The following is a 144,179-nucleotide window of genomic DNA, read 5'->3' on the forward strand; positions in this document are numbered from 1 at the left end:
CGAAGACAATTCCTTTAGGGCACTCCTTCATCTGAGTTCATATTGAGGGCGTAATCGGCCGAAAAGCACTCAGAACACTAAATTTTGTCACTCGGAGTATAGCTTCGGCCACTGAGATGAGGTCGAATGGCGATAGCCTAAACATCAAAGTTGTTCCACTCGACGATACGAAACTTTCTCATGCTGAAAACCCTTTCACTCTGTATATTGCCAAAATCAGTTGTCAACAGGTTCGACACTCTTACTTATGGAAAATAGCTACGATTGATCCCCTATACTTGTGGGTCATCAACGTACTAAAGGGGTTGTCAATCCCTTTCGGGTAACGGTACCAGAAATTGGCAAGTAGATAGAATAAAAATTGTGATAGATTGATAAATGCAAATAAAAGAAAATAAAATTCAGCGAGGTATTTTTAGGTTTTTGGATTAATAAATCTTAAAATAAAAGCAAATAAAATAGTTTGCGAAGGCAAATATAATAAAGAAGAGACCCCGGGGGCGTAGATTTCACTAGTGGCTTCTCTCGAGAAAAATAACATACGGTGCGTAAACAAATTACTGTTGGGCAATTGATATAACTTCAAATAATCATGACGATATCCAGGCAATGATCATTATATAGGCATCACGTCCAAGATTAGTAGACCGACTCCTGCCTGCATCTACTACTATTACTCCACACATCGACCGCTATCCAACATGCATCTAGTGTATTAAGTTCATGGAGAAACAGAGTAATGCAATAAGAATGATGACATGATGTAGAGAAGATCTATTTATGTAAAAATTGACCCCATCTTGTTATCCTTAATGGCAACGAAACATATGTGTCATTTCCCCTTCTGTCACTAGGATCAATCACCGTAAGATCGAACCCATCACAAAGCATCTCTTCCCATGGCAAGAGAAATCGATCTAGTTGGCCTAACTAAACCAAAGATTCGAAGAAGAAATATGAGGCTATAAGTAATCATGCATATAAGATATCAAAAGACTCAAATAAATTTCATGGATAAAAACATAGATCTGATCATAAACTCAAAGTTCATCGGATTCCAACAAACACACCACAAAAAGAGTTACATCAAATAGATCTCTAAGAGACCATTGTATTGAGAACAAAAGAGAGAGAGAGAGAGAGAGGAAGCCATCTAGCTACTAACTATGGACCCGTAGGTCTACAGTGTGAAGGTAATATGCCCTAGAGGCAATAATAAAGATGTTATTTATATTTCCTTATATCATGATAAATGTTTATTATTCATGCTAGAATTGTATTAACCGGAAACTTAGTACATGTGTGAATACATAGACAAAACAGAGTGTCACTAGTATGCCTCTACTTGACTATCTCGTTAATCAAATATGGTTAAATTTCCTAACCATAGACATATGTTGTCATTTGATGAACAAGATCACATCATTAGAGAATGATGTGATGGAGAAGACCCATCCATTAGCTTAGGATAATGATCATTAAGTTTTATTGCTATTGCTTTCTTCATGACTTATACATATTCCTCTTACTATGAGATTATGCAACTCCCGAATACCGGAGGAACACCTTGTGTGCTATCAAACATCAGAACATAACTAGGTGATTATAAAGATGCTCTACAGGTGTCTCCGAAGGTGTTTGTTGGGTTGGCATAGATCAAGATTAGGATTTGTCACTTCGAGTGTCGGAGAGGTATCTCTGGGCCCTCTCGGTAATGGACATCACTATAAGACTTGCAAGCAATGTGACTAATGAGTTAGTTGCGGGATGATGTATTACGGAACGAGTAAAGAGACTTGCTGGTAACGAGATTGAACTAGGTATAAGGATACCGACGAACGAATCTCGGGAAAGTAACATACCGATGACAAAGGGAATAACGTATGTGGTTTGACCGATAAAGATCTTCGTAGAATATGTAGGAGCCAATATGAGCATCCAGGTTCCACTATTGGTTATTGACCAGAGATATGTCTCGGTCATGTCTACATAGTTCTCGAACCCATTGGGTCCGCATGCTTAACGTTCGATGACGATTTGTATTATGAGTTATGTGTTTTGGTGACCGAAGTTTGTTCGGAGTCCCTGATGAGATCACGAACATGACGAGGAGTCTCAAAATGGTTGAGAGGTAAATATTCATATATTGGAAGGTAGTATTCGGACATCGGAATGGTTCCGAGTGATTTGGGTATTTTTCCGGAGTACCGAGGGGTTAACAGAACCCCTTGGGGAAATAATGGGCCTTAGTGGAGAGAGAGGAGGGCCGCAAGGGGTGGTCGCGCCCCCCATGGCAGTCCGAATTGGACCAAGGGGAGGGGGCGGTGCCCCCCTTTCCCTTTCCCCCCTCTCCTTCCTATTCCTTCTAGTGGAGAAAGGAAAAGGGGGGGGGTCCTACTTGGACTAGGAGTCCAAGTAGGACTCCCCCCTTGGCGCGCCCCTCCTGGCCGCCGGCCTCCTCCCCCCTTTATATACGGGGGCGGGGGGCACCCCAAAGGCATACCAAGATTTCTCTTAGCCGTGTGCGGTGCCCCCACCACAATTTACTCCTCCAGTCATAGTGTCGTAGTGCTTAGGCGAAGCCCTGCGTGGATCACATCACCATCACCATCACCATGCTGTTGTGTTGTTGGAACTCTCCCTCGACCCTCTACTAGATCAAGAGCTCGAGGGACGTCATCGAGCTGAACGTGTGCTAAACACAGAGGTGCCGTACGTTCGATACTTGGATCGGTTGGATCATGAAGACATTCGACTAGATCAACTGCGTTAACATAACGCTTCTGCTTTTAGTCTACGAGGGTACGTGGACACACTCTCCTCATCTCATTGCTATGCATCTCCTAGATAGATCTTGTGTGATCGTAGGATTTTTTTGAAATTTCATGCTATGTTCCCCAACAGTGGCATTCGAGCCAGGTTTATGTGTAGATGATATGCACGAGTATAACACAAAAAGTTGTGTGCGATAATAGTCATACTGCTTACCACCAACGTCTTATTTTGATTCGGCGGTATTGTTGGATGAAGCGGCTCAGCCAACATTACATGACCACGTTGATGATATTGGTTCTACTGACGTGCTTTGCACACAGGTGGCTGGCTGGTGTCTGTTTCTCCAACTTTAGTTGAATCGAATTTGACTACGGCCGGTCCTTGTTGAAGGTTAAAATAGAACGCTTGATGAAAAATCGTTGTGGTTTCGATGCGTAGGTAAGAACAGTTCTTGCTAGAAGCCCATAGCAGCCACGTAAAACTTGCAACAACAAAGTAGAGGACGTCTAACTTGATTTTGCAGGGCATGTTGTGATGTGATATGGTCAAGACGTGATGATAAATAAATTGTTGTATGAGATGATAATGTTTTGTAGAAGTTATCTGCAACTGGCAGGAGCCTTATGGTTTTCACTTTATTGTATGAAATGCAATCACCATGTAATTGCTTTACTTTATCACTAAGCGGTAGCGATAGTTGTAGAAGCAATAGTTGGCGAGATGACAACGACGCTACGATGGAGATCAAGGTGTCAAGCCGGTGACGATGGAGATCATGACGGTGCTTTGGAGATGGAGATCAAAGGCACAAGATGATGATGGCCATATCATGTCACATATTTTGATTGCATGTGATGTTTATTCTTTATGCATCTTATTTTGCTTAGTGAGGGAGTCCTGGACTAAGGGGTCCTCGGGCATCCAGCCTATTATCCTTTGGGCCGGACTAATGGGCTATGAAGACATGAAGGCCGAAGACTGCATCGTGTCCGGATTGGACTCTACTTAGCATGGAAGGCAAGCTTAGCGATCAAAGATTCCTTCTTATGTAACCGACTCCATGTAAGCCCTAGATCCCCCCAGTGTCTATATAAACCGAAGGGGGTAGTCCGGAAAGGACAACACACATACTCATTACCATAGGCTAGACTTCTAGGGTTTAGTCATTACGATCTCATGGTAGATCAACTCTTGTAATACTCATATTCATCAAGATCAATCAAGCAGGAAGTAGGGTATTACCTCCATAGAGAGGGCCCGAACTTGGGTAAACATCGTGTCCCCTGTCTCCTATTACCATCGATCCTAGATGCACAGTTCGGGACCCCCTACCCGAGATCCGCCGGTTTTGACACCGACATTGGTGCTTTCATTGAGAGTTCCACTGTGCCGTTGATGAAAGGCTCGATGGCTCGACTTGTCGTTAAAGACAACGTTACCGCGGGGGTAGTTCTGGCCCCGGGCCAAAGCCTCCGGCTGGGCGATTTTACTATGATCGCCCGTTCGGCTGCGGAGCTGATGATGACCTCTCGGGCCATCGAAAATCCCCTTCGCATCAACTCCGAGCACTCCAAGCAGATTGATCCGGTCGAGTTTTCATCCTTAAACGAGCTCCTAGATCGCATCGCCGCTTTGGGAATCACGACAGATTATGATCAGATCGGGCCTAAAACCGATCAGGGAGAAATTGAAGCTCCACTTGTCACCCACCAGATCGCGGTAGCCCTGGAGCAGGACGGCGAGTATTCTTCTATATCGAAGACAGACTATGTTCGGGTCGCCATTCATAAAGAGCCGGATACTCACCCGCGAAAGGACGCAACCAGCCCTCCGAACATAGCATCAGACGGCGGCTCCAAACAATCAGAAGATATTCCGGAACCCGGACTGTCTAGTCCGGAAGGTCGTGATGACCCACAAGTATAGGGGATCTATCGTAGTCCTTTCTATAAGTAAGAGTGTCAAACCCAACGAGGAGCAGAAGGAAATGATAAGCGGTTTCCAGCAAGGTATTCTCTGCAAGTACTGAAATAAGTGGTAACAGATAGTTCTGTGATAGGATAATTCGTAACGAGCAACAAGTAACAAAAGTAAATAAAGTGCAGCAAGGTGGCCCAATCCTTTTTGTAGCAAAGGACAAGCCTAGACAAACTCTTATATAGAGAAAAGCACTCCCGAGGACTCATGGGAATATCATCAAGCTAGTTTTCATCACGCTCATATGATTCGCGTTCGGTACATTGATAATTTGGTATGTGGGTGGACCGGTACTTGGGTGATGTCCTTACTTGGACAAGCATCACACTTATGATTAACCTCTATTGCAAGAATCCGCAACTACAAAAAAAGTATTAAGGTAAACCTAACCATAGCATGAAACATATGGATCCAAATCAGCCCCTTACGAAGCAAAGCTTAAACTAGGGTTCAAGCTTCTGTCACTCTAGAAACCCATCATCTACTTATTACTTCCCAATGCCTTCCTCTAGGCCCAAATAATGGTGAAGTGTCATGTAGTCGACGTTCACATAACACCACTAGAGGAGAGACAACATACATCTCTTCAAAATATCGAACGAATACCAAATTCACATGATTACTAATAGCAAGACTTCTCCCATGTCCTCAGGAACAAACGTAACTACTCACAAAGCATAAACATGTTCATAATCAGAGGGGTATTAATATGCATATAGGATCTGAACATATGATCTTCCACCAATTAAACCAACTAGCATTAACTACAAGGAGTAATTAACACTACTAGCAACCTACTAGCACCAATCCCGAACATGGAGACAAGAATTTGATAGAAGAGATGAACTAGGGTTTTGAGAGGAGATGGCGTTGATGAAGATGTTGATGGAGATTGTCCTCTCCCGATGAGAGGAGTGTTGGTGATGACGATGGCGATGATTTCCCCCTCCGGGAGGGAAGTTTCCCCGGCAGAACAGCTCCGCCAGAGCCCTAGATTGGTTCCGCCAAGGCTCCGCCTCGTGGCGGCGGAGTTTCGTCTGAGAAGATGGATTCCTATTTTTTTCCCATTGAAAGACTTCATATAGCAGAAGATGGCCACCGGAGGGCCACCAGGGGGCCCACAAGGTAGGGGGGCGCGCCCCCACCCTCGTGAGCAGGGTGTGGCCCCCCTGGTGAATTTCTTTCGCTGAGTATTTTTTATATATTCTGAAAACGTCTTCCATGAAGTTTCAGGACATTTGGAGCTGTGCAGAACATGTCTCTAATATTTGCTCCTTTTCCAACCCAGAATCCCAGCTGCCGGCATTCTCCCTCTTTATGTAAACCTTGTAAAATAAGAGAGAATACGCATAAGTATTATGACATAATGTGTAATAACATCCCATAATGCAATAAATATCGATATAAAAGCATGATGCAAAATGCATGTATCAACTCCCCCAAGCTTAGACCTCGCTTGTCCTCAAGCGAAAAGCCGAAATCGAAAAATATGTCCACATGTTTAGAGATAGAGGTGTCGATAAAAATAAAATACGGACATGAGGGCATCATGATCATTCTTAGAACAACAACTTATATAATTCTTGTCATATGATTTCTTATGCTAGAGTAATAATTCAATCACAATTTCAAGTATGAATCATAAACTTCATTGAAAACTAACAAACTATAATCTCAGTCATTGGAGCAATTGCAATTTATCTTAACATAGGAAAGAGTCAATGTATAAGATCTTTTCAGCAAGTCCACATACTCAACTATCATATAGTCTTTCACAATTGCTGACACTCACGCAATACTTATGGGTATGGAGTTTTAATCGGACACAGAGAAATATAGGGGCTTATAGTTTTGCCTCCCAATGTTTTACCTCTAGGGTAATGTCAACAATAATAGTTCATGAAAACTCACATCCAATTAGCCATATATACCAGGATCTTTCCAACATACTGTGCTTGACAAAGGATAAAGTGTAAAAAGGAAGGGTGAAGATCACCATGACTCTTATGGAATGTAGGAGATAAAAGTAAAAGATAAGCCCTTTGTGGAGGGAAGCGGAGGTTGTCATGCGCTTTTATAGTTGGATGCACAAAATCTTAATGCGAAAGAACGTCACTTTATATTGCCACTTGTGATATGGACCTTTATTATGCAGTCTGTCGCTTTTATTTCTTCCATAACACACGATTGTATAAAGCTTATTTTCTCCACACTAATAAGTCATACATATTTAGAGAGCAATTTTTATTGCTTGCACCGATGACAACTTACTTGGAGGATCTTACTCAATCCATAGGTAGGTATAGTGGACTCTCATGGCAAGACTGGTTTAAGGGTATTTGGAAGCACAAGTAGTATCTCTACTTGGTGCGATGAATTTGGCTAGCATGAGGGAGAAAGGCAAGCTCAACATGTTGGAGGAGCCATGACAATATAATTTATCTCAGATGTAAGAAAACATAACCCATTACGTTGTCTTCCTTGTCCAACGTCAACTCTTTAGCATATCATATTTTAATGAGTGCTCACAATCATAAAAGATGTCCAAAATAGTATATCTATATGTGAAGACCTCTCTTTCTTTATTACTTCCTATTAATTGCAACGATGACCAAAACTATGTTTGTCAACCCTCAACAACTTTTATTCATCATACCTTTTCTATGTGAGCTCATTACTCTCCATAAGACTCACATGTTCTCTTTGTTTCTTTTTATTTCTTTCTCTTTTCTTTTATTCCCTTAGAATCATTGCAAAATAATCAAGCCCTTGACTCAACACTAATCTTTATTATATAACTCACGGACTCGATTACATAAAAGGATCATAAAGGAAAACTCACAACTAGATCATACTAAGAACTTTTTATTCTACTAGATCAAGATATTACCAAAAGGATCAAACTAAGAAAAACGGTAAAGATAGAAGTGATGGTGATATGATATCGGGGCACTCCCCCAAGCTTGGAAGTTGCCAAGGGGAGTGCCCATACCAGATACTCAATTCTTCTTTGTTGGCGGAGACGGTGGTGATTTTGTTGATGGCGTAGGCTTGTCGTCCTTCTTCCAAGGCATAGGCTCACCATCATAGAAGGATGACCGAGTCTCTTGAAACCTCAAATTTGCAGCCAAACCCATCCTCTTGAATCTATATTCATACTCACAGTTTTGATTTTGCAGGTCATAGATCTGGGCTTGGAGGTGCTCGTTTTTCTCATGAAGTTTGAAGATGGCCTCCCCAATGTCCTTGACGTCCAGCTTGTGGTTGTTGGTGAACTCCGTAATCATAATGTGATTGGAATCGAGTCCACGCTCCACCATCTCCTGATACTTGAAAACTTCTTGCTCCAATGCATCGAGCCTTGCCTCCGTGCTTCCGGTCTTCCTTGGTCCCTCAGCATCGCGGATGTGTAACAACCCCTCACGCATCTCAATGGTTTGAGGGTGTTGCAGCACTTCTGCGAGGTAGGGGTTTATGACCTTCTCGAAGAACTGGTCCTTGGGGGTGCTTGAAGATGACATGACGACCTGGATCTGTCAGAAAAACAGCTCGAAACAAAAACAAGAGATTTTTGCGTGATACGGGAGTCAAAACCTCCGGGAGATTATATAATGAATTTTTACTGACCAAAATACGTGTCGTGTAAGAAAACGGAGTCCAGAAAGCGCATGAGGTGCCCACGAGGTAGGGGGCGCGCCTAGGGGGTAGGGCGCGCCCTCCACCCTTGTGGAGCCCTTGTGTCCTTCCCGGACTGCTTCTTATTTTTCTATTTTTCTAAATATTCCAAAACAGAGAAATATTGCCTTAAAAACTGTTTTGGAGTCGGTTTACTTACCGTACCACATACCTATTCCTTTTCGGAGTCTGAAACGTTTCGAAAAGTGTCCCTTATCTATTCCTCCGGGGTTATGGTTTCAATAACATTGGTTTCAACATTTATGGGATTACCTGAGATATAATGTTTGATTCTTTGACCATTCACCACCTTCGGATTCGTGCCTTCGAAGTTGTTGATTTTTGTGGCACCGGAACGATAGACCTCCTCGATAACGTAAGGACCTTCCCATTTAGAGAGAAGTTTCCCTGCAAAAAATCTTAAACGAGAGTTGTATATCAATACATAATCACCTACTTTAAACTCACGCTTTTGTATCCTTTTATCATGCCATCTTTTAACTTTTTCTTTAAACAACTTGGCATTTTCATAAGCTTGGCTTCTCCATTCATCAAGTGAGCTAATATCGAATAATTTCTTCTCACCGGCAAGTTTGAAATCATAATTGAGTTCTTTAATAGCCCAATATGCCTTGTGTTCTAGTTCGAGAGGTAAGTGACATGCTTTTCCATAAACCATTTTATACGGAGACATACCCATAGGATTTTTATATGCAGTTCTATAGGCCCATAATGCATCATCTAGTTTCTTAGACCAATTCTTTCTAGAACTATTGACAGTCTTTTGCAAAATTAATTTGAGCTCTCTATTACTCAATTCTACTTGACCACTAGACTGAGGATGATAAGGAGATTGAATTCTATGATTAACATCATATTTAGCAAGCATTTTATGGAAAGCACCATGAATAAAATGTGAACCACCATGAGTCATTAAATATTTAGGGACTCCAAATCTTGGAAAAATAACTTCTTTAAGCATTTTAATAGAAGTGTTATGATTAGCACTACTAGTTGGAATTGCTTCTACCCACTTAGTAACGTAATCAACAGCAACTAAAATATGTGTATATCCATTAGAGGAAGGAAAGGGTCCCATATAGTCAAAGCCCCAAACATCAAATGGTTCAATAACAAGTGAATAATTCATAGGCATTTCTTGACGTCTACTAATATTACCAATTCTTTGACATTCATCAAAAGATAAGACAAACTTACGGGCATCCTTGTAGAGAGTAGGCCAATAAAAACCAGATTGCAATACCTTATGTGCAGTTCTATCTCCAGCATGGTGTCCTCCATAAGCTACGGAGCGACACTTGCGTAGGATCTGTTCCTGCTCATGCTCAGGTACACAACGTCTAATAACACCATCTACTCCTTCTTTATAAAGATGTGGGTCATCCCAAAAGTAATGCCTCAAATCATAGAAGAACTTTTTCTTTTGCTGGTATGTGAAACTAGGTGGTATAAACTTAGCGACAATGTAATTAGCATAATCAGCATACCATGGAGCAGTATGAGAAGCATTTATGACATTTAATTGCTCATCAGGAAAGCTATCATCAATAGGAAGTGGGTCATCAAACACATTTTCTAACCTAGACAAGTTGTGTGCAACGGGGTTCTCAGCTCCCTTTCTATAAACGATATGTAAGTCAAATTCTTGTAGCAAGAGAACCCATCTAATAAGTCTAGGTTTAGCATCTTTCTTTTCCATAAGATATTTAATAGCAACATGATCAGTGTGAATAGTTACTTTAGAATCAACAATACAAGGTCTGAACTTATCACAAGCAAATACAACTGCTAAGAATTCTTTTTTGGTAGTAGCATAATTTCTTTGAGCATTGTCTAGGGTTTTACTAGCATATTGAATAACATTTAATTTCTTGTCAACTCTTTGTCCTAGAACATCACCTACAGCATAATCACTAGTATCACACATAATTTCAAAGGGTAAATTCCAATCAGGTGGCTGAACAATAGGTGCAGACATCAATGCTTTCTTAAGTATTTCAAATGCTTCTACACAATCATCATCAAAGACAAATGGTATATCTTTTTGTAATAAATTAGTGAGAGGTCAGGAAATTTTCGAGAAGTCCTTAATGAACCTCCTATAAAATCTGGCATTACTAAGGAAACTTCTTATACCTTTGATGTCCTTGGGACATGGCATCTTCTCAATAGCATCAACCTTGGCTTTATCAACCTCAATACCTCTTTCAGAAACTTTGTGCCCCAAGACAATACCTCCATTAACCATAAAGTGGCACTTTTCCCAATTCAAGACAAGATGAGTTTCTTCACATCTCTGCAAAACTCGATCAAGGTTGCTCAAGCAATCATCAAAATAAGATCCATAGACGGAGAAATCGTCCATGAAAACCTCGCAAATCTTTTCACAAAAGTCAAAGAATATAGCCATCATGCATCTTTGAAAGGTAGCAGGTGCATTACATAAACCAAAAGGCATACGTCTATAAGCAAAAGTACCAAAAGGGCAAGTAAAAGTAGTCTTTGATTGATCTTTGGCTGACACAGGTATTTGAGAGAAACCAGAATAACCATGTAGAAAGCAAAAATGTGTATGTTTGGATAGTCTTTCTAGAATTTGATCGATAAAAGGTAAGGGGTAATGATCCTTTTTAGTTGCCTTATTTAATTTGCAGAAATCAATTACCATCCTATAACCTGTAATAATTCTTTGAGGAATCAATTCATCTTTATCATTAGGAACAACAGTAATACCTCCCTTCTTAGGGACACAATGGACAGGACTTAGCCACTGACTATCAGCAATGGGATAAATTATACCTACCTCAAGGAGCTTTAGTATTTCTTTTCTTACCACTTATTTCATTTTAGGATTCAACCGTCGTTGATGGTCACAAACTGGTTTGGCATCTTCTTCCAAATTAATTTTATGTTGACATAGAGTGGGACTAATGCCCTTAAGATCATCAAGAGTATACCCAATAGCAGCACGATGCTTCTTCAGAGTTTTCAATAATCTCTCTTCCTCATGCTTTGAAAGGTTAGCACTAATGATAACAGGATATATCTTTTTCTCATCAAGATAAGCATATTTAAGAGTATTAGGTAACGGTTTAAGCTCAAACACGGGATCACCCTTGGGTGGAGGAGGATCCCCTAGGATTTCAACAGGCAAATTGTTTTTCCGAATAGGTTCATGTTTAAAGAATACTTCATCTATTTCCCTTCTTTCATTCGTAAACATGTCATTTTCATGGTCTAGCAAATATTGTTCTAAAGGATCACTAGGAGGTACAACAATAGAAGCAAGACCAATAATTTCATCCTTACTAGGTAATTCTTCTTCACGGTGTTGTCTACTAAATTTAGAGAAATTAAATTCATGAGTCATATCATCTAAACTGATAGTAACTAAAAGTGCTAGTTATCGACTAGAGGGGGGTGAATAGGCGATTTTTATGCAAATCTTCAAAACATGGGAGTTTCGAAGACAAACGATAGAAATGAACCTATAACCATGCAACGGAAGGTAGACTACACTAGACAAGCCATAGTCAAGTATTCAATGAAGTGAGAGCATGAAGACTAATAGCAGCTAGGCAGTATGGATCAGGATGGAAGATAGTATGAAACCAATCTGAACAAACAGTCACACAGTGAAGACAAATGGACAAGGCAAACAGGCAATGACTTCACAAGGACCAACTATAAATAAAGAGATGGGAAGGATAGAACCAGTGGCTTGTTGAAGACAATGATTTGTTGGACCAGTTCAAGTTGCTGTGACAACTGTACGTCTGGTTAGGGAGGCTGAGATTTAACTCAGAAGACCGTGTCTTCACCTTATTCCCCTTGAGCTAAGGACACCCAGTCCTCGCCCAATCACTCTGGTAAGTCTTCAAGGTAGACTTCCAAACCTTCATAGACTTCATTTACCGGCGATCCACAATGGCTCTTGGATGCTCATAACGCGACGCTTAACCGGCTGGAGAATTCACAGTCCTCAAGTGTAACAAGTCTTCAGATATCACAGACAGGAAGACTTCAGTGATGCCTAACACTCTTTGGCTCTGGGTGTTTAGGGCTTTTTCCTCGCAAGGATTTCTCTCTCAAAGGCTTCAAGGTGGGTTGCTCTCAAATGACAAAAGCTGTGCACTAACTTTGAGCAGCCACCAATTTATGGTGTAGGGGGTGGGCTATTTATAGCCACTAGGCAACCCGACCTGATTTGTCCGAAATGACCCTGGTTCACTAAGGAACTGATACGTGTTCCAATGGTCAGATTTCAAACACACGCGACAACTTTACTTAGGCTACAAGTAAAGCTGACTCATCTAGCTCTGGATAAGATTTGCTCTCATTGTCTTTGCTCGAAGACATAGGATTTTGGTTAAGCATCACTTCAGTCACTCTAACTTTGTTCACTGGGACCCCATTTAACAGTACAGTGGTTCCTATGACTCAACAAAGAAGAAAAGGAAACAACGAAACAACTAAGTATTCGTGCTCCATAGTCTTCACGTGATGTCTTCTCTTGTCATAGTCTTCAATGTGAATATCTTCACATACCACCTTTGTCTTCAATGTCTTCATACATTTTTAGGGGTCATCTCCGGTAGGTAAACCGAATCAATGAGGGACTACTACCTGTGTTATCCTGCAATTCTAACAAACACATTAGTCCCTCAACCAGGTTTGTCGTCAATACTCCAAAACCAACTAGGGGTGGCACTAGATGCACTTACAATCTCCCCCTTTTTGGTGATTGATGACAAACTGGTTGAAGTTTTCAATGGGGATAAAAGTATGTGAAATTGTAAAGGATTTAGGTATTGTCTTTGTAAGTAGCAGAAAGGCTCCCCCTGAAGATGTGCATATAAGTATTTTGCTTTTGAATGCAAATGCACATGGCAGGTTGTACTTGCGGAGCTCCTCTTCTACTTATGAAGACAATTTATCATGTATGAAAGGATATAACAAAGATAATGACATGCATAATGAAAAATGGACGTCTGCAAAATGACTTCATGTGGAATTTATCATCGCATCACATATTGTCGAAAAGGTAGCAGACGACCATCAAGTTTAAGTGTTACAACTCAAAACGAACCAAATGTATCAAAAGCGAGAGTTGTAAGCACTTGAAAAATGTAGCAAAAGTATAGCAACCACCCATATGGACCCGCTTGAAGACTATCAACTCATATGCTTCTCCCCCTTTTGTCAGTAATGACCAAAAAGGTTTGAAGACATAGAGCTTGCTACTCGTTCCCATGTGGAGTAGGCGATGAAGCAGGGTCGTCGTTGAGGTTTGGTGGTGCAGACGAACTTGGTGCATTGTCGATACGCACCAAAGTTGGAGGTGGTGAGGTAGCATCATCTTGATCATCTATGACTCTGGCATTAATTGTTGCAGCTGAGGAAGAATAGTCAGAGTCTTGAAGTGAGGGAGTCCGACGCAAATGAGTGTTCCTCGGAGGAGTTGAGTCAAACTTGAATCTCTCTATGAAGCCATCGTCTTCAAGATCAGCTTCAGCACTGAGTAACGTCAAACTCTTCCAAGACCTCCGACAGGTTTCATGTGTAACAAAGGCATTCTTGGTGGCAAGATTTCGAATGCGATTGACGTCCACCAAGAGGCTTTGCATCTGACGCTTAAGCCAGTCATGATGCTTATCCTGTTTCTGATGTAGAGCGACGAGAAGCTCTCGGTCATTGAGAACACGAGATCGCTTCCGAGGCCTTTGGGCGATGGTACTTGCAGTGGCTTCAGTTTGGGTGCGAGGGGCACGTGTATTGCCAGCCAAGGGATAAACACGAGAAACGGCCTGAACTCCTTCAATGGGCTGGGTGAAGCTTTGATGATCGACATTGTGAAGATAAATTGGCTCCTTTGCAGGCTCTAGATAAATGGCTTCGCCAGACAGATCAACCTCTGGCAAGAATATAAGGTGATTGCGCGCAGACGGCTGATAGTTGATACCAGAGTGAAGCTTGATGAGGCGCATTACCCATGGACCATAGAACTTCAGACCAAAGATATCAGAGCCAGATGCAGCCAATTGCCTGATGAAGAAGTCTTGAGCATTGAAGTTGATGCCATTGAAGATATAGAAAACCAATGTCTTCATTACTCCTTCAAGCTTCGCTGCAGGAGAATGTCCTTTGACCGGCCAGAGAGTTCGCCTAATAATATGATAAATAGTGTGGGGAAGATACTCTAGGTATTCAACAAAGAACTCCTTAGGATAGTTAGCGTCTTGTGGCAGTGGCTTCATCATGCTCAGCATTTGGCTCATATTTGGCTCTGGCTTCTGGAAGATGCTTTCCAATGCATTCTGGTGGAGCTGACAACCTGGTTCATAATGTTCGCCAGGAGTGGGCAGGGCAGTAAGCTCAATGATTTCTTGGGCTTTAGCTTCATGGTGTACATCGCCTGTCATCCACTCAAGGATCCAAGTCTTCGGATCCCTGTTGTAGCCGCGAATGTGAAGGGTAGCGTAGAATTGTAGCAGAAGCTCTTCATTCCAATGTTCTTTGGCAGTCACAAACTGTAGAAGGCCAGCATCTCTGAAGTAGTCAAGGGCTTCTTCTAGGCAGGGCAGGCCAGCCATGGCTTCGCTGTCTAGACACATATGAGGGAAAATGCGCCTTGATTGTATAAGATGCAGGAATAGTAGCTGCGCTGCTAATAACTCCAGAATCGACCTGAGGAGATTCTTGGCCTTGTGTAGGGGTTCTTGGCACTGTCAAGGAATGTGTTGTGTGCCTTGAAGCCATTCAGATTAAACAATCCTGGTGAAGTTGCAGTACCTGGAAACCTTGGTAGCCGTGGCTTTGGCTTCTGGACCTGAGGCCTGTGCTCCACATGATAGTCAAATTGCGGACCAGTAGCAGGTGGAGGAACCAGAATGGGCCAGCGGTAGGTGGTAAGTTAGCCTTGATAGAATGCTTGCTCAAGGGTGTGTGGCCGTGGAGGCGGTACATGAGCAGTGTCATTAACTTCTGGCTGCAGATTGGCTTCAGGTGCAATCACTTCTGGCACCACATTAGCTTCAGGCGCCACAGTAGCTTCAGCCATGACAACGTCATTGGCATCAGTGTTGGTGTTAGTGGCCGCCTTAGAGTTTTCAACCTCCACTCGAGTAGCTGGAGGGTCGGACACGTTCTCCTCGAGAACAACTTCAGGATTGGACAGGGGTGTAGCAACACGTTCTTCTTCTCTTGGTTCTTCTTGTTCATCGGCTGATGCAGCCGGAATATCTTTAGCCGCTTTGGCTTCAGACTCGGGGATGTTCGCAATAGGAGAGGCTTTAGGAAAGACTTGGCGTGAAACGGATTGGCGCTCTTCTCCTTCTGGAACACTTGACAAAGTGACCTGTGGCCTTGGTCCTTTGCAAAGCCTGCGGAGTGCGGGTGACGCCTTTGGAGAGGGAGTTGGCTGGGCCACAAAGTCATCATCTTCAAGCACCGAAGTGGTGACTTGAGGTGAGGGAGTACTTGGGGATTCTTCTTGACGGGGGGAGTCTTGTGGGTGATCAGCCCATGAGTCATCCTGAGCAATTGGCGTCAATGGACGACCAATGCTGATGAGTTTGTTGTTCGTGAGAACAGGCGATGATACCACATTGTGTTCGATCTGAGGAAGGACTTCATCATCTTCAACATTGTCTTGATGACCAATGTCTTCAGCTGCGGTGGGGTCAATAGCTGGAATGTCTTCAACTTCTGGAGCCTCTGTGGAAGCAGGCTCATGAACTATCAACTGGCACTCATGATGTTCAGACGCAGGACGAGCCACTGAGATTGGCTCGACAACAAGGGGCTCTGTGGGAGCAGCCCGGTCTTTCTTCTTTGTCTTTCTCTTCTTGGTCGGTGGAGCATCATCAGTGGTGGCCTTGGTCTTGCACTTTCGGGCTTCGGCTTCAGCTGCCCTAGTTTTCTTGAGCTCCGAAGCCACTGTGGGGACCTTAGACTTCGAGCCTGTCATATTGGCCGGGAAGACAATGCGAGGTTCTTCCTGCCTTGATGCTTTTGGTTGGGCCACATCAGGCTTCTTCTTCTTCTTGGCAGCCATTCTGGGGTCGATGCCTGGTCACCCAAAGCCTTGCGCTTTTCAGCTTCATTGTAGCCTTCAACACATTTGGCAGCGAGATTCTTCATGCGCTCACGATAACCTTTTGCTTCTTCATGTTTCTTGTGGAACGCCTCCTTGAGCTCATGCAGCATGACCTTGAAGTTTTGGACGTCTTCCACGTTGAGCTTGGCCATGTGATTTTTGAACTGAGCCTTTTCATAATCAATCTTGTGCTTCAGCTCAACAATTTTCTGTGCAAGAGCCAGCTCAGGAGCAATGGCTCCATGGAAAGAGACGCTGAGGCCAATTGGGAGCTGAAGATCATCAAAACTGAGGTCCGGGCTGTCAAACCACTCATCAATGAACTTGTACATGATCTCCACATCAAAGAGGGGAAGATCATTGAAGATTTCCGCCTCTTGCTTGCTCTTTATAAGCAGCTCAAGAGCATCATCGCCAAGATCGTCGTTGCTAGACAGATCAATGGCTTCGTTCTCGTTCCTCTGAACGGCAGCAGGGGTCAATGCTTGACCAGTTGGTTGCATGGGCTCATAGTGAGGAAAGGGGAAGAGGTCATGTGCATTCTCAGAAGATTTTGAAGATAAATCAGTTTAGAAGACATTGACCTCATAGTGCAAAGACATTCACTCATATGTAGAGAGTTGGTTCCAGATTTGTACGAATCCACGAATAAGTACAAGTGAGGAATCTAACTACTTTGTGAAGCATAAGTGAACATACTAGGCATGTTATGAGATGCAGAACAGGATAGATCCAACTTTGTAGGGACAGAAACCACTTGTGGTTGAAAAGGATGAATCTATCGAATCAAAAAGGACTGTAAAAAGAGTTTTTATTTACCACTCGAGGAACTGCTAGACGGAGTAGGAGATGAGGCCGAGCAGTTCGATCTTCCATGCCCTAACTTGGCGACGGAGGACACCTACAGCAACGACGGAGAAGACGATGTCCGCGGCCGGCGTGAGGACGGCGTCGGTGAGGTCACGACAGCTAAGTGCTTCGTCGCCGGCGTCGTCGAGGGCTAGCGGTGGCGCTAGGGTTTGTGTGAGAAAGAGAAGTGGAAGAAGAGATAATGACTAGGGTGTGGCGTGTATTTATAAGGACAGGGACGGCGCAACGTTATTACGCAGGTGCCCCCTGGAGGTTCACATCTGAAGGACATCAGGGGCTACTGTCTATGCGGTAATATTTTTACATATTTTCTACTTACCTCGAAGCCTGTTAGAAGGCTAGCACAAGCTTCAGTCAGTCCGCTTTTGGCAGACCGAACCTTCTGGACCACCATACTCATGATGGTACGGTGCTCCTCGTCAACGGAGGCGCCCTTAAGTACCTCCAGCAGATTATCTGGCGCCTCCGGTTGGACGGAGGACGCCAGCTCAATAGGCTTGCTCCTCTTGGCAGGAGTTCGCCTGCCGCGGTCCGGAACCGTTGGTGATTCTGGCGCGGTGTCTGGCTAAAAGCCGGACTTGGAGCCCTGGGGGGTCTGGTCCCCTTTACTCCCGGAGTCCGGGAGGTCGCCTCGCGGTTCCTTCTGGACCACCTCCTCTTGCCCCGGAGCTTGTCGCGACGCCACTTCGGCGTCATCCGCAGCACAGGGGGAGGCAGCGGGCGGAACTGAATTCACGTCCGATGAATCCAGGGAGCCGCTTGACGACTCGTTGAGCCCATCCTTGGGCGGGCTGCATGATTATATCCGACATTAGGGAAAGCTGCGCAACAAAAGGAATATCATGAGTTACTCTGGTATCCGAACACTTACGATTTTGCCGGACGCTTGGCCCTGTCCGACCACTCCTCCTCGTCCTCGTCGGCGGAGGGGGCGTAGTCCGGCGGAGGGGTTTTCCTCTTCTTGGACCCTTCGGACTCCCCTACTGGGGCGGCCTTCCTCTTCTTTCCTCCCCCCGCTGGAGGGGGAGATGTCTCTTCTTCCTCCTCCTCGTCTTCACGGGAGGAGTACGTCTCGGACTCGTCGGACGACGAGTCCGACACCACCATATACTGGGAACTCTTTCGAGTCCCCGTGGCCTTCTTCTCTGGCACCACATAAGGTGCCGGAACCAGCAGCTTCACTAGGAGAGCAGGGGCTGGGTCTTCGGGCAAGGGAGCTGGATAGTTAATCAGTCCGGACTTCACCTGCCAATCCTATCAAAGGTGAGGGAGTTTAGATCCCGCATAGAGTCAAACTATGAAGAAAACTTAAACATCCTGTAAAAGATGAAAATATTTTACCTCGCCAACAGGACGCTGCGAGCTGAATCCGCGGTCTTTGGAGGCGGATGTGGGAGCCTCGGCGCCTTTGGTTAGCCCCTCCAGACATCTTCGTACGTCGTGTCGAAGAGCCTGCTCAGAGTTCGGTGCTGCACCGGGTTGAACTCCTACAAATTGAAGTCCCGTTCTTGACACGGAAGGATCCGGCGGACGAGCATGACCTGGACTACGTTGACAAGCTTGAGCTGCTTGTTCACCAGGGACTGGATGCATTTTTGCAGTCTAGTCACCTCTTCCTCGTCACCCCATGACAAGCCCGTCTCCTTCCAGGACGTGAGCCGCGTAGGGGGTCCGGATCGGAATTCAGGGGCTGCGATCCACTCCGGATCGCGTGGCCCGGTGATGTAAAACCACCCTGACTGCCACCCCTTCAAGGTCTCCACAAAGGAGCCCTCGAGCCATAGGACATTGGCTCTTTTTCCCGCCATGGCACCTCCGCACTCCGCCTGGTTGCCACGCACCACCTTTGGCTTGACGTTGAAGGTCTTGAGCCAGAGGCCGAAATGGGGGCGGATGCAGAGGAAAGCCTCGCACACGACGATAAACACCGAGATATTGAGGATGAAGTTCGGGGCCAGATCGTGGAAATCTAGGCCATAGTAGAACATGAGCTCACGGACAAATGGGTGGAGAGGAAAACCCAGTCCGCGGAGGAAGTTGGGAAGAAATACTACCCTCTCATGGGGCCTTGGGGTGGGGAGAAGCTGCCCCTCCTCAGGAAGCCGGTGCACGATGTCTTTGGATAGGTATCCGGCCTTCCTTAGCTTTTTGACATGGCCCTCCGTGATGGAGGAGACCATCCACTGGCCTCCCGCTCCGGACATTGTTGGAGAAGGTTGAGGTAGGAAGTGCGGGCTTGGGCGCTGGAGCTCGGGTGCGCAGAAGATGGATAGGCAGAGGAGGAAGAAGGCGTATGTAAAAAGGTGGATCCTTATCCCCTTATATGGGTGGATGCGACTATGCGTCCCCACCAGCCTGGTAAAACTCGCTTGCCTCCCAAGCGCCGTGATAAATGGCGCGATTGGGTTACCCACGTCCGTATTGATAAGAATCCCGTAAATGGGGGACACGATCTCTGCTTTGACAAGACGTGCCAAGGAAACCGCCTTGCAAAACACGCTGAGGTGGAAAAGTTAAAACGATTCGAATAAAAGCTTGGCCGTAGTGTGATGTCACGCTGCGGAATACGTCAGCAGATTAGATTTGTGTTAATATTATTCTCTCTGTGGCAATACTTGGAAACTTATTTTGCAGAGCCGGTAGTGACACTACTCTTGGTGTTTACAAACTTTTATGAAGAATTTGGAGGAGGAACCCGCCTTGCAATGCCGAAGACAATCTACGCGCCAGACTCGTCGTCATTGAAGCCTGGTTCAGGGGCTACTGAGGGAGTCCTGGATTAGGGGGTGTTCGGGTAGCTGGACTATACCTTCAGCCGGACTCCAGGACTATGAAGATACAAGATTGAAGACTTCGTCCCGTGTCTGGATGGGACTTTCCTTGGCGTGGAAGGCAAGCTTGGCGGTGCGGATATTCAAGATCTCCTGGAATTGTAACCGATTTTGTGCAACCCTAACCCTCTCCGGTGTCTATATAAACCGGAGGGTTTTAGTCCATAGGACAACTTCATCATACAACAATCATACCATAGGCTAGCTTCTAGGGTTTAGCCTCCTTGATCTCGTGGTAGATCTACTCTTGTAATACCCATATCATCAATATTAATCAAGCAGGACATAGGGTTTTACCTCCATCAAGAGGGCCCGAACCTGGGTAAAACATCGTGTTCCTTGCCTCCTATTACCATCCGGCCTAGACGCACAGTTCGGGACCCCCTACCCGAGATCCGCCGGTTTTGACACCGACAATGGGGGTCCCACGAGACAGGGGGCGCGCCCTAGGGGGGGGGCGCCCCCACCCTCGTGAGCACCTCGTGTCTCCCCTGACGTGGGGTCCAAGTTCATCAGGTGTGTTTCCTTCCAAAAATAACTTCTCCAGTTGATTTCGTTCCGTTTCGACTCCGTATGATATTCCTTTTCTTCTAAACACTGAAATAGGCATAAAACAGCAAATCTGGGCTGGGCCTCTGGTTAATAGGTTAGTCCCAAAAGTAATATAAAAGTGGATAATAAAGCCCAATATTGCCCAAAACAGTAGATAATATAGCATGGAGCAATCAAAAATTATAGATACGTTGGAGATGTATCAAGCATCCCCAAGCTTAATTCCTGCTCGTCCTCGAGGAGGTAAATGATAAAAACAGGATTTTTGATGCGGAGTGCTACTTGGCATAATTTCAATGTGATTCTTCTTAATTGTGGTATGAATATTCAGATCCATAAGATTCAAGAGAAAAGTTCATATTGACATAAAAATGATAATACTTCAAGCATACTAACTAAGCAATTATGTCTTCTCAAAATAACATGGCCAAAGAAAGTTATCCCTACAAAATCATATAGTCTGGCTATGCTCCATCTTCACCACACAAAGTATTTAAATCATGCACAACCCCGATGACAAGCCAAGCAATTGTTTCATACTTTTGATGTTCTCAAACTTTTTCAATCTTCAGGCAATACATGAGCGTGAGCCATGGACATAACACTATAGGTGGAATAGAATGGTGGTTGTGGAGAAGACAAAAAGGGAGAAGATAGTCTCACATCAACTAGGCGTATCAACGGGCTATGTAGATGCCCATCAATAGATATCAATGTGAGTGAGTAGGGATTGCCATGCAACGGATGCACTAGAGCTATAAATGTATGAAAGCTCAACAAAAGAAACTAAGTGGGTGTGCATCCAACTTGCTTGCTCATGAAGACCTAGGGCATTTTGAGGAAGCCCATGATTGGAATATACAAGCCAAGTTCTATAATGAAATATTCCCACTAGTATATGAAAGTGACAACATAGGATACTCTCTATCATGAAGATCATGGTGCTACTTTGAAGCACAAGTGTGGTAAAAGGATAGTAGCATTTCCCCTTCTCTCTTTTTCTCTCATTTTTTATTTTTATTTGGTCCTTTTCTCCTTTTTTTGGCCTCTTTTATTTCTATTTTTTTATTTGGGCTTCTTTGGCCTCTTTTATTTATTTTTCGTCCGGAGTCTCATCCCGACTTGTGGGGGAATCATAGTCTCCATCATCCTTTCCTCACTGGGACAATGCTCTAATAATGATGATCATCACACTTTTATTTACTTACAACTCAAGAATTACAACTCGATACTTAGAACAAGATATGACTCTATATGAATGCCTCCGGCGGTGTATCGGTATGTGCAATGATGCATGAGTGACATGTATGAAAGAATTATGAACGGTGGCTTCGCCAAAAATAGAATGTCAACTACATGATCATGCTAAGAAATATGACAATGATGGAGCGTGTCATAATAAATGGAACGATGGAAAGTTGCATGGCAATATATCTCGGAATGGCTATGGAAATGCCATAATAGGTAGGTATGGTGGCTGTTTTGAGGAAGGTATATGGTGGGTTTATGGTACCGGCGAAAGTTGCGCGGTACTAGAGAGGCTAGAAAAGGTGGAAGGGTGAGAGTGCATATAATCCATGGATTCAACATTAGTCATAAAGAACTCACATACTTATTGCAAAAATCTACAAGTTATCAAAGCAAATTATTATGCGCATGCTCCTAGAGGGATAGATTGGTAGGAAAAGACCATCGCTCGTCCCCGACCGCCACTCATAAGGAAGACAATCAATAAATAAATCATGCTCCGACTTCATCACATAACGGTTCACCATACATGCATGCTACGGGAATTACAAACTTCAACACAAGTATTTCTCAAATTCATAACCACTCAACTAGCATGACTCTAGTATCACCATCACCATATCTCAAAACAATCATCAAGCATCAAACTTCTCATAGTATTCAACACACTCATAAGAGAATTTTATTATTCTTGAATACCTAACATATTAGGATTTTAAGAAAATTACCATGCTATTTAAGACTCTCAAAATAATATAAGCGAAGCATGAGAGTTCATCTATTTCTTCAAAATAAAACTACCACCATGCTCTAAAAGATATAAGTGAAGCACTAGAGCAAACGACAAACTACTCCGAAAGATATAAGTGAGGATCAATGAGTAGTTGAATAATTATGCAACTATGTGAAGACTCTCTAACATTTAATAATTTCAGATCTTGGTATTTTATTCAAACAGCAAGCAAAGCAAAAAAAATGACATGACGCTCCAAGCAAAACACATATCATGTGGCGAATAAAAATATAGCTCCAAGTAAAGTTACCGATGAACGAAGACGAAAGAGGGGATGCCATCCGGGGCATCCCCAAGCTTATACGCTTGGTTATCCTTGAATATTACCTTGGGGTGCCTTGGGCATCCCCAAGCTTAGGCTCTTGCCACTCCTTATTCCATAGTCCATTGAATCCTTACCCAAAACTTGAAAACTTCACAACACAAAACTTAATAGAAAACTCGTAAGCTCCGTTAGTATAAGAAAATACATCACTACTTCAAGGTACTGTAATGAACTCATTATTTATTTATATTGGTGTTAAACCTACTGTATTCCAACTTCTCTATGGTTTATAAACTATTTTACTAGCCATAGATTCATCAAAATAAGTAAACAACACATGAAAAACAGAATCTGTCAAAAACAGAACAGTCTGAAGTAATCTGAATCAAACGTATACTTATGGAACTAATAAAATTCTCAAATAAATTTCTGGACCTGAGGAATTTATCTATTAATCACCTTCAAAATTAATTAACTAAATATCACTCTCCAAATAAAAATGGCAGCAGTTCTCGTGAGCGCTAAAGTTTCTGTTTTTGACAGCATTCTCAACAAGACTTTCCCCAAGTCTTCCCAAAGGTTCTACTTGGCACAAACACTAATTAAAAGCATAAAACCACATCTAAACAGAGGCTAGATGAATTATTTATTACTAAACAGGAAAAAATCAAGGAACAAAAATAAAATTGGGTTGCCTCCCAACTAGCGCTATCGTTTAATGCCCCTAGCTAGGCATGATGATTTCAATGATGCTCACATAAAGGATAAGAATTGTAACATAAAGAGCATCATGAAGAATATGACTAGCACATTTAAGTCTAACATACTTCCTATGCATAGGGATTTTGTGAGCAAACAACTTATGGGAACAATAATCAACTTGCATAGGAAAGCAAAACAAGCATAACTTAAAAACTTTAAGCACATAGAGAGGAAACTTGATATTATTGCAATTCCTACAAGAATATGTTCCTCCCTCATAATAATTTTCAGTAGCATCATTAATGAATTCAACAATATAACCAGCACCTAAAGCATTCTTTTCATGATCTACAAGCATAGAAAATTTACTACTCTCCACATAAGCAAAATTCTTCTCATTCGGGATAGTGGAAGTATCATAAGAGACTTGGATACTATAAATTGGTTCCACATTAAAAGAGTAATGTTCAGAGAAGGGGTAATCATAATCATGACAAGTTTTATAAATATAATCACTACTTTTTATAGCATATGTATCATCACAATAATTATCATAAGTAGGAGGCATGCTATCATCATTATAAACTTGCATATCAAAACTTGGGAGACTAAAAATATTATCTTCATTAATCATAGCTTCCCCAAGCTTGGGACAAACATTAATTGCAGCAAATATATTCTCAAATATGTCATCCTCATCAAACATAGCTTCCCCAAGCTTGGGCCTTTTCATATCATAGGCATAATCACTCTCATAATTAATAGCATGGATAGCACCAATAGTATAGCAATTATTATATTCTTCCAAGCAAGTGCCAAAAAGATTTTCAAGATCATAAGAAGTATCATTATCTTCCACAATTATATTTTCATGAGGCACATAGTAATAGGAGCAACTTTATTTGGGAGAGATACCTTTTTACCTCACTTCCTTTTTCTTTTCTTCTTCTTCACCACATCATGTGTGGGTTCAATCCTCTTTTTGGAGCTCCTTATTAATGAGATTGGTTGAATAGGAGGCTCCTCCTCGTTGCCTGATTCATCATAAGAAATAATAGGAGGATATTGGGAAGTCTCTTCCATTTCATTAGTATTCTCTTCATCTTCTAATTATTTTCTTTTCTTTATGTAGTTGGCAATATAAGGATTATCAATGCAATTCACCGCACAATACATATAAATTTTCTCTAGATCAAAATCAAGAACTCTATCAAGATTAAACTTTGGAATACCCTCAGTTATACGTTTCATTTCTTCATAACCCAAAAGAAGGTTAAGCTCTTTATGATGCTCAAGGGTAATCAAATTATTACAATGTTTGGACACGACTTGATCATAAACAAATAGCATTGGAGCTTTAAATGACCATGTTCATTGCAAAGTTCACAAGGGGCACGAAAAATATTGAATCTTTCAGCACACTCATCTAGGCTTTCTTGCAACGATTTGGTTTCTAAGTACTTGTGCCTCTTGCAATATCTATCTTCCCTATTTGGTGTGTACTTGCAAACCCAGTCTACTCCACAAAAATTGACATGTTTATAGGAGGCATTTTCATCATAACTAGTGCAATCATGCTCATCATTCAAATATTTAGTGCCAAATATTTTATAGATTTCTTCTTCTAGCACTTGAGCACAATTATCATTTCCATCATACTCACGAAAGATATTAAAAAGATGAAGCATATGAGACAAACTCAATTCCATTTTTTATAGTTTTCTTTTATAAACTAAACTAGTGATAAAACAAGAAACTAAAAGACTCGATTGCAGGATCTAAATATATACCTTCAAGCGCTAACCTCCCCGGCAACGGCGCCAGAAAAGAGCTTGATGTCTACTACACAACCTTCTTCTTGTAGACGTTGTTGGGCCTCCAAGTGCAGAGGTTTGTAGGACAGTAGCAAATTTCCCTCAAGTGGATGACCTAAGGTTTATCAATCCGTGGGAGGCGTAGGATGAAGATGGTCTCTCTCAAGCAACCCTGCAACGAAATAACAAAGAGTCTCTTGTGTCCCCAACACACCCAATACAATGGTAAATTATATAGGTGCACTAGTTCGGCGAAGAGATGGTGAAACAAGTGGTATATGGATAGTAGATAAAGGTATTTGTAATATGAAATAATAAAAACAACAAGGTAGCAAGTAATAAAAGTGAGCGTAAACGGTATTGCAATGCATTGAAACAAGGCCTAGGGTTCATACTTTCGCTAGTGTAAGTTCCCTCAACAATACTAACATAATTGGATCACATAACTATCCCTCACCATGCAACAAAGAGTCACTCCAAAGTCACTAATAGCAGAGAACGAATGAAGAGATTATGGTAGGGTACGAAACCACCTCAAAGTCATTCTTTCCAATCAATCTGTTGGGCTATTCCTATAAGTGTCACAAACATCCCTAGAGTTCATACTAGAATAACACCTTAAGATACAAATCAACCAAAACCCTAATGTCACCTAGATACTCCAATGTCACCTCAAGTATCCGTGGGCATGATTATACGATATGCATCACACAATCTCAATTCATCTATTCAAACCAACACATAGAACCTCAAAGAGTGCCCCAAAGTTCTACCAAAGAATCACGACGAAAACGTGTGCCAACCCCTATGCATAGGTTCATGAACCCGCAAGTTGGTCACCAAAACATATATCAAGTGGCACGTGATATCCCATTGTCACCATAGATATTCACGGCAAGACATACATCAAGTGTTCTCAAATCTTTAAAGACCCAATCCGATAAGATAACTTCAAAGGGGAAACTCAATTCATTACAAGAGAGAAGAGGGGGAGGAGAAACATAAGATCCAACTATAATAGCAAAGCTCACGATACATCAAGATCGTATCATCTCAAGAACACGAGAGAGAGAGAGAGATCAAACACATAGCTACTGGTACATACCCTCAGCCCCGAGGGAGAACTACTCCATCCTCGTCATGGAGAGCACTTGGATGGTGAAGATGGCCACCGGAGAAGGATTGCCCCCTCCAGCAGGGTGCCGGAACGAGTCTAGATTGGTTTTTGGTGGCTACGGAGGCTTCTGGCAGCGGAACTCCCGATCTGTCTTGCGTTTTGGAAGTTTTAGGTCACATGGGTATATATGGGTGCAGGGAGGATGTCGGAGGAGCCACGGGGGTCCCACGAGACAAGGGGCGCGCCCTAGGAGGGTGCCCCCCACCCTCATGAGCACCTCGTGTCTCCCCTGACGTGGGGTCCAAGTTCATCAGGTGTGTTTCCTTCCAAAAATAACTTCTCTAGTTGATTTAGTTCCGTTTCGACTCCATCTGATATTCCTTTTCTTCGAAACACTGAAATAGGCATAAAACAGCAAATCTGGGCTAGGCCTCCGGTTAATAGGTTAGTCCCAAAAGTAATATAAAAGTGGATAATAAAGCCCAATATTGCCCAAAACAGTAGATAATATAGCATGGAGCAATCAAAAATTATAGATACGTTGGAGATGTATCAATGTGCTGATCCTTTGAGATTGCAACTCTACCTAGACCCGATACCTTGCTTTTACCAGTATCAGCAAATGTGATGTGACTTTTTTCAGATGGACGTAAGGTTGAGTCCATGAGAAGACTTTGTTTGCCAGTCATGTGATTAGTACATCCACTATCAATAATCCATTCTGAAGCAGCTGGTGTCATACCCTACAGTGCAGTTAGGGGGATAGGCTTCACGAAGAGCATTGTGAAGCATAAACATTTGACGAGCAAGTGAATTATGAAAGCTTAGATCGAGGTTAGGACTGATAGGACAAATAGCAAGTGACTCGGGAACAAAATACATAATAAGACCATTTGGGCATTTGATCTTGCGCCCTACAAGATGTTTTAGGTCCCCCATCAATAGCTTCAGATACATTTGATTTTCGGCTGGAGACCTTTCCCTGCAAAAGAGAGTTAAGCTTTCTTAGCCACCCACATCTGCAAGGGTGGCTTCGAAGCAATAAGTCTAAGTGCAGCATCTGAGAACTTTTGCTTTGAAGCCCTGGCAAATAGTTTCGCAGGAGGTGAATAATACTCATAGGAATAAGCAGAGTAGTTCTTCGTATTATGAACATGGCGGTTTGATGAAACACGCTCATATTCATAGGCCTGGGTATGATTTTCCTGCAAAACATTTGTGTTTGTGCGACTCAGGTGAGTCCTCTGTCTGTATAAAGCCTTTGGACCATATGAAGCCTGTGGTGTGGGGTTTTTCTTCTTCCCTTGTGGTGTCATGACGACATTCACAAGAAGATTTTCCAGAAACCTTTTGGGCACCCAGACTTTCTTCATAGGTGGCCCATTCCTGCAGTTAGTACCAATATACATGGCAAACACTTCACCATTCTGATTCTTAAACAGTTTATAGTTTGCATCAAAGGATTCATCAATGACAATAGGATTAGCACAAGTGAAGCCAGATAGGGTGGATGGATCCACTAAAGGTTCCTTTGCAGCAACCCATGTGGTTTTGGGGTACTGCTTAGGCTTCCAGTAAGAGCCATCAGCATTCATTTTCCTTTCAAACCCAACGCCATCTTTCCTAGGGTTTCGGTTCAGAATCTGCCTTTTGAGGACATCACATAGTGTCTAATGCCCTTTGAGACTTTTGTACATCCCCGTTTCAAGCAATATCTTCAACCTAGCATTTTCATCAGTAATAGCAGTGGCATCCTTAGCAGAGGGGTTAGTTACCACATCAACAGTTGAAGATATTGCAACAGTAGCAGCAGTAGAACATTCAGCAACAGAAGTAGTGTTATCACGCTCAAGGCATTTAAGACATGGCGCTTCAAATCCTTCCTAAGCGGGACTGATCTGTTCAGCACGAAGTGACTCGTTTTCCTTTTGAAGATCTTCATGAACCGGTCTCAATTTCTCAAGTTCTTGCTTCCTTTGAAGATAATCATAGGAAAGCCTTTCACGAGTTGTTGAGAGCGTTTCATGACGACTTTCAAGTTCCTCATACTTAACATGAAGATTTTTTATGTCTTCAATTATGGACTGAGATCGAGTCATTTCAGCGTCCAATAGGTCATCGCTTTTGTCTAACAGTTTTTGAATATGTTCCATAGCTTTCTGTTGTTCAGTTGCAATTTTAGCAAGTGTTTTGTAGCTAGGTTTGGAACCACAATCAGAGTCATCTTCACTAGATGTTTGATAGTGAGCATTGCGTGAGTTTACCTTGGCACCGCGTGCCATGAAGCAATAGGTGGGAGCGGAGTTGTCCTTGTCATTAGCATCGGCGTTGCTGACGAAGTCATTGTCTTCAGTGTTGAAGATGGACTTGGCAACGTAGGCTGTAGCCAGACTTGCAACGCCAGAATTGGATTCCTCCTCAGACTCCACCTCCGCCTCCTCAGAAGCAGACTCCTCCTCTGAATCCATTTCCATGCCAACAAAAGCACGAGCCTTGCCAGATGAGCTCTTCTTGTGTGATGAAGACTTTGAGGAAGACTTGGAAGTAGGCTTTGAGTATTTCTTCTTCTTATTGTCGTCAGAATCATATTCCTTGCTCTTCTTGTTGTTGTTGTTGTTCTCATTGTCCCACTGTAGACACTCAGAGATGTAGTGACCAGGTTTCTTGCACTTGTGGCATGTTCTCTTCTTGTAGTCATGAGTTGAAGCTTCATCATTCCTTGAGCTGGATCGTGAAGACTTTTTGAAGCCTTTTGTAGCGACCAGACCTCAAACAGTCTGATCTCTATGCTCCGGTGTCATCCCTGGATTAATGCTGACACCACACAGTACTCGGAGGATTTATAGCAGAGTAGCAATCACACACTTATTACATCGAGTGTCTCAAAAGAGAACTTATTACAATAAATATGGCTTAAGGCCATCTAATAACGATAACATCGGAAGGCTTGGAAGATAAGTGAGTCCATCAACTCCAAAGGCATCACTGAGTATAAAACCACGACCTAAAAAATCCTTAATCATCGTCTGAAAAGTCTGCAACATTAACGTTGCAGCCCGAAAACGGGTCAACACATGGAATATGCTGGCAAGGTAACACATAGAGAGTAATGGAATGAAACAACTATACTATATGCATATTTGGTTGGTGGAAAGCTCTATGGTTACATTTTTGCGTAAAACCAATTTTTCCCTACTTCAAAGGAATAAAATTTAATTACTATCATGCTGGTTGTTAAACATTGAGAATGGTTGACAACATTCTCAATCCCAATTAAGCATCATCATTAAACATAACCCAACAAAATTAATTTAGAGTAACATGTTGAGATTCACATGAAAATCCAGGTACTAGATACTCAAGATGTCCATAACCGGGGACACGGCTAACCATGATTAGTTTGTTACACTCTGCAGAGGTTTGCGCACTTTTCCCCACAAGACTCGATCGCCTCCGTTTGTTTTCTCGCACTACATGATGTTTGAGAAGACGGATGACCGAGACATAGTCTTTCAGAAGCGCTAGCACCTTATGATCGGGTAGACTGTACCACCTACATCCCCTACATCTGCTAGTCTACCACTGTAAGAGTTCGCACGACTTAGTCAACTATGCTAGAGCCCATAATAGCTTGTGGCTGCACACGGAAGTTTCTAGTATGAATAGTCTTATGATCCCTTTGAGCCTGGGTGGCGGTCCAAAAGAAAATAGGCAAGTCCTGGAATACCCAGGTGCCTCAATCCACCCAGATGTGTGTTTAAGTTGCCACCTTAGATAAACCATTAATTAACAATCTCACATATGTCATGGATATCACTCACCCAATCCACGTCTACTAGCATATCATGGCATAATAAGCAAACGTAGAAGTAGCTCCCAAAGGGTTGATAATAAACAGGTAATAGGTACTACCTCATCTACTTCCCATCCCACAATTTAATTAGATCCTAACCACGCAATGTGTGAGGGTTGATAAAATGCAATAAAACTGGGTAGTAGAAAAGGTATGATCAAAGTGTTACTTGCCTTGCTGATGATCCGCGAAACCTAGAGATTTGATGTAACAAGCGGTGCACTCCGGGTATTCTATCATAGACAAACAAACAAGCATATAATAAGTACTCATCTAATGCACGGGTAAAACTCAAATAAGAGATCTAACCAGAAGGTTCAACTTAAGAACTCCGGTTGGCAAAAAAATCAAATCGAACGAAGCAAGGAAACTCAAACGGCGAAAGAAACAACTTCGTTCTAGTAATATGGATCTAGGGCAATTTTTATAGTAGCAAAATCTTGTTTAAGTTGGTTAAATGGATAGAGGGTTTCGAGACGAAACTCTAGGCGCTTGAATCGCCTGATTCCGATAAACGAGCGAAAAGTTAAACTAAAACGAAAATCGGATGAGGAATCGCGATCAGAAAATTCGCGGATTTAATCCGAGAAAAGAAAACAACGAACAGATTAATGAACGAACGTTCATTAATTAACCTAAACCGAAAATAAAACCGACGAAAACCAATCGGTTTTATTTTTGTTATTTTTTTTAAAGAAAAAAACGGGCACGGATTTTGAGGTGCGGCGAACCTCGTGCGACGTGCAGCATCGGCGGCGGCGGCGCGGCTAGGGCGGGGGGCGCGGCTAGGGTTAGGGTTCGGGCGGTGGTGGCTGGTGGGCTGGCTCGGGCCTGAGGCGCGGTTTATAAAGCCCCCGGCCAGGCGGAGTCCTGGCCGGTTACGGCCCGTAGTCGGTTGCATTTTTTTTAAATAATTACGCTCGGAAAACAAATAAAAAGAAATACTAAACAGACTCTAAAAATCCCGAAATAAATTTTCCCGGGCTTCTAAAATCAAGATCGACAAAGTGAACATTTATTTGGGCCCTAAATGCAATTTTGAAAAACGCACTTTTTTCCTAAATTCAAATAAAACACCGAAAAACTCCGAAATAAAAACTTATTTGATTTTTTTATTAAATCCTCAATATTTCTTTATTTTGGGAAAGTCATTTTATTCCCTCTCTCATATTTTTGTAATAGAAATAATTGATGATAAAATAAATAAAATCAAATGATCCTATTCTCAAAATTTGAGAAAACTCAAATATGAAAATAACGAAATCCCCAACTCTCTCCGTGGGTCCTTGAGTTGCGTAGGATTTTCTAGCATCAACCAAAATGCAAAATAAAACATGATATGCAGTGATGATCTAATGTATAACATTCCAAATTGAAAATTTGGGATGTTACAAACCTACCCCCCTTAAGATGAATCTCGCCCTCGAGATTCGGGTTGGCTAGAAAATAGGTGAGGGTGGTCTTTGAGCAAATCTTCCTCTCGTTCCCAAGTGGCTTCATCCTCTGAGTGGTGGCTCCACTGGACTTTGCAAAACTTGATAACTTTGCTGCGGGTGACTCGACTGGCAAACTCGAGAATCTTAATTGGTTTCTCCTCATAGGTCAAATCGGTATCCAACTGAATTATTTCCAAAGGCACTGTATCTCTCAACGGTATGTCAGCCATCTCCGCGTGACACTTCTTCAACTGAGAAACGTGGAACACATCATGCACTCCTGACAATCCTTCGGGCAATTCCAACTTGTAGGCCACTTCTCCCATACGCTCCAAAACTCGATATGGTCCTACAAATCGTGGCGCTAACTTCCCTTTAACTCCAAAACGCTTTGTTCCCCGAAGTGGAGATACTCGAAGATAAACTCTACCTCCAACTTCGTAAACTGTCTCCTTGCGTTTAGAATCTGCATAACTTTTCTGTCTGGACTGGGCTACCTTGAGCCTATCGCGAATCAATTTCACCTTCTGTTCGAACTCTTTAATCAAGTCAGGTCCAAACAAATGGCGGTCTCCAACTTTGTCCCACGACAGCGGTGTCCTGCACCTCCTTCCGTACAAAGCTTCGAAAGGGGCCATCTTCAAACTAGTTTGGTAACTGTTGTTGTAAGAAAACTCGGCATATGGCAGATTGTCGTCCCAACTAGATCCATAATCTAGCGCACAAGCTCTCAGCATATCCTCCAAAATCTGATTGACTCTCTCGGTCTGTCCATCTGTCCGTGGATGAAAAGCTGTACTGAATTCTAGCCTAGTACCCAAAGTTTCGTGCAACTGATTCCAGAACTTTGAGGTAAACTGGGTTCCTCTATCTGATACGATACTCCTCGGAACTCCATGCAAACATATGATCCTGGTCATGTATATCTTTGCCAATTTAGCACTGGTGTAAGTTGTCTTTACTGGAATGAAATGAGCTACCTTCGTCAATCGATCGACTACAACCCAAATTGAGTCATAGCCTGAACGAGTCCTGGGCAAACCCATGATAAAATCCATGCCTAGCTTATCCCACTTCCATTCGGGTATTGGCAATGGTTGTAACAATCCTGCTGGCTTCTGATGCTCTGCCTTCACTCTCTGGCATGCATCACAAACTGCTACATACTCCGCTATATCCTTCTTCATTCTGGTCCACCAGAAAATATCCCTCAAATCCAAATACATCTTGGTATTTCCTGGATGAATTGAATACGGTGAGTCGTGTGCCTCTTGCAAAATCAACTTCCTGATCTCCGGGTCATTGGGCACGTAAACGCGGTCTTCAAACCATAGGGTGTCGTGCTCATCCTCACGAAATCCCTTAGCTTTTCCTTTGCTAAGTTTCTCCTTAATAGCGGCAATATCTTCGTCGGTCTTCTGGGCTTCTCTGATTCTATCCATCAAAGTTGACTGAATCTCCAATGCTGCTACATAACCTCTCGGAACTATTTCCAAGCATAGTTCACGAAGATTTTCTGCTAACTCCTTGGGTATTTCTCCCGTCATTAACGTATTGACATGGCTCTTACGGCTTAATGCGTCAGCGACTACATTAGCCTTTCCGGGATGATAATGTAATTTCATATCATAATCTTTGATAAGCTCCAACCATCTCCTTTGTCTGAGATTCAACTCCTTCTGTGTGAAAATGTACTTCAAACTCTTATGATCCGTGTACACCTCACAATGGTTTCCAATGAGGAAATGTCTCCATGTTTTCAAAGCATGCAGTACGGCTGCTAACTCCGAATCATGCGTAGCATAATTCAACTCATGGGGCTTCAGTTGTCTTGAGGCATATGAAACAACTCTTCCTTCCTGCATAAGCACTGCTCCAAGTCCTCGACGTGAAGCGTCGCAGTACACCTCATAATCTTTGGTCTGGTCTGGCAAAATCAACACTGGTGAGGTAACCAAACGTTTCTCCAACTCCTGGAAACTAGCCTCACACTCCTCCGTCCATATGAACTTGGTATCTTTCTTCAACAACTCAGTCATAGGCTTCGCAATCTCTGAGAAATTCTCAATAAATCTCCGGTAGTATCCTGTGAGTCCAAGAAAACTCCGGATCTCTCCAACTGTTGTTGGGGCTTCCCACTTGGTCACGGTTTCAACTTTAGCGGGATCTACTGCTATACCTTCTCCGGATATAACGTGTCCGAGGAATCCTACTTCTTTCAACCAAAACTCACATTTGCTGAACTTGGCATATAATTGGTGTTCTCTGAGCTTTCCAAGTACCAAATGCAAATGCTCCTTATGCTCCTCTTCATTCTTCAAATAAACCAGGATATCATCAATGAAAACTACGACGAACTTATCCAAAAACTCCATAAACACTTTGTTCATCATGTTCATAAAATAGGCAGGTGCGTTAGTCAGACCAAATGACATAACGGTATACTCATACAGCCCATACCTGGTGGTAAAAGCTGTCTTCGGAATATCCTGTTCTCGAATCTTCAACTGGTGGTATCCTGATCGCAGATCAATCTTGGAAAATACCTTAGCTCCTTGTAATCAATCAAACAGATCGTTGATCATTGGTAGTGGGTACTTGTTCTTGATCGTTACTTCATTCAATCCTCGATAATCAACAACCATCCTTAACGATCCATCCTTCTTCTCCACTAGAAGTACTAGCGATCCCCAAGGTGAAGAACTTGGGCGAATATATCCCTTATCCAGTAACTCCTTAATCTGCTTCTTAATTTCCACCAAATCCTTTGCTGGAATCCTATAAGGTCTCTTTGATATTGGCCCAGTGCCGGGCAATAGCTCAATCAAGAACTCAATATCTCTATCTGGTGGCATGCCTGGCAACTCTTCTGGAAATACATCAGGGAAATCCCTTACCACTGGTACTTCCTCCTGCACAACTCCTGTTAGGCAATTTACTTGGGTCCTTTTTGGCACATGCCGGGATACATACTTGATCCTTCTCCCTTTTGCTGTGGTAAGCAAAATTGACTTACTAGCACACTCAATATTCCCTTCATACTTTGATAACCAATCCATGCCTAATATCACATCCAATCCTTGAGATTCCAATACTATTAGGTCTGAGGGAAAAACATAGTTACCAATCCTTAATGGTAACCGATCACACCATAGGCTAGCCACATACTCTGCTCCAGGCGAGGTTACTAACATGGGTGACCTAAGGGCTTGGGTTGATAGGTTATACTTGTCCACAAATCCCCTTGAGATGTATGAATGCGATGCACCAGTATCAAAAAGAAAGAGTGCAGTAAATGACTTAACCCAAAACTTACCTATTACTGCATGGGGCTGAGCTTCAACCTCCTCCACGCTAACGTGGTTCACCTGTCTCCTGTTAAAAGGGTTCGACTTCTTCCCAGAGCCTCCATTGCCATTTCCATTTTGTATTTCAGGGCATTCATTGGCATAATGTCCGGTCTTCGAACACTTAAAGCAAGTGACTTGGCTCAGGTCCTTCTTGACTGGGGTTGATGGGTTGGTGCGATTCTGGCCGTTGCTTCCTGCATTCCCATTACCATTCCTGGTTCCATTGTGATTGTGCGAGCTACCTCCTCCATGGGTATGCTGAAAATGTCCTCCCGGTCTAGGGGTAAAATGTGGCTTCTGCTGAGCTCCAGAACTGTACTTTCCTTGTCCATACTTCCTCTTGCGATTCTCAATTTGCTGCTGCTTCCCTTCAATCATAAGAGCACGATCTACCAACTCCTGGTAGTTGTTGAAGGTTTCTACCATCAAGTACATGCTCAACTCATCATTCAGTCCTTCCAGAAACTTCTCCTGCTTAGCTGCATCCGTAGCAACGTCATCTGGGGCATAACGTGCTAACTTACTAAAGTCCTCCACATACTGGCCAACTGTCCATCCTCCTTGGCCCAAGTTACAAAACTCACACTTCTTCATGGCCATAGCTCCTGATGAAACATGGGCAGTACGGAAAGCCTGCTGAAACTGGTCCCATGTGACAGTGTCTACTGGGAAAGTGGCTGTGAATTTCTCCCACCATGATGCTGCGGGTCCTTCTAGCTGATGTGCGGCAAACTTCACCTTCTCCGTATCTGTGCATCCTGCTGTGGTCAACTCCCTAGCTGTCTTGCGGAGCCAATCATCTGCTACTATCGGCTCGGTGCTACTGGAAAACACCGACGGATTCAGCCTAAGAAAACGGGCTGAGTGGTCAACATGTGGTGGTGGTGGTGGTGGGTTGTTGTTGTTGTTCCCCTGATTTTGATTCTGGACTAGCAACTCCATCAATGTGTTCTGTTGCTGGATCAACTGGGTGAGCTCCGGTGGAAAGGCAAATCCGGGGTCACGTCTCGGAGGCATCTGAGGGTTTAGAAAAGATGAGATATAAGAATAGAGAGGGTCTAAAGAGAAAACACTACCCATATGCACATGAGGCAAAAGCAAAGAATTCACTTCAATCACTCAAACAAAGGCATACAATCGATCTAACTATCGCAAAAGTGCTCGGGCTACTGTATTTACATGGTGGACTACTACTACTGATGAGGTGGTCTACTAGAAATATTCTATGGTAGTTGACTCCATAATATCTGCTCCTGCTTCATCAACATAGTCATCATCGCTACTATCTGCTTCCAACTCGGTGCCGTCGATGATGATGTAGTCTTCCGGGCTGATCTCCTTGGGTTCTTCGTCTTCATCTATGGCTGTCGGGCCTCCCATAAATACTCCAATCTTCTTGATCAGGTCGTCATTCTTCTCCACCAATACTTCAATTTCCTCTTCATAATCTTCACGTGTAGCCTTGAGTTCTTCCTCCAGTTCCTTGATTCTAGACTTAGCCTTCTTCAGATCTATCATGTCGGCGCACATCTGGTTCTCCTATCGTCGAATGTGCTGGTTTAGCTCCTGGATAAAAGCTGCAATTGATCTATCCTTCCTGGTGCTGATCATCTCCCAGTGTTCATCTCGGCGCCCACAAATCTGGTAGATAGTATCCTTGAGATCCTTGCGGTAGACTTCTCCAATGCGTCCCATGGCGATGTGAGCTGCCATGCTCTTTCCTAGACTCCAAGTTGGTGCATCAAAAGAAAACTCTACGGGCTCAGTGACTGGCATGAACGTTCTTCCTGGAACTTGAACTTGAATCATCCAGCGCTCTTCTTTGGGTAAAGTGGCCTTGTAGGTTCCCGTGAAGCTTGGTACTCCTATATTCAGGTATCTAGTGACTTCCTTCAAGTGGCGTCCAAAGGGTGTATCTTCATCCGGTTGTGTGAACTTGTTCCTTGCATCCTCCATCCTAAAGAGTAGAAAAGATGAGAAGTCAGAAGAGAAGAGAGTGATCTAGGTCTGTAGCTTAGTGGTCATGTTCTACAGTCAGCGTGTGCTCTGATACCATCTCTGTAGCGACCAGACCTCAAACAATCTGATTTCTGTGCTCCGGTGTCATCCCTGGATCAGTAATGCTGACACCACACAGTACTCGGAGGATTTATAGCAGAGTAGCAATCACACACTTATTACATCGAGTGTCTCAAAAGAGAACTTATTACAATAAATATGGCTTAAGGCCATCTAATAACGATAACAATGGAAGGCTTGGAAGATAAGTGAGTCCATCAACTCCAACAGCACCACTGAGTATAGAACCATGACCTAAAAACTCCTTAATCGTCGTCTGAAAAGTCTACAACATTAACGTTGCAGCCCGAAAATGGGTCAGCACATGGAGTATGCTGGCAAGGTAACACATAGAGAGTAATGGAATGAAACAGCTATACTGTATGCATATTTGGTTCGTGGAAAGCTCTATGGTTACAGTTTTGCATAAAGCCAATTTTTCCCTACTTCAAAGGAATAAAATTTAATTACTATCATGGTGGTTGTTAAACATTGAGAATGGTTGACAGCATTCTCAATCCCAATTAAGCATCATCATTAAACATAACCCAACAAAATTAATTTAGAGTAACATGTTGAGATTCACATGAAAATCCAGGTACTAGATACTCAAGATGTCCATAACCGGGGACACGACTAACCATGATTAGTTTTTTACACTCTGCAGAGGTTTGCGCACTTTTCCCCACAAGACTCGATCACCTCCGTTTGTTTTCTCGCACTACATGATGTTTGAGAAGACGGATGACCGAGACATAGTCTTTCAGAAGCGCTAGCACCTTACAATCGGGTAGACCGTACCACCTACATCCCCTACATCTCCCAGTCTACCACTGTAAGAGTTTGTATGACTTAGTCAACTATTCTAGAGCCCATAATAGCTTGTGGCTGCACACGGAAGTTTCTAGTATGAATAGTCTTATGATCCCTTTGAGCCTGGGTGGCGGTCCAAAAGAAAACAGGCAAGTCCTGGAATACCCAGGTGCCTCAATCCACCCAGTTGTGTGTTTAAGTTGCCACCTTAGATAAACCATTAATTAACAATCTCACATCTATCATGGATATCACTCACCCAATCCACGTCTACTAGCATATCATGGCATAATAAGCAAACGTAGAAGTAACTCCCAAAGGTTTGATAATAAACAAGTAATATGTACTACCTCATCTACTTCCCATCCCACAATTTAATTAGATCATAACCATGCAATGTGTGAGGGTTGATCTAATGCAATAAAACCGGGTAGTAGAAAAGGTATGATCAAAGTGTTACTTGCCTTGCTGATGATCCGCGAAACCTAGAGATTCGAAGTAACAAGCGGTGCACTCCGGGTATTCTATCGCAGACAAACAAACAAGCATACAATAAGTACTCATCTAATGCACGGGTAAAACTCAAATAAGAGATCTAACCAGAAGGTTCAACTTAAGAACTCCGGTTGGCAAAAAAATCAAATCGAACGAAGCAACGGAAGTCAAACGGCGAAAGAAACAACTTTGTTCTAGTAATCTGGATCTAGGGCAATTTTTATAGTAGCAAAATCTTGTTTAAGTTGGTTAAACGGATAGAGGGTTTCGAGACGAAACTCTAGGCGCTTGAATCGCCTGATTCCGATAAATGAGCGAAAATTTAAACTAAAACGAAAATCGGATCAGGAATCGCGATCAGAAATTCGCGGATTTAATCTGAGAAAAGAAAACGACGAACAGATTAACGAATGGACGTTCGTTAATTAACCTAAACCGAAAATAAAACCGACGAAAACTAATCGGTTTTTTTAAAGAAAAAAACGGGCACGGATTTCAAGGTGCGGCGAACCTCGTGCGACGTGCAACGTCGGCGGCGGCGGCTCCGGCGGGTCGGCGGCAAGGCGGCGGCGGCGCGGCTAGGGTTAGGGTTCGGGCGGCGGTGGCTGGTGGGCTGGCTCGGGCCCGAGGCGTGGTTTATAAAGCCCCCGGCCAGACGGAGTCCTGGCCGGTTACGGCCCGTAGTCGGTTGCGTTTTTTTAAATAATTACGCTCGGAAAACAAATAAAAAGAAATACGAAACGGACTCCAAAAATCCCGAAATAAATTTTCCCGGGCTTCTAAAATCAAGCCCGACAAAGTGAACATTTATTTGGGCCCTAAATGCAATTTTGAAAAACGCACTTTTTTCCTAAATTCAAATAAAACACCGAAAAACTCCGAAATAAAAACTTATTCGATTTTTTTATTAAATCCTCAATATTTCTTTATTTTGGGAAAGTCATTTTATTCCCTCTCTCATATTTTTGTAATAGAAATAATTGATGATAAAAGAAATAAAATCAAATGATCCTATTCTCAAAATTTGAGAAAACTCAAATATGAAAATAACGAAATCCCCAACTCTCTCCGTGGGTCCTTGAGTTGCGTAGGATTTTCTAGGATCAACGAAAATGCAAAATAAACATGATATGCAGTGATGATCTAATGTACAACATTCCAAATTGAAAATTTGGGATGTTACACCTTTTTTCTTGGTGAATTTCTAGAACTTCTTCACAAGCATAGCAAGTTCCTTTCCAATGTCTTCAGGATCATCAGAACTGTAGTCAGATTCTTGTTCAGATGAGGAGACAACTTTTGCCTTCAAGGCGCGAGTTCGGCCATAGTTGGGACTGTAGATATCTCTTTTCTCAGAAAGCTGAAACTCATGTGTGTTGAGCCTTTCAAGTATGTCAGACGGATTGAGTGTCTTAAAGTCAGGGCGTTCTTGAATCATCAGGGCTAGGGTGTCAAACGAGCTGTCAAGTGATCTCAGGAGTGTCTTAACAATTTCATGCTTGGTGATCTCAGTAGCACCGAGAGCTTGAAGCTCATTTGTGATGTCATTGAGGCGATCAAACGTGAGCTGAACATTCTCATTGTCGTTTCTCTTGAAGCGGTTGAAGAGGTTGCGAAGGACACTGATCCTTTGATCTCTCTGGGTTGAGACGCCTTCGTTGACCTTGGAGAGCCAGTCCCAGACTAGCTTTGATGTTTCCAGAGCACTCACACAGCCATACTGCCCTTTGGTCAGATGACCACAGATGATGTTCTTGGTAGTGGAATCCAGTTGAACGAACTTCTTGACATCAACAGCGGTGACACCTTCACCATCCTTGGGAACGCCATTCTTGACAACATACCTGAGGTCGACATCAATGGATTCAAGATGCATACGCATCTTGTTCTTCCAGTTGGGATATTCAGTTCCATCAAAGACGGGGCACGCAGCAGAGACTTTGATTATCCCTGCAGTCGACATAGCTAAAACTCCAGGTGGTTAAACCGAATCACACAGAACAAGGGAGTACCTTGCTCTGATACCAATTGAAAGTGCTAGTTATCGACTAGAGGGGGGGGGTGAACAGGCGATTTTTATGAAAGTCTTCAAAACATGGGAGTTTCGAAGACAAACGATAGAAATGAACCTATAACCATGCAGTGGAAGGTAGATTACACTAGACAAGCCATAGTCAAGTATTCAATGAAGTGAGAGCATGAAGACTAATAGCAGCTAGGTAGTACGGATCAGGATGGAAGATAGTATGAAACAATCTGAACAAACAGTCACACAGTGAAGACAAGTGGACAATGCAAACATGCAATGACTTCACAAGGACCAACTGTAAATAAAGAGATGGGAAGGATAGAACTAGTGGCTTGTTGAAGACAATGATTTGTTGGACCAGTTCCAGTTGCTGTCACAACTGTACGTCTGGTTAGGGAGGCTGAGATTTAACTCAGAAGACCGTGTCTTCACCTTATTCCCCTTGAGCTAAGGACACCCAGTCCTCGCCCAATCACTCTGGTAAGTCTTCAAGGTAGACTTCCAAACCTTCACAGATTTTGTTCACCGGCGATCCATAATGGCTCTTGGATGCTCAGAACGCGACGCCTGACCAGCTGGAGAATTCACAGTCCTCAAGTGTAACAAGTCTTTAGATCACACATATAGGAAGACTTCAGTGATGCCTAACACTCTTTGGATCTAGGTGTTTAGGGCTTTGTCCTCGCAAGGATTTCTCTCTCAAAGGCTTCGAGGTGGGTTGCTCTCAAACGACAAAAGTCGTGCACTAACTTTGAGCAGCCACCAATTTATGGTGTAGGGGGTGGGCTATTTATAGCCACTAGGCTACCCAACCTGATTTGTCCAAAATGACCCTGGGTCACTAAGGAACTGACACGTGTTCCAACGGTCAGATTTCAAACACACGCGACAACTTTACTTGGGCTACAAGTAAAGCTGACTCATCCAGCTCTGGATAAGATTTGCTCTCATTGTCTTTGCTCGAAGACATATGATTTTGGTTAAGCATCACTTCAGTCACTCTGACTTTGTTCACTGGGACCCCACTTAACAGTACGGTGGTTCCTATGACTCAACAAAGAAGAAAAGTAAACAACGAAACAACTAAGTCTTCGCACTCCATAGTCTTCACGCGATGTCTTCTCTTGTCATAGTCTTCAATGTGAATATCTTCACATACCACCTTTGTCTTCAATGTCTTCATAAATTTTTAGGGGTCATCTCCGGTAGGTAAAGCGAATCAATGAGGGACTACTACCTGTGTTATCCTGCAATTCTCACAAACACATTACTCCCTCAACCAGGTTTGTCGTCAATACTCCAAAACCAACTAGGGGTGGCACTAGATGCACTTACAGTAACAACATCCCTTTTGCAATCTATGGTAGCATTAATAGTATTTAAGAAGGGTCTACCAAATATAATGGGACAAAAGCTATTTTGTGGGGAACCAAGAACAAGAAAATCAGTAGGATATTTAGTTTTCCCACACAAGACTTCAACATCTCTAACAATTCCCATTGGTGAAATAGTATCTCTATTGGCAAGTTTAATTATGATATCAATATCTTCTATCTCAGAAGGTGCATGCATAATTTCTTTGTATAAGGAATAAGGTATTGCGCTAGCACTAGCACCCATATCACATAAGCCATGATATCAATGATCTCCTATTTTAACAAAAATAACAGGCATGCCTACCACATGTATGTTTTTATCTTTAGCACAAGGTTTAGCAATTCTAGCAGTCTCATCAAGGAAATGAATAACATGCCCATCAATATTATCAGACAAGAGATCTTTAACAATAGCAATATCAGGTTCAACTTTAATTTGCTCATGAGGTGTATAAGTTTTAATATTGCTCTTACGAACCAAAGTTGAAGCTTTAGCATGATCCTTTATCCTAATAGGAAAAGGTGGTTTCTCAACATAAGAAGTAGGAACAATAGGATCATTATAAGTGACAATCTTTTCTTCAACTTTAATAGGTGCAGCTACTTTTACTTCTATGGGAGGATGATATTTAAACCACTTCTCCTTGGGTATATCAACATAAGTAGCAAAAGATTCACAGAAAGAAGCTACTATCTCAGAGTCAAGTCCATATTTAGTGCTAAATTGACGGAAAACATCGGTATCCATAAAAGATTTAACACAATCAAAACTAGGTGTCATACGTGACTCCTTACCTTTGTCGAGGTCCCAATCTTCAGAGTTGCGTTTAATTCTTTCCAATAGACCCCATTTGAATTCAATAGTCTTCATCATAAAAGAGCCAGCACAAGAAGTATCAAGCATGGTGCGATTGTTATCAGAAAGCTGAGCATAAAAATTTTGAATAATCATTTCTCTTGAGCGCTCATGGTTGGGGCATGAATATAACATTGATTTAAGCCCCCCCCCCCCCAAGCTTGAGCGATGCTTTCTCCTTCGCGAGGCCAAAAATTATATATAATTGCGATCACGATGAACAAGATGTAGAGGATAAAACTTCTGATGAAATTCCAATTTCAATCGTTTGTAATTCCAAGACCCCATATCATCACATAGCCTATACCATGTTGATGCATCTCCCTTCAAAGATAAAGGGAAGACCTTCTTCTTAACAACATCTCCGGGTACACCTGCAAACTTAAATAATCCACAAACTTCATCCACATATATTAGATGCTCATCAGGATGTTTTGTTCCATCTCCTAAAAAGGGATTAGCTAGCAGTTTTTCTATCATACCCGAAGGAATTTCAAAGCAGACATTTTCATTTTCAGTAGGTTCAGTAGGTTGAGGAGCAACTCTTTGCTCTACTGGCTCGGGGTAAAGATACCCCGAACAAGCCCCTCAGGGGATTACTTTCCATAGTAACAAGTGATAGTAAATTTCAGCACACTATATAAATTTTTCCTTACCAAATTTCACCTACCAAAGGCGCTTCACTCCCCGGCAACGGCGCCAGAAAAGAGTCTTGATGACCCACAAGTATAGGGGATCTATCGTAGTCCTTTCGATAAGTAAGAGTGTCGAACCCAACGAGGAGTAGAAGGAAATGATAAGCGGTTTCCAGCAAGGTATTCTCTGCAAGTACTGAAATAAGTGGTAACAGATAGTTTTGTGATAGGATAATTCGTAACGAGCAACAAGTAACAAAAGTAAATAAAGTTGCAGCAAGGTGGCCAAGCCTGGACAAACTCTTATATAGAGAAAAGCGCTCCCAAGGACACATGGGGATATCATCAAGCTAGTTTTCATCACGCTCATATGATTCGCGTTCGGTACTTTGATAATTTGGTATGTGGGTGGATCGGTACTTGGGTTCTGTCCTTACTTGGACAAGCATCCCACTTATGATTAACCTCTATTGCAAGCATCCGCAACTACAACAAAAGTATTAAGGTAAACCTAACCATAGCATGAAACATATGGATCCCATTCAGCCCCTTACGAAGCAACGCATAAACTAGGGTTCAAGCTTCTGTCACTCAAGCAACCCATCATCTACTTATTACTTCCCAATGCCTTCCTCTAGGCCCAAATAATGGTGAAGTGTCATGAAGTCGACGTTCACATAACACCACTAGAGGAGAGACAACATACATCTCTTCAAAATATCGAACGAATACCAAATTCACATGACTACTAATAGCAAGACTTCTCCCATGTCCTCAGGAACAAACTGAAAGTGCAACTATCCCTAGGTGGTTTTGGTAATTCCTAACAACATATAGCTCATTGAGCTAATGCTATTCCAAGATTAATATTTTAGGAAAAGCTCAATGAATGGCATGGCATGGATGAGGAAAGTGGACCCCTCAAAATACTAAGGACAAAAAGATTGGCTCAAGCTCAAAGCTCAAGACTCTACATTTTATATTTTAGTGATCCAAGATCACATTGAGTCTATAGGAAAAGCCAATACTATCAAGGAGGGATGAGGTGTTGCTTGATGAGGTTCTTGCTTCATAGTGCTTAGTGATATGCTCCAAAACCCTCAACTACCTTCCCACATCCACATATGACTTAAACCAAAAGTCAAACTCGGCCCCACCGATTCTTTCTATCCAGCGCCACCGAGTTCAGATGTCATAGCCACTGCCACAAACCCTAGGCAAATCGGTCTCACCTATAAGGATCTCGGTCACACCGAGATGGGGTTGTAATCTCTCTGTTTCCCTTCGTAACGTTTCGGTCCTACCAAGATGAGCGATCGGTCCCACCAAGATTGCAATGTAAACTCTCTGTTTCCCTTTTGTAACATTTCGGTCCCACCGAAATGAGCAAATCGGTCCCATCAAGTTTACCTGACCAACTCTCTGGTTAGCTTATTACCAAAATCGGTCCCATCGAGTTTGTGTAATCGGTCACACCGAGATTACGTTATGCCCTAACCCTAACCATATCGGTCCTACCGAGTTGCATCTCAGTCCCATCGAAAATCCTAACGGTCACTAGGTTTGCTAAATCGGTCCAACCAAGTTTCTCAATTCGGTCTCACCGAGATTGGTAAATTGTGTGTAACGGTTAGTTTTTGTGTGGAGGCTATATATACCCCTCCACCCACTCTTCATTCGTGGAGAGAGCCATCAGAACATACCTACACTTCCAATACACATTTTCTGAGAGAGAACCACCTACTCATGTGTTGAGGCCAAGATATTCCATTCTCACCATATGAATCTTGATCTCTAGCCTTCCCCAAGTTGCTTTCCACTCAAATCTTCTTTCCACCAAATCCATATCCTGTGAGAGAGAGAGTTGAGTGTTGGGGAGACTATAATTTGAAGCACAAGAACAATGAGTTCATCATCAACACACCATTTGTTACTTCTTGGAGAGTGGTGTCTCCTAGATTGGCTAGGTGTCACTTGGGAGCCTCCGTCAAGATTGTTGAGTTGAACCAAGGAGTTTGTAAGGGAAAGGAGATCGCCTACTCCGTGAAGATCTACCGCTACTGAGGCAAGTCCTTCGTGGGCGATGGCCATGGTGGGATAGACAAGGTTGCTTCTTCGTGGACCCTTCATGGGTGGAGCCCTCCGTGGACTCGTGCAACCGTTACCCTTCGTGGGTTGAAGTCTCCATCAACGTGGATGTACGATAGCACCACCTATCAGAACCATGACAAAAACATCCGTGTCTCCAATTGCGTTTGAATTCTCCAAACCCTTCGCTTTTACATTCTTGCAAGTTGCATGCTTTACTTTCTGCTGCTCATAGACTCTTTTCATGCTTGCTTGAATTGTGTTAATATTGCTTGACTTGTGCTAAGATAGCTAAAATCTGCCAAAGACTAAAATTGGGAAAAGGATAGATTTTTAATTGGTCAAGTAGTCTAATCACCCCCCTCTAGACATACTTTCGATCCTACAAGTGGTATCAGAGCTTTGGTCTCCATTTGCTTTGATTTCCATCGCTTTTGGTGGTCATAGCCTTGGTTTCACAACCTAAGAGAGTATGGCGTCTAGCAAGGGAAATTACCACCATAGAGGTCCTTACTTTGATGGTACTAATTTTGCTAGTTAGAAGCATAAGATGAAAATGCATATTCTTGGGCATAACCCCGCCGTTTGGGCTATTGTGTGTGTTGGCTTGCAAGGTGAATTCTTTGATGGGAGAGAACCGAATCGTGAAGCTACCGCGGAAGAGTTGAAGATGCTACAATACAATGCTCAAGCTTGTGATATCCTCTTCAACGGATTGTGCCCCGAAGAATTCAACAAAATCAGCCGTCTTGAGAATGCAAAGGAAATTTGGGATACTTTGATTGATATGCACGAAGGTACCGACTCCATCAAGGAACCCAAGTTGGATGTGCTTCAAAGTCAACTTGACAAGTTCAAAATGAAGGATGGTGAAGGTGTCGCTGAAATGTACTCTAGGCTTGCTCTTATCACAAATGAGATTGCCGACTTAGGAAGTGAAGAGATGACCGACAAATTCATCATCAAGAAGATCCTAAGAGCCTTGGATGGAAAATACGATACCGTATGCACATTGATCCAAATGATGCCAAATTACAAAGATCTTGTAGGATCGAAAGTATATCTAGAGGGGGGTGATTAGACTACTTGACTAAATAAAAACTTAACCTTTTCCCAATTTTAGTTCTTGGCAGATTTTAGCTAATTTAGGACAAGTCAAGCAATCATCACATAATTCAAGCAAGCATGCAAAGAGTATATTGGCAGCGGAAAGTAAAGCATGCAACTTGCAAGAATGTAAAGGGAAGGGTTTGGAGAATTCAAACGCAATTGGAGACACCGATGTTTTTCCCGTGGTTCGGATAGGTGGTGCTATCCTACATCCACGTTGATGGAGACTTCAATCCACGAAGGGTAACGGTTGCGCGAGTCCACACAGGGCTCCACCCAAGGGTAACGGTTGTGCGAGTCCACACAGGGCTCCACCCACGAAGGGTCCACGAAGAAGCAACCACCCACAAAGGGTCCACGAAGAAGCAACCTTGTCTATCCCACCATGGCCATCGCCCACACAGGACTTGCCTCACTAGCGGTAGATCTTCACGAAGTAGGCGATCTCCTTGCCCTTACAAACTTCTTGGTTCACTCCACAATCTTGTCGGAGGCTCCCAAGTGACACCTAGCCAATCTAGGAGACACCACTCTCCAAGAAGTAACAAATGGTGTGTAGGTAATGAACTCCTTGCTCTTGTGCTTCAAATGATAGTCTCCCCAACACTCAACTCTCTCTCATAGGATTTGGATTTGGTGGAAAGAAGATTTGAGTGGAAAGCAACTTGGGAAGGCTAGAGATCAAGATTCATATGGTAGGAATGGAATATCTTGGTCTCAACACATGAGTAGGTGGTTCTTTCTCAGAACATATGAGTTGGAATGGTGTGTGTGTTCTGATGGCTCTCTCACAGAAAGAGGAGGAGGTGGAGGGGTATATATAGCCTCCACACAAAATCCAACCGTTACACAGTTTTCCAATCTCGGTGGGATCGAATCAATAAACTCGGTCGGACCAAAAATGTAAACCTAGTGACCGTTAGTGATTTTCGGTGGGACTGACATGCAACTCGGTAGGACCGATATGGTTAGGGTTTGGGCATAACGTAATCTCGGTGAGACCGATTACACAAACTCGGTGAGACCGAATTTGGTAATTGGCTAACCAGAGAGTTGGTCAGGCAAACTCGGTGGGACCGATTTGCTGTTTCGGTGAGACCGAGTGGAACTCGGTGAGACCGAAAAGTTACAAAGGGGAAACACTGAGTTTACATTGCAATCTCGGTGGGACCGATTCGCTCTTTCGGTGAGACCGAAAAGTTAGAAAAGGGAAACAGAGAGTTTGCAACCCCATCTCGGTGAGACCGAGATCCTTATCGGTAGGACCGAATTGCTAGGGTTTGGCAGTGGCTAATGACAAGTGAAACTCGGTGGCGCCGGATAGGAAGAATCGGTAGGACCGAGTTTGGCTTAGGGTTTAGGTCATATGTGGATATGGGAAAGTAGTTGAGGGTTTTGGAGCATATCACTAAGCACATGAAGCAAGAGGCTCATTAAGCAACACCTCATCCCTCCTTGATAGTATTGGCTTTTCCTAAAGACTCAATGTGATCTTGGATCACTAAAATATAAAATGAAGAGTCTTGAGCTTTTGAGCTTGAGCCAATCCTTTGTCCTTAGCATTTTGAGGGTTCCACTTTCACATCCATGCCATGCCAATCATTGAGCTTTCCTGAAATAATCATCTTGGAATAGCATTAGCTCAATGAGCTATATGTTGTTATGAATTACCAAAACCACCTAGGGATAGTTGCACTTTCCATCTCCCCCTTTTTGGTAATTGATGACAACATATAGATCAAAGCTTCGACAAATGATAATAAGCATGAAATATATCGTCGCTTTGAGAAGTATGTGATAAGTAAGAGCTCCCCCTAAATTTGTGCATATTTAAAATTTGCTTTGGACTGCAAATGCACAAGGAGTTAGAGTCATGGGTTACTCTTCCATGTCACATACATCTTGGTGGAGCGCTTAAAATGATAAGAATGAAATACATGCACTCATCACCAAGAATAATGAATGATCACATAAGATAGATAAGATAATAGCATTAAGCAAGCATTAAGTGTAGCTTATGATCAAACACATGATCATCAATGTCTCACAAATAATAACGTAGTATCTCAAGCACCCAAAAGCAAACAAGTTTGAAAAACCACCAAATAAAGCAAGAGAGAAAAGCAACACACTCTCTCTCTCTCGAAGCCTATGATCTATACATCTTCTCCCCCTTTGGCAACAAGTTACCAAAAAGTTCCTAGAAAATGCATAGCACTAGATCGACGCTCAGGCTTGATCTTCTGGTGGTGGTGGAGTCCGGATCACTCCAAGGACGAAGGCTTCGGTAGATGCTGAAGTAGACGCTGGAGTTGGAGCTGAAGTAGATGCTGGAGCTGGTGGAACTGAGGCTATGGCTGGTGTTGAGGTGGTGGCTCTTGTGTCAGCAACTGGCACGGCAGACGACCTCGGACCTCTTGGCACTCTGGCAAAGGCATGAGTAGTAGTCCTGCCTCTCCTCTCCTGCATGTCCTCCTGGAGCTGCTCCACTGCAGACTGAACTTCCGTTACTTTGACATCCAAGTCATAGAACTTCTGTTCCATGATTCTCTCTAGGCTCTGCTGATTCTGAGTGAGGGTGGCCAGACTTTGCTCAATCCTCAGCGTGGATGCAATCAAGTAACCAAGCTGCTCTTGTTTAGTCTTCAAGAAATACTCAGATGCCTCCTCTTGGGTTGGCATCTTGGCAGCTTTCTCCTTCCTTGCCTTCTCCTTCTTCGCGTATGCTTGGGCAGATGATGGCTCGTTCTCAGTCATGACAACTTGATTGTCCTCGAAATCTGGACGGATGGGCAGGTGTTCCTTGTCCAATGAATATATGCCCATGCCCATCTTGGAGTTGATGAGCTCCTGAATCCGAGGGGCATATCCGCAGCTCCTCTTCTGGTCTGCTGCAGTCCTCTTGATTGTTTCCACTATGAGGCTCATCACTTTGAACTTCTGGGGCACATCAAACACATGTAGCAAGTTGATAGCATGGCCTCTGATCATCTTGTGATCTCCAGACTTAGGCAATAAGGTGTGCCTTAAGATCCAATTGATAGTCGGGAGCCCTGACATAAGGTAATGTACTGAGCCAAACTTGAAAGTATCAAGTGCTTCATTTGGGATCTCCTTGTACATATTTGACATTGAGTCGTGGTCCATCTTCTTCTTGGCATAGATGTCCATGCCATCATCATGCTCCTCTGGGGCATTAATCAACTTTGCCCATTCCTCAATAGTGGATTGGTACCTCGTACCCTCAGACATCCATGTGATCCTCTCATCTGGATAAAAGTGAGCTGTGGAGTAGAACTGCATGATAAGTTCCTCGTTCCACTTTGTGAGCTTCTGCCCAACAAAGTCAGCTACTCCACAAGCTATGAAGCTGTCTTGCACTCCAGGATAGTGCTCCTCATTGTCCTTGATGTATGTCCAATCAACCCATCGCATATCACAGACAATGGGCTTCTTATCTAGCAGGACTGTCTCATAAAAATCCTGCTGCTCCTTGGTGTGAAACCTGTAGTCAACTGCTGTCCTTCTCCTTGAAGCATATGGATCTGCTTCTCTCCACTTCCTTAGCCCTGAATCTCTCCTGAGCTTCATATCCTCAGCCACAGGATGAGCATCATTGTGGTCTGGAATCTTGGGCTTTAGCTTCCTTAGGACATTCTCTTCCTCTTCTTCAGCAACAGTCTCAGGCACTGGGGCCTTGTTCTTCTCAGCTGCAGGGATGCTTCTTGTGTTCCTCTTTGGCTTTGGCTTTGGAGCTGGCTTGGCCTTGGAAGCAGCTCCCCCTGATTTTATGGCATCTCCCATTAGCTTGGGTGCCTTGGGTGCTGGTGCAGCTACTTCTTCTTCTTCCTCCTCTTCCATGATGGAAGCTTTGACAAGCACTCTAGCCACATTCTTCTTCACCCTTTCCTTTCTTTTCTTGCTCTCAGCTGCAACTGGCTCTATGGGCTTCTCAGTTGACATTCTGGCCTTTGACATTGGCTGCCTGCCTGCCGGCCTTTTGATTTTCAGGCCTGGCTTAGTGGCTTGAGCTGGCTCAACTCTCTTGGAAGTGGCCTCTTCCTCTGCCACATAGTCTTCATCTTCGGAATCTGAAGTCCTCTTCTTCCTCTGTCTCGTGGCAGCTTTTGGCAAGTTGCTAGGAGTGCTCCTGCTGCCTTCATCAGAAGAGCTAGAGGGACTAGTGCCCTCACTCATGTGCACCTGCTGCTCTGACATGTTCTGGCTATCACTCTGGTCTGACATACTGCAAGCTCTGACTGCTGACCCTGTGAACAGATTATAGATGAGGTAGAAAGGATGAGCATCACAAAATGCAGAGATTTTTGCAAAAGAATGATCCAAAAACTTAGTTTTCGTTTTCCACTGAAATCATCTCGGATCTACCGATTTTTAAACTCGGTGATACCGAAGCAGTTTTGGAACCTAAACTAGTGAACTTGGTAGAACCGAGTCACAGTTCGGTGGCACCGAGACTGCTAGGGTTTCACAGAGTTCCAAAATCGGTCACACCGATAAGTAATTCTCGGTCAGACCGAGTCTCACTTGTGCAATGGCATAAGCCAAATCGGTGGGACCGAGTTTTTCAACTCGGTGGGTCCGAGATGGTTTCGGCGGAAACCTAAACCTAGAATTTTCGAATCAAACCTAAACTACGGGCGTTTTGACTGGATAGGAGTGTTTCAATCGTGCCAAGAATCATGATGGTCACAATGTGCTGAGAATTGGATTGAGGAATAGCATAAAGATCAAGTCCATACCCTAGTTCGGCGGGGACTTGCTACGGCGGCAACGGCGGGGCAGAATTCCCGTTGACGGCGACGGAGACCAGCTACTGGAGGCGGCTGGCGGCGAGAAGACGATCCAGAGACCACAAGGGCAGAGCGGGCTATCGCTTGGGCGAAGGGGTTCGGAGAAATTTCCAAAATTTTGCCCGTGACTATATATAGCCCGACCCTGTCGGTGTGACCGAGTGGAACAACTCGGTGGCACCGAGATTCATAACTGCGTGCAGTTACTGAAACTCGGTGTGACCGAAATGTTCAAATCGGTTGCACCGAGAACGAAAACCTAGATCAACTTAATGATCTCGGTAGGACCGAAAGTGGGGTATCGGTCAGACCGAGAATCATAAAGAGGTTTTGGAAGTTTAAGTCTATGACGAATCGGGGACTCCGAGCGCTCCTCACACAAAGTGGTTCGAATCTGACTTGATCAAATTTTGTGATGCAGCATGAATAGAGTTCGAGACAAGAAAAGCATAGATAGCTAGAGGAGGTTCTTAGGCATTCTTGTCCATCCACTTGGCAAAAGAAGATAAAACCAAACAATCAAAACAACAAGTGGATGTCCTCGAATGAGTAAAATATGCAACCAGCATGCTCACACAATAAGATGGCAAATGAAATATGTGACAAGGCATGCACAACCAATTCTAGAATCTATCAAGCAATTTGCGATGACTAGGTCATCTATATATGAGTATATTGACTTAGGAGTCAAGTGAGAGGACTTGATCATAGGTCATACTCATCGTTTAAGCTCAAGTGGGGTTACCACTTTTACATAAAGCATTGTTTTGTTCACATCTTTAGAGTTGCTTTAGCTCAAGTCTTAGAGTAAAGCTCCCCCTAGATGTGATATCCCCCCTAAGAGGGATGAACTAACCTTGGGTTTTGTCGATGATGACTTCATGTAGATGTTGAAGATGTGGATGCTCAATGTTGATGTAGATCACTTGGAGCTATCCATTTGAGTGAATTGCACTTTCAATACCTACATGGGTTAGTCCCACAAGGAACAAACAAGGATATCCATAGACATAGAGTGATGCACACAAAAGATGATGTCCATGAAAACTTTTAGGTTACCTTGTCCCTTGTCTTACCAACAAGAGGGTTTGTGACTCCTTGAACTAGTGCACGATGTGGAAGTTGATTGCACTTGTTCTTGCCAAAATGATAAGAGTGAGGTATGTTGGCGGAGTCACCCTCAAGAACTCTCTAGTTCTTCTTCTTTTGGATCCACATCATCTTGATGGGAATCCTTGGAGTTGTAGTCGTACTTGATGAAGTGGAACTTGAAGTAGTCTTGGGAATCCACTTGGCTAAGGTCTTAGGAGCTTCTTCAAATGCATCAATTTCCTCTTGAAGCTTGTCCTTGCCTTTTTGCTTGTAGTCTTGTGGTGGAAGATCATCTTGAGCTTGTGTCCCCTTGAAAGAAGCATCATACTTCTCTTGTTGAGGGACAAACTTTGTCTTGGGGTATTGATCTTCTTCCCACTCAACTCCATTGGCATTGAACTTTCGTTCAATACCAACAGCTTGATTCTTCCGGTGCATTCCTTGCGTGCACACAATTTCCTCGAATTGCTTACTCCTGGCAAGGCTTTTGTACACTCCTTTCTCTATAATTCCCTTCAATAAGCTATTTTCTTGCTCAAGTGTAACTTGGCTAAGAGAATCATTAGTGGAATCAAGAGAACTACTAGAAGCAACAATATTGGATTTAGCATGATCATTGTTACTACTAGAGGAAGAATCTTTCGTGTTACTAGACTTGACTTGAGGCATGTAAGTAGATAAGAGTAAACGCTTGGCAATGTAAGAAGAACTTTTCTTGCGGATATCATCATTGATTGCCTTTAAGAACTCATGCTCTTGCTCAAGATTGAGCTTTTCAAAGCGTAATTTCTCATGAGCTCTTAAAAGTTCTCGATGATCTTCGAAGATAGTGTCATGAGCTAACTTAAGAGTTTTTAGTTCTTTAGTTAGAGCCTCAATCTTCTCCTTATCATTGTCATTCGTTTTATCTTGATTAGCATGATTAATTGGTCTTTCATCATAGTATTCATCACTAGAGTTGTCAACAAGCAAATCATCACCTAACAAGTCATCTTCATCACTATTGAAATCAACATACTCGAGGTGTGTTACCTTAGGACCTTTGGCCATGAAGCATCTTCCAATTCCTTCATTTGGTGAGTCAAATATGTCATAGGAGTTGGTTGACACAAGTGCTAGACCGGCAACACCTTCATCTTGAGTATCTTCGGAGTCGGAGTGATAACTTCTCTCGGAGTGGCTGTCGGAGTCGGAGCTGGATACCCATTCACCAACATGAGCTTGATGTCTTCTTCTTGTGTAGCTCCTTGATGATTTTTCCTTCCTTTCCGAATCCTTGCTTCTCCGTGAGTATCTTCGTTCATAACGATCATCTCTACTCCTTCTCTCTCTTGGTGGTGATTCTTTGCTTCTTCTTCTTGGAGAATCTTCTCTTCTCTTGTAGGGAGTCGTACACTCATTGGAATAGTGTTCGGGTCTTCCACAATTGTAGCAGTTTCGCTCTCGACTAGAAGATCTTTTGTCATTGTAGGACCTTGACTTGAAGCTTCTATCTTTGCTTCTACTCTTGTAGAACTTGTTGAAGTTCTTCACCATTAAGCTCAATTCTTCATTGAAGTCTTGTTTCTCACTTGATGATGTAGGGGCTTCACATGAGGCTTTATAGGCACCACTTGATTTGTTGTGAAGTTCCTCTTTATCCTTAAGTGACATCTCATGAGCAACAATTCGTCCAATCACCTCCGTTGGCTTGAGATCTTTGTAATTGGGCATCATTTGGATCAATGTGCACACGGTATCATATTTTCCATCCAAGGCTCTTAGGATCTTCTTGATGAGGAATCTATCGGTCATCTCTTCACTTCCTAAGCCGACAATCTCATTTGTGATGAGAGCAAGCCTAGAGTACATTTCAGCGACACCTTCACCATCCTTCATCTTGAACTTGTCAAGTTGGCTTTGAAGCACATCCAACTTGGATTCCTTGACGGAGTCGGTACCTTCGTGCATATCAATCAAAGTGTCCCAAATTTCCTTTGCATTCTCAAGACGGCTGATTTTGTTGAATTCTTCGGGGCACAATCCGTTGAAGAGAATATCACAAGCTTGAGCATTGTATTGCAACATCTTCAACTCATCCGCGGTAGCTTCACGGTTTGGTTCTCTCCCATCAAAGAAGTCACCTTGCAAACCAACACACACAATAGCCCAAACGGTGGGGTTATGTCCAAGAATATGCATTTTCATTTTATGCTTCCAACTAGCAAAATTAGTACCATCAAAGTAAGGACCTCTACGGTGATAATTTCCCTCGCTAGACGCCATACTCTCCTAGGTTGTGAAACCAAGGCTATGACCACCAAAAGCTATGGAGATCAAGCAAATGGAGACCAAAGCTCTGATACCACTTGTAGGATCGAAAGTATGTCTAGAGGGGGGTGATTAGACTACTTGACTAAATAAAAACTTAACCTTTTCCCAATTTTAGTTCTTGGCAGATTTTAGCTAATTTAGGACAAGTCAAGCAATCATCACATAATTCAAGCAAGCATGCAAAGAGTATGTTGGCAGCGGAAAGTAAAGCATGCAACTTGCAAGAATGTAAAGGGAAGGGTTTGGAGAATTCAAACGCAATTGGAGACACCGATGTTTTTCCCGTGGTCCGGATAGGTGGTGCTATCCTACATCCACGTTGATGGAGACTTCAACCCACGAAGGGTAACGGTTGCGCGAGTCCACACATGGCTCCACCCAAGGGTAACGGTTGCGCGAGTCCACACAGGGCTCCACCCACGAAGGGTCCACGAAGAAGCAACCACCCACAAAGGGTCCACGAAGAAGCAACCTTGTCTATCCCACCATGGCCGTCACCCACACAGGACTTGCCTCACTAGCGGTAGATCTTCACGAAGTAGGCGATCTCCTTGCCCTTACAAACTTCTTGGTTCACTCCACAATCTTGTCGGAGGCTCCCAAGTGACACCTAGACAATCTAGGAGACACCACTCTCCAAGAAGTAACAAATGGTGTGTAGGTAATGAACTCCTTGCTCTTGTGCTTCAAATGATAGTCTCCCCAACACTCAACTCTCTCTCATAGGATTTGGATTTGGTGGAAAGAACATTTGAGTGGAAAGCAACTTGGGAAGGCTAGAGATCAAGATTCATATGGTAGGAATGGAATATCTTGGTCTCAACACATGAGTAGGTGGTTCTTTCTCAGAACATATGAGTTGGAATGGTGTGTGTGTTCTGATGGCTCTCTCACAGAAAGAGGAGGAGGTGGAGGGGTATATATAGCCTCCACACAAAATCCAACCGTTACACAGTTTTCCAATCTCAGTGGGACCAAATCAATAAACTCGGTCGGACCGAAAATGTAAACCTAGTGACCGTTAGTGATTTTCGGTGGGACTGACATGCAACTCGGTAGGACCGATATGGTTAGGGTTTGGGCATAACGTAATCTCGGTGAGACCGATTACACAAACTCGGTGAGACCGAATTTGGTAATTGGCTAACCAGAGAGTTGGTCAGGCAAACTCGGTGGGACCGATTTGCTCTTTCGATGAGATCGAGTGGAACTCGGTGAGACCGAAAAGTTACAAAGGGGAAACACTGAGTTTACATTGCAATCTCGGTGGGACCGATTCGCTCTTTCGGTGAGACCGAAAAGTTACGAAAGGGAAACAAAGAGTTTGCAGCCCCATCTCGGTGAGACCGAGATCCTTATCGGTAGGACCGAATTGCTAGGGTTTGGCAGTGGCTAATGACAAGTGAAACTCGGTGGCGCCGGATAGGAAGAATCGGTAGGACCGAGTTTGGCTTAGGGTTTAGGTCATATGTGGATATGGGAAAGTAGTTGAGGGTTTTGGAGCATATCACTAAGCACATGAAGCAAGAGGCTCATTAAGCAACACCTCATCCCTCCTTGATAGTATTGGCTTTTCCTAAGGACTCAATGTGATCTTGGATCACTAAAATATAAAATGAAGAGTCTTGAGCTTTTGAGCTTGAGCCAATCCTTTGTCCTTAGCATTTTGAGGGTTCCACTTTCACATCCATCACATGCCAATCATTGAGCTTTCCTGAAATAATCATCTTGGAATAGCATTAGCTCAATGAGCTATATGTTGTTATGAATTACCAAAACCACCTAGGGATAGTTGCACTTTCAGATCTCAAGCCAGCGGAAGTCATTGGAAGAATTGTTGCTCATGAGATGTCACTCAAGGATAAGGAGGAGCTCCATAACAAGTCAAGTGGTGCTTACAAAGCCTCATGTGAAGCCCTCACATCATCAAGTGAGAAACAAACCTTCAATAAGAATTGAACTTAATGGTGATGAACTTCAACAAGTTCTACAAGAATAGAAGCAAAGAGAGAAGTTCCAAGTCAAGGACCTACAATGACAAAAGATCTTCTAGTCGAGAGAGAAACTGCTACAATTGTGGAAGACCCGGACACTACTCCAATGAGTGTACGACTCCCCACAAGAGAAGAGAAGATTCACCCAAAAGAAGAATTAGAAGAGAAGAATCACCATCAAGGGAGAGAAGGAGTAGGGATGATCGATATGAACGAAGACCCTCTCGGAGAAGCAAGGATTCGGAAAGGAAGGACAAGTCATCAAGGAGCTACACAAAACGAAGACATCAAGCTCATGTTGGTGAATGGGTATCCGGCTCTGACTCCGACAATGACTCCGAGAGAAGCTATCACTCCGACTCCGAATATACTCAAGATGAAGGTCTTGCCGGTCTAGCACTTGTGTCAACCAACTCCTACGACATATTTGATTCACCAGATGAAGGAATTGGAAGATGCTTCATGGCCAAAGGTCCAAAGGTATCACACCCCGAGTATGTTGATTTCAATAGTGATGAAGATGACTTGTTAGGTGATGATGATTTACTTGTTGACAACTATAGTGATGAATACTATGATGAAACGAATGACAATGATAAGGAGAAGATTGAGACTCTAACTAGAGAACTAAACACTCTTAAGTTAGCTTATGAAACTATCTTAGGAGATCATCGAGAACTTTTAAGGACTCATGAGAAATTACATTTTGAGAAGCTCAATCTTGAGCAAGAGCATGAGTTCTTAAAGGCAATCAATGATGATATTCGCAAGAAAAGTTCTTCTTACATTGCCAAGCATTTACTATTATCCACTTACATGCCTCAAGTCATGTCTAGTAACAAGAACAAGAAGGATTCTTCTTCTAGTAGTAACAATAATCATGCTAAATCCAATATTGTTGCTTCTAGTAGTTCTCTTGATTCCACTAATGATTCTCTTAGCCAAGTTACACTTGAGCAAGAAAATAGCTCATTGAAGGGAATTATAGAGAAAGGTGTTTACAAGAGCCTTGCTGGGAGTAAGCAATTCGAGGAAATTGTACGCAAGCAAGGAAGGCACTGGAAGAATCAAGGTATTGGTTTTGAATGAAAGTTCAATGCCAATGGAGTTGAGTGGGAAGAAGATCAATACCCCAAGATGAAGTTTGTTCCTCAACAACAGAAGTATGATCCTACTTCTTTCAAAGGGACACAAGCTCAAGATGATCTTCCACCACAAGACCACAAGCAAAAAGGCAAGGACAAGCTTCAAGAGGAAATTGATGCATTTGAAGAAGCTCCTAAGGCCTTGGTCAAGTGGGTTCCCAAGACTACATCAAGTTCCACTTCATCAAGTACAACTACAACTCCGAGGATTCCCATCAAGATGGTGTGGATCCTGAAGAAGAAGAACTAGAGAGTTCTTGAGGGTGACTCCGCCAACATATTTCACTCTTATCATTTTGACAAGAACGAATGCAATCAACTTCCACTTCTTGCACTAGTTCAAGGAGTCACAAACCCTCTTGTTGGTAAGACAAGGGACAAGGTAACCTAAAGCTTTCATAGGCATCATCTTGTGTGTGCATAACTCTATGTCTATGGATATCCTTGTTTGTTCCTTGTGGGACTAACCCATGTAGGTATTGAAAGTGCAACTCACTCCAAAGGATAGCTCCGAATGATCTACATCAACTTAGAGCATCCACATCTTCAACACCTACATGAAGTCATCATCGACAAAACCCAAGGTTAGTTCATCCCTCTTAAGGGGGGATCTCACATCTAGGGGGAGCTTTACTCTAACAATTGAGTTAAAGCAAACTCTAATGGTGTGAAAACAACAACGCTTTATGTAAAAGTGGTAACCCCACTTGTGCTTAAACGATGAGTATGACCTATGATCAAATGTTCTCATTTGACTCCTAAGTCAATATACTCATATATAGATGACCTAGTCATCGCCAATTGCTTGATAGATGCTAGAATTGTTTGTGCATGCTTTGCCACATATTTCAATTGCCATTTTATTGTGTGAGCACGTTGGTTGCATAATTTACTCATTCGAGGACATCCACTTGTTGTTTTGATTGATTGTTTTTCTTTCGGCCAAGTGGATGGACAAGAATGCCTAAGAACCTTCTCTAGATATCTATGCTTTTCTCGTGTCAGACTCTATTCATGCTGCATCACAAAGTTTGATCAAGTCAGATTCAAACCACTCTGTATGAGGAGCACTCGGAGTCCCCGATTCATCATAGACTTAAACTTCCAAAACTTCTTTGTGTGTTTTGGTCTGACCGATTCATCCATTTCGGTCATACCGAGATCACTAAGTCGATCTAGGTTTTCAATCTCGGTGCAACCGATTCGAACTTTTCGGTCACACCGAGTTTCAGTAACTGCTTGCAGTTATGAATCTTGGTGCCACCGAGTTGTTCCACCCGGTCACACCGACAGGGTCAGGCTATATATATCCACAGGTCAAATATTGGAAAACTTTCCGAACCTCCTCGCCCGCGCTTAGCCTGCTCTGCCTCCCCGTGTCTCCGGATCATCCTCCTCGTAGCCAGCCGCCTCCTATCGCCGGTCTCCGCTGCCGTCAACGGGAATTATCTCCGCCGTTGCCGTTGTAGCAAGTTCATCGCCGAACTAGGGTATGGACTTGAACTTTGTGTTGTTCTAACTCCGATACCCCAGCACATTGCTTTTCCATGTATCTTGCCACGATTGAGATCATTCTATCCATCGAAAACTCTCCATAGTTTAGTCGTGAATCGAAAATTTAGGGTTAGGTTTCCGCCGAAACCATCTCGGACCGACCCAGTTGATGAAATCGGTTCCACCGATTTGGCTCAGGCCATTGCACATGTGATTCTCGGTCCGACCGAGAATTGCAAATCGGTGTGACCGAGTTCAACACTTTGTGAAACCCTAGCAGTCTCGGTGCCACCGAACTGTGACTCGGTTTAACCGAGTTCACTAGTTTAGGTTCCAAAAGCTTCTTTGGTATCACCGAGTTTGCAAATCGGTAGATCCTAAATGCTTTCTGTGGAAAATTAAAACTAAGTTTTTAATTCATTCTTTTGCAAAAACCTCTGCATTTTGTGATGCTCATCCACTATACCTCATCTATAATCTATTCACAGGGTCAGCTGTCAGAGATTGCATTATGTCTGATCAAAGTGACAGTCAGAACAAGTCAGAGGAGCAGGTTCACTTGAGTGAGGGCACTAGTCCCTCTAGCAGCTCAGATGATGGCAGCAGGAGCACACCAAGCAATCTGCCAAAGGCTGCCACTAGGGACAGCAAAAAAAGAACCTCAGAGTCAGAGGATGAGGACTATGTGGCTGAGGAAGAAGAAACCACCTCAAAGAGGAAAGTCCTGAAGAAGGAATATGGCACAGCTGCTGCCACCAAGCCAGGAATGAAGCAAAAGGTTCCTGCCAAGAGAGCTCCAATGTCTAAAGCCAGAGCATCCACTCAAGAGACTTTGGGATCTGCACCCAAAGAGTAGGTTGTGGTAGAAAAGAAAAGGAAGGAAAGGGTCAAAAAGACCACTGCCAGAGTGTTTGGGAGATCTTCAATCATGAAAGACTCTGAAGAAGAGGAAGAGGAAGAGGATGCTGCACCAGCACCTAAGGCACAAAAGCTTATGGGAGATGCCATAAGATCCGGGGCTGCTTCATCTAAGCTCAAAGGAACTTCTAAGCCAGCTGCTCCAAAACCCAAATCTGCACCAAAGAGGAGTACCAGGAACATTCCAGCTACTGAGAAAAACAAGGCCCCAGTGCCTGAAACTGTTGCTGAAGAAGAAGATGATGAGACACAGGTTTTGAGGAAGTTAAAGCCAAAAATTCTAGATCATAATGATGCTCATCCTGTAGCAGAAAACATGAAGATCGGGATGGACTCGGGATTGAGGCTATGGAGAGAGTCAGATCCATATGCCACCAGAAGGAGAACTGTTGTGGACTACATGTTCCATACCAAAGAACAACATGATTTTTATGAGACAGTGTTGCTTGACAAGAAACCAATAGTATGTGACATGAGATGGGTCAACTGGGAGTACATCAAGGAGAATGAAGAACATTATCCAGGAGTATATGACAGTTTCAAGGCTTGTGGAGTTGATGCGTTTGTGGCTCAGAAGCTCACAAAGAGGAATGATGAGCTTATCATGCAGTTCTACTCCACAGCTCACTTCTACCCAGATGGCAAGATAGTCTGGATGTCTGAAGGCACTAGATACCAGTCAACAGTAGTAGAATGGGCTCAATTGATCAATGCTCCTGAGGAGAATGAAGATGACTTGGTTGTCTATGCCAAGAAGAAGAAGGATCACAACTCCATGGCTAGCATGTACAAGGAGATTCTTGATGCAGATCTTGAGACTCACCAATTTGGATCGGTGAAACACCTGCTGTCAGGACTGCCTACTATCAATTGGATCCTCAGACACACTCTTCTGTCCAAGTCTGATGATCATAGAATGATCATAGGCCACTCCATCAATCTGCTACATATATTTGATGTGCCACAAAAGTTCAAGGTCATGAGTCTTATAGTTGAAACTATCAAGAGGACATCTGCTGACCAAAAGAGAAGCTGTGGGTATGCACCATAGATCCAGGAGTTGATTAACTCCAAGATGGGCACTGGCACGTACTTGTTGGGCAAGGAGCACATGCCTATCTATCCAGACTTTGAGGACAACCAAGTGGTCATGAATGAGGATGAACCATCTTCTGTGCATGTTCAAGCAAAGAGGGAGAAGGCAAAGGCTGAGAAAGCTGAAAAGATGCCAACCACGGAAGAGGCATCTCAGTATCTTCTGAAGAGCAAGCAAGATCAGCTCGGCTACTTGATTGCATCCACTCTAAGGATTGAGAAAGGGCTGGCCACCCTAACTCAAAACCAGGAGAGCTTGGAAAGGATCGTGGAGCAGAAGTTCTATGACATGGATGTGAAGGTAACTGAGATCCAGTCTATTGTGGAGCAACTTCAGGATGATATGCAGGAGAGGAAGGGCAAGACAACCACTGATGCTTTTGCTAGAGTGCCCAGAGGACAAAGATCTGCTGCAGTGCCTGTTCCAGACACCAGAGCAACTTCATCTACACCAGCTACAACTTCAGTGCCACCAGCTCCAGCACCTACTCCATCAGCTCCATCTACATCGACTGAAGCCTTCGTTCTTGGAGTTATCCGGACACCACCACCTGAAGACCAAGCCTGGGAGACGACTTAGTGCTATGCATTTTCTAGGAACTTTTTGGTAACTTGTTGCCAAAGGGGGAGAAAAATGTATAGATCATAGGCTTCGAGAGAGAGAGAGCGTTGCTTCTTTATTCTCTCTTGCTTTGGTTCTTGAACTTTATTTGCTTGACTGAGATACTTACTGTCTGTGTGATACTTGGATGATCATGTGTGTTTGATCATATGCTACAGTAATGCTTGTTGGATGACATTATCATTTTATCCCTATATGATCATTCACTTTGCTTGGTGATGAGTGCATGTATTTAATTATTATCATTTTGAGCACTCCACCAAGATGTATGTGACAAGGAAGAGTAACCCATGAGCCTAATTCTCTGTGCATTTACAGTCCAAAGCAAATCATAAACTATGCACAAATTTAGGGGGAGCTCTTGCTTTTCACATACTTCTCAAAGCGACAATGTTTTCACTCTTATTATCATTCGTCGAAGCTTTGATCTATATGTTGTCATCAATTACCAAAAAGGGGGAGATTGAAAGTGCAACTATCCCTAGGTGGTTTTGGTAATTCCTAACAACATATAGCTCATTGAGCTAATGCTATTCCAAGATTAATATTTCAGGAAAATCTCAATGAATGGCATGGCATGGATGAGGAAAGTGGACCCCTCAAAATACTAAGGACAAAAAGATTGGCTCAAGATCAAAGCTCAAGACTCTACATTTTATATTTTAGTGATCCAAGATCACATTGAGTCTATAGGAAAAGCCAATACTATCAAGGAGGGATGATGTGTTGCTTGATGAGGTTCTTGCTTCATAGTGCTTAGTGATATGCTCCAAAACCCTCAACTACCTTCCCACATCCACATATGACTTAAACCAAAAGTCAAACTCGACCCCACTGATTCTTTCTATCCGGCGCCACCGAGTTCAGATGTCATAGCCACTGCCACAAACCTTAGGCAAATCGGTCTCACCGGTAGGGATCTCGGTCACATCGAGATGGGGTTGTAATCTCTCTGTTTCCCTTCGTAACGTTTCGGTCCTACCGAGATGAGCGATCGGTCCCACCGAGATTGCAATATAAACTCTTTGTTTCCCTTTTGTAACATTTTGGTCCCACCGAAATGAGCAAATCGGTCCCACCGAGTTTACCTGACCAACTCTCTGGTTAGCTTATTACCAAAATCGGTCCCACCGAGTTTGTGTAATCGGTCACAGCGAGATTACGTTATGCCCTAACCCTAACCATATCGGTCCTACCGAGTTGCATCTCAGTCCCACCGAAAATCCTAACGGTCACTAGGTTTGCTAAATCGGTCCGACCGAGTTTCTCAATTCAGTCTCACCAAGATTGGTAAATTGTGTGTAACGGTTAGTTTTTGTGTGGAGGCTATATATACCCCTCCACCCAGTCTTCATTTGTGGAGAGAGCCATAAGAACATACCTACACTTCCAATACACATTTTCTGAGAGAGAACCACCTACTCATGTGTTGAGTCCAAGATATTCCATTCTCACCATATGAATCTTGATCTCTAGCCTTCCCCAAGTTGCTTTCCACTCAAATCTTCTTTCCACAAAATCCATATCCTGTGAGAGAGAGTTGAGTGTTGGGGAGACTATAATTTGAAGCACAAGAGCAAGGAGTTCATCATCAACACACCATTTGTTACTTCTTGGAGAGTGGTGTCTCCTAGATTGGCTAGGTGTCACTTGGGAGCCTCCGACAAGATTCTGGAGTTGAACCAAGGAGTTTTTAAGGGCAAGGAGATCGCCTACTTTGTGAAGATCTACCGCTAGTGAGGCAAGTCCTTCATGGGCGATGGCCATGGTGGGATAGACAAGGTTGCTTCTTTGTGGACCCTTCGTGGGTGGAGCCCTCCATGGACTTGCGCAACTATTACCCTTCGTGGGTTGAAGTCTCCATCAACGTGGATGTATGATAGCACCACCTATCGGAACCACGACAAAAACATCCGTGTCTCCAATTGCGTTTGAATTCTCCAAACCCTTCCCTTTACATTCTTGCAAGTTGCATGCTTTACTTTCCGCTGCTCATAGACTCTTTGCATGCTTGCTTGAATTGTGTTAAGATTGCTTGACTTGTGCTAAGATAGCTAAAATCTGCCAAAGACTAAAATTGGGAAAATGATAGATTTTTAATTGGTCAAGTAGTCTAATCACCCCCCTCTAGACATACTTTCGATCCTACACAAACGTAACTACTCACAAAGCATAAACATGTTCATAATCAGAGGGGTATTAATATGCATATAGGATCTGAACATATGATCTTCCACCAATTAAACCAACTAGCATCAACTACAAGGAGTAATTAACAATACTAGAAACCTACTAGCACCAATCCTGGGCGTGGAGACAAGAATTGGATACAAGAGATGAACTAGGGTTTTGAGAGGAGATGGTGCTGATGAAGATGTTGATGGAGATTTTCCTCTCCTGATGAGAGGAGCGTTGGTGATGACCATGGCGATGATTTCCCCCTCCGGGAGGGAAGTTTCCCCGGCAGAACAGCTCCGCCAGAGCCCTAGATTGGTTCCGCCAAGGTTCCGCCTTGTGCCGGCGGAGTTTCGTCCGAGAAGATGGCTTCCTATTTTTTCCCATCGAAAGACTTCATATAGCAGAAGATGGCCACCGGAGGGCCACCAGGGGGCCCACGAGGTAGGGGGGAGCGCCCAGGGGGGTATGGCGTGCCCCCACCCTCGTGGGTAGGGTGTGGCCCCCCTGGTGAATTTATTCCACTGAGTATTTTTTATATATTCTGAAAACGTCTTCCGTGAAGTTTCAGGACTTTTGGAGCTGTGTAGAATAGGCCTCTAATATTTGCTCCTTTTCCAGCCCAGAATCCCAGCTGCTGGCATTCTCCCTCTTTATGTAAACCTTGTAAAATAAGAGAGAATAGGCATAAGTATTGTAACATAATGTGTAATAACAGCCCATAATGCAATAGATATCGATATAAAAGCATGATGCAAAATGGACGTATCAGGTCGTCGGGCTCCGGACAACCAGTTAGGTCGGGGTTTCGATTTAATTCCACCCACCCACCTAGACATAGAGGCTCTCATGAGCATAAAGCAGCAATCTCAGGAAAAGGTCCACCACTTTTGGGCCAGATTCCTCCTTGTCAAGAACAAGGTAAAAGATTGCCGTGCCGAGGATGCAATATCAGCGTTCTGCAAAAACTATGCAGACGAAGGAATCCTCAACGCCATGAATCGACGTCGCATACTCAAATTCGCTGACTTAGCAACAATCATACAAAAATACTAGGCGATGGAAAGTGCATGGGAAACTCAGGCAGCTCGCTGGGAACCACCAGCCCCAACCCAACTTCCCCTACAGGCGAAAAGGGCATACCCTCGGGGCACGACCAGTCCAACAGTCAAAAAACACAAAGCCACTATACGGCACGGCACCATTCTTGAAGGGTGGCTCGATGGTCCATGCAAAATACATACAACAACAGATATCGTAGCAACCCACAGCCTTAGAGCATGTTGGATACTACGACAGGTAGCCAAGAGCGGCAAGGACATCCTTATCAAGGACGCCCCGGAACAACACCCCCCAGAAGACGACGACCCGAGAGTATTGACAGTCTTTGAGACATTCGCTTCAAATAACAAGCGCAAAAGGGCACTTCGTGAGCTCAACGAAGTCTGCCAAATTGCTGTAATAAACCCATGGAATGACATAGCAATAACATTCAACGCCGATGACGAACCAAAGTACAGAGCAGCACGAGCACCAACCGCGTTAGTCCTCAGCCCCATCGTGGATGGGTTTCGAGTCACTAAGGTCCTCATGGACGGAGGCAGGGGACTAAATCTCATTTACGAGGACACACTCCATAAAATGGAAATAGACAAGAGCTGCATCAAGCAAAGTAACACAACCTTCCGGGGAATTATTCCTAGGTGGGAGGCGCGGTGCACGGGCAAAATCACACTTGACGTGGTATTCGGATCGCGGGAGAACTATCGGTCCGAAGAAATAACCTTCCAAGTGGCCCCTTTCAGCAGCAGATATCACGACCTGTTGGGGCGGGATGCTTTTACACGCTTCCAAGCTATACCTCACTACGAATATATGAAGCTCAAAATGCCCGGACCAAACTGTATAATCACTCTCGTCAGTGATCCGGACATAGCACTCCGCGCTGAAAACAAAACCGCATCCCTGGCCCTGGAGGCGCTATCCGAAGCCCTCGCGGCCGAAGAATTAACCGCACTATGCTCCGCAGTGGACAAGGACGATGTGATCCTCGACAAATGCTCCAAATCCACCTCGTTTAAACCGGCAGAAGAAATAATCAAATTCTAGGTCCACCCAACGGACCCCAAGAAGACGGCATCCATCGGAGCTCAACTAAACCCAATAGTTGACGCCGCACTACGAGAATTCCTGCGCGAAAACTGGGAAATATTTGCCTGGCACCCTTCGGATATGCCAGGGATCCCACGCAAGCTGGCCAAACGTAGACTCAATACATTAAAGGGGTTCAAACCAGTTAAGCAAGCACTGCGGTGCTTTTTTGAACCCAAGCAACAAGCCATGGGGGAGGAGCTGGCCAAACTCATCGAGGCCAGATTCATTAGAGAAATCAAACATCCAGACTGGCTGGCAAACCTGGTGATGGTACCAAAGAAGGACAAATCCTGGCGCATGTGCATCGATTTCAAAGACCTCAACAAAGCCTGCCCCAAGGATCCCTTCCCTCTCTCCCCCGCATTTATCAAATCATTGACGCCACCGCAGGACACGACTCACTATGTTTCCTCGATGCATACTCCGGATACCATCAAATCAAAATGAAGGAATCCGATCAAGCTGCAACAACATTTATTACCCCATACGGGCCATTCTGCTTCAATACCATGCCCTTTGGGCTCAAGAACGCCGGTGCCACATATCAACGCATGATTCAAACATGCCTGGAGAAGCAAATTGGCAAAACAGTAGAGGCTTACATTGATGACGTTGTCATCAAAACTAGGCATGTGGAAACACTAATAGACGACTTACATCTTACATTCGACAACCTCAGGGCGTATGACATTAAGATCAACCCGAAAAAGTGTGTCTTTGGCGTCCCCGCTGGAAAACTGCTGGGCTTTATCATTTCCAATAGAGGAATCAAAGCAAACCCAGCCAAAATCTGAGCTTTGTCACAATTGGCTAAGCCAACAAACCTTAAGCAAGTTCAAAAACTGGCAGGTTGCGTGGCAGCTCTAAGCCGCTTTATCTCCAGAGTAGGAGAAAATGCACTGCCTCTCTATCGCCTCCTACGGCGAACCGACCACTTCGAGTGGACGGACGCGGCAATAGCCGGATTGGAAGAAATAAAAACCCTTCTTGCGGGAAATCCAATCCTGGCCGCACCAAACTCTGGCGAACCGATGTTATTATACATATCGGCAACACATCAGGTGGTGAGCGCCGTACTCGTTGTTGAACAAGAACAAGACGGACGTAAATTCCCGCTTCAGAAGCCAGTATACTATGTATCTACCGTCCTTACACCATGCAAATCCTAGTACCCTCATTATCAAAAAATAGCATACGCGGTCTTCATGGCATCCCGGAAGCTCCGTCACTACTTCCAGGAGTGTTCGATCACGGTGGCCTCTGAAGTGCCACTCAACGACATTATAAATAACCGCGATGCTACGGGCTGGATTGCCAAATTGGCCATTGAGCTCTTGCCATTTGACATCACATACAAACCACGTCGAGCTATCAAATCCCAAGTACTGGCCGATTTCATCGCTGAATGGACAGAGGCCGAACTCCCTAAAGAGTACAGCACATACTCCAATTGGGTCATGCACTTCGACGGCTCCAAAATGTTGGCAGGGTTAGGAGTGGGTATCGTCTTAACGTCCCCTACCGGAGACATCGTCCAGTATGTTCTCCAAATACTATACACACACACTCCAATAATGCAGCCGAATACGAGGCCTTATCGCATGGTCTCCGGATGGCTGTCTCCATGGGCATACAACACCTAGAAGTGCGCGGGGACTCAAACCTTGCAATATCTCAAATAAATGGAGATTTTGACGCTAAAGATCCGAAGATGGCTGCGTATCATAACGCAGTCATAAAAATGTCGGCCCGATTTGAGGGGCTCGAGTTCCATCATGTGGCACGAGAAAGTAATCAAGCGGCAGATGTTCTTGCCCGTATTGGCGCTAAGCGCGACCCTGTCCCACCTAATATCTTCCTGGAAAGGCCCTTTAGGCCATCCATGGTGTGGCAGGGGGAAAACGGCAACGCTAGTCCGGACCCAAACATAACCCTAGATCCCGGAAACATTGACATAACACCATCGGCGCATTCATCATGGCAGTCGTTGCCCCATGGACCGAGCCCTTCCTAGCCTACCTTAATAGGAAGGAGCTTCCCGAGGACCAGAATGAGGCCCGTTGCATTATCCGGCGCTCGAAGGCCTACAAGGTTGATGATGGAGAGCCCTACAAGAAAAGCGCCACCGGAGTCCTCCAACAATGTAAATCCGAGGAAGAGGGGTGGCAACTCTTGGCTGAAATTCACGCCGGACTCGGCGGGCACCATGCCACAGCTCGGGCCCTTGTTAGCAAGGCTTTCTGTACAGGGTTTTATTGGCCGACGGCCCGAGCGGATGCACGGGACCTTGTCCAACATTGCGTCGGATGCCAACTCTTTGCCAATCAAAGCCATATGCCCCCACTGCCCTACAAACAATCCCCACCACTTGGCCTTTCACGGTTTGGGGACTTGACATGGTTCGACCCCTTAAAGGGCGAAGCCAAAAGAAAAAATATCATCTGGTTATGGTGGACAAATTCACTGAGGCTAAACCGGTCAAAACGGTCGAGTCTGGCCCAATGATAGACTTCATATCCGATGTTGTGCACCATTATGGTGTCCCACACAGCATCATGACTGACAATGGCTCCAATTTCACAGCCGATGAGGTAAAAAACTGGTGTACTAATCTGGGCATGAAACTAGATTACACCTCCATGTACCACCCACAAACCAATGGTCAAGTCGAACATGCCAACGGTCCTATTATGAGTGGCATCAAACCCAGACTAGTGCAGTCTTTAAAAGAATCAGACAAGCACCGGGTTGAGGAGCTCGACTCCGTACTTTGGGGGCTGCGGACCACGCCCAACCGTACTACCGGGTACACACCTTTCTTCATGGTGTACGGTGCAGAGGCCGTATTGCCCCGCGATATTATTCACGACTCACCTAGAGTTTGTATGTATGAGGAGAGAGAAGCCGAGTGAGGGAGTCCTGGATTAGGGGTTCTCCGGACAGCTGGACTATATCCTTTGGCCGAACTGTTGGACTATGAAGATACAAGATTGAAGACTTTGTCTTGTGTCAATACATATATGTATATCTCCTCCTTTGTAACCGACCTTGTGTAACCCTAGCCCCCTCTGGTGTCTATATAAACCAGAGGGTTTTAGTCCGTAGGATAACATACAAGCATACCATAGGCTAGCTTCTAGGGTTTAGCCTCTCCGATCTCGCGGTAGATCAACTCTTGTAATACTCATATCATCAAGAATAAATCAAGCAGGACATAGGGTTTTACCTCCATCAAGAGGGCCCGAACCTGGGTAAAACATCGTGTCTCCTGCCTCCTGTTACCATCCGCCTTAGACGCACAGTTCGGGACCCCCTACCCGAGATCTGCCGGTTTTGACACCGACATTGGTGCTTTCATTGAGAGTTCCTCTGTGTCGTCGCCATTAGGCTTGATGGCACCTATGATCATCGATAGCGATGCAGTCTAGGGTGAGACTTTTCTCCTTGGACAGATCTTTGTGTTCGGCGGCTTCGCACTGCGGGCCAACTCGCTTGGCCATCTGGAGCAGATCGAAAGTTACGCCCCTGGCCACGAGGTCAGGTTTGGAAGCTTAAACTACACGGCCGATATCCGCGGAGACTGGATCTTCGATGGATTCGAGCCCCTGCCTTGTGCGCCGCGCGGTCACGATGAGTACGATTTAGCTCTACCATCGGACAGTGTTTGAGAAATCACACCGGCAGCCGCTCCAACCCTCAATTCGGAGCCAGTCTCGCCATCCGTGGACGGGTGGATAGACCCCGCCACGGAGGCCGTATCCTTTGCGGCGATCGAGCCGAATATCGACCTTACCATTCATGAGAGCCGTGTGGCCAAACTACCGGATCCTTCTCCGGACACGGACTCCGAACCGCCTGCGCCCGTTCCTGTCGAATCCGATTGGGCGCCGATCATGGAGTTTACCTCCACGGATATTTTTCAGCACTCGCCCTTTGGCGACATACTGAACTCATTAAGGTCTCTCTCCTTGTTAGGAGAGTCCTGGTCGAACTACGTCTGACAGGATTGGGATGCGGATGACGAAGAAATTCGCCGCCCACCCACCACCCACTTAGTAGCCACTGTCGATGACTTAACCGACATGCTCGACTTCGACTCCGAAGGCATCGACGGTATGGACGACAATGCGGGAGGCGAAGAGGAACCACTGCCCACAGGGCACTGGACGCCCACTTCATCACATGACGTATACATGGTGGACACACCTAAAGAAAATAACTACGAGGAACGGAAGGACGTAGCGAAGGGTTTTTCCCTCGAGAAGCAGTCAAAGCGGCGGCGTAAACGCGGCTCCAAATTCCACCTCGGCAGAAATAACGATCACATAGACCCAGCGTTAGAGCAGGGTGTACCATTGCCCGACCGCGGCAACACGGAAAATCAAGCCGAACAACCCAACCCCGTCGAAGATAACAGTCCGGACGACATCAACCGGACAGGCGACCGGAGCAACATAATGCCCACAAAAGGCTTTTTGCCATGGCGAGGAGTCTGAAAAAACAGAAGCAAAGGCTCAAGGTGGCACAAGACACACTCAAAATCAAATGGAGTGAAGTACTCAACACTGCAGCGAAATACGGCAGTAATCGCCACACCAAGAGCTATCCGAAGCGAAAGTTGCTACCTGAATTTGATGAGGAGGCCTTAGATCCTCCGTAATTAAAAAATAAAATGGCCATCCGGTCGGATAGACAATATCATAGCCAACATAAAGCGGCAATCGACGCCGCACATAAACCAGTACGCGATAAGCGTAAGGGCTCGCATCAAAAGGACGGCGCAACCAGATCCATCTATGGACCACGCAGGCACGCTCCAACATATAATGCAACACAACAAACATCCGAACACCATGGTACACCCAAATACAGGGGCGCCGCACACCCTCTATGTTTCACCGACGAGGTGCTGGATCATGAATTTCCAGAGGGATTCAAACCCGTAAACATAGAGGCGTACAACGGAACAACAGACCCTGGGGTCTGGATTGAGGACTACATCCTCCATATCCATATGGCTTGAGGAGATGATCTCCACGCCATCAAGTACTTACCCCTCAAGCTCAAAGGGCCAGCTCCGCACTGGCTTAAAAGCCTCCTCGAAAACTCCATCAGAAGCTGGGAAGAGCTCGAAGACGCCTTTCGGGCAAATTTCCAAGGGACATATGTCCGACCACCGGATGCAGAAGATCTAAGTCATATAACTCAACAGCCCGGTGAGTCAGCCCAAAAACTTTGGAACAGGTTCCTCACTAAAAAGAACCAAATAGTTGACTGTCCAGACGCTGAAGCCTTAGCAGCCTTCAAGCATAGCGTTCGAGACGAATGGCTTGCCAGACACCTCGGTCAATAAAAGCCGAGAACAATGCCAGCATTAACAAGCCTCATGACCCGTTTTTGCGTGGGCGAGGACAACTGGTTAGCCCGATGCAGCACCAGCTACCCAAGTACATCCGAAGTCAGGGATGGAAACGGGAAATCATGACGCAGCAAGAACAAGCGCCAAAATAAAGAAGACAACCCAAAGAGCACGGCGGTAAACGCCGGATTTAGAAGCTCTCGACCAGGGCATCAGAAGCCGCCCTCCAAAGGCAACAGAGACGAATTGTCCAGCCTAAACAAAATTTTGGACCAAATATGTTAGATCCATAGCACCCCTGATAAACCTGCAAATCATACCCACAGAGAATGTTGGGTCTTCAAACAGTCCGGCAAGCTCAACGCCGAACACAAGGGGCAGGATACACCAAGTGAAGACGAGGACGAGGCTCCCAAGCAAAGCACAGGGGAACAGAAGAAATTCCCACCAGAAGTCAAAACAGTCAATGTCTTACATGTGATAAAAGGGAGAGACAATGCGGCACCTTTAGAGGAACATGCCCCAGGTCCTATCACCGCGGAGCTCCGCCACTGGTTGTCCCAACCGATCACCTTCGACCATCGGGATTACTCGGCAAGTATCCGGCGTGCAGGATGGGCTGCCTTGGTATTAGATCCAATAATTGATGGATACCACTTCACCCGAGTCCTGATGGACGGCGGCAGCAGTTTGAATCTGATATATCAGGACACAGTCTGCAAAATGGGGATAGACCCAACAAAAATTTGCCGCAGCAATGCTACCTTTAAAGGAGTAACGCCAGGCCCGGAGGCTCACTATAGGGGCTCCCTGCTCCTAGAGGTTATATTCGGCTTCCCCGACAACTTTCGCAGTGAAAATTTAACTTTCCACGTCGCTCCGTTCCAAAGTGGCTATCAAGCACTACTCGGACGCGAAGCTTTCACTCGCTTTAACTCAATACCGCATTATGCTTCCCTCAAGCTCAAGATGCCCGGTCCACACGGCATCATTACAGTAAATGGAAATATTGAGCGCTCCTTGCGCGCCAAAAATGGTGCGGCCGCTTTGGCCGCCGCGCACTAAACGACCTCACCAACTCAAGCATTTGACAGGTCATTAAGACCACGGACATGGCTAGACGAGTCCGGCTCAGCTATATGTAATTAATACAGGTTTGATGGCTATACCCCTATTACAATACAAGGGGCTCAATGCGCGCGCAAAAGTGGTAATAAGGCTCACCTTTACTCATTTTCAACTATATATTGTTTATTTAGTATAACTTAACTTTTCCACGGCAACTTTTCAATTAAGGTCCTCTCTTTTTCAGATGACCGTCGTGCTACACCCGTCCAGGATACGGCACAATGGAGACACAGGCGCAAACGTGCAACAGGGACCCGTTCCAAGGATTCTTTGTAGATTAAGACTCTGTGTAAACCTTTTTACTGTCTCTTGTTGATTTACATCCCTCGGATTCTCAGTACAACCGAGAAGGATGCTGACGTCTTGGCATGTGGCCACGCCAGAATAATGCACATACCTAGACACTAGGGGCTTATTACAAAGGGTACTGTTTAGACCCGGTTTACACCATCAAGACCGAATACCTTAGGGAGTGTTCGGCATCGCGAGTTTGGACTTATATGCTTCAGCTTTGAATCATGTCTTTGGTCAAATGTTGGGTTTGCCCGGCTCTTGTGTTTTGCTACCTTACGTTCCGCTCTATCTGCTAAGGCGGCACCAGGAGAACTACTACGATGTGCCCTGGTTCATCCGGACGAGCAACTCAATAGAGAAAGCTGAAAAATGTCTGTCATGATATAGCGTGAGACTGGTCAACCACTCGATAACCTATTGGAATCTTCGGGATTCCTCCACATTAACGAACGGTCGTTTCCCGACCAGGCATGTACGCACCCCGAATCTGGACGAGTGCGGAGCCACCAGGGGCTATATAGTAGCCCCACTGTCAAACTCCTATGGCTAAGTGAAAGTGTTAAAGCATTATAGTCCGGTTGCCTAGTTCGTTGCGGTATCACCTCCTTATTAGGACCAAGACGTTGGATTAAGTGTGAATACGCGTCTTCTATGAACACCCCCGCATTATATGCGTGGGGGCTGAAGCCGATGACTGCAATCTTTCAGGTTATATACATGTATACATAAAACGGCCGCACAGGAGGAATCACAATACTTTCGGGCAAAAGTATAAATATAGCCTTGATAAATTCAATAAAATGTTGTCTTTACGATGGGAATACATGTCACTCAAACATAACATTCTTCGAGCACTGGGTCTCTATCGTACGAGTGCCCTCAAGAACTTCTTCAAAATAGTGCTCAACAGCCACTCGGCCTATGGCCGAACCCTGCGCCGCGACAGAGGTGGCATCCATCTCCACCTAGTATGTTTTCACACGGGCAAGGGCCATCTGCGAGCCTTCTATGCATGCCGACCTCTTCATCGCATTAATGCGCGGCACCGCACCAAGGAACTGCTGCACCAAGCTAAAATAGTTGTTCGGCTTTGGCCTTTCAGGCCACAGATGACCCACGACAGACCTCATGGCGAGTCTGGACAATCTATTGAGTTCGGCCCATTCGGCAAGCTGATCAGTCAATGGAAGCGGACGCTCTGGAACGTTAAATTGCGACCAGAACAGCTTGTCCACTTCACGATCTGTTTGATCTTGGAAGTATTTGGTCGCATCGACAGCGCTCGCCGCTAAGTTCAGATATGTGTCGGCCGAACTCCACAGCCGATCCAGAGGGGCATACCGTGGATCGCCGAACTTCCTCCACAACATAAGAGCTTCCCAGCCACAATGTCCCCGGCTTCACGTAGTTCCTCCTTCTCCGCTCTCATTGCAGAGCGGGTGTCTTTGGTCACCATTGTGGCCTTTTCAAGGTTCGTAGCCTTCGCCCGGTTTTCTTCCTCAAGAAACTGGCAGTGGTCGGCAGTGTCTTTTAACTTCACAGCCATTTCGGCCATTTTCTCTTTACTCTCACTATGAGCGGCCTTCTCAGCTTTCAACTCTTCCGCCGCCTTCAAAGCAGTCGCATTACTACTCCTTGCTTGCTCCTTGGCTCGGTCAAGCTCCGCCCGCAGGGCCTCCACGGTGGCAGCTCCATCTTCAGTCACAACATATTAAAGATACTGCCATCACGCTTCTCTTACTATGTGAAATTCACTATAAATATCACCTACCCTATGCCTCGTCAAGCCGCTTGTTAACAAGCTCGATGTCGGCATCCGCCGCATCTAGTCGCTGTTTTAATTCGGCAACCCCATTAGTCTGGCTAGCCACCGGAGCTTCAGACACCTGCACATAACGGCAGTCTGGTCATTACCTGGGACTACGATCCTCTGTTCGCCGCCGTTCTCGACGACAACTAGAGTCTCAGGGGCTACTATCTACACAAGACGCACCTAAAAATGTGCGGTACTACCACAAACGCATATCATTCCACGTACCTCAAAGCCCGTCAGTAGACTCATAAAGGCTTCATGCAACCCGTTTTCGGCGGACGAAATCCTTTCAATCACCGTACACATTAATGTACAGTGCTCTTCTGAGATAGTCGCTCGCTCTAGCAGACCCTTCAGTACATCCGACCGCATACCAAGTGGTGCCGGACTCTTTTGATTGCTCTCTTCAAGAGCCGGATACTGAGGGCTTCGGGTGACCATGGGATTACCTTCTGGCCTTGCCGGATCCGGAGAAACTCTCCGTGACGGCACTTCAAGGTTGCCCGCTTCTTGAGCCAGGGAGTCCAGAGGAGGCGTTTCGCTCTCCATCATCTACGGAAGAAGATCCCCTGAAGACGAGCTCTGCTGAGAAGGGCTCAGATCCGAACTGCAAGATAGATGCTTCGGTTATCTTCCTCAGAAGTAAGGTTGTATATCTTCACTATTAAGTACTTTTTGATTACTTATAGCTCGTTAGAGGGCTGATCCCCGCATGGACTTTGTGCGGCAAGAGCACCCTCTGAGGCGAGACCCTCTGGTGGAGTTTTCTTCTCCTGTTTGGAAACCTTGGTTTCCGGGTCATCAGAGGTAGTCCTCTTCCTCCCCCGGGGCGAGGGAATGTCCGATTCCTTCCCTTGGTTATCCTCCCTCATGGAGGCGCCCGTTCCCTTGGTTGGAATAGGTAGCGGTGGGGGCCCGCTTTCACACTCTTTATTCCCCCTTCATCTTCCTTTGAGGGCACCAGGCAAGGTGCTGGCTCGAGCATCTTTTCCAGCATCGGATTGTCCAAGCTTCGGGAAGGGGGGCTGAACACCGGATCATCTTTGCCTTTGTTATCCAGTCCTGGTCAAAAAGCGAGTCTTCAGAATGACGTCATGATAAATGAAAGACAGTGTGTTCGGCTAGAGTGTTACTTACTTGGACCGCGGTGCGGTTCTGCTCAGGCCCACATCCTCGGAGGTGTCCGGACACTCTATTTGGGGTCCGAAGAACGACTTGTACATCTCCTCATGTGTCAGGCCGAGGAAATTCTGAATAGTGCGCGGCCCTTCTGGGTTGAATTCCCACAAGCGGAGGGGCCGACGTTTGCAAGGCTGGACTTGACGAACCAGCATGACTTGCACTACCATAACTAAACTAAAATCTCCCTCGAAGGGATCCCGAATGCGGCTCTGCAGTATGGGCACATCCTTGGCTGGACCCCAGCTCAGCCCCCTGCCGATCCATGACATCAGTTGTGGTGGAGGGCCCGAGCAAAAGGCGGGGGAAGCTACCCACTTGGCACTTCTGGGAGCGGTGATGTAGAACCACTCCCATTACCATAATCCGGGCACCTCTGGAAAGGAACCTTTGGTCCACGGACCTCCGACAATCTTGCTTATTAATGCACCCCCGCACGCTGCATACTACCCTTCCACCATCTTCGGCTTCACATCAAAGGTCTTGAGCCACAGGCCGAGGTGAGGGGTAATGCGGAGGAAGGCCTCACATACGACAATAAATGTCGAGATGTGGAGAAAGGAATCCGGGGCTAGATCGTGGAAATCAAGCCCGTAATAGAACATCAAACCCCTTATGAAGGGATCCAGAGTGAGGCCTAGTCCTCGGAGGAAGTGGGAGATGAACACGACATCTTCATTGGGTTCAGGAGTAGGGACGACCCGCCCTCGGGCGGGCAGCCGATGTGAGACTTTGGCGGTCAGGTATCTTGCCTCCCTCAACTTCTTGATATCCTCTTCCATGACGGAGGAGGGCATCCACCGGCCCTGGAGGCTGGATCCGGACATGATTGAAGATCCGAAGCACCTGACGTAGGCTTTGAGTGTTAGAACTCGAGGCGGGGGAGGGATTCGATTGAGCACGGGAGGAAAAAAGTAAAATCCTTGACCCTTTAAGAAGAGGGTGAATATCAAGCGTCCTCCTCCTGGCCATTTGGGACTTGCCTAAAATCTAGGAGTCCTAGGCGTGGTTGGGTTACCCACAACTGTATTGATGAGAATCCTGTAATAAGGGAGACATGATCTCTGCTTTGACAAGACGTGTCAAGCAACTACCTCGTGTTATGTGCGGGGCTAGTTAAAGAAAAACGGTTCGAATAATCACCCGAGCCATGGCATCATGTCATGTTGCCGGAACATGTCAGGAGATTAGGTTTGTGGAAATATTATTCTCTCTACGGTGGTATGTGGAACTTATTTTGCAGGGTCGGACACTATCCTTGTATTCAAATTCTTCCGTGGTGTATTTGGAGGAGGAACCCGCCTTGCAATGCCGAAGACAATACTGCGTGCCGGACTCATCGTCATTGAAGCCTGGTTCAGGGGCTATTGAGGGAGTCCTGGATTAGGGGGTCTCCGGATAGCTGGACTATATCCTTTGGCCGGACAGTTGGACTATGAAGATACAAGATTGAAGACTTCGTCTCGTGTTCGGATGGGACTCTACTTGGCGTGGAAGGCAAGCTAGGAAATACGGATATGTATATCTCCTCCTTTGTAACCGACCTTGTGTAACCCTAGCCCCCTCTGGTGTCTATATAAACCAGAGGGTTTTAGTCCGTAGGACAACATACAATCATACCATAGGCTAGCTTCTAGGGTTTAGCCTCTCCGATCTCGCGGTAGATCAACTCTTGTAATACTCATATCATAAAGAATAAATCAAGTAGGACGTAGGGTTTTACCTCCATCAAGAGGGCCCGAACCTGGTTAAAACATCGTGTCTCCTGCCTCCTGTTACCATCCGCCTTAGACGCACAGTTCGGGACCCCCTACCTGAGATCCGCCGGTTTTGACACCGACATCGAGCTCGATCGACAGGACAGCCTAGATACCCTAGAGGAGGAATGTGATGTCGCAAAAGCCTGCTCAGCAGTTTACCAACAACAGGCTCGAAGATATCAAAGCAGAGAAGTACGGTCCAAGACATAGAACGTTGGTGAACTTGTTCTACGACTCCCGGAGAAGAAAAAGGACAAACTCAAGCCCAAATGGGAGGGTCCCTTCATAATTGACGAAGTTCTCACCGGAGGAGCATACCGTCTTCGCGATGCATCAGACAATCGCCTCGAGCCGAACCCCTGGAATGCGGCCAGACTCTGAAGATTCTACTCCTAGCACTAAACCCCTTGTTCGTCTCCTCCTCCCCTATATTTTCCATTGTTTTTTTCTTTTTTCTCTTCTCCGAGTACTTTCTTCTTTCTCGCTTTAAAGCTTTAGTGCGGCTAGACCGCACACCATTGGCACATACATCTTCAAACATGTACGCCACTTGTAGCTGGGGGCTTCTCGGACAGAAGTTCTTGTCATTCCTTGAGCATCAAGCTCCTCACATATGAGTTTTTCCATATGTACCTTTTCTTCGGCACTATATGCATCGATATGACTTAAGTTTTGGCCAAGCTGGGTTGCCTGGCTCCTGTGCTTATGCCCTACATTCCCCTTAGTTTGGCTAGGGCATAAAGGGAGCACCTCTGCGATTGTTACTGCCGGGTCATCCGGATGTGTACCTCAGACTGGGTGAAGTTGAAAGCTAGCGTTCTTAAGGGAATATTCGGTCAGCGAATTAAAGATGTTTTCTAAACACACTCCATTGTGCACCCCCAGAAGTTATACGAACTGTGGTGCCCCCATCACAATCCCGACATGTACATTAAATGCATGCACACCCAGGGAAAGGAACCCTTAACGAAACTATTCTCCCTGGAAAATGTTTCTTACGATATCCATGTAATATAACATAGCTAGCCGGATACAACTTGTCTGTTCAAGCAACCATGACCCCTACGCCTAGTTTTCCAAGCATACCCCGGCCTATTCGACCGCGACGGTATTTGGAAACACTTTGCACCTTAGAGTCCGGAGGTTGAAGCGAAAAGGTCTGCCATGACAAATGATATACAATTCAGCTAGATGAGGAAAAGTACAGAGTCACTTGGACTCGAACACCTCTTCCTCTAGACCTTCCAATAGGCAGTCTAACTTACAATCCTGTTGAGAATATTTGGCAGCCACTTCTACTTGGTCATATACTATACTAAAGGGAATTTCTTCCCCATTCGGCCCCACCTGCCCGACACGAGCCATGTGATTAGGATACAGCTTGGTATAGCGTGTCTCCACCATGGCCCAGGTCTCTCGCGCACCCTCTCGGCAGGCAGATATCTTCCATAGCCGGATACACCGCCGTGCTCCCTTGAATAGCTCTACCAGCTTCTCCATGCATCCTGGAGGGGAGTCGGATGGCCATAAAGCCTTGGCTACACCCCGCATAGACTGTCGAGCTTGCTCGTGCAACTGCGACAGCTCCTGTAGAAGATCATTTGATGATCTTGACACTTCCTCTTCGGGGCGGTTCATCAAAAAACCTGCAATTATAGCTATATCAGCTACGCTACCTCCAAACTATTGTAAGATAAAAGCGGCCACATACTGAATATGCCGCCTCGGAGCTTCTTGTTCTCCTTCACAGAGTCGGCTAACTGCGCTCGCACATCTTTTAGTTCTTCGCCTAGGTTGATGTTCGAATCCTGGAGTTTCCTTTTCTTTTCAATGAGCTTTGTCAATACACGCTCGCTCGCTGCTAGCAGCTTTTTGGCTCCGCGTTCTTCGCTTCAAGCGGCATCCAGCTGCTCTCGTACTTGGTCTAAACAACCCAACACAAAAATTAGAACCCAAATTCACACTATCGATGTAGCCTTATGAATTTTTGATGGAGGAAAATATTACCTGGAGATGCTTTGTATTTCTCCATTTCGGCGTTAGCAGCAAGCAGCTGGCGCTGACACTTTTCTAGTTCCCGAGCCAGCTGGGTATTCTTCTCTGTAAGAACTTTTTGTACATTGATCCTTAAATCAGTTGATTCAACTCCTTTAAGTCTCGGGGGCTACTGGCATATGGTTGTCATAGTCAGACAAAGCAAATTTACCTGCACATATTTTAGATGTTGCTTTGCGGCCCTGCTAATCCCATCTCGAGTAGCCCAGATGTATGCATCGGCTGGGTTGAAGGCGTTAAACGACTCTTCCGAAAAGCCAGGATCTTGTAAAATGGCCCGGCGGTGCCGATGATTGATAGCACTCTCCACTTCCGAGTTGGTGACCGATACATCCTCTGAATCCTCGGCTGGAGGATAGTCCGGCGTCGCCCCTGCATCAGCCCCCATCTTCACGGCGGGATTTGAATCCTGGCTGTGGGAAGTACGGCCGCTCGGACCTACGGATACAGTCCGATGTGCCTTCCTCCTGACAAATGGAAAACGGGAAGGTCATGGTTGGACGTGACTGCTCAGGGGTAGGTTGGCGAATTCATACCTCTTCGATGAAGGCGCGACCGTGTCTTCATTTGCTTTCCTCATGTAAGGATTGTTCGGCGCGGGAGCCGATCTCTTTGAAGCAGCCGGACGTCTCCCCTGTGAAGCACGATACGGTGCGATGGGTGAGACGGAGTAAGAGCACTCTTTTAGAGAAGGCGATTTCTTAATTATTTACCCGAGAAGCAGGAAGTAGGCCTGGATAGTCTACGGTGATGGCCACTTCTGTGTTGTCGTAGCTAGTCTGGTAGAACACTCCCTCCGCAAGCACCACAAATATATCCGTGTCCTCTTCGAACCCGGGACCTAGCTCCCGGTTGTGGTCCTCCTGCTATGGGGCGGGACTATAAAATCCCTTGGTGACCTTTCGCCAGTGCTGTCATAAGCAAAGAAGCCGGAAGTTTATCAAAAGCAATTTGGAGATGGAAGAAGTAAAAAAACGGAGGGGTCGGGCCTTACCTAGCTGGGAGGGTTATACATAGAGTACCCGTCTCTAGATTTGACGCAGAGGAATTCCTTTTCCTACCCTTTGAACAGTTCGGCTAATATCTTAGCCAAAGCGGCAGGGGTATCTGGACCTTTCCGGCCGCAGCGAGAAGCGTCGTCCTCCCCATTATAGTGCCACATGGGAAGCCCTCTGTATTGGAGCGGTTGAAGCCCTCGTGCTATGGAAATCGCCATAACCTCGATTACTGTGAGTTCGGACTGAGTGAGCTCTCTTATCCTGCTCATCAGCTGAGGAACCTCCGCGCCGTCTTCCTCTTCAAGACTCCGGGGACACCAACTATGGCGTTTCCTCAGCGGGAGATGAGCAAATTCAGGAAGACCCTTCCGAATCGGGTCAGGAAGCGCAATGTCCTCTATATAGAACCATTCAGAGGGCCATTCACTAGGTGCCTTCCTTGGTGTGCCGGATGGATATCCGGTATCGGCGACGCGCCACACTTCGGCTCTGCCCACTTCAAATATTGACCCTTCGTGATTGCGTGGGACGAGGCAAAACAACTTCCTACACAACTCGAAGTGAGCCTCGATGCCCAGGAAAAGTTCACATAAAGTGACGTAACCCGCAATGTGCAGAATAGAGGCCGGAGTGAAGTTGTGCAGCTGGAGGCCGTAATATTCCGGAAGCCCTCGGAGGAACGGATGGATTGGAAATCCGGCGCCTCTTAGCAGCTAGGGGAGAAAGCACACTCGCTCCCCCCGGACGGATTGGGGAAGTCCTCTGCCCGAGTCCCCTGCTCGAACATGGACTAGATCTGCATGGGGAAGGAATCCCTGCATTTGCAACTTTGTCAAACGACTATGAGACACTGAACACCTCTCCCACTCGCCTTTCTCTGGGCCGGGACGAGCGGAGGAGCTGGGAGCATTAGCCATGCCGGAATGGTTTCTCCTAAAGCAGTCTCTGGGGATTTCTTCTGCGTAGCGCTGAATGGATCTGGGGTCCAATCTCTTTAAATAGGCTCTCTTCCTCGCATGAAGGGGGTGTTATTCGCAAAAAATACCCTGACTTTCCACAATCACTCGACACGTGGAGGACAAAGACTATTCAACGCGTGGAAGTCAAGGAGGTGACATTGGATCAATGGCCGAATACATACTTGGAGATCGTCGAAGGGAGAACCCGCCTTGCAATGTCGAAGACAGTATGTGTGTCGAGCACCTCGTTATTGAAGACTGGTTCGAGGGCTACTGAGGGAGTCCTGGACTAAGGGGTCCTCGGGCGTCCGGCCTATTATCCTTTGGGCCGGACTAATGGGCTGTGAAGACATGAAGGCCGAAGACTGCATCATGTCCGGATTGGACTCTACTTAGCGTGGAAGGCAAGCTTAGCGATCGAAGATTCCTTCTTATGTAACCGACTCCATGTAAACCCTAGATCCCCCCGGTGTCTATATAAACCGAAGGGGGTAGTCCGGAAAGGACAACACATATACTCATTACCATAGGCTAGACTTCTAGGGTTTAGTCATTACAATCTTGTGGTAGATCAACTCTTGTAATACTCATATTCATCAAGATCAATCAAGCAGGAAGTAGGGTATTACCTCCATAGAGAGGGCCCGAACCTGGGTAAACATCGTGTCCCCTGTCTCCGGTTACCATCGATCCTAGACGCACAGTTCGAGACCCCCTACCCGAGATCCGCCGGTTTTGACACTGACACTTAGTACGGCGGTAGCATTATAAGATGATCTCTCACCAAATTTGAAGTTACAAGTGTCCTCCCTGAGTATGCACCGTTGCTACAGTTCGTCGTGCCGAGACACCACGTAATGATCGGGTGTGATAAGCTCTACGTTCACATACAACGAGTGCAAGCTACTTTTGCACATGCAGAATACTTGGGTTAAACTTGACGAGCCTAGCATATGCAGATTTGGCCTCGGAACACTAAGACCAAAAGGTCGAATGTGAATCATATAGTAGATATGATCCACATAGAGATGTTCACCATTGAAAGCTACTCCATCTCACGTGATGATCAGACATGGTTTAGTTGATCATTTAGATGACTCGAAGGATTTCTATCTAAGTGGGAGTTCTTAAGTACTATGATCAATTCAACTTAAATTTATCATGAACTTAGTCCTGATAGTATTTGCATATCTATATTGTAGATCAATATCTCGCGTATAGCTTCCCCATTTTATTTATGATATGTTCCTAGAGAAAACTAAGTTGAAAGATGATAGTAGCAACGATGCGGACTAGGTCCATTATCTGAGGATTATTCTCATTGCTACACAGAAGAATTATGTTCTTGATGCACCACTAGGTGACAGAACTATTGCAGGAGAAGATGTAGACGTTATGAACGTTTGACAAGCTCAGTATGATGACTACTTGATAGTTTAGTGCACCATGCTTTACGGCTTAGAACCGGGACTTCAAAAATGTTTTGAACGACATGGAGCATATGAGATGTTCCAAGAGTTGAAATTGGTATTTCAGACTCGTGCCTGTGTTAAGAGGTATGAGACCTCTGACAAAGTACTTTGCCTACAAGATGGAGGAGAATAGCTTAGCTAGTGAGCATATGCTCAGAATGTCTGGGTACTACAATCACTTGAATCAAGTGGGAGTTAATCTTCCAGATAAGATAGTGATTGACAGGGTTCTCTAGTCACTATCACCGAGTTACTAGAAGTTCGTGATGAACTATAATATGCGAGGGATGACGAAAATGGTTCCCAAGGTCTTCGCAATGCTAAAATCAGCAAAGGTGGAAATCAAGAAAAAACATCAAGTGTTGATGGTTAACAAGACCACTAGTTTCAAGAAAAAGGGCAAGGGAAAGAAAGGGAAAACTTCAAAGGAATGGCAAGAAAGTTGTCACTCCCATGAAGAAGCCCAAAGCCAGACCCAAGCTTGAAACTGAGTGCTTCTACTGCAAAAGAAATGGTCACTGGAAGTGGAACTACCCTAGATAATTGCCGGATAAGAAGGATGACAAAGTGAACAAAGGTATATTTGATATACATATTATTGATGTGTACTTTAGTAGCGTTTATAGCAACCCCTCGGTATTTGATACTGGTTCAGTTGCTAAGAGTAGTAACTTGAAATAGGAGTTGCAAGATAAACAGAGACTAGTTAAGGACGAAGTAATTCCATGGTTGATACGATCACCATCGCACACTCCCTCTAACTTCGGGATTAGAATTGAACCTAAATAAATGTTATTTGGCGTTTGCGTTGAGCATTAATATGATTAGATCATGTTTATTGCAATACAGTTATTCATTTAAGTCAGAGAATAATTTTTGTTCTATTTATATGAATAAAACCTTATGTGGTCATACACCCAATGTGAATGGTTTATTGAATCTCAGTCACAGTGATACACATATTCATAATATTGATGCGAAAAGATGCAAAGATCATAATGATAGTGCAACATATTTGTGGCACTGCCATTTAGGTCATATTGGTCTAAACCGTATGAAGAAACTCCATGCTGATGGGCTTTTGGAATCACTTGATGCTTGCGAACCATACCTCATGGGCAAGATGACTAAGACTCCGGTCGGAACAATGGAGCGAACCACTGACTTATTGGAAATAATACATACCGATGTATGCAGTCCGATGAGTGTTGAGGCTCGCAGCGGGTATCATTATTTTCTGACCTTCACAGATGATTTGAGCAGATATGGGTATATCTACTTAATGAAACATAAGTATGAAACATTTGAAAAGTTCAAAGAATTTCAGAGAGAAGCAGAAAATCATCGTAACAAGACAATAAAGTTTCTACGATCTGATCGCAGAGGTGAATATTTGAGTTATGAGTTTGGTCTTTATTTGAAACAATGTGGAATAGTTTCGCAACTCACACCACCTGGAACACCACAGCGTAATGGTGTGTTCGAACATCATAACCACACTTTGTTAGATATGGTGTGATCTATGACGTCTCTTACCGATTTACCAATATTTTGGGGTTATGCATTAGAGACAGCTGCATTCACGTTAAATAGGGCACCATCTAAATCCGTTGAGACAACACCGTTTGAACTACGGTTTGGCAAGAAACCTAAGCCGTCGTTTCTTAAAGTTTGGGGCTGCGATGCTTATGTGAAAAAACTTCAACCTGATAAGCTCAAACCCAAATTGGGCAAATGCGTCTTCCTAGGATACCCAAAGTAAACATCTGGGTACACCTTCTATCACATATCCAAAGGCAAGATATTCATTGCTAAGAATGGACCCTTTCTAGAGAAGGAGTTTTTCTCGAAAGAAGTAAGTGGGAGGAAAGTAGAACTTGATGAGGTAAATGTACCTTCTCCCGAATTGGAGAGTAGTTCATCATAGAAATTAGTTCCAGTGATGCCTACACCAATTAGTGAGGAAGTTAATGATGATGATCTTGAAATTTCAGATCAAGTTACTACCGAACCTCGTAGGTCAACCAGAGTACGTTCCGCACCAGAGTGGTATGGTAACCCTGTTCTGGAAGTCATGTTACTAGACGATGATGAACCTACGAACTATGAGGAAGCGACGATGAGCCCAGATTCCACGAAATGGCTTGAGGCCATGAAATCTGAGATGGGATCCATGTATGAAAACAAAGTATGGACTTTGGTTGATTTGATTGATGATCATCAAGCCATAAATGGATGTTCAAGAGGAAGATGGATGCTGATGGTAGTGTTACTATCTACAAAGCTCGACTTATCGCAAAAGGTTTTCGACAAGTTCAAGGTGTTGACTACTATGAGATTTTATCACTCGTAGCGATGCTTAAGTCTGTCCGAATCATGTTAGCAATTGCCGCATTTAATGAAATCTAGCAAATGGACGTCGAAACTGCATTCCTTAATGGATTTCTTAAAGAAGAGTTGTATATGATGTGATAAGAAGGTCTTGTCAATCCTAAAAGTGCTAACAAAATGCACAAGCTCTAGCGATCCTTCTATGGACCGGTGCAAGCATCTCGGAGTTGGAATATACGCCTTGATGAGTTGATCAAAGCATATGATTTTATACAGACTTGCGGTGAAGCCTGTATTTACAAGAAAGTGAGTGGGAGCACTACAACCTTTCTGATAAGTATATGTTAATGACATATTGTTGATCGGAAATGATGTAGAATTTTCTGGAAAGCATAAAGGAGTGTTTGAAAGGAGTTTTTCAAAGAAAGACCTCGGTGAAGATGCTTACATATTGAGCATCAAGATCTATAGAGATAGATCAAGACGCTTGATAACTTTTTTCAGTGAGTACATACCTTGACAAGATTTTGAAGTAGTTCAAAACGGAACAGTCAAAGAAGGAGTTCTTGCCTGTGTTACAAGGTGTGAAGTTGAGTAAATACTCAAAACCCGACCACGTCAGAAAATAGAGGAGAATGAAAAGTCATTCCCTAGGCCTCAGTCATAGGTTCTATAAAGTATGTTATGATATGTACCAGACCTATTGTGTACCTCACCATGAGTTTGGAAAGAGGGTACAGTAGTGATCCAGGAGTGGATCACTGGACAACGGTCAAAATTATCCTTAGTGGAATAAGGATATGTTGCTCGGTTGTGGAGGTGACAAAAAGTTCATTGTAAAGGGTTACGTCAATGCAAGCTTTGACACTGATCTGGATTACTCTAAGTCTCAATCTGGATACATATTGAAAGTGGGAGAAATTAGCTAGAGTAGCCCCGTCCAGAGCATTGTAGACATAGAAATTTGTAAAATATATACGGATCTGAATGTGCCAGACCCATTGACTAAACTTCGCTCACAAGCAAAACATGATCACACCTTAGTACTCTTTGGGTGTTAATCACATAGTGATGTGAACTAGATTTTTGACTCTAGTAAATCCTTTGGGTATTGGTCACAAGGCGATGTGAACTATTGGTGTTAAATCACATGGTGACGTGAACTAGATTATTGACTCTAGTGCAAGTGGGAGACTGAAGGAAATATGCCCTAGAGGCAATAATAAAGATGTTATTTATATTTCCTTATATCATGATAAATGTTTATTATTCATGCTAGAATTGTATTAACCGGAAACTTAGTACATATGTGAATACATAGACAAAACAGAGTGTCACTAGTATGCCTCTACTTGACTAGCTCGTTAATCAAAGATGGTTAAGTTTCCTAACCATAGACATGTGTTATCATTTGATGAACGAGATCACATCATTAGAGAATGATGTGATGGACAAGACCCATCTGTTAGCTTAGCATAATGATTGTTAAGTTTTATTGCTATTGCTTTCTTCATGACTTACACATATTCCTCTGACTATGAGATTATGCAACTCCCGAATACCGGAGGAACACCTTGTATGCTATCAAACGTAACAACGTAACTGGGTGATTATAAAGATGCTCTACAGGTGTCTCTGAAGGTGTTTATTGGGTTGGCATAGATCAAGATTAGGATTTTTCACTCTGAGTATCGGAGAGGTATCTCTGGGCCCTCTCGGTAATGCACGTCACCATAAGCCTGGCAAGCAATGTGACTAATGAACTAGGTATAAGGATACCGACGATCGAATCTTAGGCATGTATCGATGACAAAGGGAATAACGTATGCGGTTTGACCGATGAAGATCTTCATAGAATATGTAGGAGCCAATATGAGCATCCATGTTCCACTATTGGTTATTGACCGGAGATATGTCTCCGTCATGTCTATGTAGTTCTCGAACCCGTAGGGTCCGCACGCTTAACGTTCGATTATGATTTGTATTAAGATTTATGTGTTTTGCTGACCGAAGTTTGTTCGGAGTCCCGGATGAGATCACAGACATGACGAGGAGTCTCGAAATGGTTGAGAGGTAAAGATTCATATATTGGAAGGTAGTATTCGGACATCGGAACAATTCTGTGTGATTCAAGTATTTTTCCGGAGTACTGAGGGGTTGCCGGAACCCCAAGGGGAAATAATGGGTCTTAGTGGGCCTTAGTGGAGAGAGAGGAGGGCCGCAAGGGGTGGCCGCGCGCCCCCCATGGCAGTTCGAATTGGACTAAGGGGAGGGGGCGGCACCCCCTTTCCCTCTTCCTCTCCTTCCTATTCCCTCCAATGGAGAAAGGAAAGGGGGGGAATCCTACTTGGACTAGGAGTCCGAGTAGGACCCCCCTTGGCGCCCCTCCTGGCCGTCGGCCTCCTCCTCCCTCCCTTTATATACGGGGGAGGGGGCACCCCAAAGGCACACCAAGATTTCTCTTAGCCATGTGCAGTGCCCCCTCCATAGATTACTCCTCCGGTCATAGCGTCATAGTGCTTAGGTGAAGCCCTACATGGATCACATCACCATCACCGTCACCACACCATTGTGCTGTCGGAACTCTCTCTCGACCCTCTACTGGATCAAGAGCTCAAGGGATGTCATCGAGCTGAACGTGTGCTGAACATGGAGGTGCCGTACATTCGGTACTTGGATCGGTTGGATCATGAAGACGTTCGACTACATCAACCGCGTTAACATAACGCTTCACTTTCGGTCTACGAGGGTACGTGGACACACTCTCCCCATCTCATTACTATGCATCTCCTAGATAGATCTTGCGTGATCGTAGGAATTTTTTTGAAAGTGCATGCTACGTTCCCCAACACAATGAACTACTCACGCATCATTGGAGAGGCACCAATGGGGATGATGAACCCCTCAGTGATGGTGACTAGATTCGATCTGTGGTTTTTGGAACTTGTGGCGGCTGGAATGGATTTTTGTCGACTCCCCTAGGGTTTCTAGAATATTGGGATATTTATAGAGCAAAGAGGCGGTGCGGGAGGCCACCAAGGTGGGCACAACCCATCTGGGCGCGCTTGGGGGGGCAGGCGCGCCCTGGTGGGTTGTGCCCCCCTCGGGGCACACCTAGGTGCTTCTCCGGCCCATTGGGTGTCTTCTGGTCCAAAAAAATCCACAAAAAGTTTTGCTACATTTGGAACCTGTTTGATATTGATTTCCTACGATGTAAAAAACAAGCAAAAAACAACAACTGGCACTTGGCACTATGTCAATAGGTTAGTCCCAAAACAATTATATAAAATGATTGTAAAACATCCAATAATGATAATATAAGAGCTTGGAACAACAAAAAATATAGATACGTTGGAGACGTATCAGCGATGCCCTCCAAGGTTCAGTTCCTCGAGGATGGTTGGGAGACGGTTGATGATGAGGCACAAGTATAGGGAATCAATCATAGTCCTTTCCATAACTAAGAGTGTCGAACCCAACAAGGAGTAGAAGGAAATGACAAGTGATTTTCAGCAAGTTAATTTCTGCAAGCACTGAAATTGTCGGTAATAGGTAGTTTAATAGCAAGATAATTTGTAACAAGCAAGTAACGGCAGCAATGAATAAAGTGCAGCAAGGTAGCCCAATCCTTTTTATAACAAAGGACAAGCTAGAACGGTCTCTTATAATAAGCAAAGCATTCTTGAGGGCACACGGGAATTTCATCTAGTCACTTTCATCATGTTGGTTTGATTCACGTTCGCTACTTTGATAATTTGATATGTGGGTCGACCGGTGCTTGGGTGATGTTCTTACTTGAACAAGCCTCCCACTTATGATTAACCCCCTCGCAAGCATTCGCAACTACGAAAGAAATATTAAGATAAAATCTAACCATACCATTAAACATATGGATCCAAATCAGTCTCTTACGGAATAGCGCATAAACTAGGGTTTAAGCTTCTGTCACTCTAGCAACCCATCATATAATAACTACGCCACAATGCATTCCCTTAGGCCCAAAGATGGTGAAGTTTCATGTAGTCAATGTTCACATGACACCTCTAAGGGAATCACAACATACATATCATCAAAATATCAAACAAATATCAACTTCACATGATTACTTGCAACATGACTTCTCCCATGACCTCAAGAACAAAGGTAAATACTCACAAATAATATTCATGCTCAAGATCATAGGGATATTAAATAGAATAATTGATTTGAACATATAATCTTCCACCAAATAAAACATATATCATCAACTACAAGATGTAATCAACACTACAAGTCACCCACAGGTACCAATCTGAGGTTCCGGTACAAGGATTGAACACAATGGATGAACTAGGGCTTGAGATGAGATGTTGCAATTGAAGATGTTGATGAAGATTTTCCTCACAAAGATGAGAGGGTCGTTGGTGATGACGATGGCTTCGATTTCCCCCTCTGGGAGGGAAGTTCCCCCGGCCGAATCGCTCCGCTGGAGGGAAAAAGTGCTCCTGCCCAAGTTCCGCCTCAAGACGGTGGCACTCTGTCCCGAAAGTCCCCCCCCCTCAGTTTTTCTAGGTAAAAAGACCTTATATACCAGAATATGGGCACCAGAGGTGGGATAGGCTACCCACCACCCACCAGGGTGCATTTGGGGGGCCTGGCTCGCCCTGGTGTTTTGTGGCCACCTGGCAGCCCCCTTTGGTAATTATTTCCTCCAATATTTACTACATATTCCAAAATAATTCTCCGTAAAATTTTAGATCATTTGGAGATGTGCAGATAGGTATCTCTAGCATAGCCTTTTCAGGTCCAGAATTCCAGCTGCTGGTATTCTCCCTGTTTGTGTAAACCTTGCATATTATGAGAGAAAAGGCATTAGAATTACTCCATAAAGTATTATTATGCATAAAAACATTATAAATAGTAGTAGGAAAACATGATGCAAAATGGACGTATCAACTCCCCCAAGCTTAGACCTCACTTGTCCTCAAGCGAAAGCCGATATCAAAAATCATGTCCACATATTTAGAGAGAGAGGTGTCGATAAAAACAAAATACAAACATAGTAGCATCATGCTTATTATTATAACAACTACAAGTTTTATCATAAAGATTTATCACATAACTTCTCATGAACAAGTGACAATTCATCATAACATTGAAGTAAAAAGCATAAACTTTATTGAAAATCAACAAACTATGTTCTCAGTCAACTTTGCAACTACAATTCATCATATTTGCAGGAAGGGTCTCGTATCGGAGCCTTTTGGCAAGTCCACATACTCAACCATCATTTAAACTTCGATGATTGCTAACACTCACAACATATATATGAGCAAAAAGTTTCAACCGGACACATAGAATGATAGGGGCTTATAGTTTCGCCTCCCAACTTATTCACCTTGAGGGTGATGTCAACAATAATAACTCATGCTCACTCATATACAACTGGGTATCTGTGCCTAGATATTTCCCCGCCACATGATGCTTGCCAAAGAGAAAATAAAAAGAAATAGGGGAAAATACTTTGACTCTTGCATAAAAATTAAATACATAAAAGTAAAAGATATAGGCCCTTCACAGAGGGAAGCAGAGGCTGTCATGCTCTTTTTGGTTTTGTATGCACAATCTCTTAACGCAAAAGAACGTCACCTTATATTGACCCTTATGATATCAACCTTTATTATGTAGTCTGTCACTTTTATTACTTTTCCATCACAAGTTTGTACAACGCTTATTTTCCCTTACACTAAAGGATCAAACACATTTAGGAGCAATATTTATTGCCCTTTGAAAGTGCTAGTTATCGACTAGAGGGGGGTGAATAAGCGATTTTTATGAAAGTCTTCAAAACACGGGGGCTTTGAAGACAAACGATAGAAATGAACCTATTGATATGCAGCGGAAGGTAGACTACACTAGACAAGCCATAGTCAAGTAAGAAATGAAGTGAAAACACGAAGACTATCAGCAGCTAGGGAGTAAGGATCAGGATGGAAGATAGTATGAAGCCAAACAGGAAAGAGTCTTCACTTAGTGAAGTCAATCAGATCATACATGCATGCAATGACTTCATGAAGACAAACTATAAAGTAAAGGGAAGTGAAGGATAGAACCAGTAGCTTGATGAAGACAAGGATTTGGCAGACCTGTTCTAGTTGCTGTGACAACTGTACGTCTGGTTAGGGAGGCTGAGATTCAACTCACAAGACTGTGTCTTCACCTTATTCCCCTTGAGCTAATGACACACAATCCTCGCCCAATCACTCTGGTAAATCTTCAAGGTAGACTTCCAAACCTTCACAGACTTCGTTCACCGGCGATCCACAATGACTCTTGGACGCTCAGAACACGACACCTAACTGGCTGGAGGATTCACAGTCCTCAAGTGTAACAAGTCTTCAGGTCACGCAGACAGAAAGACTTTAGTGATGCCTAACACTCTTTGGCTCTGGGTGTTTTGGGCTTTGTCCTCTCAAGGATCTCTCTCTTTCAAAAGCTTCGGAGGTGGGTTGCTCTCAAACGATGAAATCCATGCACTAACTCTGAGCAGCCATGCATTTATGGTGTAGGGGTGGGCTATTTATAGCTAGGAGGCAACCCGACCTGATTTGTCCGAAATGACCCTGGGTCACTAAGGAACTGACACGTGTCCAATGGTCAGATTTCAAACACACGCGGCAGCTTGACTTGGGCTACAAGTAAAGCCGACTCATCCAGCTCTAGATGAGATTTGCTCTCATTGTCTTCACTCGAAGACATAGGATTTGGTTGAGCATCACTTCGGTCACTCTGACTTTGTTCACTTGGACCCCACTTAACAGTACGGTGGTTCCTATGACTCAACAAAGAAGAAAAGGAAACTATGAAACAACTATGTCTTCGTACTCCATAGTCTTCATACGATGTCTTCTCATGTCATAGCCTTCAATGTGAATCTCTTCACAGACCACCATTGTCTTCAATGTCTTCACACATTTTTAGGGGTCATCTCTGGTAGGTAAACCGAATCAATGAGGGACTACTACCTGTGTTAGCTTGCAATTTTCACAAACACATTAGTCCCTCAACCAGGTTTGTCGTCAATACTCGAAAACCAACTAGGGGTGTGTCGGCATTCTAGGAACGGGGGTCCCCAGACTTTCCTGCCTGCGGCCTGTGGCGTGGCTCAAAGGGGGGCCCAGCACGGCCCATCTTCACCAACACAGACCCAAGACCCTCGCGAGGGGCCAAGCCTCGCGGGGCGGATGGCGTGGAGCTTCCTCACGCACGGCCTCACCAGGATGGCTCGCGAGGAGGAGGAGAGATCAAGGCGGGGTACCTCATGAGGTGCCCGTGACGCAAGCCATCACGACCAAGGGCGCCAGGAGGGCGCCAGCCCGCGCAGTGTCTTCCTTTCCTCTTTGGTGCAAAGGGAGCAAGCGCAGCCGTGGAGTACCGAGGCATCAGGCAAAGGTTGCCATTTCGGTGCAACAAGACCAAGACCAGGGGGACTGCAAGACGGAGGTCATCGTGGAGCCCAAGACGGCGTCACCACCAGAGCTTTGTGCAGGCGAAGACTACTTTTGTTAGGATAGCTAGGACTAGCTGTCCCCCTTCAAATTAGCCCGCCATTGTTGGCTCCCCTCCCACTCGATATTTGGGAAGAGGACCAGGGCCTCTATAAATAGGACCAGCCACCCACAGGGCAAAGGGGGATCGGGAGAATGAGAATCAGAGGGCAGAGAGAAAGGAGAATGAAAAGAATCAAGAATTAGAGAATCAGAGAGAGAGAGAGAAGGGTGACTGAACTCCTCCCAGCAGTTCATCGCCCCAGCCAAGAGCAGACCCTCGCGAGGCTGTTCTTCTTTGTATTGTTCATCATCATCAGCCCAAGAGGCAATCCACCACGCCACATACTGGAGTAGGGTATTACACCACAACGGTGGCCTGAACCAGTATAAACCCTGTGTCTCTTGTGTTGTTCTTTCCATAGCTTAGATCTTAGCGAGGTGGAGGGGTGCAGGTAGGTAGGAGGCGACATCTCCGCGCGCACCCCAGTGTTCAAACCTCAAGGGTCTGCCGGAACCCGAAATCCGACATTTGGCGCGCCAGGTAGGGGTGCGCCGGAATTCATCTTCCACCACCCCGTTCTCCTCCGACCATCACGCCCATGTCTGACACTCGTCGGGCCCGCGTCGAGCACCGGGATGCTCTCGCTTCCCGCGTCGCCCATACGGCTCCTGTCGGCGGGCGTCCTCGCCGTTCCTCGTCACCTGTCGTGAACGCCGCCATCGGCCCGGCAAGCATCGTCTCAACATCCGTCCGTGCGGCAAGACGGCTGCACCACAACTCCCTCGCTCACCCCAGCTGGTTCTTCGTACCGCGCGCTCCGCGCACCATGGAGGCTCGGGCTGCGCTCATCATGGAAAACGAGCTCCTGCGCTACCGTCCCGTCAACAACGTCTACGAAGAATGGCTCGACCGCGTCGCCGAGCTCGTCCGCGCCGCAGGGGGCTCTCCTGTGCCGTCCGTTCCGCTGCACCGCACCCCGCCCCGCGCGGGCGACGAAGCTCCGGCGGCGCCCCGGCCGCCTCCTCCTCAAGAAGGCGCCATGGCTCCAAGGTGCGTGGCCCCTAGGCGGAACCCGCTCCGTCAGGTGCCAGCGCAGCAAGAGCAGAGCTGCCAGGAAGTCCCTCGCCCGCAAGAAGCTGCCCGGACGCTCCCTGCTCCAGCACGTCGCGACCATGCTCCTGCTCCCGCACGTCAAGACCCAGCTGCAGCGCGTGGGGACATGCAAGACCAAGCTCTCCGTCACCCAAGGCCTCCCGTGGCCACAGCAGGCTACCGTGCCTTCACCACCGAGCTGCGCAGCATCGCGTGGCCCGGCAAGTTCAAGCCAGACCTGCCTCCTCGTTACGACGGCACAACTGACCCTACGAAGTTCCTCCAGCTCTATGAGCTGGGCATCGAAGTTGCTAACGGAGACGAGAAGGTCATGGCGAACTGGTTTCCCATGGCACTCAAGGACGGGGCCCGCACCTGGCTCCTGAACCTGGCTCCAGGCACGATCTCCTCCCGGGACGAGATGCGCACCCGCTTCATCGCCAACTTCCAAGGTACTCGCGACCGGCCACCCGCCATGAGCGACATGCGCCGCGTCAAGCAACAACCCGGGGAGACCCTGCAGAAGTACATCCAGCGCTTCAACAACGCACGCCTCATGATTCCCAAGGTGACTGAGGAGGCCATCATCTTAGCCTTCTCCGACGGCATGCGTGATGTCAAGATGAAGGAGGAGTTGGCGATGCATGAAGACCTGTGCACTTCCTTGGAGCTATTCAACTTGGCAACCAAGTGCGCCAGGGCTGAGGAAGGGCGTCTCTCCCTCCTCGAGCTGCCTGCCGCAGACCCAGAAGAGAAGAAGCCCAAGGCCAAGGATGTGAAGCGCAAGGGGGCTGCCGTGCTCGCAGCAGAACCAGACACCAAGCGGGGCAGAGATCAGCCCGAACCTTCCAAGGGCAGCCGGTACTGTGTGTACCACGACCTCCACACCCACAACACCAACGAATGTCAAGACCTCCGAGCCGTGCGGGAAGGAAGGATCGGCCGTCGCCCCGACCGCGGTGACCGGGGCTACGGTCGTGGAGGAGGAAGGAACGCATGACGCTGGGAAGACCGTGGCCCGCGCCAAGGGTGGCGCGATCAACCTTGCGAGGATCGCTGGCAAGACCCGCCTCGCGAGGGAGACTGGAGGGATCAGCCTCGCGAGGATCGCCCGCAAGGCAACGCAGGCCTCCCTCCGCTGCCGCCGCTGCCAAGGAGAAACGAGGATCGCCACCAAGACGAGGGGGCTGGCGGCTTCCAGGAGCCGCGCGCGATCGCCTGCATCCTGGGCGGGGCTCAGGCCCCAGCCTCTCAACGCATCTTCAAGCAGTTCGCCCGCGAAGTGAATGCAGTCCTCCCCAGGCTTGAAGCCACGCGCCCTCTCAGGTGGTCGGCGTGCGCCATCACGTTCAGCTCAGCAGATCAGCTCAAGTGTGCGGCTACAGCCAGAGTCCTCCCAATGCTTTGTTCCCCAATCATCAGCAACGTGGTGGTCACCAGGACCCTCATCGATGGCGGGGCAGGGCTCAACGTCCTGTTCGTGGAAACATTCAACAATCTCCAAGTGCCCTACAGCCAGCTTCAGCCAACCAAGCCCTTCTCTGGAATCACCGACGGCTCCACGGTCCTGATTGGGCAGGTCTGCCTCCCTGTCACCTTCGGGGCACGCGACAACTACCGCACCGAGCTCATCGACTTCGACGTCGCTCACATTCGCCTGCCGTACAACGCCATCCTTGGGTACCCGGCGCTGGCCAAGTTCATGGCCGTAACTCACCACGGCTACAACGTCCTCAAGATGCCAGGAAGTGGCGGAGTCATCACGGTGCCCTGTGAAGAGAAGGATGCGGTGTGTTCCCTGGAACGAGCCTTTTAGGCCGCGTCACTGGAAGACCTGGATCGCAGAAGCAGGAGGCTTTCCGAGATCGCCCTCAAGAAGAAGACATTGTCCGGCCCGGCCCCTCAGGAGGCAGGTCCCTCTGGGCCCGTGCCTGCCCAGGGGGAACCTGCTTCCATCGCATAGGAAAGCGCGCCTGGCGCCCTCCTCAGGCAGGGCTCGGGGGCTCTCCCCTGGAGGGCCGCCGACCTGGCTAGGGTCACGAGGGAGGCGCTTGGACACCACATGGAGGCGTGTTTCGAAGCACGTTTCCCTCAAGAAGGAGCAAGGCAAGGAGAGCCAGACCCTCAGGAGTTCGTCAGCAAGGCCATTCAGGAGCTACAGAAGTCAAGGGTCATGAAAGGCGGCCGCCGTCTACTAGCAGTGGCTGCCCATCCAGGCGAGGATGGTGGGCTGCGCGTCTGCATCGACATACCAGGGCTCAACCGAGTCGCCTCTTTGGAGCGCCTCTGGCCCTTGCGAGTGGGGCGTTGCGGAGGTCCACCCCACAGCTATGTTCGCATGCCTTACGGCTTGCCGAACGCGGCTGCCACGCACCAGCGCCTCATGAGGGGCATCATGGAGGCACAAGAGGCCAGGCGTTCCGCAGCCCTGGCGGATATGGAGATGGTCCGCGGGGAGCCGCCAGCACCTCCGGAGCCTCCCGAGGCCCCCGAGCCTGGGGACTCGTGAGGATCGGCTTCCGCAGCCCACCGAGTCTGCTACACCAACACCCCTTCGTCCTCAACGTCATCATGTGACATCTTTCAAGTTTCACTTCCAGCTGGGAGCGCCCCCCAGGGCTGCATTATTCCCAGGCCGCGTGGGCCCGTCCCTGCGGCATGTATCCCTTTTATTTCATGTTGTTAGCTTACCTTGTTGGGGGTGCCCCTCGGGCTGCATCATCCCCAAGTCGCTCGGGCCAGACCCAGCGGCATGTATCTCATCTGCATTTATTTCCGGTTATGCGTTATACCCAGCATGCTTGATTATTTCATGCCGGTCCATGGCACCTCTTCTTCTCCATGCCGACCACTTGCACGTTAAAGGGGGGGGGGTACCTGAGCATCGCAACTCAGGGCTCTTACTGGCTCTCCAGCCCTCACCCTCTGGCCTTGTCCACGGCATCGTGACCTGGAATACCAGCGACGGCTGAGACCAGCTCGAGGGCCGGGACCCGAGGACGTAGAGTGCCGGCATCTAACCAAATTTGCAGGGACACATCACAAGACAAGGCCCAGTGCCAGGCGCAACCCGCCTAGAGGTAGGGCCCCGTGAGTCCCGCACTGGCCCATGGGTGCCCAGATACACCTCGCCAGGCCCTACCCTGCCAGCCACGTGTCAGGACGGGGCTGTACACGCCCTGGGGGCTCCTCCCGGAGGGGGCCCCCTCCCACGTACCAGTGGAAGCACCATGCTCCGCGCTGGCTGACGACACTGCTGAGGAGCGGCTATGCTTGTACACATACGGAAGCGCTATGCTCCGCGCTGGTGATAAACAACTGAGGGTGGCCCCCGGGCCGCATCAACCTCAGGGAGCCCAGAGCTTAGTGTCTAGCCTCATCGTAACGCCTCCCCTCGAGAGTGCCGCGCGAGGGGGCTGGGCACGGGGGCTGTGCCTGGGTCACGCCCAGACGCACGCCGCCCAGCCAGGCCCCCCCTGGGCCTGGTTCGTCGCGTGTCTCTCCCCGAGCGGAGCCAAGGTACGAAGGCCGTTTGAGCGTCAAGGGGGACTCCTGAGCATCGCGACTCAGGAGCCTAACTGGTCGCGTAGCCCCTCACTCCTTAGTTCCGAAAGGCTAACGGTGGTTGAGGTATGCACGCGGCCGGGCTCTGCAGACATAGAACGGTAGATCCACCCACATCACACCTCCCTACTTGCTGTTCGTGCACCAAGGGGGACTCCTGAGCATCGCGACTCAGGAGCCTAACTTGTCACGTAGCCCCTCACTCCTTGGCCCCGTCCTGGTTTCTGGTCGGGACTAACGCTGGGTGAGGTATGCGCGGGGCCGGGCTCTGCCGGTGTAGAACATAAGCAAGTAGGAAGGAAAAGCGCAAATTTCAAGGAATTCAAAAGCAAATATCACAGTCCACACTGTTGTCTCAATGCCAAACGCAAGTTTAAACGCCTCACCGAGGTATGATACATGTGCAGGAATTAAAGGCAGGACAAGAGCCACAACGGAGTCACTTGTCGGCGGTGGAGCAGCGTGGAGTGGGTGCGCCTCATGGAGCAGTGGGGTCGGCAGCGCCTTGCTTCGGCTTGGTGCTGAAGGCCCGGAACTTCCCCAGCAGAGCCTCCACGCGACCCTTCATGGCCTCGGCAGCGGCAGCGGCACGCTCGCTGCTTACTGGCTCCAGCAGGCCGTCGAGGTCGATGCCGGGATCGTGAAGGTAGATGTGGGTGAGGACCCGCGTCAGCACTGCAGAAGACAGGACACGCGCCTCGACCTCGGCCATGGGGCCAAGGCCAAGGGCAACATCTTCAAGAGTGCGAACCAGGAAGGGAGGCACTAGGCCAGCAGCAATGGCACTTATGAAGAACAGATAGAAGGTGCTCCCTTAACCCTCAGGGGTGGCGGAGCCGGCCTTGAACACCTTCGCCCCGTCGATGCCCCGCGCCGCCGCCATCCGGCGCAACCGGGCGAGGCTCGCCTCTGACACGTTCGGCGAGTCCAGGGCAGACGAGTACCAAGCTACGGCCGGGGGCTGACGAGGCGCCATGGCTTCCTAGGTCACGCGGTCGGAGTAGATCTAGAAATTTTGGAGGAAGAAAGGAGAGCCGCAAGAAAGGGGATCTGAGCAGCAACCGGAGAAAGCGAAAAGAAAAGCCCAGGCAAATGCTGCTCCTTTATCAACTCGCACGGTTGCTAAGGCGCCCACGTCCAATCAACCGCCACGCGGCGCCCAAGGCCGCAGGCTGTTACGGCCCGTGGCGCTTCGCTCTTGCCCTTCCGCCTCCCTGCACGGCCAAGTCCAGGCGCGCCTTGGGCCCGGGGGCTACTGTCGGTGTTCTGAGAACGGGGGTCCCCAGACTTGCCTGCCTACGGCCTGTGGCGTGGCTCAAAGGGGGCCCAGCACGGCCCATCTTCACCAACACAGACCCAAGACCCTCGCGAGGGGCCAAGCCTCGCGGGGCGGACGGCGCGGAGCTTCCTCAGGCACGGCCTCACTAGGCTGGCTCGCGAGGAGGCGGAGAGATCAAGGCGGGGTACCTCATGAGGTTCCCGTGACGCAAGCCATGACGACCAAGGGCGCCAGGCAGGCGCCAGCCCGCGCAGTGTCCTCCTTTCCTCTTTGGTGCAAAGGGAGCAAGCGCAGCCGCGGAGTACCGAGGCATCAGGGAAAGGTTGCCATTTCGGTGCAACAAGGCCAAGACCAGGAGGACTGCAAGACGGAGGTCATCATGGAGCCCAAGACGGCGTCACTACCAGAGCTTTGTGCAGGCGAAGACTACTTTTGTCAGGATAGCTGGTACTAGCTGTCCCCCTTCAAATTAGCCCGCCAGTGTTGGCTCCCTTCCCGCTCGATATTTGGGAAGAGGACCAGGGCCTCTATAAATAGGACCAGCCACCCACAGGGCAAAGGGGGATCGGGAGAATGAGAATCAGAGGGCAGAGAGAAAGGAGAATGAAAAGAATCAAGAATTAGAGAATCAGAGAGAGAGAGAGAGAAGGGTGACTGAACTCCTCCCAGCAGTTCATTGCCCCAGCCAAGAGCAGACCCTCGCGAGGCTGTTCTTCCTTGTATTGTTCATCATCATCAGCCCAAGAGGCAATCCACCACGCCACAGACTGGAGTAGGGTATTACACCACAACGGTGGCCCGAACCAGTATAAACCCTGTGTCTCTTGTGTTGTTCTTTCCATAGCTTAGATCATAGCGAGGAGGAGGGGTGCAGGTAGGTAGGAGGCGAAATCTCCGTGCGCACCCCAGTGTTCGAACCTCAAGGGTCTGCCGGAACCCGAAATCCGACAGGGTGGCACTAGATGCACTTACAATCTCCCCCCTTTTGGTGATTGACGAAAAACTGGTTGAAGTTTTCAACGAGGATAAAGTATGTAAAAGTTGAGAATTACGGCATTGTCTTCATGAGTAGAAAAAGGCTCCCCCTGAAGATGTGCATATAAGTAGTTTGCTTTTGAATGCAAATGCACATGGCAGGTTTTACTTTGTGGAGATCCTCTTCAACTTATGAAGGCAATTCATCATGCATATAAAGATATAATGAAGATAATGACATGCATAATGAAAAATGGGCGTATGCGGAATGACTTCATGCGGAATTTATCATCGCATCACAGAGTAGCAGAAAAAGTAGCAGACGACCATCGAGTTTAAGTGTTACAACCCAAAGAACCAAATGTATCAAAAGATGAGAGTTGTAAACACTTGGCAAAAGTAGGGCAACCACCCATAAGGACCCGCTTGAAGACTATCAACTCATGTGCTTCTCCCCCTTTTGTCAGTAATGACCAAAAAGGTTTGAAGACATAGAGTATCTACTCGTCCCCATCAGGAGTAGATGTAGGTGCAGGGTCGATGTTGGAGTTCAGTGGTACAGAAGGGCCTGGTGCAGTGTCGAGATGCAGTGAAGCCATGGTTGGTGAAGTGGCGTCGTCGTCTTCATCGACGACTCTCGCAACAACAGTTGCAGCTGAAGATGAATACTCAGAGTCTTCTATGGAGGGAGTCCGATGCCAGCTTGCATTCTGTGGAGGCCTGGAATCAAATTTGAAGCCCAATGTGAAGCCATCTTCGCGAAGATCTTCAGGGCATAGGAGTTGAGACTCTTCCAAGACCGTCGACAGGTTTCATGGGCAACGAATGAGTTCTTGGTGGCTAAGTTTCTGATGTGATTGACGTCCACCAAGATACTCTGCATCTGACACTTAAGCCAGTCGTGATGCTTATCTTGCTTCTGATGTAAGGTAACAATAAGCTCTCGGTTATTGAGAACACGAGAACGCTTCTAAGGCCTTTGGGCAATCGTACTATTAGTGGCTTCGGTGTTTGCACGATGGGGCACACGCATATTGCTAGCCAGAGGATAAGCAGGGGTAGCAGCATTTGGAACATGAATCCCTTCTATGGGATGTGTGAAGCTTTAATGATCAATATTGTGAAGATATAGTGGCTCCTTGGTAGGCTCTGGGTAGATGGCTTCAACTTACAGATCAACCTCAGGCAGAAATACAAGATGGTTGCACACCGAGGGCTAATAGTCAATAGAGGAGTGGAGCTTGACTAGGCGCATCACCCATGGAGCATGAAACTTTAGGCCAAACAGATCAATCCAAGATGCAACAATTGTATGATGAAGAAATCCTGGGAGTTGAATGTGATGCCATTGATGATGTAAAACACCAAAGTCTTCATGGTCCTTCAAGTTTGGCTTCATTAGTGTATCCCTTGATCGGCCATAGAGTACGCCTCAGAATGTGATAGACTGTGTGGGGCAAGTACTCGAGGTCCTTCACGAAGAATTCCTTGGTATATTAAACATCTTGAGGCAATGGCTTCATCATGCTGAGCATCTGACTCATATTTGGTTCAGGCCGCTAAAAGATACTCTACAGTTCATTATTGTGAAGCTGACAACCAGGTTCACACATGTCACCTGGAGTGGGCAGGGAAGTAAGCTCAATAATGTCTTGAGCTTTGGCTTCATGATGCACATCGCCTGACATCCACTCAAAGATCCATGTCTATGGATCCCTGTTGTAGCCACAAATGTGAAGAGTGGTATAGAACTGCAGCAAGAGCTCTTCATTCCAGTGCTCCTTATCAGTGATGAACTGTAGAAGACCAACCTCCCTAAAGCAATCAAGGGCTTCTTCCAGACAGGCTAGCCCAGCAATGGCTTCACAATCAAGACGCATGTGTTGAAAGATTTGCTCTTGATTGTATAGGATGCATGAGTAGTAGCTGCGCTGCTGATAGCTCCAGAAGCGATCAGAAGAGATCTTTGGCTTTGAGTATGGATTCTTGGCACTGTCAAAGAAAGTATTGTGTGCCCTGAAGCTGTTCACACTGCACGATCCTGGGGAGGTTGCAACACCTGGAAGCCTTGACAGCCTGGGCTTTGGCTTCTGAACCTAGGGCCTCTGCTCCACATGATAGTCATATTGAGGTCCAGGAGAAGTGGGAGGCACCATGACAGGCCATTTCATAGTGACCAGCTGTCCATGATCAAAGGCCCTTTCAATTGTGTGAGGCCCTGAAGATGGAACAGTGGATTCAGCATGCACAGTGGCTTCAGGATGTACTTGAGCTTCAGGCATCACATGAGATTCAGATTCCACATTGGCTTCACATGCCATATTAGCTTCAGGCGCCACATGGTCTTCAGCCATGACAGTGTCATTGGCTTCAGCATCAGTGTTTGTGTCCGCCTCGGTAGTTTCAACCTCCGTCTGTTCAATGAGAGGAGGGTCGGGCACAGACTCATTCTCCCCGAGAATGACTGGTTCGGTAGGAGGGGGTGTAGCAACTCTTTCTTCTTCTTCTTCTTCTTCTTCTTCTTCTCTTGTTTCTTGATTTTCATCGGCTGATACAACCGGAATGTCTTCAACAACTTTTGCTTCAGACTCAGAGACATTCACAGTTGGGGTGGCTTCAGGAAACACTTGACGTGGTACTGAGCTATGTTGGACTTCCCCTTCTGGAATGCTCGACATGGTGACCTGTGGCCTGGGGCCTTTGTGAAGCCTGCGGAAAGCGGGTGACGCCTGTGGAGATGGAGTGGTTTGTACGATGTAGCTATCATCTTCAAGCACCGGAGTGGTGACTTGAGGTGTTGCAGTTCTGGGTGTGTCTTCATGAATGGGGGTGTCTTCTTGAGGGCGATCTGCCCACGAAAATCCTGAGAAATTGGCATCAAAGGACGACCAATGCTGATGAGTTCGTTGTTCATAAGAATAGGCGATGATACCAGTTGATGCTCGAGTTGAGGAAGGACTTCATCATCTTCAACATTGTCTACATGACCAATGTCGTCAGTTATGATGGGGTCAATAGCTGGAACTTCTTCATCTTCAGGAGCCTTTGTGAAAGAAGGCTCGTGGATCACAAGTTTACGCTCTTGGTTGGTGGAGACCGGACGGGCACCAGAAATGGGCTCAACCACAAGGGGCTCAGAGGCCACAGCACGCTCTTTCTTTAAAGACTTCTTCAATTTCTTCTTTGATGGTGCATCATCAGAAGCATTCTTGTGCTTGCGCTTCTTGGCTTTGGCTTCAGCTGCCCTTGTCTTCTTTAGTTCTGAAGCCGCTGAGGGGACCTTAGGATTCGAGCCTATCATGCTGGCAGGGAATACAATACAAGGTTCTTCCTACCTTGGTGCTTCAGTTCGGACCGCAGCAGGCTTCTTCTTTTGTTTGGCAGCCATCTTGGGGTCAATGCTAGGACGCCCAAGAGCCTTGCGCTTCTCAGCCTCATTGTGTGCTTGAACACATTTCTTTGCAAAGTATTTCATCCGCTCTCATGAGCCTTTGGCTTCTTCACGCTTCTTGTGAAACTGTTCCTTGAGCTCATGCAACATCTTCTTGAAGCTTTGAACATCAGCCACGCTGAGCTTTGCCACGTTCTTCTTGAACCATGCCTTCTCATTATCAATCTTGTTTTTCAACTCGACAATTTTCTGAGCCAGGGCCACTTCATTGGCAATGGCTCCATGGAAGGTTACCCTAATGTCCACAGGAAGCTGGAGATCATCAATGCTAATGCTCGGGTTGTCAAACCACTCATCAATGAAATTGTTTAGTATATCCACATCAAAGAGGGGTAGATCGTTGAAGATCTCAGCCTCTTGCTTGCTCTTGATTAGCATCTCAAGGCCTTCATCACCAAAGTCTTCGTCACTTGACAGTTCAATGGTGTTTTCCTCGTTCCTGAGAACGATAGCTGAAGTCAATTCATGCCCAGAAATCTTCATGGGTTTCTTCTTGGGTTTCTTCGTCTTCTTTGAGACACGAGAAAGATCTTCAGATTGCACACTGGGTTTAGGAGGTGCAGTTGCCAATGGCTTCACACGCGAAGCTTTTGGCGGGAAAGAGGGATTCGTAGCCTTTGTCTTCTTCTTCTTCTTCTGCGGCTTTGGTGGAGCTGGCGCTTCGTCAGAATCTGCGTCATCAGCTGAGTGCTCCACGGTGGCCCCCTGTACAGCTATGTGAGTGAGAAGGCCATCGAGGTTGTAGAAGGGTCCAATGACATTTGGATTGGCATCACGGGTGCCATCAACCCTTGGAGCAGATGGACCAGGGTTGAAGTCGAGTCCCAGGTCCTTCTTGTTCTTGACAGCAGACTCCTTGGCAAATTGATAATTGCGCTTGAAGAGATTGTCATCGCGACATCATAAGAGTGATGATGGGTTGGCATTCTCTGGTTGTGGCCCTTAGAACATGCAAGGGTAGAAGTCTTGAGCAATGTCTTCAGACTTGGACTTGGGCTGCAGATTTCTGTATAGAATATCTCCCCAGGGGCCCTTGATGGTGTTCTTTTCAGCATATTCAGTAGTGCAAATCTGTATTTGTACCATTCCTCAGCCCAATATCTTCGAATCCATTGGTTTCGGGTCTTGCGCTCGCTGTAGGTTTCCTCTGGGTCTGTCTTATACATTTCAAACAGATTAGGAGGTAAATCCTTAGTTGTATCCCCACAACGCTGCCTGCCGCCCTTCCTGACAGATTTTTCAGTTGCCATGAGATTCAAACTGAAAGGCTTCAGAACTGTGAGTGGCTTCCTTTTGTTTGTCAGACAGGAACTGGCTTTAGGAGAGTTGATGTGACGCTTCAAGAACTCTGCAAATGAATGCAGACTATGAGAACCAAGGGATTCTCCCACGGACATGTACATGTGATAGCATTAAGGTGCGAGGGAGGGGAAGAGGTCATATGCATTCTTAGAAGATTTTGAAGGTAAATCAGTTTGAAGACATTGACCTCATAGCGCGAAGATATTCACTTATTTGAAGAGAGTCGGTTCCAGATTTGTACGAATCCATGAATAAGTACAAGTGAGGAATCTAACTATTTATGAAGCATAAGTGAATATACTTGGCATGATATGAGATGCAGACAAGGGAAAATCCAGATTTGGAAGTAGAGAAACCACTTTCGGTTGAAGTGGATGGATTTGACGGATCAAAAAAGGTAGTAAAAAGTAGGTTTTATTTACCGCTTACGAACTGCTAGACGAGGTCAAAGATAGAGAGGCCGAGCAGTTCAATCTTCCGTGCCCTAACTTGGCGGCGGAAGATACCTACAGGGCGGCGGAGAAGACGAGGTCCGCGGCCAGCGTGAGGACGGTGTCGAAGAAGTCGTGGCAGCTAAGCACTTCGTCTCCAGCGTCGACGCGAGCTAGCGGAGGCGCTAGGGTTTGTGTGAGGTGACGAGGTGGAAGAAAAGATAATGACCGCAGTGAGTCGTGTATTTATAAGGAAAGGGACACCACAACATAATTACGCAGGTGCCCCTGGCGGTTCACATCTGAAGGACACGTGGCTTGCATGCAACTCATTGGGAGTTGATCCATGTTTCCACGCATGCCTGGATTGTCGGGTGGTCGTTTCGGCTTCTCCGGTACTCAGGCAAACATGATATGGAATTAAAACCGTTTTAAACTTTTATCACTTTGTCTTCTGCTGACAAAGATTCAGAGAAGACAATCGACAGGTTTCAATAGAATGCATACGATTTGGATAGATAGAATTTGAGATAGAAGCACAGAGGGGCTTAGGGACCGATCACATTCACTTACATCAAGAAAGATTCAAGCATGAAGACATATCTATAAGTGAATGCTGTAGAGGACAGAATATATATATATATATATATATATATATATATATATATATATATATACAACATTGTGAAGATAAACCTTGAAGTTAAAATAATGTTGAAAACAAATCAAATGCGAAGACTATGCAATTATGACGCCAGATGAAATCCTTCGAAGTTATTATGGTGGTGGCGTTACCCACCGTATAGGAAGTATTAGACCCAGACACGACACACAATTATATATATATAGGACATCACTATTCTATTCCCAGGATTAGAATAGTTATTTGGATCACAGCAGCCCCTATATAGGGCCTGATGGACCCCTCCCTGAACTGCCAGCCCAACAAGACAGCATCTCACCTGATCCCGAGCTGCCCCGACAGGATCCACCTGATCCCCCGATCCCGAGCCGACCCACCCCCCTCCTCGCCGCTCCTCCACTCGATCCCCGACCTCCTCCCCTCCTCGCCGCCCATCTTCACTGGATCCGCCACCTCCCCCGCCCCGTCTACAGCTCCTGGCCGGCCAAATCTGCCGCCTCCCCTCCTTCCCCAGCTCCTGGCCGGCCGGGTCCTCCGCCTCCCCTCCGTATCCAGCTCCTGGCCGGCCACCGGCGCGGGCGAGCGAGCGACGGTGGACGCTCGCGCGAGGGAGCCCGCGTCGCCTGGACGCGGCGAAGCCGCCATGGACTTTGGGAAGCCGCATCCTCGTCCCATCACCACCGCTCGAAGCCTTGGCAGACCAGATGACCGGCCCAACGTAAGCTACGGCGAGCGGCATGACCAATGGAGCAACTCCTCCGCGGAGGCGGCATCTGCTGCGACCTCAAATTCAGCGGCAACAGTACATGAACTTCCTCACAATTTTGCCTTCTTCTTCAATCTTGCCTTCTCTGACCTTCTTGCTTCGTGCAGATGAACTTCGTGCCCTCTGCAAGACATGGATTGCCATTGAATTCCTCTCATACCTCCACGACGAATTGTTCTCAAGGTGGCCTATCAGCTGCTGGAAAAAGGTTGGCCGACCTTCTAGCCAGGGTATGGTTGAACTTCATCCTTCCTTCAGTTTGTTATTTGCTTATAGCTATGTGAAGTTCAGGTGGTGTGTGAGCATCAGTCCAGGCTACAAAAGCTTTTTTAAAATCTGCCTGCCTGCTTACAAACGTGTGAAGTTCTGGTAGTGTATGAGCCTCAGTCCAGGCTACATAATAGCATTGTAAAATCTGCCTACCTGCTTACAGGCATCTGAAGTTCAGGTAGTATGTGAGCCTTAGTCCAGGCTACAAACACTATAAAATCTGCCTGCATTCACATTCACATGTGCAAAAGCCATGTGAAGTTCAACTAGCAAGTGTGCTAGAGTTCAGGTTGCAGGTTGGTATGTGTCTGGTTCTGTGCAAAAAAAATAACAGGAAAATAGAACATGCATGTGATATGACATGAAGGTCAGGTTGGTATGCACTAGCAGTCCAACCATTCAAAAACTCATGAAGGTTCAGGTTTTTTAACTATAGACAATACTTACCCTTGAAAAACAAGAAGTTCAGGTTGTGGAGAGTGCTCAGTTCAGGTACATATAAGTAATAAAATATTGTAGAATTAAAAAACATGATGTGAAGTTCATTCTATGAAGGGTGCTCAGTTTAGGTACAAAGGCATTGGCAGATGCTCAGCTCAGTGCATAGTGTGATGGCTCTCACCACTTTTATATGAGAAGTTCAGGCTATGAATAATGCTAAGTTCAGTTACAAAGGTATATGCAGATATAACTTGTGTGCTAATAGACATTTTTTTCTTTTATGTCAGCAAGACGAGAGACGCATGAAGAAGCTTAGAAGTTCCCAGCAGCAAGTACACAATCCAAAGCCTGTACGCGTTGCACCACCCCCTCAATGGGTCACACCTCAAACACACCAACAGCATTACCAGCCTGCTCCAGACCAAAAATGGATGACACCCGAAACACACGGATACTTCCAAGATGCTGGGTCACAGCCCTATCCGCACAGGTTTGCGCCTCCACCTGATTGGGTGACGCCAGAAATCCCCCGCGGATTCTTTGTATCCACCAGCGGTCTCCCAAGCACGCCGATGGAGAAGGGGGTTAGCTCAAGTCCTACGTGTAACTCTGGAGGTTATCCTGGTGTGCATCATCAATGCCAAAGCGAAGCAACTAAACCGGATCCTAAGACAAATCCAACAGCAACACACACATGGAGGAGAGTGATCTGCACACTACCACCGTTTGATCCTGCTGCTGCTGCTACATGTCAGAATTCTACGGGGCATAAGGTAGATGGATTGCTTCACAAAACAAAAGAGCAAACCAAGACCAGGATCGCAATACCTCCACAACCACCTCAAGCAAAAAGGACGCAAACAAGAGAGAGGCCATCTTCAGCCCTCCTTCCTCCTCGTGATCCACTGCTGTATCCTGCTATGATTACTCCGCCATGCCCCATCCCAGAGGGACAGCAGCTGACCCCGGCGGAGTTGCGATCATACACGCACATAAGTGAAACAAAAAATATTTATATATGCATCTTGTATTATCTGCACATTTTCTGCTCCCTCCAGCATAACAAGTTCATAAACTGCATTTTAAGGTGTTGTTTGGATTATTATTTTTTTCTTTTTCTGCAGACGCCAGATCTACCGGATTATCTAATACCAAGACTAAAGATGTGATTCAAAGATGTAGAGAAAGCAAGGGAATTTTATAACAGATACGCCAGACACGCTGGTTTTGGAATCAGGAAGATGGGTGGAAATGACAACCACAAGTATTTTGTTTGCGCCTTCCAAGGGATACACACATCTTCTGTTTTAGAGGCCAACAAGAAGCAAAACAAAACATCGCAGAGGACGGGCTGCAATGCAAGAATGAGGGTGAAGGTGGAGGAGGATGGCACATGCGTGGCAGTGGACATTGAGTACAATCATAATCACCAGCTCATGCAAACTGATGACATGCTGGTATTTTTGCACTCACACAAGAATTATGACCCCACTATTTTGGAGTACGTAAAGCTCCTATAGTACCATGATGTCAAGCACACAACAATCATGTCCATGCTATCTGAAAATGAAGATGGAAGCTACTTCCTAAGCATGACCGGACGAGACCTGCTAAACCAGTAAGTATTCAAACACACACATACTGCAATGTAAAATAGCATCCTAGCTCACAGCCCTTTGCTAGCAAAAAATAAACAAATGCATGTTTGCATGTGATTTGCAGGAAAGCCATGAATGCAAGGAAAGATGATTTGGATGATGTATTGAAACTTGTTTCATTCTTCAAAGACATGAAGGCAATAAATGATGAGTTTTTCTATGACATCCAAGTGGACAAGGAAAAGTCAATTAAAAACATTTTCTGGTCCAATGCAAGCTGCCGAGGAGCCTATCAAGACTTCGGCGATTGTGTAACATTTGACACGACTTACAAGACCAACAGATTTCATATGCCCCTGGGAGTGTTTGTTGGAACAAACCATCACTTGCAGTCAACGATATTTGTTGTTGCCCTGATAAGAGACAAAGATGCAAAGTCATTCAAGTGGTTGTTCGATACATTTCTACGGTGCATGAACAACAAGCACCCAACTTGCATTCTAACAGATGAGTTCAAAAAAAAACTCCTCAAGTTTCATCATCTTTTTCAGTCTATGGGTCTGTGTTGGTTGGGTACATTGGTTTTGTCTGAAAATAATGTAAAGAATGCAGTTCAACCACTGTAAGCATAGAAGTCCAACTAGCAGTACAAGAAAGAAAAATTATCTGTCACATGCTTAGAAAAAAATTAGTTATGAATGTGGAGTTCAAATACATGAATCATAGAAGTTCAAGGACAAAGCTGTAAGATAAATATATGTAGCATGTTCAGAAAAATATAGTTATTTACGTGAAGTTCAAGCACTGCCACCACAGAAGTTCAACAACAATGCTTTAAGAAAAAATTTGATTGCGACACTACTAGTGTGTCCTACTACTAACTGTGAAGTTCAAGCACTGATACCAAAGAAGTTTAGCAACGCTGTTGTAAAGAAAAAATACATGTGAAATTCTTAGATACCATACTACCAAGATGTGTAGTTCAAGTACTTGTACAACATAAGTTCACCATCAGTACAAAAAAGGAATCAAGTTTCATTTTTTTAATTCATGCAGACCAATGCCCATCGATGGCGAAAGCTATATCACAATCATTTCCAAACACCGTCCACAAGCTATGCCGTTGGCACATCATGAAGAAGTACAGGGAATACCTCGCATTGTTGTACAAAAAGTATAAAACATTCAAAGAGGAGTTCACAGCTATATTAAACTGGCCGTTGATGCCAACGGAGTTTGAAGATGCCTGGGCTAAACTCGTGCACAACTACAACCTAGAGAACGACCAGATGATGATGCAGCTCTGGAGTGATAGGAAGATGTGGATTTCAGCATATTACAAGAACATTTTCTGTGCTAGAATGACTTCCACACAATGAAGCGAGAGCATGAACCACGTGCTAAAGAAAGGGTTTGTCAAGGGGACCCAGAACCTACACAAGTTTGCTAGGCGGGTCAATGCTTGCATACAAACTCGGATGCAGAAGGAGAATGAGTAAACAATGACCAGCATGGTATGATGACAAGTACAAAACACCCCCATCATGTTTTTGTTTTACCTTCAACATGTGCACTTTGAATTTAAAAAATGAAACCCATGACTCTGCTTCGACTAATATCTCACTTTTTGACATGTGCAGACCAATCCTGTGACAAAAACAACTTACGGCTACGAGGAAGACATGTCTATCAAGTACACCAGAGCCGTGTACACTAAGATGAGGAATAGGATGAGAAAGGCCACGCTATTTCGCACAAAGCGTACAGCAAAGCCCACTAAGTACCTTGTGTACTACCACAACAAGCCTAGAAATGATGATGAAGAAAGATTTTCCTGGTCAAAGCATGAATTCCAGGTTGTAGTTGACCTAGAGAAGGAAATATACGAGTGTGAATGCATGCTCTGGACACACACAGGTGAGAGAAAAAACAAGATCATTAAATAGCTAGACTAGTAGTATCATATCAAAATTTATGAAACTCATTGCTGGCTCACAAACTATGTATTCTGCATTCATCACAAAAATGCAGGCCTGTTCTGCCTTCACATCATGAACATACTGGACTACATCAAGCCTGACAAATTTCCAAACAAGTATATCCTCAAACGTTACAGAAAGACTGCAAGATCACAACCAACCTTTGATACACGGGACTACAACACAACCGCATCGGATGGCAGCTCAAGGCTATCGAAGCAAGACATCTTGCTGCATCTGAATTTGATGGTTAACAAGAAAGCGATGAGATGTGACCAGCAATATGACAGAGCCTACTATGTTCTCAAGAGGCTTGTGGAAGAGCTTGATGCAATACATTCAGCAAATCAAGCGGATGCTGACGAAAGGATGGCTCAAGAGGACGCTGAAATTGAAGATGACCTTCATTATTATGCAGCTGAAATGCTCAATGCCACCACTGAAGCCAACCAATGCAAGCAGGGTGATGGCCAATCAATGGAGCAGCGACAGCAAGAGACGATGAAATGTTCGTTGTATTCTGAAACAAAGGGTAGGAAGAAAATTACTGCAGCAAAGAAAAGTGACAAGAGAGCTCAAATGAAGGCACCACCTGCAGGAAGAGTCGTCGTGCACGATGAGAACGGAGTGCCACTTGGACACAAGAAATGTAGTGTGTGCAACTAGGTTGCGGGACACAACAAGCTAACCTGTCCAACACTATTGGAAAGAAACAATGCTGAGGAGATCAAGCAAACCAAATCTCAAAAACAGCAGCCCAAAGTTCAGGAACAAAAGAAGGGACCACACCCAAAGAAAGCAAGCAGCAGACTTTGTAGCATATGCAAGGAGTATGAACCACATAATGCAAGAACATGCCCGAAGCGCGCAGATGCTGAAAAGACAAGCAAAATGCCAGAGAAGAAACAGAAAGCAAGACCTAGAGCCAACAACAAGAAAGTGGTGGAAGATGAAGAGGAAGACGAAGATGAAGACACCGTTGAAGAAGAGGAAGACGAAGAGGAAGAGGAAGTGGAATGCGACGATGAAGAGGAAGAGGACGATGAAGAGGAAGAGGTACATGTCAAGCAAAAACCTCTACCACCAAAGCCTAGGAGGAGCGCAAGGCTCATGAACAGTTAGAATAGGTCAATTAACACAATGCAAACTTGTTTCATGTCAATGTGCAGAACATCATGTCATCCCCTGGTAACATACACTGTGAAGTTCAAGTAATATTACTGCAGAAGTCTTGGTATGTTATGGCAGGAAGTGATGTGCTGGTGTTGTATTGCATGAAAGAGCAAGCAGTAATAAATTGAAAAACATACACTATGAAGTTCAAGTAATATTACTGCAGAAGTCCTGGTATGTTATGGCAGGAAGTGATGTGCTGGTGTTGTATTGGATGAAAGAGCAAGCAGTAATAAATTGAAAACATACACTGTGAAGTTCAAGTAATATTACTGTAGAAGTCCTGGTATGTTATGGCAGGAAGTGATGTGCTGGTGTTGTATTGCATGAAAGAGCAAGCAATAATAAATTGAAAAACATACACTATGAAGTTCATGTAATATTACTGCAGAAGTCCTGGTATGTTATGGCAGGAAGTGATGTGCTGGTGCCGTATTGCATGAAAGAGCAACCAGCAAAATAATCATACAGTTTTGAAGTTCATGTCAGCTTACAGAAGAAGTTCTGGTATGTAAAATCGATGTAGGAAAAGAATATGCTTAAAAAATAAAGTTTCACCGCATAAACTAAGGTTAGCAAGCCTAAGACGACGCGTTCAAATGTGAAGTTCTGCTTGGATACATGCAGAAGTTCATGTACAATGCAACAAAGATAAAGAAACGTCAACAATATTTCTGCACAGATTTACATATGAAATACGTCCGCACTTGAAAAAACACAAAAAAACAAATATAGATTCTACGCAAAAGCCCAGCCACATCTCAAAGCAGAAGTTCAAATCTACGATCATATGTTGGGAGCCCAAAAATAAACAACACAAAAAAATCAAGCAGTTCAACCAAAAACCGAGGCAGAAGTTCAGGTACATCTATTGGGGCAAAAACATTCAACACATGGATACTGAAAAATGACGCAGTACATTGAAATTCACAAAGCCAAATCATTCTTCACACCAAATGCATTTGTCCACAATATCATAAGTAATAGTGCTGCACCTATAGATACACAAATCACTAAAAACATTCTTACAACCAAATCGTTACGGAATTGTTCCAATCATTATCAAACCTAAAAATCTGTATGAAATCAAATCTACAATGAAACTAATGCTACGAATTCACGGGCCAAAGGACTGGATCTCTTTAGGGAGCTCTGAACGCACGACTTCATTCTTCTCGCTAAAAATCAGAGTGTGCATGAACTCAGCCTTCCAGTCATCTGCAGCAGCCTGCAAACAAAGAAAGGTGAAAATGATGGTTTAGTAACGGATATCTAAAACCACAGCAGGAGCGTCTCAGCAAAAACACACAAGAATAATCAAAGGATGATGAGACAAGAACAAAGACAGAACATACTTCCACATCACCAAAATCTTCAACAACCTCATCACCATCATACGAAGAGCAGAACTTCACGTCAAAGAAACCACAATCATTACTCTTCTGCTTCGGAACATCAATGAAAGTCGACCTCTTTGCAATAGTCACCCAGTTAGGCTGCTTGCTCGCCTTGTATGTAGCCTTGCCGTACACCTCCTCGAGCAACCCAACAAATCTCTTCATCTGCCAGAAATAACAAAATTAGATGAAGTCAAAAACATGTTAACCAAAATAGTTAAGTTCAGGTACATAAAAAAGCGACACTTGCATAAGATCCACCTAAACAAAATAGCAGAAGTTCAACTTCTAAATGACAGTCAGTTCAAGCAGTATTATCAAAACAGAGACAACAACATATTTTGTCAACACAAGGCATAATAAACTTCATGTCAAACAAGAGAATGTGAAAGGAGGTTCAGGCTAAGAAACACTCACGATATTTTGGCAGTCCCCGTGGAAACTCGTTCGCGACGTTTCCATATTAGCGTAAGAAAGTGAATCAAGGATGTCAATGGTCCCACGATATCTATTCACCACGTACACACTATAGTGCGCCGTTGTGCCAATTGGCTTGAATAGAATCAAGAAAACTTGCAAAAGAATGAAAGGACCGGTGAACACAAACTATAAAGCATATGTACTCAAGAACCGGCATGAACAAAAACTTCTTGACAAACTCAGCAAAAGGATGCACATGAAATTAAAAAAAGCAAGAGTTATGAAAAACTAACCAGCTTTGCGTTAAGAAGGTCTTCTTCCTTGTGAACAAACATTGGGAGGAGACCAGCAGATTTTCCTGCATCAAACTTTGGAACTGTTGTGGCGTGGAAATCACACTCCAGGCAGTACTAAGCATTCACCACAACACAATTAAAACACCTCCCAGATGCCACTACAACAAAACTAAGGCAAAAAAAGGAGATAGGGGTGCAAAGAACTAAAACCTGTATGAAGTAGGGACTAAGTACAACCCTGTCAGCACTAGTGAAAATCTCAGAGGTCTCCGGCTTATCCTTCCACAAATTTATGAGATAATCCATTATGTCTCCTTCCATCTGCTGCCCTTCACCGAAAAGCATATAAAGGACACGTCCTGTGAGGTCAATCACATTCCCAAGGATGGTAAACATGCAGTAGCTTATCCTGCAGAATACAAAAGGATGGTAAAAATATATATTAGAAGTTCAGATACAAGAACAAACAGAAGTTCAGACACTATAACTCAAAAGGCAAGAGGAGACATAAAACAGAAGTTCAGATACTACAACAACGGCAATTCAGATAATACAACAAACAGAAATTCAGACACTATAACTCCAAGGCAAGGGAGAAATGAACAGAAGCCCACATACTACAACAACAGAAGTTTCAGACACAGAGTAGCATCTCTGGCAGCAACAAAGTTAAAGAAGAAGAAAACTCACTCAGAATACTTCTCCAGACCGTCTTTACTCAGCACATACTGTTTCAACTTCCGGGCCTCGGATAGGTGCAACAAAGTTAAAGAAGAAGAAAACCCACTCAGAATACTTCTCTAGACCGTCTTTACTCAGCACATACTGTTTCAACTTCCGGGCCTCGGATAGGTGAGGGTATCTGTATTTTTTTAGGGGAGCGATAGGAGAACGCCGCTTCAAAGGCAATCTTGATGCTTTCTTGGAGGAAGTTATGTTCCCAGACTCAACTGCCTGTTTCCTCCTGGTAATCACAACATTCTTCCCACCTCTACCAGCAACAGTACCAACAGCACATTTAACATTCTTCGGGTAAGCAATCTTCTCAAAATCATCATTGGACGAAATCACTTCTGCTTCGTCTGCTTCGACTGCATCAGCCTTTGAAAGTGCAACTATCCACGGGTGGTTTTGGTAATTCCTAATAACATATAGCTCATTGAGCTAACATTATCCAAGATTAATATTTCAGGAAAAAGCTCAATGAATGGCATGGCATGGATGAGGAAAGTGGATCCCTCAAAATTCTAAGGACAAAAAGTTTGGCTCAAGCTTCAAGATCAAGACTCTACATTTTATATTTTAGTGATCCAAGATCACATTGAGACTATAGGAAAATCCAATACTATCAAGGAGGGATGAGGTGTTGCTTAATGGCTTGCTTGCTCAAAGTGCTTAGTGATATGCTCCAAAACCCTCAACTACCTTCCCACATCCACATATGACCTAAACCAAAAGTCATACTCGGCCCCACCGATTCTTTCTATCCAGCGCCACCGAGTTTCAAATGTCATAGCCACTGCCACAAACCCTAGGCAAATCGGTTTCACCAATAGGGATCTCGGTCTCACCGAGATGGGATGGTAATCTCTCTGTTTCCCTTCGTAACGTTTCGGTCTTACCAAGATGAGTGATCGGTCCCACCGAGATTGCAATGTAAACTCTCTGTTTCCCTTTTGTAACATTTCGGTCTCACCGAGATGAGCGAATCAGTCCCAATGAGTTTACCTGACCAACTCTCTGGTTAGCTTATTACCAAAATTGGTCCCACCGAGTTTGTGTAATCGGTCACACCGAGATTATGTTATGCCCTAACCCTAACCATATCGGTCGTACCGAGTTGCATCTCAGTCCCACCGAAAATCCTAACGGTCACTAGGTTTGCTGAATCGGTCCGACCGAGTTTAACCATTCGGTCCCATCGAGTTTGGCAAATTGTGTGTAACGGTTAGATTCTGTGTGGAGGCTATATATACCCCTCCACCCACTCTTCCTTTGTGGAGAGAGTCATTAGAACATACCTACACTTCCAATACACATTTTCTGAGAGAGAACCACCTACACTTGTGTTGAGGTCAAAATATTCCATTCCAACCATATGAATCTTGATCTCTAGCCTTCCCCAAGTTGCTTTCCACTCAAATCTTCTTTCCACCAAATCCAAATCCTGTGAGAGAGAGTTGAGTGTTGGGGAGACTATCATTTGAAGCACAAGAGCAAGGAGTTCATTATCAACACACCATTTGTTACTTCTTGGAGAGTGGTGTCTCCTAGATTGGCTAGGTGTCACTTGGGAGCCTCCGACAAGATTGTGGAGTTGAACCAAGGAGTTTGTAAGGGCAAGGAGATCGCCTACTTCGTGAAGATCTACTTCTAGTGAGGCAAGTCCTTCGTGGGCGACGGCCATGATGGAATAGACAAGGTTGCTTCTTCGTGGACCCTTCGTGGGTGGAGCCCTCTGTGGACTCGCGCAACCGTTACCCTCCGTGGGTTGAAGTCTCCATCAACGTGGATGTACGATAGCACCACCTATCGGAACCACGACAAAAACATCCGTGTCTCCAATTGCGTTTGAATCCTCCAAGCCCTTCCCTTTACATTCTTGCAAGTTGCATGCTTTACTTTCCGCTGCTCATATACTCTTTTGCATGCTTGCTTGAATTGTGTGGAGATTGCTTGACTTGTGATAAGATAGCTAAAATCTGCCAAGAACTAAAATTGGGAAAAGACTAGATTTTTATTTGGTCAAGTAGTCTAATCACCCCCCCTCTAGATATACTCTCGATCCTACAAGTGGCATCTGAGATTTGGTCTCCATTTCCTTTGATTTCCATAGCTTTTGGTGGTCATAGCCTTGGTTTCACAACCTAGGAGAGTATGGCGTCTAGCGAGAGAAATTATCACCGTAGAGGTCCTTACTTTGATGGTACTAATTTTGCTAGTTGGAAGCATAAGATGAAAATGCATATTCTTGGTCATAACCCCGCCGTTTGGGCTATTGTGTGTGTTGGCTTGCAAGGTGAATTCTTTGATGGGAGAGAACCAAATCGTGAAGCTACCGCAGATGAGTTGAAGATGCTACAATACAACGCTCAAGCTTGTGATATCATGTTCAACATATTGTGCCCCGAAGAATTCAACAAAATCAACCGTCTTGAGAATGCAAAGGAAATTTGGGATACTTTGATTGACATGCATGAAGGTACCGACTCCGTCAAGGAATCCAAGTTGGATGTGCTTCAAAGTCAACTTGACAAGTTCAAAATGAAGGATGGTGAAGGTGTCGCTGAAATGTACTCTAGGCTTGCTCTTATCACAAATGAGATTGCCGGCTTAGGGAGTTAAGAGATGACCGATAGATTCATCATCAAGAAGATCCTAAGAGCCTTGGATGGAAAATATGATAACGTGTGCACATTGATCCAAATGATGCCCAATTACAAAGATCTCAAGCCAACGGAAGTCATCCGAAGAATTGTTGCTCATGAGATGTTACTCAAGGATAAAGAGGAACTTCACAAGAAATCAAGTGGTGCTTACAAAGCCTCATGTGAAGCCCCCACATCATCGAGTGAGAAACAAACCTTCAATGAAGAATTGAGCTTAATGGTGAAGAACTTCAATAAGTTCTACAAGAGTAGAAGCAAAGAGAGAAGCTCCAAGTCAAGGTCCTACAATGACAAAAGATCTTCTAGTCGAGAGCAAAACTGATACAATTGTGGAAGGCCCGGACACTATTCCAATGAGTGTACGACCCCCTACAAGAGAAGAGAAGATTCTCCCAAGAGAAGAAGTAGAAGAGAAGAATCACCATCTAGAGAAAGAAGGAGTAGAGACGATCGTTATGAACGAAGACCCTCACGGAGAAGCAAGGATTCGGAAAGAAAGGACAAGTCATCAAGGAGCTACACAAAACAAAGACATCAAGCTCATGTTGGTGAATGGGTATCCGGCTCCGACTCCGACAACCACTCCGAGAGAAGCTATCACTCTGACTCCGAATACACTCAAGATGAAGGTGTTGCCGGTCTAGCACTTGTGACAACCAACTCGTATGACATATTTGACTCACCAAATGAAGGAGTTGGAACATGCTTCATGGCTAAAGGCCCAAAGGTATCACACCCCGAGTATGTTGATTTCAACAGTGATGAAGATGACTTGTTAGGTGATGACGATTTACTTGTTGACAACTCTAGTGATGAATACTATGATGAAACGTCAATTAATCATGCTAATCAAGATAAAACGAATGACAATGATAAGGAGAAGATTGAGTCTCTAACTAAAGAACTAAACACTCTTAAGTTAGCTCATGAAACTATTTTAGGAGATCATCGAGAACTTTTAAGGACTCATGAGAAATTGCGCTTTGAAAAGCTCAACCTTGAGCAAGAGCATGAGTTCTTAAAAGCAATCAATGATGATCTTCACAAGAAAAGTTCTTCTTACATTGCCAAGCGTTTACTCTTATCCACTTACATGCCTCAAGTCAAGTTTAGTAACAAGAACAAGAAAGATTCTTCCTCTAGTAGTAACAATAATCATGCTAAATCCAATATTATTGCTTCTAGTAGTTCTCTTGATTCCACTAATGATTCTCTTAGCCAAGTTACACTTGAGCAAGAAAATAGCTTATTGAAGGGAATTATAGAGAAAGGTGTTTACAAGAGCCTTGCCGGAAGTAAGCAATTCGAGGAAATTGTATGCGAGCAAGGAAGGCACCGGAAGAATAAAGGTGTTGGTTTTGAATGAAAGTTCAATGCCAATGGAGTTGAGTGGGAAGAAGATCAATACCCCAAGACGAAGTTTGTTCCCCAACAAGAGAAGTATGATCCTACTTCTCGCAAAGGGACACAAGCTCAAGATGATCTTCCACCACAAGACCACAAGCAAAAAGGCAAGGACAAGCTTCAAGAGGAAATTGCTGCATTTGAAGAAGCTCCTAAGGCCTTGGTCAAGTGGGTTCCCAAGACTACTTCAAGTTCCACTTCTTCAAGTACAACTACAACACCGAGGATTCCCATCAAGATGCTGTGGATCCCGAAGAAGAAGAAGAACTAGAGAGTTCTTGAGGGTGACTCCGCCAACATACTTCACTCTTATCATCTTGGCAAGAACAAGTGCAATCAACTTCCACATATTGCACTAGTTCAAGGAGTCACAAACCCTCTTGTTGGTAAGACAAGGGACAAGGTAACCTAAAAGCTTTCATAGACATCATCTTGTGTGTGCATCACTCTATGTCTATGGATATCCTTGTTTGTTCCTTGTGGGACTAACTCGTGTAGGTATTGAAAGTGCAACTCACTCCAATGGATAGCTCCAAATGATCGACATCAACATTGAGCATCCACATCTTCAACATCTACATGAAGTCATCATCGACAAAACCCAAGGTTAGTTCATCCCTCTTAGGGGGGATCTCACATCTACGGGGAGCTTTACTCTAATAATTGAGCTAAAGCAACTCTAATGGTGTGAACACAACAATGCTTTATGTAAAAGTGGTAACCCCACTTGTGCTTAAACGATGAGTATGACCTATGATCAAATGTTCTCATTTGACTACTAAGTCAATATACTCATATATAGATGACCTAGTCATCACAAAATGTTTGATAGATGCTAGAATTGGTTGCCCATGCTTCGCCACATATTTCAATTGCCATTTTATTGTGTGAGCATGTTGATTGCATATTTTACTCATTCGAGGACATCCACTTGTTGTTTTGATTGATTGGTTTTCTTTTTCTTTTGCCAAGTGGATGGACAAGAATGCCTAAGAACCCTCTCTAGCTATCTATGCTTTTCTCGTCTCAAACTCTATTCATGCTACATCACAAAATTTGATCAAGTCAGATTCGAACCACTCTGTGTGAGGAGCACTTGGAGTCCCCGATTCGTCATAGACTTAAACTTCCAAAACTTCTTTGTGTGTTTTGGTCTGACCGATTCCTCCATTTCGGTCATACCGAGATCACTAAGTCGATCTAGGTTTTCAATCTTGGTGCAACCGATTTGAACTTTTCGGTCACACCGAGTTGCTGTAACTGTCAACAGTTATGCATCTCGGTGCCACCGAGTTGTTCCACTCGGTCACACCGACAGGGTCGGACTATATATACTCACGGGAAATTTTTTGGAAATTTCTCCGAAACCCCTTCGCCCGCGCATAGCTCACTTTGCCTCCCAGGTCTCCGGATCGTCTTCCTCGTCGCCAGCCGCCTCCTGTCGCTGGTCTCCGCCGCCATCAACGGAATTCTTCCCCGCCGTTGCCGCCATAGCGAGTTCATTGCTGAACTAGGGTATGGACTCGATCACAGTGCTATCCCCGTCCGATTCCTAGCACATTGTGTTCATTATGATTCTTACCACGATTGAAACGCTTCTATCCAGTCAAAACACTCTGTAGATAAGAGTTGAATCAAAAATTTAGGGTTAGGTTTCCGCCGAAACCATCTCGGACCCACCGGGTTGCAGAACTCGGTTCCACCGATTCGGCCATGGCCATTGCACATGTGGTTCTCGGCCTGACCGAGAATTGCAAATCGGTGTGACTGAGTTCAGGATTTTGTGAAACCCTAGCAGTCTCGGTGCCACCGAACTGTGACTCGGTCTGACCGAGTTCACTAGTTTAGGTCCCAACAGCTGCTTCGGTATCACCGAGTTTGCAAATCGGTTGATCCGAAATACTTTCTGTGGAAAACTAAAACTAAGTTTTTGACTCATTCTTTTGAAAAAACCTCTGCATTTTGTGATGCTCATCCACTCTATCTCATCTACAATCTATTCACAGGGTCTGCAGTTAGTGTTTGCAACATGTCTGACCAGAGTGACAGCCAGAACAGGTCAGAGGAGCAGGTTCACCTGAGTGAGGGCACTAGTCCCTCTAGCAGTTCAGACGATGGTAGCAGGAGCACCCCAAGCAATTTGCCAAAGGTTGCCACTAGAGCAAGCAAGAAGAAAACTTCAGAGTCTGAGGATGAAGACTATGTGGCCACTGAGGATGAGGCCACATCAAAGAAGAAAGTGGTTAATAAGGAGTACAGCTCAGCTGCAGTTAAGCCAGGGATGAAGATCAAAAGGCCAGCAGGAAGACAACCAATGTCTAAGGCTAGAGCATCCACTCAAGCATCTTTGGAATCTGAACCCAAAGAGCCTGCTACAGAAGGAAAGAAAAGGAAGGAAAGGGTCAAGAAGACCATGGCCAGAGTGATTGGAAAGGCTTCCATGATGGAAGAAGAAGAGGAAGAAGAGGTTGCTGCACCAGCACCCAAGGCACAGAAGCTTATGGGTGATGCTATCAGGACAGGGGCTGCATCATCAAAGCCCAAAGAAGCACCCAAAGCTGCCTCCAAGCCCAAGACTGCACCAAAGATAAATACTAGAAACATACCGGCTGCTGAGAAGAACAAGGCCCCAGTGCCTGAGACTGTTGCTGAAGAAGAAGATGCAGAGCATGTTCTGAGAAAATTGAAGCCAAAAAATCCAGACCACAATGATGCTCATCCTGTGGCTGAGAACGTGAACATCAGGAGAGACTCAGGACTGAGGAAATGGAGAGAGAAAGACCCATATGCTACAAGGAGAAGGACTGCTGTTGATTACAGGTTCCACACAAAGGAACAGCAGGATTTCTATGAGACAGTGCTGCTGGACAAGAAGCCTATAGTGTGTGATATGAGGTGGGTCAACTGGACCTACATGAAGGAAAATGAGGAACACTATCCTAGTGTGTTTGATAGCTTCCGTGCTTGTGGAGTTGCAGACTTTGTTGGGCAGAGGCTCACAAAGTGGAATGAGGAGCTCATAATGCAATTCTACTCCACATCACACTTCTATCCAGATGGCAGGATAGTATGGATGTCTGAAGGTACAAGGTACCAATCAACTATTAAGGAATGGGCCAATCTGATCAATGCCCCAAAGGAAAGTGAAGATGACTTGGATGTTTATGCCAAGAAAAAGATGGATCACAATTCTATGTCACAGATGTACAAGGAGATTCCTAAAGATGCTCTTGAGACTTTCAAGTTTGGGTCAGTCCATTTTCTTCTGTCAGGACTGCCAACGATCAACTGGATCCTAAGGCACACTCTTTTGCCCAAGTCAGGTGACCACAACATGATCAGAGGGCATGCAATTAACTTGCTACACATATTTGATGTGCCACAGAAGTTCAAGGTCATGAGCCTTATAGTTGAGACTATCAAGAAGACTGCAGCTGACCAGAAAAGAAGTTGTGGATATGCCCCACAGATCCAGGAGTTGATAAACTCAAAGATGGGCACAGGCACATACTTGTTGGACAAGGAACACTTGCCTATCTATCCTGACTTCGAGGACAACCAAGTTGTGATGAATGAAGATGAACCCTCCTCAGTGCAAGCACAAGCAAAGAAGGAGAAGGCAAAGATGGAGAAGGCTGCCAAGATGCCAACTCAAGAGGAGGCATGTGAGTACTTTTTAAAAAGCAAGCAGGACCAGCTTGGTTACTTGATAGCATCATCTCTGAGGATTGAGAAGGGGTTGGCCACCCTAACTCAAAACCAGGAGAGCCTGGAAAGAATCGTGGAACAAAAATTCTATGATTTAGATGTCAAAGTAACTGGGATTCAGTCTGTTGTGGAGCAGCTACAGGATGACATGCAGGAGAGGAAGGGCAAGACAACCATTGATGCATTTGCCAGAGTGCCTCGAGCTCAGAGATCTGCTGCAGTGCCTGTACCAGACACAAGAGCCACTTCATTGCACCAGCTACAGCTCCAACGCAACTAGCTCTAGCACCTACCCCAGCAGCTCCATCTACTTCAACTGAAGCCTTCGTCCTCGGTGTTCTCCGGACACCACCACCAGAAGACCAAGCCCGAGAGACGTTCTAGTGCTATGCATTTTCTATGAACTTTTTGGTAACTTGTTGCCAAAGGGGGAGAAAATGTATAGATCATAGGCTTCGAGAGAGAGCGTTTCTTTTTATTCTCTCTTGCTTTGGTGGTTGAACTTTTTTTGCTTTTGATTGCTTGAGATACTACGCTATTATCTGTGAGACATTGATGATCATGTGGTTGATCATAAGCTACACTTATGCTTGTTAGATGATATTATCTTACTTATCCTTATATGATCATTCACTTTGCTTGGTGATGAGTGCATGTATTTAATTCTTATCATTTTGAGAGCTCCACCAAGATGTATGTGACATGGAAGAGTAACCCATGATCCTAACTCATTGTGCATTTTCAGTCCAAAGCAAATCTTAAGATATGCACAAATTTAGGGGGAGCTCTTGCTTTTCACATACTTCTCAAAGCGACAATATCTTTCACTCTTATTATCATTTGTCGAAGCTTTGATCTATATGTTGTTATCAATTACCAAAAAGGGGGAGATTGAAAGTGGAACTATCCCCGGGTGGTTTTGGTAATTCCTAACAACATATAGCTCATTGAGCTAACATTATTCCAAGATTAATATTTCAGGAAAAAGCTCAATGAATGCCATGGCATGGATGAGGAAAGTGGATCCCTCAAAATTCTAAGGACAAAAAGTTTGGCTCAAGCTTCAAGATCAAGACTCTACATTTTTATATTTTAGTGATCCAAGATCACATTGAGTCTATAGGAAAAGCCAATACTATCAAGGAGGGATGAGGTGTTGCTTAATGGCTTGCTTGCTCAAAGTGCTTAGTGATATGCTCCAAAACCCTCAACTACCTTCCCGCATCCACGTATGACCTAAACCAAAAGTCAAACTCGGCCCCACCGATTCTTTCTATCCGGTGCCATCGAGTTTCAAATGTCATAGCCACTGCCACAAACCCTAGGCAAATCGGTTTCACCGATAGGGATCTTGGTCTCACCGAGATGGGATTGTAATCTCTCTGTTTCCCTTCGTAACGTTTCGGTCTTACCAAGATGAGCGATCGGTCCCACTGAGATTGCAATGTATACTCTCTGCTTCCCTTTTGTAACATTTCGGTCTCACCGAGATGAGCGAATTGGTCCCACCGAGTTTACCTAACCAACTCTCTAGTTAGCTTATTACCAAAATCGGTCCCACCGAGTTTGTGTAATCGGTCACACCGAGATTACATTATGCCCTAACCCTAACCATATCGGTCCTACCGAGCTGCATCTCAGTCCCACCGAAAATCCTAACGGTCACTAGGTTTGCTGAATCGGTCCAACCGAGTTTAACCATTCGGTCCCATCGAGTTTGGCAAATTGTGTGTAACGGTTAGATTCTGTGTGGAGGCTATATATACCCCTCCACCCACTCTTCATTCGTGGAGAGAGCCATCAGAACATACCTACACTTCCAATACACATTTTCTGAGAGAGAACCACCTACACTTGTGCTGAGGTCAAGATATTCCATTCCAACCATATGAATCTTGATCTCTAGCCTTCCCCAAGTTGCTTTCCACTCAAATCTTCTTTCCACCAAATCCAAATCCTGTGAGAGAGAGTTGAGTGTTGGGGAGACTATCATTTGAAGCACAAGATCAAGGAGTTCATTATCAACACACCATTTGTTACTTCTTGGAGAGTGGTGTCTCCTAGATTGGCTAGGTGTCACTTGGGAGCCTCCGACAAGATTGTGGAGTTGAACCAAGGAGTTTGTAAGGGCAAGGAGATCGCCTACTTCGTGAAGATCTACCGCTAGTGAGGCAAGTCCTTCGTGGGTGACGGCCATGATGGAATAGACAAGGTTGCTTCTTCGTGGACCCTTCATGGGTGGAGCCCTCCATGGACTCGCGCAACTGTTACCCTCCGTGGGTTGAAGTCTCCATCAATGTGGATGTACTATAGCACCACCTATCGGAACCACGACAAAAACATCCGTGTCTCCAATTGCGTTTGAATCCTCCAAACCCTTCCCTTTACATTCTTGCAAGTTGCATGCTTTACTTTCTGCTGATCACATACTCTTTTGCATGCTTTCTTGAATTGTGTGGAGATTGCTTGACTTGTGCTAAGATAGCTAAAATCTGCCAAGAACTAAAATTGGGAAAAGGGTTGGTTTTTATTTGGTCAAGTAGTCTAATCACCCCCCCTCTAGACATACTTCCGATCCTATAGCCTTCCTGTAGCAAGGGGTTTCTGGAGTACCACGAATACCACCAGCCTGCTTCCCCAACTTGGAAGGAATGAGGGTCCGAGGTCTATCATCTTCTATCAGAGCTGTACTCATCGGTTCCTCCCTAGGCTGGTATTCCTATGACCCGAGGAATGAGTAGTGGTAATCGGTCAACTCCAACGGATCCTCTGTCAAAGAAAAAAGGAAGAGAAAACATCACCATTAAAATACAACTGAAGTTCAGGAACATCACAATGTGCAGTCCAACTAATAAAGATGACATGGTTACTACTCAAGCTGACCTAAAAAAATTAGTTGCAGTAAAAAACTAAATGAAGTTCAGGCACAACCAGAGGCACAGTTCAAGATAAACCGATGAACTGGAAATCATCATCTTTGAAGTTCAATTAGAAAAGAAAATGCTCATGTCCATTTAAGAAATGGAAGGACAGAAATTACTGAAACAAAACACACAAGCAAAATTAAAAAAGATAGAAATGAAGTTCATGTACAAAGAAAATGCTCCTCTCCTTCCAAAACCAGTAGCCCAGCCAGACCTTAAGCAGAAGTCCAAGTTCAGAGAAAAATATGAAGTTCAGGTAGAATAAAAGATGCAGTGCAGGTAAGCAGTACAAGTTCCAAAAGTACTTACGTGTGTAGTAGCCAAACAGAGCTTGGAAGTCTGTCTCAAACAGGTTAGAAGAAGCGATTGAGTACAACCACGTCTTCCCGATATCCCCGATATTCTCATGGGAATAATTTGCAAGAACCCCATCATGATACGAATTAACATTTGTAAGCATGAAGAATCTGCAGTCGATACTGCCATCAAACAAAGTAAAAGAAATAGTGTCAGGACAGAAAAAGAAAGCCAACGAATTAAACACGTCGCAGCTTAAGTACAACTACAGTTAAACAGATGTGATAAAGAGAAAAAGTCAAACTCATACTTGTTTTGCTGCTGGGGGACATCAATCCAATCTAGAGGGAAATGGTCGATGCTAAGAGGACTGAAGGGTGTATCCCTGTCGTTGCTGGCATCCTTCCAAAGCCTCTTGATGTTGTCGGTCATCCGCCGAAACAGGCGTACGGCACATTCATCTTTTGGTCCATAGTAGGAATCGAGAAGCTAGAACTTTGAATTCTTCAGGTCAAGGAATACTGACACCCAATGACCGACACCACCCATGGAAGCAGGAATCTCAGGCGGGTCAAAAGTAGGGAAAACAACCTGAAGCATCATAAACACACGAATCATTAAAAACTGAGAATTAATATCAGAATGGTACAAAAGAAAAATAAAACAAATATTAACACAGTGGATCGCACTACAAAACTAATACAGAGGCAAAGAAAAAGATATTGCATACCAAATCATGTGCATCCATGCTATCTGGACCACTCGCCATGAAGTACTTCCTCACATGGGAATCAAATTGACCTCTGAACATCTTGTCCTAAAATAATACAGACAACACCAACATATGAAAAAATACAAAAAATGAGACAAACAAGTTTTAACTAAAATGGTAAGGAACAGAACATAAAAGAAATCACTGTATGGTTGACTTACACAAACCCAATACGGCAGGATGAGTTTATCCGATCCCTGGTACTTCGCATGTAGACAGTAGAGTGCACACTCAGCCACATTAGATGTAAGCATTCTGCGAGGACCAAAAGATATTGCGACTTCTTGAACAGAAGATTCACACTCCTTGTTTCGGAACATAATCATTTCCCTAAAACAAGCGAATAGAAAGTAAAACAAGTTCAGCAGCAGGAACTCAGGAAGTTCATAACACATGTTAGCATAGAAGTTCAGCTATATCACAAAAGGCATTACAGTGCAAAAGAGGCCAGAAGTTCAGCACCAGAGAAGTAAAAAAACAAGAAGTTCAGGTACATAGAGTTGGGAAGTTCAGGTAAGAAACCACAGGCAATTCACAGGGGGTACATGGATGATGTAAATATTGAGCAGCTGCACTCACCTCTTGGAACGATCATTCCTAAGCCTAGTTACACTGTAATAAAAGGCATCAACCTTCTTTCGGACGACAGCAAGGTCGCTATCTGCTCACCAAAAAGAAAATAGCAATTAACAGCAACACTCAAAGCACATAGATTCATGACAGTTTCAATTAAGACCAACATTCAAGCACAAACATTCAAAACATAAGCACATCTCAGCTGCTACATCAGAAAAGATAAAACCACAGCATCATAGACATCACAACCCATGCATTACAAACCTCCACCCACATACAAAACAGGTTCACGTAACATTCTTTACAACCCACACGACAAACAACAAAACCAGAAGTTCAACTTAGACCACACAGGCAGTTCACAGGGGATATCATGGACTAAACCAAACAACAAAGAGGGAAGGGGATGGGGAAAGAAGAGAGAAGCATGCTCCTCTCTTCATGGATCCTTGCCTAGACCAGTGGCAGCACTAGAATGATCAACCTCCTCTCCATAAATATCGCTTTCGGTATCTTCATCATCGTCTCCAGTAGACGTTGCAACGTCGTTGGGAAGGACACTAGCAGCAGCTGGAGCAACTGAAGAATCTGAAACAAGAAAAACATTTGGTTGTGCATGTACAGCATCAACATCAACTGATTGCATAACCAGTGAAGGTCAGCTATCACAACTGACATATAATGGAAGTCCAAATACAGTAAACATAGAAGGTGAGATATCAAACTACTCTAAGATACAAAAGGGAACAAAAAAGGGCCAGTCATGGAAGTTCAGGTGATGTAGCAGTTGAAGTTCAGGTTCTATAAACAGAGAAGGTCACATAGGAACACTGGTGCTAAAAAGAAACGGTTTACGACACATGAAATCAATAATGGTCGCCTATGACTACAAATAGTAATAACTGAAAGCTAACATTAAACATTACTGGAAAGAAATATCAAAAGCCAACATAAACAAACCTCTTTGCTACGCTCCGCGTGGCCTCCTTCATGACCCGAACGAAGAGAATCCTGCCTCTGAATTTGTCTCACAACAACACTTGCCTCATCTTCAAAAGTCTTGCAACGAGCATCCTGCATTTCCTTGAACAACCCAATGCTAGTCCAGAGGTGGGAAGTGCTCTGACGAAGCTCTTCAAGAAATTTAGCTTCAATAGATAAGACCCCCTTCGAAGACTCAGCATCAAATCCGTGTCCTGGAGGAAGAATCCCATCAATGCGACTAAGACGCTTAGCAGTTGAAGGAACACGAGCCAACTCCCCACAAACAGTTTCAAGAAGACTGTCAATCCTAACCAGAGAAACATTGGCAGCTTCAAACAAATTCTCGGAAGAAACGCCACCTGCAGCACTCACACGAGCAGAAGAACCTCTTGGATCTACAGGGGGCACCGGTATTAACATCCCAGGAGAATTCAAATCTTGGGGAAGTTCCACTCCCTAGGCCGGCAGAACGAGGCATAGTTAGAACAAGACGTTCAATAACCCTAAAGAACACAACCTCAGCCTGTGTCTTCCACTGCATACAAAAACAAAAGTCAACGCGTCAAAAAACAAATAAAGGAACATGGGAACAAAAAATATACAAGACAATACCAGAAGTTCAAGTTAAACTACACAGGAAAGAATAATGCATAGAAACACTCACAGGCAGTCTCCCAAACACCCAGTTGGCTGGGTCATCATTACCCTTCATGACCAAGTCAGCCGCAGCAAGCTCAAGAAGCTTGGCCTGATCCATGAAATTGATGTGAGGGGTCCTGTTGGGGATATTATTACTAGGCGTAAACCGGCCTATCTGGGCCGGGTTAACTTCATCAGTAGTTAAGTATGTTAAAGCCCATGAAGGTAGATGAGGGCTCAAGACCCATAATCGGTTGAGAGCCTGTAGCCGTAAACCGGCGTCAATATGTAACTTGTATTGTAAGTTAGGAATAAGTAGAGACCAAATAGGACACATCTATTAGCCGGTGTTGGGACTCTGTAAACCGACGGGCGTCACCCATGTATATAAGGGGACGACCCGACGGCGGTTCAAGGACAACCGACAACAACTTGAGACATAGGCGAAGCTTGTTTGCTCCCTAGTCATCGAAACCCCATCAATTCCATCACAACTAGACGTAGGCTTTTACCTTCATCGAAGGGGCCGAACTAGTATAAACTCTCTTGCGTCCTTGTGTCCGCTTTAACCCCTTCAAGCTAACCCGTCGTGATGGCTCCACGACTAAGTCCTTTCTCTAGGACATCTGCCGTGACAAAACAATGACAGTTGGCGCCCACCGTGGGGCTATCGCACGATGGTTTCCGGTTCTTGGAGGGCCGCTTTGTAGGACTCGAGGGCTACGCTATAGGCCAGATGACTAAGAGTCGTCGCGGCAAGCTCTACATCAACGACGCAGGCTAGGGCCCCGAGGCCGGCTCAATTGAGTACGGGTACTGGGTCCCCTTTGGTAGCATTCATGTTTTCATTGGCAAGATCGGTGAACCGGGCCCTGAGCCGGACATCTGCACCGACCTCATCGAGACGGCTCAGCGTGCGCAATCCTCCCGGGTTAAACCGGCCATGAAGCTTGCCTTCGTGGGAGTGATCCATGGAGGAAGTTATGAGGACGGATCGGAGTTTCGCGGGGCGACTGTCGTTTGTTCCGGTGACGAATCTTCGACCAGAGAAACCGAATCTCTTTATCAGCTACAAGATGGCCGGATTGAGAGTTGTTCCGATGGCGACAGTATTCTGGACCCCTCTGATGTGCCTAACCGGGTTGGAATATTCATGACCGGAACACAAGCAGCGCTTCATTCTTCAACAGCCGCGGCAACGATCTCCGGTTCAGCAGCGGTGACGACTGCCGGGGCAGGAGGCCCTGTGCGCCCGCCGGCTCAGGTTCTATCAGAACTATTTGATGCGTTGGCTGTGCTTATGGCGGAAGTTAATCCTCCAGATCAGGACGTTCACAACATGGAGATTGCGAAGGTAAAGGAACAAATCACCCAAGCCAAGACGGATCTGGCGGCTGAGGACACCAGGATAGCCGCAGAGCGGGCCGCTTTAGACGCACAGGCCTACAGGCTTATGTTGGACCAGAGCGCGTCGCATGAAGTCATGAGGAGGAAGCACTGATCCCGCTTACCTCCGGTTTTCGAGGCCAGAGACCTTTTCAACACTCCAGGACCAAGAGCTGGCAATCCGCTGGAGGGGAACCGGGCAGAAGCCCCTGGGACCGGTGCACCGGTTCAGCCTCGTCAGATGGACCCGCCACGTCAAAACACCGTTATACCTCAGGATGCTTTAACACCTCCGGGTCACTACTCCAACCCAATGGGCAATCTTGTTGCCGCTGCTGCACGACTGGAGTCCATTCCAATTGAAGGTGACTCGCCGCAGGCAGTAGAGACGCGACGGGTCAAGGAACTTCTGAGGACAGCTTTGGCCCAACAGGAGGCGTACTCGTACAGCCGCGACCGGATCCACTCGACCCCCCGTCCAAGCCGGAGCTATAGCAGACATATGGATGAACCGGCAGTGTCGAGTAATGAACGACGTGGAGCACCCCGTGGCAACAACCCGACGGGTGGTGCTGATGACGCTCAGGAAGTGGTGAACCAAGCCCGAGCACGCAGGGAGGCCGAGTTAGCCGCACAGCATCAGGCTCGGCAACTCATGCCGGTTCGTCCAACCATCTCAATCGAACCTGGTGTTACTTCTAGTTCTTTGGGGGTGCCTTGCCTTATCCCCGCTTTACGCAACGTGCGCCTGCCCAAGGATTTCAAAGGCCCGCGCAAGGTACCAAATTACACGGTGGATCAACCTCCAGAGACATGGGTGGAGAGCTATGAGATGGCCATGGAGATGCTTGATGTGGATGACACGGCGTGTGCGAAATACTTCACCATGATGCTTGAAGGAACGGCCCGTACTTGGTTAAAAAGCTTGCCAGCTAATTCTATCAATTCATGGGCCCAATTACGAGCCCGGTTTATCAGCAATTTCAAGGATACCTGTAAACAGCCTATGTCGATAGTGGACTTAGCTACATGCGTCCAGGAGGAAGGAGAATCAACGACTCATTGGGTGCGCCGGGTTTCACAAGTGTTGCACTCATCAGACCACATCAACGCTGACACCGCAGTATTAACCCTAGAAGGCAACTGCCGGTTTGGGCCCCTGAAGTTGAAATTGGGACGGATGAAGCGTCATTGCACCGACATGGGGACCCTCATGGCCGCTTTGGTGAAATATGCTGATTCTGATAGTACCAAGGATCCCGAATCTGATGATGACAAGACAGGGAAAGGGAAGAAGAACAGCAGCTCCAAAGGTCAGCAGCATCATTGGGTAGGCAATGGCGGAGGAGGCAAGCGTAAAGTGGATGGTAACATGGATTTTGTGGCTAATACCAATGCACAGGACAATGGCCAGCGACGCAAGGGTAGGCCGAAAAATCGTAGTGGAGCACCCAACCCTAACCCAAACCGCCTAAACTATCTGCTAAGCCAGCCCTGTCCAAGACATGGGACGAAGGAGGAGCCAGCAAACCACCTTTGGAAGGATTGCTTTATTATGCAGGAGTTCAAGAATTCTAATAATTTCCGGTATGATCACGGATCTGGCGGTGGCTCAGGGTCCGGGCCGGGTTACGGTGGAGGAAGTTCCGGTTCAGGATTTAATAGTAATCCGGGTGCACATAATGGTCAAAATAGTCAGAACAACCAGGGTGGTTACAACCAACAGCAGCAACAGTCAGGTTACCAGAGCAACCCAAAGCAGTTGAGTAGTGGGCAGTACCATGTCTTTACCACTAGCTTGGACAAGCGAGACCGGAAGGTTCAGAGGCGGGCAGTCAACTCTGTTGAACCGGCCATACCCCATTATCTACGTTGGTCTGAACAGCCAATCATATGGAGCAGAGAGGATCACCCACCCCAGGTCGATAATTCGGGTCAGTTGGCTCTGGTGGTAGCGCCTCAGGTGGGAGGTTATAAGTTCACCAAGGTGCTCATGGATGGAGGGAGCAGCATTAACATCATGTACTATGAGACCTTCCGTCGTATGGGACTAACAAATAAGAATCTCAAACCGTCTAATACAGTATTCCACGGTGTAGTGCCTGGCAGATCAGCATATCCCGTTGGTAAGATAGCTCTCAAAGTGGCCTTTGGGGATGATCATGATTCCAGGTCGGAGACATTGACGTTTGAAGTGGTGAAAATCCAAAGTCCATATCATGCCCTGTTTGGGTGACCGGCATATGCCAAGTTTATGGCTCGGCCCTGTTATGTGTATTTGCAGCTCAAGATGCCGGGTCACAAGGGGACAATAACGGTTCACGGAAGCCGCAAAATCTCTTTGGAATGCGAGGAAGGAGATGCGGCTTATGCAGAGTCGATTTGTGCCACGGAGGAGTTGAAGTACTATAAAGACAATGTTGATCCGGCGGACATGACTCCATTGAAGAAGCCAACTATGGAGCATGATCCGGCCCTGAAGTTCAAATCGGCAGCAGAAACTAAGCTTGTTGACTTCGTACCTAGCGATTCGTCCAAGCAGTTCAGCATCAGTGCCAACTTGGATCCGAAATAGGAAAGCGCGCTCATCGAGTTCATCCGTGAGAATCGGGACATTTTTGCATGGAAGCCCTCCGACATGCCGGGTGTATCGAGGCAACTCGCTGAGCACACACTTAATGTGGATCCTAAATATAAACCGGTGAAACAGTTCCTCCGCCGGTTTAACGAAGAAAGACGCAAGGCGATTGGAGAAGAGGTAGCCAGGCTCTTAGCAGCTATCTTTATTGTTGAAGTTTTTCACCCCGAGTGGCTTGCCAATCCGGTGCTGGTCCTCAAGAAAAACAGCACCTGGCGCATGTGTGTGGATTACACAGATCTTAATAAAGCTTGTCCAGCAGATCCTTTTGCCCTCCCCCGTATTGATCAAATTATTGATGCCACGGCGGGTTGTGAGCGTTTAAGTTTTTTGGATGCGTATTCTGGCTATCATCAGATCAAAATGGCAGTTAAGGACCAGGAGAAGACAACATTTATAACTCCCTTTGGAGCCTTCTGCTATGTGTCTATGCCCTTCGGGCTCAAGAGTGCCCAGGCAACTTACCAACGGTGTGTACAAAATTGTCTTCACAAGCAGATTGCCCGTAATGTACATGCTTACATGGATGATATCGTGGTTAAATCCAGGGAGAAGGAGACTCTGATTGATGATTTGAAGGAAACCTTTGATAACCTGAGAACATACAAGATGATGCTTAATCCGGACAAGTGTGTCTTTGGTGTACCGGCGGACAAGCTATTGGGTTTTCTAGTGTCCAACAGGGGAATTGAGGCTAATCCGGAGAAGATCACGGCTATCACCTCCTTGGCTAAACCGAAGTGTATCAATGATGTTCAACGCCTAGCAGGCCGGATTGCTGCGCTAAGCCGGTTTATCAGTTGCCTGGGTGAGAAGGCAATCCCTTTGTATCAGATGTTGAAAAAGACGGATCAGTTTATCTGGAGTTCTGCTGCTGATGAAGCATTTGAGGACTTAAAGCGGCAATTGGCCAATCCTCCTGTGCTCGCCGCTCCCGTTGACAAGGAGCCGTTACTGCTATATGTTGCTGCTAATGTTCGGGCGGTCAGCATTGCTATTGTGGTGGAGCGAAAAGAGGTAGGTAAGGAGCATCCGGTTCAACGTCCGGTCTATTATATCAGCGAGGTGCTCATTGAGTCCAAGCAAAGGTATCCGCATTGGCAGAAGCTGGTGTATGGAGTTTTTATGGCAAGCCGGAAGCTTAAACAATATTTCCAAGGGCACTCAATTACGGTAGTCAGTTCTGCTCCTTTGGGAGATATCATCCAGAACCGGGAAGCAACTGGCCGGATTGCAAAGTGGGCCATAGAGCTGGGGCCGTACGGTTTGAAGTATGTGCCTCGGACAGCGGTTAAGTCTCAAGCACTTGTTGATTTCATCAATGATTGGACGGAAATGCAAGCACCTGAAGAAAAGCCAGATCAAACGTATTGGACCATCCATTTTGACGGATCCAGGCAGTTGGAAGGCTCGGGGGCTGGAGTCGTATTAACTTCCCCACGAGGTGATAAGTTTTGTTATGTTCTCCGTTTAATGTTCCCTTGTACTAACAATGCAGCTGAGTATGAAGCCTTGCTCCATGGTCTCGGGATGGCTAAGGAGATGAATCTAAGTCGAGTTAAGTGCTTCGGTGACTTGAACCTTGTGGCTCAGCAAGTATCTGGCACTTGGGACTCCAAGGACCCACTCATGGCAGCATATCGTCGTGAGGTGGATATTGTTGCATGTTATTTCAGAGGCTATCAGGTGGACCACGTGGACCGGCGGAAAAATGAAGCGGCGGACGCTTTAAGCCGGCTGGGCTCTCAGCGCAAACCGGTCCCGCCCCATATTTTTCTGGATGTGCTGCACACCCCGTCGGTGAAGATCCCTGGTGAAGAGGATTTGGCTATTCCTGATCCGGAGGCTCAATTGGTGGCAGTTCTTCATGTTATTCCGAATTGGACGCTTCCTTACCCGGCGATCCAAGTCCATGGCTATCATCAACGGCAAGTTGCATCATTGCAGTGTATCAGGAGCTTTTCAACGTTGCGTGTCTCCTAAAGAAGGCCGTGAAATTTTGTGTGAGATCCACGAAGGAGATTGTGGTCACCACGCCGGTTCAAAGTCTCTGGTGGCTAAAGCGTTTCCCATGGCTTCTATTGGTTAACTACTCATGCTGATGCAGAGGATCTGGTCAGACGATGAGATGGTTGCCAAAGGTTTTCAAGACATGCTCATGTACCGGCTCAAGAATTGAGAAGGATTCCAATTACTTGGCCATTTCTGACTTGGGGGCTGGATATGGTTGGGCCTTTCAAAAGGTCCAAAGATAAGAAGACCCACCTCCTGGTGGCGGTTGACAAGTTTACAAAGTGGGTGGAGGCAGAACCTGTTAGCAAGTGTGATGCGGCCACGACGGTTCAGTTCATCAAAAAGGTGATTTTCCGGTTTGGCTTTCCGCACAGTATTATCACAGATAATGGTACCAATTTGTCCAAAGGTGCTATGAAGGAGTTCTGCGAACGGGAGCACATCCGGCTCGACGTTTCATCAGTGGCACATCCACAGTCCAATGGTCAAGCAGAAAGAGCTAATCAAGAGATCTTGAGAGGCATCAAGCCCCGGCTCATGGTTCCTTTGCAGAGAACGCCGGGTTGTTGGGTAGAAGAATTACCATATGTGTTATGGAGCATCAATACAACGCCCAACAGATCAACAAGATACACACCGTTCTTCATGGTTTATGGAGCGGAGGTGGTTCTCCCCAGTGATATCCGTCATGATTCACCTCGTGTCACTGCTTATATTGAAGCAAACAACGAGACAACATGGCAAGATGCTTTGGACCGGTTGGATGAAGAGTGTGATATCGCAGCCACCCGATCGGCGATTTACCAGCAGGATCTTCGTCATTATCACAGTCGCCGAGTCAGAACCAGAGCCTTTCAGGAAGGAGATTTGGTGCTTCGGCTCATCCAAGATCAGACTGATATGCATAAGCTATCCCCACCTTGGGAGGGGCCTTTCGTGGTCAGCAAGAATCTGCACAATGGGTCGTACTATCTGATCGATATTCGAGAGCATAAGGACTCACATACATCAGAGGAGGAGACTAACAGGTCGTGGAATATAGCTCATCTTCGTCCTTACTATACCTGAGCCATTGTCTATACTTATGTACATATTACGACAATGTATATATTATGATTAAATATAATAAACCGGAACCTCAGCTAAAGCGGGGTATCTGTTCTTTTACATCATGTGAGGTTACATGGAGTTGCTCTAAAGCGGCCTCCGGTTTACCCCTTGAGTTCGCTTTGCTAAAAGCATCATGTTATATCACTTGGAGGATTGGTCGTGTCCGAACCAATATCATGCCTCTTGATAGGTGAGAGCCACCAGATCACTTGGGGACTTGGTCATGTCTGAACCAGTCATGCCTCTTGATCGGCCTAAGGCCACAGAATCACTTGGGGGCTTGGTCGAACCCGAACCATGACCACGCTATTTGGTCGGCATAAATGCCACAGAATCACTTGGGGACCTGGCTGACTAGAACCATAGTTACAACTAACGGGAGCTTGGTCGTGTTTGGCCATGGTAACGCCATTTGATCAGCTTAAATACATTTTTTTTGGCAAACGTTTTTGTCATTGCTTTTGCTTCACACTTTTCTTTGAAGGGGGGTTTTTGCATTTCATTGTGTTTTTTAAACCAACAAAGTTTTTTAACCAATCAATTGACGGAACACAGTTCACGTCAATCCGGAGACTATTTGTCCGGTTTGATCCTTGTTGTTAACATCCTCTTATGGAGTAACACGGTGTTTATTATAACCCGACACAGTTTACATGATAACCAGCGTCATATATATATACATGAGCTGTTATTTCCTCCAATAGTGTGGGTTTGCAAAATTCCGCTTCAAGGTTGGCCAAGCCAACTTCACACTCAACGATGGCAGGTATTATGTATCTCAAAAATTTGATCATATACTTAAAATTTTATTTCGGATGTTTTGATTTCATATATACAGACATCATATTCCGCCTGACGGTACAACCGCTGTGGCACTTGACGAATTTCTTATTTCAGAAAGTGTTTTGGAAAGTTCATTACCACAGGAAGAACAAGTTATGCACGAAGGCATATCAACATCAAAGGTATCAGCTAGCCTATTACAAGGCAACATGGTGCCCATAATAACATAATTGTTTTTCACAAAGGAGAGGCAGTTTTAAAACCGGCTTCCGGTTTAAGCTTGGCCACCAGCCTGGCCTGATGGTTGTTGGTCATCCTGCACCGCTTCAGCTTCCATTTCTCTACCCAGTGGCTGGAAATCCATAGTTGTCCAGTCGATTCCCATTAATGCTTGAAAAACAACTTCATCATGGATCAGCAATGACGGGTCAATATCGGGAGCGTAAGTATGCTTACGGATTGGAGGGATCAGATTTTCCGATTCATGGATTGGTGCAGCTATTCGCTTCTTCTGACTGTCATATTGGGCTTGATAATGAGACAAGTCTGCTTCCTCAGCCAGTTGACAAGCTAGCGGATGTACCTCCCGGTTTATTGCTCGCAAATCCGCTTCACCAAATTCTGACCCGTCTTCCTTCAAGCTGGGATAGCCCTGAGCCGCTTCAATAGGATCAAAATCCGGCACCCAGGCTTTTGCCCGGATTAAGGCATTGATTGCACCGGTTCGAGCAGCAGATTTCTTCAGCTCTTCGACCTGGGCAGGAAGCACTGACAGTTTCATCAGAGTATCTTGAATCAAAGTGGGCGCCGGTTTGTTATGAGACGTGGTACAGATGATCCACTGGGCACCAATATACAATTGTTCAACCAATGTATAGGCGGCTTTCAATTTCTTCCGCACATCTGACCCCAAGTGACCAATGCGTGTCCCTGAAATACCATAAAGGGTTAATAAACCGGCGACTCTGTAAGAAGGCAGAGCCAATTCAGAAGGCAAGCTGGCTTACCAAAGATAGCAGTGGTCATGGCATGAACGTGCCGCTTTATGCTGGTCAGTTCATCCGTCACTGGTTTTAGTGCAGCCTCGGCATCCTCTGCTCGTTTGATCAAAGCGGACTTTTCAGTGGCCCAATCCGCCCGTTTCTTCTTGAAGTTCTCCTTAAGTTGTTCCATGGCGCTTAAAGCACTGGCCAATTCCTCTTTTGCTTTGGATGTTTCAGCCTGTTGGGTTTTCAGGTTTTCTTGAAGATCGATGACTTGGTTTTCTTTCGTCTTCAGCTCCACCTACAGGCATACAGATATATATTTCAACAAATCGGTAGAAGGATTCAAGTACCAACCACATAACAAGTTATGTGCTTAGCACTTGGGGGCTAATGCATATTCGATCTTCATCTTTCAATTGTTTACAAAGTCCCAAGATCAATACAAGCATTCAACTTGGCACTTGGGGGCTAATGGCTATTTGATCATATATATTCTGATGCGGTAGTTTCAATTACTTAAAGTACTGGTTTAACTACGCTAAGTTCAACCCGCCCTTGGGGGCTACATCATCAAATTTCAAAGCATCAAGATTTATATTATTAAGTCCCGGTTTGAAAGAATATTTCAAACCGTCCCTTGGGGGCTAGGAGAGTCAGCAAGAATGGAAGCATACAAGCAGGAAGGAGCATATGGAAGTTACCTCATATTTATCTTTCATCATATTAACCAGACCGGCTTCGTAGTCACGGCTGGTATACAGCCGGTTCAGATAGCCGGAATGGATATCTTGGGCGTTCAGAGCAGCGTAAGTCGTCAGATCAGCATTCCACTTGCCTTTGCCAAAAGCAGCAAATTCTTCCTTGGCAGAATGTTTGGATAAAGCGACAGGATTGCTTGGCTCAGTATGGCCAGTGTCAGTAATGACAACCTCATCATCCTTGGTACCACCGGTTTGCACTGGAGCTGTTGGCTTGTCAGTAGGTTTTGCTGGACCGGTGGAGCTTTCAATCCGGATGGAACCTGTGGGCTGATGGATAGGACCTGAGGTATCAGTAGGTCTCTCTTCAGCAATAAGATCATCATCTGGCTGCGGTGGATCGTTGGGAATATCCTCAGGAATAGCCGCTTCAAGATTGGGTGTCTTGCCTGGTTCAAGAATGACATCTTCTTCGGCCGCTTTGTCCAGGCGGGCCTTCTTGCTTGGCCTAGGTTTGGCCCTGAGAAGAGTAACAAAATTAAATACAACATATGTTCTAAGGCAATGTACTGCAAACATCACAATAAGTATAGCTTACCCAAGCACCATTTTGAGCGGTGGGAGCTGAGTAGCCGATGACTCGCCAGAAGATGAGTGGGAAGTAACCTGGTAATCAGAGTCAGACGGATTAGGAGGTTGACGAAAGCAGCCCGCTTTAGGACAAGGACTGACAAGCAAATTAGAGACCTCGGAATGGCATTTCCGAACTGGACTGTTAAATAAACCGGCAGAGGTAACTACCTGGCCGCTGTGCCGGGTGATGCGGCGAGCTTCGTGTTGTTGGATCTTCATAAGAAGTTTAGGACCCAAATAAGCAAGAGGATGAGAAAATTCAACTTTCCGGTTTGCCTGACGGATTTTTTGTGAAGGCAAAGTTTCTGAATCGGAAGAGAGAATAATTACCTCTACAACGTCCGCGTGGCTGGCTTCGGCATCATCCTGACAAATATCATCATCAATAAGACGCATGAAAAATAAACCAAGTGAGTCAAGCTCTACCTCAAAGTCTGGATTATCCACCTCATGATCAGGGGCCGGATTAGAAGATGCAGTGGTTCTTTTCCTGTGGGCAGCCTTCTTCACAGCTTTAGTCTTTTGTCAGGTTGCTCTTTCCGGTTTGTCTGGTTTTTCTGGTTTCTCCTGCGGCAGTTTTTTGCTCCAAAACGGATCATCGCCCTGATTATGCAGACACTGATATTAAAAACAATGACCAGACATATCAATAACAGATTCAGCAAAGAGAAAAATCAAAGTCTTACAGCTGGCGGTTTGTTGGTGGCACAAAAGGGAAGCAGGCCGGTTCTAGCGTAGACGTGTTCCGGTTCATTCAGTATCTTATGCACAGCCTCTGTGATTTCTTCACTGGAGAGCTGGAGTTTTGAATGTCGTAGTGGGTCATCTACACGGTCGGTATACTCGCACATCAAACCGGAGCGCTGACTAAGAGGCAGTATGCTCCATGATATCCAACAGCAAGCGAGATCAACCCCTATTAAACCGTTGGCCACAAAGGCTCTGAGCTTTGACAGCTGGGGAGCATATTTTCTTCTCTCCTGGGCAGTCAATCTTTGAGGAAAAGGGTGTGTATTGCTGAGCCGCTCCGGACGAAAGCCAGGCAAGGGATTCTCACCAGCAGGGGAGGTGTCTTTGCAGTAGAACCATGTCTAATTCCACTCCTTGGGGTGACTGTGCAGCTTGGCGTGAGGGTATGTGACCTCTTTCCTTTTCTGAATCGCCATGCCACCCAACTCCGTATTAGAGCCATCAGTAAACTCAGTACGGCGGTTTAGATGGAAAAGATGTCTAAACAATTCCACTGTGGGCTCCTCTTGAAAGAACACCTCACAGAGAACTTGGAAGTGGCACATATTTGTAACAGAGTTGGGGCCAGTGTCTTGCGGATGGAGTTGGAAATCGGCTAAAACATCCCGGTAAAATTTAGAACCGGGCGGCTTAAAGCCCCGGGCTAAGTGATCTATGAAAACAACAACCTCTCCTTCTCGAGGTGTGGGAGGGCATTCTTTGCCAGGAGCCCTCCAATGGATGATATCTTTGCTGCCTAAGGCGCCAATCAGGACTAAATCGTCCAGTTGATCCTCTGTGACGCGAGAAGGAACCCAATTGCACTCATATACTTGCTTGTACATGATGGAATCTACAAGGTAGAAGATCCCGGTTCAAAAATGCATTTGATCAAGGTACGTTGGTATGGGCACTGTTAAACCGGAGACAGAACTATCTGAACCGGAGTTTCATGAAGCAACCAACATCTCGCGGTTCAACAAGGGGACTAATGGTATATACCGGTTTGTCAATTTTTCCTACAAAGTTAAACCACCTGGTCTAAGCATTGAATAGACAAGACTGCGGATGAGTAAGTACACAAAAACAGATTTCACAAGATTATACTACAGCTTTGGATCTGGAACATGTTTATAAAGGAGATAAATATTCAAGGCCCAAAAGGAGCAGTGCCGAATCAATAAGCGAAGGTACGGATAAGATCTATGGTCTTAATATGCGAAAGTGAAAACGGAGGATAAAAACTACTGCTACACAGAGCGAAGATTCACAGACTCGTCTAAGGATCTATCATATGAACAAGAAGCAAGCGATGAACGCTAGAGAACATGGAAACCCTAAAACAGATCTATGATGAAAAGGATAGAAGACTTACCGGAGCTGAGGAAGAAGCGGAAGGTCATCGCGGTGCTCTAGTACGCTCAGGGTGATGCAGCGGCCAAAGTTGGTGCAGAGGTCGACGGCGGCGGCGGAGCTCCGAAGCTGGGCGACGCGAGGAAGATGAAGCAGAAGGACACGAAGGGGAAAAAGAAATGACCCTTCGGTCCTATTTATAAAGCAAGGGACATGGGTCAGGCGCGAAAATCAAGGGGCCGCAAGTTTGGAAACAGAGCTGTCGCCTCGATTATCGCAGATCTATTAAACAAGAAGTATCATGGATAGTTTCTTTATGACAGATGACGTCACGCCGGTTTACAGCAATCAGAGAAGATGACATCACGGCGGTTCACCAAACTACAAGAAGATGTTGAAGATGAAGTTTTTGCTAAGGATTGACATGAACCTGTTCAAATCAATCTAGGGCCTAATGTTGGGGATATTACTACTGGGCGTAAACCGGCCTATCTGGGCCGGGTTAACTTCATCAGTAGTTAAGTATGTTAAAGCCCATGAATGTAGATGAGGGCTCAAGACCCATAATCGGTTGAGAGCCTGTAGCCATAACCCGGCGTCAATATGTAACTTGTATTGTAAGTTAGGAATAAGTAGAGACCAAACCGGACACATCTATGAGCCGGTGTTGGGACTCTGTAAACCGACGGGCGTCACCCATGTATATAAGGGGGCGACCCGGCGGCAGTTCAAGGACAACAGACAACAACTCGAGACATAGGCGAAGCTTGTTTGCTCCCTAGTCATCGAAACCCCATCAATTCCATCACAACTAGACGTAGGCTTTTACCTTCATCGAAGGGGCCGAACTAGTATAAACTCTCTTGCGTCCTTGTGTCCGCTTTAACCCCTTCAAGCTAACCCGTCGCGATGGCTCCACGACTAAGTCCTTTCTCTAGGACATCTGTCGTGACAAAACAACGACAGGTCCTCAAGTCAATATTAGGCGTCTTGCCAATGATAAGGCAGTCCAGATACATAAGCAGCGGCGTGATGGTACAGCCTGTGACAGCTTTTCCTCTGCTAGTACCTTGCTGATACCTAACAAGAGCACTCCGAATATCGTCAACAACCAACTGGCAGTAGTCCATGTCTGCCATGTCCTCAAACACAAGGTTCTCGGCCATTGCTACCTCCCAGGACACTCGTGTAGACGTTCCAGGGATAACCACCTTCATGAAAACAATAAGGTAAAACACCTGCAGAGGAAGATCATCCTTCATCTCATCCTTCACAAGTTCAGCGAGGGTATTCCGCAAATCCTTTTTCTTGATGTCATCACTCCTAGCATACCCAAGCTTGCCCTTCAACCTCATAACATCATCATCGAAACCATCATTCGAGGGCCTAGGGGGGATACAATTACCTTGAGGGAACCCAAAGATATGGTGAATAGCATCACTTGTAATACGTATAACCTTGTTCGCCTCACCCATGTCCAAAATCATGGTTGAAGGGTCAATCCTCGTGTAGATGTTGCCCATCAAAGGACGAGAAATGTTGGAATCAACCTTCAAGTCAAACACACAACCAAAACCAGCCTTGATAACCCTCGTCTTGTGCCTATGTTGTAGCATTTTCGCACACGTCTTGACCTCTCCTAGTGAGCAGCGAACCGTCTTGTTAAAACGTTTCGCCTCACCTCCTCCTTGGCCACCTTCTTCAGGCGCTTTGCTCCTCTCAGGCCGCAGCACAAGCTGATACTAAAAAAAATACATTGCCAAGGAAAAAAGGCAGAACAATGAGACACACAAGCTTCACCAAAATTCCACTAATGCCTACATACGCACCACATCTCAGAAGTCCAACTATGTCTACATAGGCAGTACAACCATGTATGACCAGAAGTTAACATGATTTCAAAAATGTTGGAAATTTACAAAAGCAGAAGTTCAACCATGTATACCAAGGCAGTAATCAAACATGTATCTCAGAAGTCCAACTATGTCTACATAGGCAGTACAACCATGTATGACCAAAAGTTAACATGCTTTCAAAAGCAGAAGTTCAACCATGTATACCAAGGCCGTAATCAAACATGTATCTCAGAAGTCCAACTATGTCTACATAGGCAGTACAACCATGTATGAACACTAGTTAACATGCTTTCAAAAATGTTGGAAATTTAAAAAGCAGAAGTTCAACCATATACACTAAGGCAGTAATCAAACATGTATACAAACCAGTTGAGCTAATTTCTTCATGTATATACCCAGAAGTCCAACTATGTACACAAAGGCAGTAATACCATAAAAGCAAAGCACGTCGGCTAATTTATTTGTCTATATTGAGATGGAGCAGAAGGTCAGCTATGTACGCCAAGGCAGTGCTAAAAACAATAAAACTACAGCAACATCGACAAATGCTCTAAAAACAGTAAACATGAGACATTCATACCTGATTAGCGGCAGCATCATCATCGACGTCGTCCTCATCATCAACATTGAAATTAGCAGCATCCTTGTCCTCTGGATTAACACGAGAACGCTTCTTCACACCCTTGTTGACCTTTG

This window comes from Triticum aestivum, chromosome 7A, assembly GCF_018294505.1.
Source record: "Triticum aestivum cultivar Chinese Spring chromosome 7A, IWGSC CS RefSeq v2.1, whole genome shotgun sequence".
Lineage (NCBI taxonomy): Eukaryota > Viridiplantae > Streptophyta > Magnoliopsida > Poales > Poaceae > Triticum > Triticum aestivum.